This window comes from Ahaetulla prasina, chromosome 13 (genome assembly GCF_028640845.1).
Source record: "Ahaetulla prasina isolate Xishuangbanna chromosome 13, ASM2864084v1, whole genome shotgun sequence".
Taxonomy (NCBI): domain Eukaryota; kingdom Metazoa; phylum Chordata; class Lepidosauria; order Squamata; family Colubridae; genus Ahaetulla; species Ahaetulla prasina.
Genome location: NC_080551.1, coordinates 16,428,813 through 16,550,708, shown reverse-complemented (window position 1 = coordinate 16,550,708; position 121,896 = coordinate 16,428,813). Strand labels below are relative to the sequence as shown.

The window sequence follows — 121,896 nt, the reverse complement described above, 5'->3', positions numbered from 1 at the left end:
AGGCATCGCAGGTATTTCAAGGAGGAGGAGGAGGAGGGAAAGTAGTACGAGAAGGAGGAGGAGGAGGGAGAGTAGTATGAGAACGAGGAGGAGGAGGAGGGAGAGTAGTATGAGAAAGAGGAGGAGGAGGAGGGAGAGTAGTAGAGAAGGAGGAGGAGGAGGAGGGAGAATAATACAAGAAGGAGGAGGAGGGAGAGTAGTAGAGAAGGAGAAGGAGGAAGAGGAAGAGGGAGAGTAGTAGAGAAGGAGGGTGAGGGAGAGTAGTATGAGAAGGATGAAAGAGAGTAGTATGAGAAGGAGGAGGAGAAAGAAGGAGGAGGAGGCAGGAGAGTAGTACGAGAAGGAGAAGGAGGAGGAGGTAGTATGAGAAAGAGGAGGAGGAGGAGGAGAGTAGTAGAAGGAGGAGGAGGAGGAGGAGAATAATACAAGAAGGAGGAGGAGGAGAGTAGTAGAGAAGGAGAAGGAGGAAGAGGAAGAGGGAGAGTAGTAGAGAAGGAGGGTGAGGGAGAGTAGTATGAGAAGGATGAAAGAGAGTAGTATGAGAAGGAGGAGGAGAAAGAAGGAGGAGGAGGAGGCAGGAGAGTAGTACGAGAAGGAGAAGGAGGAGGGAGAGTAGTATGAGAATGAGGAGGAGGAGGGAAAGTAGTATGGGAAGGAGGAGGAGGAGAGTAGTAGAGGAGGAGGAGGAGGAGGGAGAATAATACGAGAAGGAGGAGGACAGAGAGTAGTAGAGAAGGAGAAGGAAGAAGAGGGAGAGGGAGAGTAGTAGAGAAGGAGGATGAAGGAGAGTAGTATGAGAAGGATGAAGAGAGTAGTATGAGAAGGAGGAGGAGAAGAAGGAGGAGGAGGAGGCAGGAGAGTAGTACGAGAAGGAGAAGGAGGAGGGAGAGTAGTATGAGAATGAGGAGGAGGAGGGAAAGTAGTATGGGAAGGAGGAGGAGGAGGGAGAGTAGTAGAGGAGGAGGAGGAGGAGGGAGAATAATACGAGAAGGAGGAGGACAGAGAGTAGTAGAGAAGGATAAGGAAGAAGAGGGAGAGGGAGAGTAGTAGAGAAGGAGGATGAAGGAGAGTAGTATGAGAAGGAGGAGGAGAAGAAAGAAGGAGGAGGAGGAGGCAGGAGAGTAGTACGAGAAGGAGAAGGAGGAGGAAGAGTAATAGAGAAGGAGGAGGAAGGAAAGTAGTATGAGAAGGAGGAGGAGGAGGAGAAGGAGAAGAAAGGAGGAGGAGGAGGAGGAGGAGGAAGAGGTAGAGGAGAATTATGTTGCAATATGGACATTTTTGAATGTGGCTTTTCTCATTTGTTCCTTAAGGCTCGGAAGAGTTGTTACTCTATGGTTGCTCCTAAAATCTCTGTTCCACCTTCACCTGTGTCTGCACTATAAAATGAGGCATAAATCAGCAGCAGCTGAGCATTTTGGAAAAATGTCTCCATTCTACCGTTGCAGCAGGCCTTAAATCAAAGTCTCCATTACAACGCCTACTGCAAACTGCAACGTTACATTAAGGTAAATTGAGGTTCAGGTCTCCTGAGACAAGAGAATTCCCCCGTTTGTTTATATAAACCCAGAATGGGCTAGAGCAGTAAGATTTTTTTAAAAATTGTCACCTCTTTCTTAAAGAAAGGAAGGAAGAAGCAAGGAAAAAATTGTAGAACGAAAAAAAAAAGAAGTGAAAAAAAAATCCTTAGCCTCTATGTACAAAACACATTGTTAAGGAAGAACACCCATCTTTTCACGTTTTGTAGAAACATAGGTTTAGAACACGTACACACACACACACACACACACACACACACACGCCAAATATTTTGGGGGTGGGGAAAAATGGCTGTCCCCTTAATTGTCGACACCCAGTTTTGAGAGTCCTTGCCGAAAATCCTGCAATTCATCTATCTTTCCATCGAGTACATCTAAAAAAGTTTGTAACTCCGTCTTCAAGATATTCTGCCGATGTTTGCTCTCTTCTACTTCCGTTCGTAGAGCTCTGACTTTCTCTTCCAGGTCTTTATTCCTTTTCTCAGCCGCCTGCAAAACAGAAAGTTAGTTTGAAGAACAACGTTCTGACTTAGGCTTCCCCAAACCACGAAGCAGACTCCTTGTCCCGACAAAAACCCCTTTTTATTAAGTTACTGTGAATTCCTCTCATTCACATCCAGCAAAGTCTTTCAGCTTTCAGCTTTCAGTAGGTGAATACAAAGTTGGAATGAAGGTACATTATTTTGTTAATTTTTTTAACACAATGAACAAACAAACTAACCAAAAGGTACTCGACAAAATATCTCCAGTTCCCACCCATCCCTCGTGCTGGTAATATAAGAAGAAATATACAGGGACTAGTCAAAAGGATGGGAGAAAAATCCTAACAAACAAGGACAAGACTGAATGCACATTATTGTTTGTTGTCTATGGAGATTCTTAGTCATCCAGGTTGTGGTTGTCCCAAAGGTGCTTTTTTTGAAATACAGCTGGACTTTGTTTTTCCTTGAAGAGGTTTCGCTTCTCATCCAAGAAGCTTCTCCAGTTCTTCAGAAGGCAACTGGGCTTCATTTTTCCTTGAAGCTGTTGTGCTTCTCGTGTAATAAGCTTCTACAGTTCTGACAATGGTGGAGGATGGAAGGATTTGTATTCCTTGCAGTCATCTAGTTGTTAGCACACTTTCCTAAAGTCGTTGAGGCCACTTGGAGGTTTATCTGCTTCCCCACCTGTGTTGTAAATAGAATCCTTTCAGCAGTTCCAAGAAGGTTCCAGACCCTTTTGCATTATTCAGGTGAGGCATAGATGAACCTCCAAGTAGCTTCAATGACTCTCAGAAAGAGGGCTAATGACCAGATGACTGCAAGGAATTTAAATCCTTCCATTCTCCCCCATTCAATCAGAACTGAAGAAGCTTCTTGGATGAGAAGTGTGTTCTGACCTAGGCTTCCGGCTGTGAATTATTGTCATTCACAGTCCGAAAGGCTTCACACACAGTCTTTCAGGGGAGTGTTTACAAACACCCACCTTATCTCCTTTGGAATGCTGCCAGAGAACTAATTGCCACACGCAGGGCAAGGCCAAACTTAGCACAGAATCAAACAGAACTTTCCAAAGCTTGAACTGACCAGATGAACTAATTGCTTCCTGCAAAAGATCAAGTCCCATTCGCTCCTCTTTTATGTCTTATGGGAGGGGCCAATCATCTCCAAGCCTTACTCCCAAGTCGACCCTGTTTTCTTAATTGTTCTTGTCTTCTGGCATCTCTGCGCATGCCCACACTGGGAACAGGCTCTACCTGTTCTTCTGCCTCGATGATGTCAGACTCTGGAGGCTGCAAATAACTACCAGATTGCCTTGGGCCCCTCTCTGCCTTTGACTCAGAGCCCTCCTCTGAGCCTTCCCTGGACTCCAGGACTGGCCCATGTTCCTCCCCAACCTCCTCACTGTCCGAATCTGCTGCCAGCTCTGAAACATCTTCAAGGAAAAAACAAAATCTCATTACCTTTTTGAAAACGGAATTAGCAGGTGTTGGTTTTGGACAGCTATAAATGCCACTGGTGATTAAACAGCACAGCCTTACTGCCTTGTGACTTTTGTGGCTGGTATGATTTCCATTCAAGAATGGGAAGAACATTTTCAAATCACAAATGGGAGGAATAGTTTATATATATAAACGAGATGAACACATTGCAGCTACACCTTCTTATAGAAATTAGGAATCTGTAGAGATGAGGAATCTGTAATCCAGGCAACTACCATCAGCCACAAACAGTAGGGCTAATGAAGGGGGGATGATGGGAGTTGTAGCTCAGCAATGCCTATTCTCAATCTTTGGCTTCTCTGAGAACCTATTTTATTCTCCTGACTTATATCAGAACGAATCGCACTCGTTGGCCCTCTCTCCTGGTTATAAGAAAAAGATATTGGCTGTAGATTTGAAGCCATATTTTATTTAAACCACAAAATGTTTTACCAAAGACTAATAACTATTCATACCTGCAATTTCTGAGAAACTGTTTCACATTCTGTCATGAGCTGAGGTATAATTTCACCCTGTTTCCGTAGATCTTCTAATTCCTGGAGAAATATGCATGCCATGAAATTATAATCACATACATCCTCACCTTCCCACTTTCTTAAATATATATTTAAGACATTAGAAGAAAGCATTAGCACCTGAGTGCTCGGGGAACTTTCCACTGTCAAAGGAAATGAATCATTAAAATGTTAACTTAAGGGGGAAACATGTCTTCTTGCTGTGCTTTACTGCAAATTTAGCAATAATTTCAACATTTAATGATACCTTCTGCTTTAATAAATAGTCCAAATACACAGATATGTTTATACATTAAAATGTTGTGTTACCCTTGGGCGGTGCGGGGGAAGAGAATGTATTAAAATAGTAACATCCACTGCAAGCAAAGATTTTAGCTAGAAAATAGGGGGATTCTTAGCTTTCAAGACAATACCTTGAAGAAAAAAAACGCAGAATGGTTGGGGAAGGGATTTCATTAAAAAGTTGCTCCATTACCAATGTTTGGATGGACTGGCTCCAGAGAAGCTCTTTCCCCAAAAATAGCAAAATCAGCACCAGCCAAGTGGATAGCGCCAACTAGCTGATAGGGCAGGGGTCAGCAACCGGTGGCTCTGGAGCCGCATGTGGCTCTTTTATACCTCTGCTCCCTGTCGCTCAAAATATGCATCACAACTGCCAATGGGTGACACCTGCCAGCATACAATTTATTGAGCTTTTTGACACCCGGTAGGCCAACCATGGATAAATCCAAGAAAAGAAAACAGAATATTTAATTTCAACTACATATGCTAGTTTTGTGATCGTTCAGGAAATAGTCAGCACAGGAAGGGTTTTGTGGCTCCCGGTGTTTTCTTTTCTGTAGGAAACTGGTCCAAATGGCTCTTTGAGAGTTTATAGTTGCTGACCCCTATCATAGGGGAATTAAGTGCATTATAACTGCAAGATAGAAGATAGCATTTTTAAATGGCTGGGGAATATTCTTTTTATTTATTTCTATCCTGCCTTTATTATTTTTATAAACAACTCAAGGCAGCTAATATCTCCAACATACATTCCTCCTCCTATTTTCCCCACTGCAACAATCCTGTGAGTTGGTTTCGGTTGAGAGAGAGAGGGGGGGAACTGGCTCAAAGTCTGTCAGCTGGCTTTGATGAGTAAAGTGAGACTAGAATTCACAGTCTCCTGGTGATGGGCCCAAAGTCACCCAGCTGCCTCTCATGGTGATGGTGGAACTAGAATGCATGGTCTTCTGGTGATTGGGCCAAGGTTGCTCAACTGGCTGTCATGTCTAAGATGGGACTAGAACTCACAGTCTCCTGGTGATTGGCCCAAAGCCACCCAGCTGGCTTTCATGTCTAAGGTGGGACTAGAACTCACAGTCTCCTGGTGATTGGCCCAAGTCACCCATCCGTGAGCCTTTGGTGTTGAGTCATGCCGGCCACATGACCACAGAGATGTCTTCAGACAACGCTGGCTCTTCAGCTTTGAAACTGAGGTGAGCTAGATGAGATCCCCTAGAATCGGGAGCGACTAGCATATATGTGCGAGGGGAACCTTTACCTTTATGTGTATGTATGTGCCATGTATATATGTGCGTTATGTATGTATATGTGTGTACTGGGTAAGTTTTACTTTCTTTTGAGAGCAGGCAACAGAATAATGTGGGCCAGTAAAAAAATGATAATAAAGGTTGTCTTGTCTTGCCTTGCCTTGCCTTGCCTTGCCTTGCCTTACTTTATCTTACCTTACCATCTTATCTTATCTTATCTTATCTTATCTTATCTTATCTTATCTTATCTTATCTTATCTTATCATCTTATTTTATCATCTTATCTCCTCTTCTTTCCTCTCCTCTCCTCTTATCTTGTAAAGTGCAGGTTTCAAACGTGCTCCTTTCCCCCCGTCACACTTTCTGAGGGGAATTCACACACTGGGTTTGTCTTGCAAAGGCAAAATTAGCTCTCTGTCTGACACTCGCTGTGGGTGGCTAATGGCAGGGTGCTGCCTGAGAAGCAAACGCAGGGCAAACCCTTGCCAACAAATGAAAAGGCAGCTTTTCAAAGTCATATTCGCGAGTCTTGAAAGTTACAAAATATTAGGCTGAGTGCTTTTAGCCATGGAGAAGGCTGGGTGAAAAAGGCTTGGTTGTTTTTTCCTCCGAAGTTTATCGGCAGAAGGTGTTTGTAACTGGGCATCAACCTCTATTCGTCTGAACTGATTGTGTGGACAGGTAGTCCTCAACTTACAACCGCAACTGAGCCCAACATTTCTGTTGCTAAGTGAAACATTTGTCAAGGGATTTTTGCCCCTCTCTTGCCACGGTTGTTCAATGAACCACTGCAGTTGTTAAGCTAATAACACGGCTCTTAAGTGGATCTAGCTTCCCCATGGACGTTGCTTGTCAGAAGGTCGCAAAAGAGGATCATGTGACCTCGGGACGCTGCAACGGTCATAAATACAAGTTAGTGGCCAAGCGCCTGAATTTTGATCACATGACCATGGGGACACTGCAAAGGTCATAAGTGTGAAAAACGGTCATACATCACTTTTTTCAGTGCTGTTATATAATATAACAACAGAGTTGGAAGGGACCTTGGAGATCTTCTAGTCCAACCCCCTGCTTGGGCAGTAAACCCTACACCACTTCAGACAAATGGTTATCCAATCTCTTCTTAAAAACTTCCAGTGTTGGAGCATTTACAACTTCTGGAAGCAAGTCGTTCCACTTATTAATTGTTCTAACTGTCAGGAAATTTCTCCTCAATTCTAAGTTGCTTTTCTCCATGATCAGTTTCCACCCATTGCTTCTTGTTCTGCCCTCAGGTGCTTTGGAGAACAGCCCGACTCCCTCTTCTTTGTGGCAACCCCTGAGATATTGGAAGACTGCTATCATGTCTCCCCTAGTCCTTCTTTTCATTAAACTAGACATACCGAGTTCCTGCAACCGTTCTTCATATGTTTTAGCCTCCAGTCCCCTAATCCTCTTGGTTGCTCTTCTCTGCACTCTTTCTAGAGTCTCAACATCTTTTTTACATCGTGGCGACCAAAACTGGATGCAATATTCCAAGTGTGGCCTTACCAAGGCATTATAAAGTGGCACTAACACTTCACGTGATCTTGATTCTATCCCTCTGTTTATGCAGCCCAGAACTGTGTTGGCTGTTGTTTAGTTCGATCAGCACTAAATGAAAACTGTTGTTAAGTCGAGGATTACTGTATTGGAAATTGTTCGAAAGAGGCCAGTGTTGTTAAAAACAACAGTGCACCAAAGCCTAGAACACTCCTGGTTACACACGCTTGTTTTCAGCAGCTCGATTCAACCCAAAACCTCGAAGGGCAAAATTTAGCAGAGATTCCCTGGCAGAAAGCTGGGTCCTTTCTAACAACCGCAATGACATTAAGAGAGAAAAATCCTGTTTTTGAGTCTGGAAGAGACTCAGAACTATTGCCAAAGACCACGTTTCCGTATGCTGAGATAATGGCTTTTATATGTAGTTATTGTATAATTAATGCCTTTTATGGTGACTTGATGCATCAGGAACTATTAATGTTTTAATGTTTTGCGGTAAATTTGCAAACCCTGCAGCATGTCTGTTGGGAAAATTGGAAAGGATAAGGAAGAGGAAGAGGAAAATAAGGAATTGTACTTCAAGGGTGTCCTCAAATAACTCCTATCTGTCACTCCAGCATGGCTAATAATGAGGCATGCTGGGAAGAGTAGTTTGGAAATATCCGGAGGGTGTTAAATCTCCAGTTCCCCTGTCTTCAAGCTTTCACATGTTCTTTTCCCTGCGTCTGCTGTGTCTTAACTACAGTTTCCTGCAATTTACCATTATTAAGAAGGCTTAAGATCAGGGCTCACTTAGCTGATCCAGGATGGGAACTCCTGTAGGTAACATGATTAATCTCCTGCTGCAGTCAAAACTGGCTCAGAACGTTAATCTGCTGGCTTCAACCGCCAGAAATCTACTTTCTCATCTTTTAAAAACTTATTATTACGGTAGAATAGCATCCAGCTTCTTCCCATTACTTTTTTTAAAAAGTCTAGAGCCGTAACGTTTAAAGATATACTACAGTAGAGGTATTATTGAATTATTTTTATTATTATTGGGATGCGGTGGCTCAGCGGCTAAGACACTGAGCTTGTGGATCGGAAGGTCGGCAGTTCAGCGGTTCGAAGCCCTAGTGCCGCATAACGGGGTGAGTTCCCGTTCCTTGTCCCAGCTTCTGCCAACCTAGCAGTTCGAAAGCACGTAAAAAATGCAAGTAGAAAAATAGGGACCACCTTTGGCGTTCCGTGCGCCTTTGGCATTGAGTTATGACGGCCAAATGACCACGGAGACATCTTCGGACAGCGCTGGTTCTTCGGCTTTAAAATGGAGATGAACACCGCCCCCTAGAGTCAGGAACGACTAGCGCATACGTGCAAGGGGAAACTTTACCTTTACTATTATTGAATTATGATCATAACTCGTGATGGTTGTAACCGAGCCAATTTTATGACCTCTTTTGCTGTGTTCATTAAGCGAACCAATGGCTCGCTCTGAACCGGTTTTGCGGAAAACTGGAAGTAAAGGATGGGTTTGGTTGAAACCATCCTAAGATGGGGTTACATAACTGCAGGACATAAACGTGGCCCGGCTGCCAAGGGTCAGAAGTGTGGTTATGGGTGGGGGGGAGGTGTCAGGCACAAGAAGCCAGGATAGAGTTCAAAAGCAATGTGGGCTTATTCCATGCTATCTAGGAACAAGAATTTGAGTTGCTAATGTTCAAGGCAAATTGGTGCTGGATAAGAGTCAACAGACTTCAAGGGGAGCTGGACGTAAGACTTTTTTGGGGGCAATAGGGGCTCCAGACTGATGATGTGCTTGACCCCGCCCTCAGGCTCAGCCTGGTCATCTCCTACAGGAGAGTGACCAGCAGAACTTCAAATCCAGGTTGTAACTATGAGCCATGGTGGCACAGTGGTTGGAATGCAGTACTGCAGGCTACTTCTGTTGACTGCCAGCTGCCTGCAGTTCGATTCTGACCCACTCAAGGTTGACTCCACCTTCCATCCTTCCGAGGTGGGTAAAATGAGGACTCATATTGTTGGGAGCAATAGGCTGACTCTATAAAATCGCTTAGAGTGGGCTGTAAAAGCAGTGTGAAAGCAGTATATAAGTGTTATTGCTACCCCGGGCAGATTCATCATAATTTCAAACAGTCATTAAGCGACCATCATACTGTAATTCAGGGACTACCTGTATAACCAAAACTTACTTACTTACTTACTTACTTTCTTGCTTGCTTGCTTGCTTCCTTCCTTCCTTCCTTCCTTCCTTCCTTCCTTCCTTCCTTCTTTTCTTTCTCTCTCTCTCCATCTCTCCCTCTCTCTCCCGTCCTCTCCCTCTCTCCCCCTCTCCAACTCTTCCTCATTCTCCATCCCCCACCCCCTGTCTCTCTGTTACTGGAAGGCTATGAGTCAGTTATTCACTCTCTTAACCAAAGCTACCTCACAGAGTACTTGATGTGGGGGATAAACCTGGGAGAACAAATATGTCTATTGTGAGCTTCTGAAGACAAAGCCAAGCAGGTACGAGGGTATGAATGCCTGAATGAGAATGACCCAATACAGTAATTCTTCCCCAACAAATCTTACCTTTGCATCTCTACTTTCCCAGAGATTCGTTTTGACCAAGCGCACAACTCAAATAGCTGTTCCCTCCCATTCATAGCTTTACTTACCAACTCCTTATCCTGAAGTTCTGTTTCCAGATCCTGAAGACGCCTGCTAAGCTGTGCGTTCCGGTCGCGCTCCTTATCGATTTCGTTGCACTGTTCTTCTAGCTCCGTGATCTTAAAGAAAGAAAACACATGGCCTCTTTAACTTTGTCCTTGAAGTAGACTCTCGGCTGGAGTGTGAGAACATGGCGCTTGATATTAACTGTAAAAACTACACATCCGATCTTATAATGAACCCTCGTGATGCAGGGATTAGAATGCAGTATTGCAGGCAAACTCTGCCCGGAGCCTGGAGTTGAATCCTGACCCGCTCAAGGTTGACTCAGCCTTCCATCCTGTTGTGGTCCACCAGCAGCCTGCGTGAGTGAGGAGGCTGGGAAGGACAATGGGCCAGTTCTGGAGTCTGGGAAAGGCCCAGACGAGGGCTCTCCATCGGAGGCAGAGATGGGACCAGGGCCATCTGGGAGCAATGCGTGGACTCCAGAGCCTCCAGAGGCGGACAGCAGAGAGGCAGAGGAACAGGAGGAACCTGTTCCTAGTGCATATCTGTGAAGAGCTGCCAGAAGGCAAGAGCTGCTAAAGCAAAAAGGATGACTTGGGAGTAAGGCCAGGAGATGATTGACCCCTCCCATAAGGCTTAAAAGAGCAGCAAGGGCTCTTGGGCTCTTTGTAGGAAAGCAACGTTGCTACATTGGTACATTGGTTCCGAACTTTGTGGGGCTTTGCCAAGAAAAGCCTTTGGCAAGGTGCCAAAGAAGACAAAGGTCTGTGATAAGGCCGAAGGATTTTTTCTGAAGGACTTTGTTCTGGAATTAATTTGGACTACTGAGCTGAGAATGAAGTAATTCTCAGCTGTTCTAATAAAATATGTTTGTTTAGGACTGATTGTGTCTGGTAATAAGTACTTGGGCCTAGGTCACAACAGCTATTACCAATGACAAAATTATCATTACCCCTCCTCTTTTGATGGACACCTTAAGAAAAGCAACCTCCATCTCTAAAGAGTTTTTTTAGCTCTTTAATAAGATTTAATGAGGATCTTAGCAATAAATAGCAAAAACAGATGCTTTCCTTCGTGCCATCCCGTACCTTACTCCGCAGCTGATCGTTTTCATCTTTGCTAATGGAAAACTGCTTTTTCCAGTGTTCTATGCTGGCCGCGGATTCCTGGAGAGCCGTTGTGAGCCTGGCGTTGCTCTCTCTTAATGCCTGCAGTTCCGTTTCCCATTTCTTCACATTGGAGGTACTAAAGATGAGAAAACACACACAGGCACCCTTGAAATGCGTTGGTACCAGCTTAATTGTGATTTGTTTTTGTTTTTTTCAAAAGTAACAAAAGAGCAGTGCCCCTCCCTATTCCACCTGTGCAATTAACAGATTTTTTTCAGGATAAACAAAATAAATTAGTCTCATACACCACCATTAGTTTCCTCATTTTGTTGCAGTCCTACATTCTTGCAAATTAAAAGAGGGCACTCTCATGATTATTTGATATTGTTTAGTCCCTTCAAGCTAAAAGAAAAAAGAAAAAAAAGAATCAGCGTTATCCAAATATGTCTACAATTTGCCTTGTGCATTGTAAGTTATTTTAAAATATTTCTGGTTGAAAAGAATTCATAGAATAGAATAGAATGGAATAGACTGGAATGGAATGGAATGGAATAGGATAGGATAAGATAGGATAGGATAGGATAGAGGGTGGGGTGGGTTGGGGTAGGGTAGGGTAGGGTAGGGTAGGGTAGGGTAGGGTAGGGTAGGATAGGATAGGATAGGATAGGATAGAATAGGATAGAATAGAATAGAATAGAATAGAATAGAATAGAATAGAATAATAGGATAGGATAGGATAGGATAGGATAGGATAGGATAGGATAGGATATAGGGTAGGGTAGGATAGGGTAGGGTAGGGTAGGGTAGAATAGAATAGAATAGAATAGAATAATAGAATAGAATAGAATAGAATAAAACAGAACAGAACAAAAGAATAGAACAGAACAGAACAGAATAACAGAAGAGAAGAGAAGAGAAGAGAAGAGAAGAGAAGAGAAGAGAAGAGAAGAGGTCTTTATTATAAATTTGCCCTAACCAGTATAAATCTGATACGAAACAAAATGTGTGAGAATCTGTTCAGTATGTAAGACATGACTCTTCTCCGAGGGCAAAAACTGAAAACAAATTGAAAAACACTTGGCTATGTTGAGTTTGTCTAGCATCATATGTGGCCCCAGATGCTGGATGTTTTTTGGTCCTCAAAAGCTCCTGGGACAGGCAGAAACTTTTACAGTTCAGAACATGCTCACTTCACAGAGTTACATTATAATTTATCTCCCTACAGCAGTGGCATCGGAAGCAAAAATGGATACATTCCAATTGTGTCATTTTGTTTGATTTTAGGATCACACCATTAATCTATCCCCACAGGAAGAAATGTTCTCGAATCTCACCAGGCTCAAGGTTTACTCAGCTTTCCATCTTTCCGAGGTAGGTAAAATGAGGACCCCAGATTGTTGGGGGCAAGAGGCTGACTCTGTAAAGTGCTTAGAGAGGGCTATAGAAGCCCAGTGAAGTGCTATATAAGTCTAAGAGCTACTGCTGATTAGCTGTGGTGGCACAGTGGTTAGAATGCAGTATTACAAGCTGACTCTGCCCGCGGCCAGGAGTTCGATTCTGACCAGCTGAAGGTTGACTCAGCCTTCTATCCTTCCGAGGTGGGTAAAATGAGGACCCAGATTGTTGGGGGCAAGAGGCTGACTCTGTAAATAACTTAGAGAGAGCACTGTGAAGTGGTATTTAAGTCAAAGTGCTATTGCTAGTGCTATTTTCCCTCCATAATGGAGAAGCCGATCCTGAAGACGGTAGAACTTGCAAAAATGGCTAGCTTGACTGTCTTTGATTAGGGCTAGGAAAACTACAATTACTTTTATGAAAGACTGGAAATCCTGTTTGGATGATGATGATTAGTGAAGATGGATAAGAATGAGCTGGTGATTTCTGGACTTATCAATGAAAAAGGGAATGCATATGGGGAAAAGGGAACTATATTATGTAATTTTGAGAGAAGAAAATGATATTAATAGTCTATAAATGCAATAAAGTCACTTCTTTAAATATTTTTCTCTTTTTCTTTGTTATGGTTTTTTCCTGTCCTGTCCGGTCCTGTCCACTCCCACCCCTTCCTTCCTTCCTTCCTTCCTTCCTTCCTTCCTTCCTTCCTTCCTTCCTTCCTTCCTTCCTTCCTTCCTTCCTTCCTTCCTTCCTTCTCATGATCCTCTTTTAACTTTGCAAAGCATTTCTTTACTAAAATGATATTTTTATTCACTTATTAAATTGATATACCGCCCATCTCACTGTTTGGGCAACTCTTATATCCACCTTTTTAAAAAAAAGGAAATGTGCTCTCATTCAGTAAAATTCAAGGGATGTCCCCTCGGCCAAGAAGAAGCAACCGTAACTAGGTCAGCGATGAAAAACACTACCATCCTCATTCCCTTGATCGAACCCTAAAGTTTAGAAAAGAGAAAAGAACTCTTTACATGTCCCTGCACAGAGGACAAATTTGCTGCAAAAAACGGTAGCTTTCTCCCACATTTTTTTGTATATGCTGCCACATCTCAGCAATACACATCACAACACAACAATACACATCACAACAATACACGAGCACAGAATAGATATAAACTCAAGGTAAACGGCTCCAAACTTGATTGCAGAAAATATGACTTCAGCAACAGAGTGGTCAATGCCTGGAATGCAGTACCTGACTCTGTAGTTTCTTCCCCAAACCTCCAAAACTTTAACCTTAGACTGTCTACTGTTGACCTCACCCCATTCCTTTATTTTTATTATTATTGTTGTTGTTGTTGTTGTTGTTGTTGTTTTACTTTTTATTTTTTTAAAACCACAAAACGTGACAAACACTAACATATAACACATATTCCTTCTTTACAACAGTTTCGTAATGGTAATCCCCTATTATTTACATTTTCCCCTCTACTTTTCTTTAATTATACTTATCTTTTTGTCCCATTATCCCTATTTCCATATATATTCCATCATACCTATCATTATAACAATGCATTTTCTTTCATACATTACATTTTATACAGCCTTTTCCCCTTTTTTCCTTATTTACCATTTCTAATTTCTATCCAGTTATACCATTTATTCTATACTGCATAATATTCTGTTTCTTCCTTTTCTTTTATTTCCTTTGCTAATTTATCTTTCTCGGCACAGTCCAGACCCACCCCATTCCTAAGAGGTCTGTAAGGGGGTGTGCATAAGCACATCAGCGTGCCTACTGTCCCTGTTCTACTGCCCCCCATTTCTTCGTATCCATTTAATGTATTCATAATTGTGTTTATACTTATATCTGTTCTCTTATCTTATCTTATTTCTGTTCTCACGAAGATGATTAGGGGACTGGAGGCTAAAACATATGAAGAACGGTTGCAGGAACTCGGTATGTCTAGTTTAATGAAAAGAAGGACTAGGGGAGACATGATAGCAGTCTTCCAATATCTCAGGGGCTGCCACAAAGAAGAGGGAGTCAAGCTATTCTCCAAAGCACCTGAGGGCAGGACAAGAATGGGTGGAAACTAATCAAGGAGAGAAGCAATATAGAACTAAGGAGAAATTTCCTGACAGTTAGAACAATTAATCAGTAGAACAACTTGCCTGCAGAAGTTGTAAATGCTCCAACGCTGGAAATTTTTAAGAAGATGTTGGATAGGCATTTGTCTGAAATGGTGTAGGGTTTCCTGCCTGGGCAGGGGGTTGGACTAGAAGACCTCCAAGGTCCCTTCCAACTCTGATATTATTATTATTATTATCTTATACACGCTTGACAAAAATAAATAAAAATAAATTTATAAAATAACAAATCTTGTCACAAGAGTCACCCATCGTTCATGAATGACTCTCGAAAACTGCTTCACCTCTGGGCAAGAGCAATCCTGAGTTTGTCGTTTTCCATTTTTAGCTGTGCATCACCGGGACCCCCATGGGGGGTTTTTTCCTCATCCGTTCCATTCACACTGGATGTTCGAGTAGAACACGGAGTTTCACGGCCCGATTCCTGCATGAAATTATTTCAAGAGGACAAGGGGAAAAAAAAAACCATTGTAACCAAAGCATTCGTTTTCTTGACATGTTAAACCATGTTGCGAAACGCACAATAACACTCCTATCATTTTGGGAGTGAGCCAATCAATGCTCACCCTCAAGATTTTTTTTTTTTAAATATTTTATTAGTTTTCAAAATAAAAACAATGGACATTGCTCAACATCTCTGGTTTCTAACATTTGCGTCAAATTCAAGTTAATAAGTAATATATTACTCAAATTATATACAAATTTACAGATCTCCTACTTCATTATATATCAAGTATACAATATATTACTTCCTAAACAGCTATACACATATTCAATAAACCTATATTACACTCACAAGTTCAATATATATTGATGTATACATTTCCAGACATTCATTATCCCTTGTTTTTGGCATTCTTCCTCTTGTCTAACCAATCATACAATTTATTCCAGACTTCATAGTGCCTTGATTTGTTTTTGTCTTTGAGTTCTAAGGTAAGTCTGTCCATTTCTGCAGAGTTATAAATTTTACATATTACTTCTTCTTCTGAGGCTCACTGTCAAGATTGACACTCTCCTGCTATTCCGGAAAAATCTGCAGCTTTCAATTTGAATATTTCACGTACGTTAAATAAATTTTTAAACTCTCCATTATTAAATTTATATGCTGCCTGTTTCACTGTCAATTCTGGGCGGCTTTCAGCACCGTAAAAGCACATATGGATCAATGAAAAAAATTGCAAACATTCAACAGTAAGAATTAAAAGCATTAATAATGAACGCAAAATCTTATAAAAAAGGACCAAAGCATTAATGAGGTGAATCAGGGATACACCAATTCCCTGACCTCCGGGCCTTCCGGCATGAGTTGAAGACTCTTTTATTTCATCGTGCAGAACTGGCCTAATAGTTTTTTAATGGGGGTTTTTAATAGTTTTTAGAATTGTCAGCCTATTTAAATTAATCCTTTAAATTTGTTTTTAATTTTTGTATTGGTTGTTCTTAGTTGGCTATAAACCGCCCTGAGTCCTTCGGGAGAAGGGCGGTATAGAAATTGAAATAATAAATAAATAAATAAATAAATCTCCTGATCTGCTAACCTCCTCCAGAGTAGATGACCTTACACCATTCCTAAGAGGTCCGTCAAGGGGGTGTGCATAAGCGCACCAATGTGCCTACCCTACCTGTCCTACTGTCCCCATTCATTCGTACTCATTTCCTGTGTTCATGTCCATGTTTATACTTATACCTGTTTTCTCGTACATGTTTGACAAACTAACTAACTAACTAAATAAATCTTAAAGCTTCCCATCCAAAACTTGCCTTTTTCCCTTTTGCAAGCTTGACATGACCAATTGGTCCTTCCCCCATCCTTTAATAGCGAACAGATCATGACTTACTTGCGAATGGTTACTGGAAGTTTCCATTTTTTCTTGCGACCGGTCTCTGGCCAGTCGAGCGGCTTCTTTCACCTCCTGGAACTTCTCAGCAAACTAAATGGGAACACAAAGATCAAAATATTGTCTTAATCTTTGGATTCCAGAGTTATGAAAGTGGGGAAATGCATTTTACGTTGGATAATGTCTTGGTCTCATAGGCTGCTGATCGCGAGCTGTAGTAAACTTAGCCATACCCAGACATAAGACTTCGGTAGACATATTAAAGGTAAAGGTAAAGGTTCCCCTCGCACATACATGCTAGTCGTTGCCGACTCTAGGGGGTGGTGCTCATCTCCGTTTCAAAGCCAAAGAGCCAGCGCTGTCCGAAGACGTCTCCGTGGTCATGTGGCCGGCATGACTCAACGCCAAAGGCGCACGGAACGCTGTTACCTTCCCATCAAAGGTAGTCCCTATTTTTTCTACTTGCATTTTTACGTGCTTTCGAAACTGCTAGGTTGGCAGAAGCTGGGACAAGTAACGGGAGCTCACCCCGTTACACGGCATTTATTAGACATATTATTTATTTATTTATTATATATTTATTAGGCATTTATTAGACATATTAGCTTGCTCCAATTCAGAATTCAATCTCCATGAATATTAAAGAGTAGGGCAAAAAAGAGAAATACTTAGCCATTGGAAAAAGGTAGATAAATGCACTTTCAAATCTAATTATTTTAATATAGCGTTTGCTGCTCTTTAAGAATCCACCCAACAAGCTCATCCGTCGTCCAGTTTTTGCTTTGCTTGCGGCTTGCAAACCATGGTTTATGGTTTATTATATGCAGAAACACCAGTAGTTATTTAGCAAATGCTGATTTCTCCCATCCCTACCCTGAAAATCTATAAGCCATGCTGTTCATTACCACCTACTCTTATTTTCTTGTTGGTTTTTGGCACGTGGTAAGGAGCAACACTGCCCCCCCCACACACATGTGAAGGAAAACAGCACCTTTGGTTCTGACGTGCTGCAGAGTATTGGGGTTTTTTGCCATAAGGTTTTATACCAATAAGTACAGGGTTGCTGAATGATAAAATCTGGATGCAAACAAGCGCCAAACCAGTGGTGGGATTCAGCCAGTTCGCACCTATTTGGGAGAACCAGTTGTTAACTTTCTAAGCAGTTCAGAGAACCGGTTGTTGGAAGAAATCTTATTTTGGTTTTTTCCACTTTACAGGACTAATCCTGTAAGGAAGGCAGGAAGGAACATTCTGGTGGTGTTTCCAGCCTAATCTTTACTGTCCTGCCTACAGAAACTGCCTCTCTGCTTAACTCTTATTACATTGTAACAACTAAGGCGAAGCGCCTATCGACGTGAGTGATGTTGAGTTGGCCATGCCCACACGGTCACTTGACCACCAAGCCACGCCTACCCAGCTGGTCATTAGGGCAGAGAACCAGTTGTTAAAATTATTTGAATCCCACCACTTTGCCAAACCATTTGAATCCAAAATCCAATATCCACATCTCCAGCTGTATTCTAATGGATACCAGTAGATCTCTGCTTTGCCACAAGGCTGGATAATTCTAATTTTAAGAATATTAGGTAAAGGTAAAGGTTCCCCTCGCATATATGTGCTAGTCATTCCCGACTCTGGGGGCAGTGCTCATCACCGTTTCAAAGCCGAAGAGCCAGCGCTCTCCAAAAATGTCTCCGTGGTCATGTGGCTGGCACGTCTAAATGCCAAAGGTGCACGGAACCCTGTTACCTTCCCACCTATAAAGGTGGTCCCTATTTTTCTACTTGCATTTTTTACGTGCTTTCGAACTGCTAGGTTGGCAGAAGCTGGGACAAGTAACGGGAGCTCACCCCGTTACACGGCATTTATTAGACATATTATTTATTTATTTATTATATATTTATTAGGCATTTATTAGACATATTAGCTTGCTCCAATTCAGAATTCAATCTCCATGAATATTAAAGAGTAGGGCAAAAAAGAGAAATACTTAGCCATTGGAAAAAGGTAGATAAATGCACTTTCAAATCTAATTATTTTAATATAGCGTTTGCTGCTCTTTAAGCTCATGCTTTGCCAATAAGTACAGGGTTGCTGAATGATAAAATCTGGATGCAAACAAGCGCCAAACCAGTGGTGGGATTGAGCCAGTTCGTACCTATTTGGGAGAACCAGTTGTTAACTTTCTAAGCAGTTCAGAGAACCGTTGTTGGAAGAAATCTTATTTTGGTTTTTCCACTTTACAGGACTAATCCTGTAAGGAAGGCAGGAAGGAACATTCTGGTGGTGTTTCCAGCCTAATCTTTACTGTCCTGCCTACAGAAACTGCCTCTCTGCTTAACTCTTATTACATTGTAACAACTAAAATAGCGCCTATCGGCGTGAGTGATGTTGAGTTGGCCATGCCCACACGGTCACTTGACCACCAAGCCACACCTACCCAGCTGGTCATTAGGGCAGAGAACCAGTTGTTAAAATTATTTGAATCCCACCACCTAATGGATACCAGTAGATCTCTGCTTTGCCACAAGGCTGGATAATTCTAATTTTAAGAATATTAGGTAAAGGTAAAGGTTCCCCTCGCATATATGTGCTAGTCATTCCCGACTCTGGGGGCAGTGCTCATCACCGTTTCAAAGCCGAAGAGCCAGCGCTCTCCGAAGACATCTCCGTGGTCATGTGGCTGGCATGTCTAAATGCCAAAGGTGCACGAACCCTGTTATCTTCCCACCTATAAAGGTGGTTCCTATTTTTCTACTTGCATTTTTTACGTGCTTTCGAACTGCTAGGTTGGCAGAAGCTGGGACAAGGAACGGGAGCTCACCCTGTTACACGGCACTAGGGATTCGAACCGCTGAACTGCCGACCTTTCAGTCAACAAGCTCAGCATCTTAGCCACTGAGCCACCGCATCCCACTAAGAATATTAAGAGAGGCAAAAAGAGGTGTGAAGTACATTGCTGAATTGAAATGGACAATTCTTAAAAGAGGAGAAGAAGGAAAGAAAGGGAAAGGTGAGGGGAAGGGGGGGAGGAGAAGGGGAAGGAGAAGGAGTCATAACATAACATAACAACAGAGTTGGAAGGGACCTTGGAGGTCCTTGTTAATATAATATAATAATATAATATAATATAACAACAGAGTTGGAAGGGACCTTGGAGGTCCTTGTTAATATAATATAATAATATAATATAATATAACAACAGAGTTGGAAGGGACCTTGGAGGCCTTCTAGTCCAACTCCCTGCCCAGGCAGGAAACCCTACACCATCTCAGTCAGATGGTTATCCAACATTTTCTTAAAAATTTCCAGTGTTGGAGCATTCACAACTTCTGCAGGCAAGTCATTCCACTTATTAATTGTTCTAACTGTCAGGAAATTTCTCCTTAGTTCTAAGTTGCTTCTTTCTACCCTCAGGTGCTCTCTGAGTTTTCTTGTTTTCTTGCAAATGTTTCATTACCCAAACTAGATAACATCATCAGAGAAGGAGAAGGAAAAGAAAGAAGAGGAGAGAAGAAGATGGAAGAGATGAGACTGAAAATGAAAATGAAGGAGGAGGAGGAAAGAGAGGAAGGAAAGGAAAGGAAGAAAGAAGAGGGAGAGAAGAAGATGGAAGAGATGAGACTGAAAATGAATTGCGAGGAAGAAAAAGAAAGGAGGAGGAGAAAGAAGACGGAGAAGGTAGAAAGAGAGAAGAGATGAAGGTAAAAATAAAAATAAAGGGAAAGGAAGAAAGAAGAGGAAACGGAGGAAGGAGAGGAAGAAGAGGGAGAGAAGAAGATGGAAGAGATGAGACTGAAAATGAATTGCGAGGAAGAAAGAAAGGAGGAGGAGAAAGAAGGCGGAGAAGGTAGAAAGAGAGAGATGAAGGTAAAAATAAAAATAAAGGGGAAAGGAAGAAAGAGAGGAAGGAGAAGGAGGATGAAGAAGGAAAGGGACAGGAAGAGGGAAGAGATGAAGCTGAAAATAAAGAGGAAGGAGAGGAAACGGAGGAAGGAGAGGAAGAAGAAGAATGAGGAGGAAGAAGAAGTGGAAGAGATGAAAATGAAAATGAAAAGGCGGAAAAGGAGGAAGGGGAAGGAAAAATACATAGAACAAATACAAAGAAAGCCATATTTAATCCACTGCCCATCATTTAATGATCACTCACACACCAACCTACAATTAACGTCGGAGGGAGGGAAGGAGAAGGAGTCATAACATAACAACAGAGTTGGAAGGACCTTGGAGGTCCTTGTTAATATAATATAACAACAGAGTTGGAAGGACCTTGGAGGTCCTTGTTAATATAATATAACAACAGAGTTGGAAGGACCTTGGAGGTCCTTGTTAATATAATATAACAACAGAGTTGGAAGGGACCTTGGAGGCCTTCTAGTCCAACCCCCTGCCCAGGCAGGAAACCCTACACCATCTCAGTCAGATGGTTATCCAACATTTTCTTAAAAATTTCCAGTGTTGGAGCATTCACAACTTCTGCAGGCAAGTCATTCCACTTATTAATTGTTCTAACTGTCAGGAAATTTCTCCTTAGTTCTAAGTTGCTTCTTTCTACCCTCAGGTGCTCTCTGAGTTTTCTTGTTTTCTTGCAAATGTTTCATTACCCAAACTAGATAACATCATCAGTGAAGGAGAAGGAAAAAGAGAAGGAAAAGAAAGAAGAGCAAGAGAGACATGAACAAAAAAATGAAGGGAGGGAGGAGGAAAGAGAGGAAGGAAAGGAAAGGAAGAAAGAAGAGGGAGAGAAGAAGATGGAAGAGATGAGACTGAAAATGAATTGCGAGGAAGAAAAAGAAAGGAGGAGGAGAAAGAAGACGGAGAAGGTAGAAAGAGAGAAGAGATGAAGGTAAAAATAAAAATAAAGGGGAAAGGAAGAAGGAGAGGAAACGGAGGAAGGAGAGGAAGAAGAAGAATGAGGAGGAAGAAGAAGTGGAAGAGATGAGACTGAAAATGAATTGCGAGGAAGAAAGAAAGGAGGAGGAGGAGAAAGAAGACGGAGAAGGTAGAAAGAGAGAAGAGATGAAGGTAAAAATAAAAATAAAGGGGAAAGGAAGAAGGAGAGGAAGGAGAAGGAGGATGAAGAAAGAAAGGGACAGGAAGAGGGAAGAGATGAAGCTGAAAATAAAGAGGAAGAAGAGGAAACGGAGGAAGGAGAGGAAGAAGAAGAATGAGGAGGAAGAAGAAGTGGAAGAGATGAAAATGAAAATGAAAAGGCGGAAAAGGAGGAAGGGGAAGGAAAAATACATAGAACAAATACAAAGAAAGCCATATTTAATCCACTGCCCATCATTTAATGATCACTCACACACCAACCTACAATTAACGTCGGAGGGAGGGAAGGAAGGGCAATAAAAGAGCAGATAAAATGCAGAAAGGAAATCAAAACGATGTGTTTGTTTCAGCTGCAGTGCAAATGTGCATTATCATTATTTGTTCCCCCTCCCTTTGGTTGTGGCCCCCTTCCACCCCTCCAATTTTCCACCAAAGCATCCTCTTATTGGCTATAACACGGCAGGGTGAAAATGGGAATATAAATATTCATTTGCAAGCAAGAGTTATAAATCCTGACTGTGAATATAATTTGTCAGTTAGCCTTATAGTAACCCTGTGGCTGAGATCACATTTAAAACTTAGATTTGTGTAATCCATCACCAAAAGTTAATGCTCGATTTGAGGAGGGAAAAAAGGCAACGGATATCCTATTTTTCCGCCACCATTATCTCTGCAAAAACCGACTGAAATGGATGCTGCGTCATGGCGGTCCTCTTTGCTCCTTTCAATATAATTAAAATTAAATGAAACGAGTTCATTAAGGATGTTATTTCACTTTCCTATGTTTGATCATTTTCCTTCTGGGTCATCTTAAACGTTCATCGGGTGGTGACTTTTGACAACTGTGGGAAGACACGTTTTGTGACCCATAAACAGCCACGGATCTGTGGCTTACTTTTGAAGTATCTTACAGCAATCTTCCTCCCCAAAAAAATTTTCTCCAGATCTTTAAGGAGATTCTTGTTAGGAATTTGAGAAATAGTTTCAACATCTCAAGAGGTTCTCAAGTTCCAACTTCTGGCTTCTAATAAATCATTACATGTTTCCTTTAGATAACCTCTCATTTGCCTTATTGCAAGTCTTAAAATCCAGATTTTCTTTAAAACGTCATTTTATTTATTTATTTATTTTATTTTTATTTATTTATTATCATTTGTCTGAAGCGCTGTAGAGTTTCCTGCCTAAGCAGGGGGTTGGACTAGAACAGGGGTCTCCAACCTTGATAACTTTAAACCGGGAGGATTTCAATTCCCCAGCGAATTATACAGTCATTCTTAATCGTAATCTTCTTCTGCCTGGACCTTGTTTGCCTTCAGTCTTTCCTTGGAGGATTAAGTGAAGGATCCTGTATTTTTCCGGATGTTGCATCACATGTCTGAAATATTCTAACACAGGAAAAGACCTGAATATGCCACTCAAAATTGCTTCTGGGCTTTGGGACTTCCAGATGTTTGGAATGACCCAGAGCAGGGTCTTCTGGAAACTATTAAGCAGTGGTGGGATTCAAATAATTTAACAACTGGTTCTCTGCTCTAATGACCGGCTGGGTGGGTATAGCCAGGGGATGTGACAGGAAACACTCGGCCTCCTGCACCCCCCCCCCGAGAGCAAAAACGGGCTGCGGGGGTGGGGGTGGATGCGCTGCCTACCCCTGTGCCCCATTTTGGGCCTAGTAGGCCTCCCTGCACTTACCTGGGAGCCAAAATGGGCTGTGTGGGGACTCCTGGAAGGGGCGGGGCAGGAAACTACCGGTTCGCCCGAACAGGCCCGAACTGGCTGAATCCCACCACTGCTATTACCCAATTGCCATGCTTCTCTTTTTGGAAGGAGGGAAACAATTAAATATGTCATGGCTTTAATGTTTAATGAGATCAAAACAAGAAGTGTACATGTGAATGAAGTCAACTACAGTTAACGGACAAACCAGCCTCTCCCATCATAGCTGAAGGTGGAGAAATGTTGCCTGGGGAACAATATACATTCGCCACAAAATGAATCCCCTGTTCCTAATGAGAAGAAAAACAAGGAAGAAGGAAGTCTGGGGCACACAAGGTTAGAGTCACACACGGAAACTCCATAAAGGTTTGGTTTGTGCAACAACCAGACCTTCCTTCCCGCTTAAGGAGGGGAGGTTACAGCTGAACTGGCAGGCAATGTGGCCTCCGCTCTAATATCTCATAGCCTTTCAAACTTTCAGGGTTGAGAAGGGCATGATTAACGGGGAATTCTTAGAATGCTCAAGGGCATTTCATCCAGAGAGCCAATGCAATATCAGGCTGTTAATGGCTGAATGCTTTGCATTTTTTACAGGACCTATTTGCTCTGTGTCAAGATAAGTGCCTCTTTTAGAGCGGGGGACAAGCACTATGATTATTTGCCCTGAGTTTTGTCTCAAGGCAGAAAGGAAAGCAGCAAACTGCTGCTTACCAAGCAATTATTTGGCTCTTGTTACAGCAATCTTTCTTTTACATCTTTTGTCAACGCTCAAAAAGGCTACAGTCACACAATACACTTTACTTTCTATAGCATGTCCTTGTCCACACCTGCTTAAACACCAAAGAGAAGGTTAGACACGTCTCTTCGCTTGCCAATTTACCTGACACTTGTTGCCTTATCCCAATCCCACAGATAATGGTTAATGTCAATTCTCATTGGTTTCAGCGCACCATCTTTAAACCAGAGGTGGTATTCAGAAGGTTCTGACCAGTTCTGGAGAACCGGTAGCGTAAATTTTGAGTAGTTCGAAAAACCGGTAAATACCATCTCTGACTGGCCCTGCCCCATCTATTATAATAATAATCATAATCATAATCATAATCATAATCATAATCATAATCATAATCATAATCATAATCATAATCATAATCATAATAACAACAACAACAACAACAACAACAACAACAACAACAATAATAATAATAATAATAATATTTTAATTTTTATACCGCCCTTCTCCCAAAGGACTCAGGGCGGTTAACAGCCAGATAAAAATAGCATACATAAATACAATACAATAAAATCAGAATTAAAAAACTTATTCAAATTGGCTGATAATTCAAATATAAAATATATAACAACATAAAACCCCATTAAAATTCTAATAAAACCCATTTTATGCCAGTCCCGCGCAGAAGAATAGATACGTCTTCAGCTCGCGGCGGAAGGTCCGGAGGTCAGGAGTATTCTCTGCCTCCTGAGTCCCAGCTGATCGGGAGGAAATGGGGATTTTGCTGTAACTTTCCCCTGGAGTGGGGTGGGAATGGAGATTTTACACTATCCTCCCCCTGCCACGCCCACCAAGCTATGCCCACCAAGCCATGCCATGCCATGCCCACCAAGCCACACCCACAGAACCGGTAGTAAAAAAAATTGAATCCCACCACTGCTTTAAACGACGACGGGTCAAGCTAAGCCATGAGATTTTTGTTGTTGTTGTTGATGATGCAGTTTTAGTTTTGAGATGTTCAGCTTTGTGTGGTGTCTGAGCCCAGCCAATTATGCAAAACATACGGGGGGGGGGGGAAAGCCTGGCTAAAGACAGAGTATCCAGCGACAATGTCTCAGTCCAATGTATTTCACAATGACTTTCAAGGAGACAAACCTCACTGAGGAAGTATCTGAGTTCCTGGAAGAAAGATGGACTATGGAACTAACTAAAAGAGTAAATCAACTAATTATCTCCTTCCATTAATGAGTAAGACTACTTGATACCATGTTTCCCCGAAAATAAGACCGGGTCTTATATTAATTTTTGCTCCAAAAGACAAATTAGGGCTTCTTTTCTGGTCAGGTCTTATTTTGGGGGAAATACGGTACTAAACGCACCCATCTGGCTGACAATCTTAACTGGGGCTTATTTTGGGGGGCAGGGCTTATATTACGAGGATCCTAAAAAAATCATGCTAGGATTTATTTTCTGGTTGGGTCTTATTTTCAGGGAAACAGGGTAGTTTTCTCTTGATAGTGACTGAAGGGAGAAGAATTAAAAAAGCAGCTCTACCCCAATGAATCTGTCTTAGGATGAACTAGAGCAGGGGTGTCAAACTCAAGGCCCGGGGGGCAGATCCGGCCCTCGGGGTGCTTAGATCTGGTCCGCGGGGCCGCCCTGGAAACAGCTAAAGACCAGCTACCTTTGCCAGCAAAAACAGAGCTTGGGATTGCCGTGCGTGACCCTCCCGAGCTTTGTTTTCACTGGCAGAGGGTTGCAGGAGGCAACCAAAAACCGTCGCAGTCAAAAACGGAGCTCGGGAGCCCATTTTTGCTGGCAGAGCACTTGGGCCACCACAGGTGCCCCCGACATGAGTGACATTGATCTGGCCATGCCCACCCTGTCCCCCCCCCAAACACAATCCTGATGCAACCCTCAATGAAATTGAGTTTGACACCCCTGGACTAGAGAAATAAAGAGCCTCACATACAGTGAATTTGCAGGGGCAGATTATCCCAAAGCAGGGATGGAGCATCAGGCATCCCCAAAATAATTAAAATAGAAAAAAAGATCATTAGCACCACCCACAAGCCACTTCCCACCAACTAATTATAGGAAATTAAATCACCTTCCCAGGGAGAAATTGCTTGTTAATTAAGGAAAAAAAAAATGGAAGACGTTCCAATTGATCAGTAAGACGCCCACTGGAGCCATATGCCCGTTCTTTTAATTTGGTGAGATTATTGCAGTTTACCAAACAGAAATTAAACCAAAAAAAAAACAAAAACTACACACCCTGACAACAACCACCGCCCCCAAACGCATACGAAAGTAAACTCCAATTTACCTACCTTTGTCAGCTGCTGTTCAGAAGAAAAACCCAGGCCAAAGACGGTGTTGGCTCTGCTATCAGCCCACTGGCCAAACTTCTGGGACGTTTTTGTGAAAGTCATGTTAGGTGTGATGGTGCTATTTATAATCACCTGAAAAGGAAGACACACAACATACAAAGAGCATGTCATTAGAATGAGATCGTTGGGCCTGCATGCTATCACCGGAGCAAATGTGTAAATATTCAAATGAATTTTGAACACGACTCTTGATTGAGGCAGTGTGATTTTTCAAATCCTGAATTACAAAGATGAAAATTCTCAGCATCCAGCTGGACCACAAATTCACAGCCTGTTCTGTCCCCCTCGCCTCAGTCCGAGCGATGACTTAATTAGCCGGCACTATCAGCTCTGGCAGCAAACTAGCGAGCGTCTACCAAGTGTCTCTGTTATCTCTCTTGATGAGTCAACCAGGAACAAACAGTACTTCAGCTGTAGTTAAGTAGTTGATTTGCTTGCTACGAAGAGGTATAGCAGCCCTTGCTGCTTTTATATTCGGTGGGGTGTGGCTCCATGACTCAGCACTTCCTAGGCCTGCCCCACCCCTGCTTCTGTTGTTCCCGCCTCTCCTGCCTATGAAACCTAGGGTCGAGCCAGGCCTGATTGCCATCAGCCGGGTCTGGAGGCATGGCCTGGGGGGGGGGGAAGAGTCAGGGGACGGAGGCCTCATTATCTCCTCCACCTGGCCTGCCTCTGGCTCCTGGAGCTGAGCCAGGGAAGCTGGTGCTCCCGAGGTAAGTCCTGATGGTCCTTCCCCTTCACTTTCCAAGTCACTTTCTGGCAGGGGGGCCGGCTCGGGGGTACAGATGGTACCTACTCCCCCACATCCATCCCCCAGTGCCAACAGAAGTGGTTAAGCTGCCAGTCCCTCAAGAGAAGACAGTAAGAAAGAAAAAAACAAAATAATATTCTATTGCAATGGCCCCTTAACCACTAACTAAAAATAGATGATTACTCCATGGGTTTCAGTGTTCATATTGCGGGTGGGTGGGTGGGTGGGGGTTGTCCAGTGGTGAACCAGTAGTGATAAAAGCTACCAGTTCAGGTGAACCAGTAGTAAAAAAAAAAAAGCTACCAGTTACTCCGGTATTTCTGACGATCAGCTGTGTCGCGCTATTTAAAATCGCTAGAAAGCAGGAAATCCTGCTTTCTAAGTGAATCTAAATTGTGCAGCAAGGGGAGTTGTACATTTAAGTTCATTTCATTTGTTCATAGGACAAGAAGCAAAGGGTGGAAACTAATCAAGGAGAGAAGCAACTTAGAACTAAGGAGAAATTTCCTGACAGTCAGAACAATTAATGAGTGGAACATCTTGCCTCCAGAGGTTGTGAATGCTCCAACACTGGAAATTTTTAAGAAGATGTTGGATAACCATTTGTCTGAAGTGGTGGGGCTGGAAGTTGGCAAATGGGTCATTTTCGGCCTCCGGAGGACCTCCGGGGGCGGGGGAGGCCATTTTTGCCCTCCTCAGGCTCCAGAGCCTCTCTAGGAGCCTTGGGGAGAGCAAAACATGAGCCTTCCGGTCCCACCGGAAGTCAGCAAATGGGCAGTTTCCGGCCTCCAGAGGGCCTCCGGGGCAGGTGGGGAAGGCCATTTTCGCCCTTCCCAGGCTCCTAGAGAAACTCTGGAGCCGAGGGAGAGCCAGAAAAGGGGCCTACGAGGCCCACCATACCATCACATAGCAAAAGTGGGGGGACTGTGGGGGGGTCACGCATACATGTGCCGGGGTGCAGGGCGCATAGGATTATGGGTGTGGCTACGCGCTTGCGCGATCCCCCCGCACTCCCCCCACTTTTGGCACACGATGGCAAAAAAGTTAGCCATCACTGCTATATAAAAATCCGGACAAATGGCTGTTCAATTTCTTCTTGAAAATCTCCAGTGACGGAGCATCCACAACTTCTGGAGGCAAGTTGTTCCACTGGTTAATTGTTTTCCCTGTCAGGAAATTTCTCCTCAGTTCTAGATTGGCTCTCTCTCTTTTATGTGGTTCAAACTAAGCAGAAATTAAGGCAAAGAACAGGGACTCAGTTTGAACTTGAGAGATATCCAATCCTGTCCATCAGACATTGAAAACAGCTTTGTCTGTTATTACGAACCTAATAAGGCAAAAAAAAAAAAAAAACTGTTTTAAGGGGATAGTATCAGTGGTGGGATTCAAATAATTTAACAACCGGTTCTCTGTCTTAATGATTTTTTCCAACAACCAGTTCACCAAAGTGCTCAGAAAGTTAACAACCAGTTCTCCCGAAGTGGTGCGAACTGGCTGAATCCCACCATTGGATAGTATGTAAACTCAGCGGGAGGAGGACATGCCATGGCTATGGGAAGCACATCCACCTAGCTTGAGCTAACTCCCTCTACTTCAACTAATTCTCTATTAACCAGCTCCATTCTCTATTTTAAACTACACACCAATTCTCTTTAGCACAAGTCACTCCGAGAAGGATTGGCTGCCGTGAGGCATTCTACAAGTATGCCAAGAAATTGCACATAATTCTCTTTAATACACCTCCCATGTTGCCAACAGATGTGCAAAGCCTGAGTCGGAACCAATATTCCAGAAAGACATCAAAATTAAGTATATTGCATACCGCAGCTGCTATAATAATTTCTGTACTTCTCCTGATGTGTTTCAAATGACTGCAGAATTGGATGTTTTTCAGCTTTACTGAAAACAAAGGCAATTGCTTTGTGGCAGTTTGGATTCTACAGGTATATGCTTCTTTGGGGGGGTGGGGTGTTTGTAAAGCTTCGCAGCATTTTTAACATTGTGGCATTTCCTTTTCTGCTTTTTTTCAGTCCCCATCAAAAGAGACTAAAATCATTTAAATGGAGAATAAAATGCAATAAAATTTCATTTATACAATGAAATTTAAATCGAATGACCCAAAATGGAGGGAAGAGCAATGTGGAATCTCAATTAATTTCATTTTTTATAATCCTTATGTAAATTTTATATATATATATGATTCATAAGATATATGAATTCAGATTTGGCCTGTTTCATTTGAAACCTGCTTAACCAGTGTGTATTTTTGTGTGTGCGTGAAACAGAGAGAGATAAAATCAAGGTTTTAAGTTGTTAAGAATCCTAGGAACCATCTACATATATGGAGAAGGTCAGTGATAGTAAAGGTTATTCTACAGCAATTCTTCTCAAACTTAGCAATTTTAAGATGTGTGGACTTCAACACCCAGAATTCCCCAGCCAGCATGTTCTAGAATTTAGAAAACAAACCCTATGCAGATATAAAATATCTGTCCCATTTAATGCAGAGAAATTTCACAGAAAATGTCCACCATACTTGCCTGTGGAGATTCTCAATCATCCAGGTCATGGTCGTCTCAAAGGTGCTTTTTCTAAAAGTCAGCTGGACCTTAAAAAAAAATTCACCTCTCATCCACGAAACTTCTCCAGTTCTTAAGAACTGAAGAAGCTTCTTGGATGAGAAGTGAAACATTTTCAAAGAAAAAATAGCAAGACAGCCCATCTGCCTTTTGGAAAAAGCACCTTTGGGTCTACCATACTTCTAAATAATAAACTTAAGAACCGTGGTGGTGCAGTGGTTAGAATGCAGTATTGCAGGCTAATTCTGCTGACTGCCAGGAGTTCAATCCTGACCAGTCCAAGCAATAGCAATAGCACTTATATATTATAAGTGTTTTACAGCTTATATACTGCTTCACAGTGCTTTACAACCCTCTCTAAGTGGTTTACAGAGTCAGCCTCTTGCCCCCAACAACCTGGGTCCTCATTTGACCCACCTCAGAAGGATGGAAGGCTGAGTCAACCTTGACCCTGGTGAGATTCGAACTGCTGAACTGCTGGCAGCCGGTGATCAGCAGAAGTAGCCTGCAGTACATCTAATTTCTGTGCCACCTCAGCTCAGGGTTGACTCAGCCTTCTGAGGTTGGTAAAATGAGGACCCATATTGTTGGGGGCAATAGGCTGACTCTGTAAACCACTTAGAGAGGGCTGCAAAGCACTATAAAGCAGTATATAAGTCTAAGTGCTATAGCTATTGCAATTTTTCCTTATTTAATACTCTAGAAAATATTCTCCAGGTTGCCAAACTAATGCCTAGCACTGAAGGCAGAAACACCTCCCATGCTTGCTGATGGTTGTGTGAAATTCCAGATTGGCTAATATATTATCCATATGAGTATACAAAATAATGCCATATTTTTATTCATTGCCAAAGGAAGACACCAATAGATCTTTTTTTTTTAAAGTGAACAGCAAAAGAGGCATTTCCAACAAACCCACGTTATACTCAGCAAAGTAGAACTCTTCCTCTCCTACCTATTCTGGGGCTTAATACAGTTGATAAATGACAGAAGAGTTCAGGTTAAGACTTTATTGGATTTTCACATCCCTTTCCCGTTTCCCAGATGTATTGCCAGATATTGCTCTGGAAGTTCCTGGCACAGCAGAGTTCCAATTATCAAGGAAAGATTTAGCAAGATTTGTTCCGCTTTTGATATCTGGGTATCTTCTTACAAAGGGGGGTTTCGGTCCGAAAGCCCATTATCACAATGAGTATGATGTGGTTTTGGATTTCCTAATCCCTAGCCAGGTGATTAAATTGCGGGTGAACTGAAAATCATTTATCAATGTAGATCAGGGGTGTCAAACTCAATTTCATTGAGGGATGCATCAGAGTTGTGTTTGACCTCAGGGGGCTGGGGTGGGTGTGGCCAGGGTGGACGTGGCCAGACGTCACTCATATCGTGGCTGCCTGTGGGGGCCCGAGTGCTCTGCCAGTGTAGCCCTCCTGAGCTCTGTTTTTGCTGGCAGAGGCCCCATGGGCCGGCTCTTTACTGTTCCCAGGGTGGTCCTGTGGGCCAGATCTAAGCACTCCGTGGGCCGAATCTGGGCCCCGAGCCTTGAGTTTGACCCCCTCATGCCTTCCTACTGAGCTATGGTGGTGCAGCGGTTAGAGTGCAGTACTGCAGGCTACTTCTGCTGACTGCCGGCTGACTGCAATTTGGCAGTTCAAATCTCACCAGGCTCAAGGTTGACTCAGCCTCCCATCCTTCCGAGGTGGGTAAAATGAGGACCTAGATTGTTGGGGGCCGATAGGCTGGCTCTGTAAACTGCTTAGAGAGGGCTGTAAAACACTGTGAAGCGGTATATAAGTCTAAGTGCTATTGCTATTGCTACTTTGAGTGCTTAAGAAGGACCATGTTACCTGAAATGAAAGAATATATAATTTCACAGAGGATAACTAACGTATCATTTGAGGAAACAGCTCAAGTATCAGTTAAAAAGCTAAATCAGCCAGAAATTTGCACGAAAGGCCAAAATTCCTCCTGAATAAAATACCTTTTGTGTTTCATAAAAGAAGTACAAGCAAAAAATGTAATTAGCTAGGCAAACCTTGGCAGTGAGTCCCAAATCCTGGGAACAGCCACTGGAAAATATAAGTTGTCCCAATTCAAATTGCACCTCCAGCTATTCTCCCATGAGGTGACCTTTGCTTTGGTAAGGACCTATTTTTAGTATGATGACCTGTAATATGTATAAAACTCCATCCCTCTTTGCAGATTTGTGGGTCATCTATGCAAACACTCCAAATGGTTGTACAAATAACAATTATTATTATTATTATTAGTGAAGAATCAGCAGTGAGAAGATTGCTGAGAGCATTATCGAAGTTACACTTGAAATGAATATACAAGTAGTATCGGCAGCAATTGGAAAATGAAAGACAAATACCAATTTCCACAACTCTGCTAAAACATAAGAAAAAGAAATAACAGTGACTATACTGCAGGTTCCGCTTAGTAGAAGATCTTGTATTTACAGCATAAGATCCGTAATACAAGACCAACGAATACGAAGATTGAAATATGGCAGAAAGAAGGAACGGATTAAAAATTCAAAGATAAACAAAATGAAAAATGAGAGAGAGGTAATTACAGTGGATCAATGTGAAGGACTATGAGAAAAAGATCAATAAAGCTGCACTCTAAGGAAGCCTTGGTACCAAATGTTTTACAGGGAGTTTATAACTCTGGCTATGAATGTTAAGTTAAACAAAGCGTATAATAACAATTGCTGGAAACGCCATAAGAAAGATGGAATGTTTTATCATGCCCCCCTCCCCCCCAAAAAAAGTTAGTTTTGGAAAGAAATACAATACAAACTCCAAAAATACTTCTACAAATAAATTTTAAACTGAATGTTAATTCGATTGGGAGCAAGCTTAGAGTGCCCGATTCTTTTTAAGGAAGCAATATTAGGAATTTGGACACAAGGAATTCTATGTTCCAACACTGGAACACTGCTCCAACACTGGAAATTTTTAAGAAAATGTTGGATAGCCATTTGTCTGAAATGGTGTAGGGTTTCCTGCCTCGGCAGGGGGTTGGACTAGAAGACCTCCAAGGTCCCTTCCAACTCTGTTGTTATGTTATATGTTATGTTATGTTCAGACCATATTGACTGCTGCATGCAAGGCAAACTATTGTCATTGACACAATTTTTTCCAATACTACTAAGCGAGGAACTGATAGCAATAGCAATAGCACTTAGACTTATATACCGCTTTACAGTGCTTCACAGCCCTCTCTGAGCAGTTTACAGAGTCAGCATATTTGCCCACAACAATCTGGGTCCCCATTTTACCAACCTCGGAAGGATGGAAGGCTGAGTCAACCTTTAGCCGATCAGGATCGAACTTCCTGGCTGTGGGCAGAGTTAGACTGCAATACTGCATTCTAACCACTGCACCAACACGGCTTCCTTCCTTCCTTCCTTCCTTCCTTCCTTCCTTCCTTCCTTCCTTCCTTCCTTCCTTCCTTCCTTCCTTCCTTCCTTCCTTCCTTCCTTCGCAATAGCACTTAGACTTATATACTGCTTCACAGTGCTTTTACAGCCCTCTCTAAGTGGTTTAGAGTCAGCATCTTGCCCCCAACAATCTGGGTCCTCATTTTACCCACCTCGGAAGGATGGAAGGCTGAGTCAACCTGGTGAGATTTGAACTGCCAAATTGCAGTCAGCCGGCAGTCAGCAGAAGCAGCCTGCAGTACTGCACTCTAACCACTGCACCATCTCGGCTCAGTAGGAAGGCATGATTTTACCGACCTTGGAAGGATGGAAGGCTGAGTCAACCTCGAGTCAGAATTGAACTGCTGGCTATGGGCAGTGAGTTAACCTACAGCACTGCATTCTAACCACTGCGCCACCATGGCTAAGCAACCCACATTAATGGTCAAGGTGTCCAGCTTTCCTGAATCAACCACATATTCATCTGGAGAAAGCGGGGGAAGGAAATCAAGTTAGCAGGTGGCTAACCAACAACATCTGCTGCTTCTTCCCGAATGCCATCTTAAGACTGCAACTAAATATAGCGACTCAAAACTCTAGCCAGCTTCCCACCCACGCCAACATGCTTAATATCTGACTTGAAGAATCGGATCTGGAGATGTTGGAGATTTTGTTCTCTTGCTTCACGGAATTTGGATTGGTTCCAATGAAGTGCCCAGCCATTAAGCTTGTAGATCAAGTCACGTTCTTGCTCACCTAGTCAAGCCGTAATGACAGACGCCTGCCCTGTGTCCCACCCCAAAGAACGGTCTACATATAAGCAATCACAGAAGCTACAGGAAAGGAGAAAGTGTTCCCAGCTTGCTTGATCCTTTGAAATCTAACTAATACACAGAAGTTCGCATTTATTCTATTCTATAAAAAAATTCTATTCTATTCTATTGCTTTTCCTGGCATCCTTCTGTGAAACGGAGCGAAGGCAAAAGAAAGGTGGAATTTACCAATGACTTTTCTTCTTTGAGAGAGACGTTGACAGTGGCCTGGCACCAAACCAACAAGGATGCATCTGTTTGGCCAGATTTCAACACCTGCTTGGTTAGAACATATACTCAATGCTTCATTGAGATCCCGCAGTTTGGGCTGAGAAAACGCAAGGCTGCGGTCCAGGGGTGGGCTTCAAAAATTTTAGCAAGAGGTTCTCTGCCTGGTTGCTGGGTGGGCATGGCCATGGTGGGCGTGGCCTAGTCGGCCTCTTGCACCACCGGGATGGGGCGCTTTTGCCCTCCCCGGGTTCCAGAGGCTTTCCTTGAGCCTCCAGGAGAGTGAAAACTGCCTCTCCAGGCTCTGGAGGCCAGACACGGGCCCATTTCAGGCCTTCTCGAACTTCCGGTAGGCCTGTTTTTCACCCTCCCCCAGCCTCCACATGTGCCCTGCACTTAGCTATATCCAAAACAGGCCACGTAGGGACTCCTGGGAGGGGAGGGGTTGGCGGGGCCAGCCAGGAGTGGGATTTGGGGGTTCTCAGAACTGCACAGAATCTTAGCTAGAGGTTCTCCCAAACCCCTGCGAACCCCTAGCAGCGAACCCCGTTGCAGTCAAAAGATTCCCATTTCCCAGAAGAGAAACTGATGAGGTTTTTCTCTCTGCCACCCATTTTTATTTGTGTTATTGTTTTGGTTTCTTTGGATGAGGGCACCCTTCTGCACTGCAGCCAGCCATCATGGGGATTTTTCTAAAATCGCTTCTGAGGCTTAAGCAGAACTTAAAGGGCATGCTTGGAAAAGCTTTCTGTTGTATCCATGTGTTTAACAAATTTAAAGGTAAAAGTAAAGGTTCTCCTCATAGATATGTGCTAGTCGTTCCCGACTCTAGGGGGTGGTGCTCATCTCTGTTTCAAAGCCAAAGAGCCACCGCTGTCTGAAGACATCTCCATGGTCATGTGGCCGGCATGACTAAAAGCCAAAGGCGCACGGAACGCTGTTCCCTTCCTACCAAAGGTGGTCCCTATTTTTTTACTTGCATTTTTGCTGTGCTTTCGAACTGCTAGGCTGGCAGAAGCTGGGACGAGTCACGGGAGCTCACCCCGTTACGCGGCACTAGGGATTCGAACCGCTGAACTGCCGACCTTTCAATCGACAAGCTCAGTGTGTTAGCCACTGAGCCACCACATCATTGACCATTAAACAAAACGAGAATCAAATAAAATAGAAACTGTAGCTCCTGCTCTGTTTTATAGTATAAATATTTTAGGTCTTGTGAAAAACAACACAAGAAGATTTGATTAGTACAACAAACAGTTTGCTTAACCACAATTTATTAAATACATTAGACCCCCAACTGACTGGTTTGCATAATAAATTAAGTCACAAACTTTGATTTATCAACCACGTTGATCAAGCTCACATGTTGCCTTAAGCTATTTACAAGACCGCCTTCTGCCACCGATAGCCTCCCAACGACCTGTGCGCTCCCACAGAGTGGGCCTGCTCCAGGTGCCATCAGCCAAACAGTGTCGGCTGGTGGCCCCCAGGGGGAGAGCCTTCTCTGTGGCAGCACCGACCCTATGGAATGAATTACCTCCAGGGCTACGCCAACTTCCCGACCTCCGTACCTTCAAGCGGGAACTGAAGACTCTACTATTCAATCGGGCGGGACTAGCCTAAATATTTATTTTAATTTAATATTTCGTTTAATTTAATTTTAATTCAATTTTAATTGTACTAATCAATTTATAATTTTATATTCTAAGGGTTTTATATCGGTCTTTGACCATTTTAGTTTAAATTGGCCGGTTAAATATTTCATTTTAAATGTATTTTAAATTTGGGATTTGTATTGTGTATCTATGTGTTTTAAATAAGGCTGTACACCACCCTGAGTCCTTCGGGAGAAGGGCGGTCTAGAAATCTAATAAATAAATAAATAAATAAATAAATAAAAATAAAGCTACAAAAAGCAGATGATGATCAAATCAGCCTGTAACTCAGAGCAACATTTCTCAACCCTGAGCAATGAATGCAAGATGTGTGGACTTCAGCTCCCAGAATTCCCCAGTCAGCATGGTGGCTGGGAATTCTGGGAGTTGAAGTCCACTCAGTTTAAAGTTGTTGGGGTTGAGAAACTCTGACTTAGAACAATGTGTAAACCAGGATTTATTATAGTTTTCTAGAAAATATAACTTCCGTGTAGTAAGAAAGCAGGTAAGATATATGAAGTTCAACTGCCTACTTCTGAACTTCTCTTTGAAGGAAACCACAGTTGGAGAAGAACCTTAATAAATGGCTTAACAAAGGAAACAAATGGATTGATTTAGAAATTAAATATCTTTTTAGAAGGCAGACCAGGGGTGAAGTCCAACAGGTTCTGGAGAACCGGTAGTGGAAATTTTGAGCAGTTCGGAGAACCAGCAAATACCACCTCTGGTCTGGCCCCAGAGTGGGGTGGGAATGGAGATTTTGCAATATCCTTCCCCCAGGAGTAGGGAGGGAACGGAGATTTTGCAGTATCCTTTCCCTGCCACACCCACCAAGCCATGCCCATCAAGCCACGCCCACAGAACCGGTAGTAAAAAAAATTGGATTTCACCGCTGAGTCAGACCTTGCTTCGTTGTCATAAACATACACCAGAACAACTAGACACAAGAACAGTTTTTTCCCGAAGGCCATCACTCTGCTAAACAAATAATTCCCTCAACACTGTCAAACTATTTACTAAATCTGCACTAATATTCATCTTCTCATAGTTCCCATCACCAATCTCTTTCCACTTATGACTGTATGAATGTAACTTTGTTGCTGGCAATCCTTATGATTTATATTGATATATTGACCATCAATTGTGTTGTAAATGTTGTACCTTGATGAACGTATCTTTTCTTTTATGTACACTGAGAGCATATGCACCAAGACAAATTCCTTGTGTGTCCAATCACACTTGGCCAATAATAAAAAAATATATATTCTATTCTATTCTATTCTATTCTATTCTATTCTATTCTATTCTGTTGATGAAAATCTTATCTTCAAATGTTCTTCATGAAGTTGTCACTCAATCTGAGTGACTCCACCATGAAACATTCATTTTATCATTACTGATGACTCTTCCCCACCCCAGCATGCTCATAAAACGTTGTCTTATTTGCTTGCTATTGCTAAACACTCTTGGGGCAGAAGGAAAACTGGTAATTTTATAGACTAATAATCTTGTTGCTCAGTTAACACCTAGGAAATTCATTACTGCAGCAGCATTCAAAATTTAAGGGCACCGCAGGATTCTTCATTTATTTTATATTGTACCTTACGACGTGTGACTGATTCAGCAACTCTCTCTCTGTCTCAAAAAAAAAAAAATCAGCTGGACAGACCACTGGGAAATACACAACATAACCAGAAACAGGTAAGTATCACATCGGGCTGCATGAAGAACTGAACAGGTCACCTTTGCTCTTGTAAAACTAACACTCGGTCCACAAAATTAGCATCGTTTAATAAAAATCTCATGAGTCAACCTGACCAGCATTCCTTCCCTGTTCTGTCTGTCTCAGGGGTCAGCAACCTGTGGCTCTGGAGCCGCATGTGGCTCTGGAGCCGCATTTCATCCCTCTTCTGTGGCTCCTGGTGCTGGTCGGCTCCACACTGGATAGGGCTTTCAGTTAGGATAGGTAGAGGAAAAAGGATGCTGTGCTAGGAGAAGACTATGATGGGGAACCAGACTTCAAGCCAACGTTGAAAATGGGGCATAAAATAAGGTATTTCCTTGCCCACTGAAAAGCCCCCGTCCACTTCCCTCTTCACGGAGCCTTTATTAAATGGGCATTAAAACAAAAAAGGGGGCAGGGCCCTTGTTCAGTTGCACAGATTTCAAAGGACAAGGACAAAAGAAAGCAAAAACTTTCCAGCCCAAATCTAATGCATTAAATGACTAGCATCTATTTTTATTAATATAGAACAGAGGCAGGCCCGTCTCTCTTTCCTTCCTTTCCTCTCTCCCCTCTTCCCTTCTCCTTCCTTCCTTCCCTCTTCCCTTTTCCTTCCTTCCTTCCTTCTTCCTCCTCTTTCCTCTTCCAATTTCCTTCCTTCCTTTCCTCCCTTCCCTCTTCCCTTCTCCTTCCTTCCTTCCCTCTTCCCTTTTCCTTCTTTCCTTCCTTCCTTCTTCCTCCTCTTTCCTCTTCCTTCCTTCCTTTCTTCCCTTCCTCTTCCTTTCTCCATGCTTAGTAAGCATGACAGGGGAAGGATACTGCAAAATCCCCATTCCCTCCCCACTCCTCGGGGAAGGATACTGCAAAATCCCCATTCCCTCCCCACTCCTGGGGGAAGGATAATGCAAATCTCCATTCCCTCCCCACTCCAGGGCAAGGATACTGCAAGAGGGACTCAAACTATTCTCCAAAGCACCTGAGGGTAGAACAAGAAGCAATGGGTGGAAACTAATCAAGGAGAGAAGCAACCTAGAACTAAGGAGAAATTTCCTAACAGTTAGAACAATTAATCAGTGGAACTACTTGCCTGCAGAAGTTGTGAATGCTCCAACACTGGAAATTTTTAAGAAAATGTTGGATAACCATCTGACTGAGATGGTGTAGGGTTTCCTGCCTGGGCAGAGGGTTGGACTAGAAGGCCTCCAAGGTCCCTTCCAACTCTGTTATTATTATTATTATTATTATAGGTGTATCTTTGTTGACTGGGTTCAATTTATTTTAGAACACACCATGATTTGTGTCCTCAAATGAGCGATCATGCTCTGATTTAGGTAATTGTGATTGGGGGGACAGAGACTATAAAAGAGAGAATGAGGCCACATCTATTCCCAAAGCTTAGGCTGTTGTCCAGAATTTGATTAGTCCTGGATGATTAAGAAACTGAAATGGATTAGAAGCAATACCCAACCACAGTTCCTGGCCAGAAGGTTTATCTGGCTTCCAGAAGTCATGCCGACCTCCCCCCCTCCCCATGGGTGTAGGGAAAACAACATCAAAAGGACCTGGGTCCTTTCACCCTACTGGGTGAAATCCAGTAGGTTCTGGAGAACCCCTAGCGGAAATTTTGAGCAGTTCAGAGAACCGCTAGCAAAAATTTTGAGTAGTTCAGAGAACCAGCAAATACCACCTTTGATTAGCCCCAGAGTAGGGTGGGAATGGAGAATTTGCAATATCCTTCTTCTGGAGTTGGGTGGGAATGGAGAATTTGCAATATCTTTCCCTGCCAGGCCCACCAAGCCACACCCACCAAGTCACACCCGCAGAACCAGTAGTAAAAAAAAAATTGCGTTTCACCACTGATAAATATCATTGTGAATTCTCTGGACCGGTTTTGGCTTAGCGTGTTGCGCGAATGCAGCTGTTGCAACTACTAAAACCAAAAGCATGGTTTGTTGAACATATTGTTGGAAGAAACATCCTTTTGGGTTCAATTCAACAGGGAAAAAAGACCACTGGATTCATGTGAAGTTGCTTGGAAAGGAGGTTTATTGATGAACAGGATCACACGGCTTGAAATCCTGGGCAGAAAAAATGCAGAGATGCTGAGAGTGCCTGGGTTTTATGCCCTCTGTTGAGTTTTGAATTTGAGCTTGTCTTCTGATTGGTTGTCAGACTCCCATGGGGCCATGCAGGGGCAACTCTGTAGGCTGTCCTGAGTTCCAGGGTTGGTTGAGCCTTGCTGGGTGATGTAATCTTCCCACGTGCCATGTGGTGAGATGGGTAGAGGACTAATCCTATCCTGTCTTGAGGGCCATGTCTTAATCGCATCACCCTGGAGCTGAAGGTCTTTTGTGTTGTATATAAGTTATCTTTTGTCTTTCTGGGGCTATTAACAAAGGTAGGGGCCTCTTTCCAAGAGCATGTTTTTCCTTTTCTCATCCAGGAAGGTATAATATTCTGCCTTTTAAACATTTACTAGAAATTAATATTTCATTTTTCTAGGAGAAGGGTGGGTGCTAACTTCCTACAGTATCTTCACAGCTTTTCCCATATACAGGTAGCCCTCAGTACAGGACCACATTTGAGGTCCAAAATGGATGTTGCTAAGTGAGGAATTTGTTAAGTGAGTTCTGCCCCATTTTACGACTGTTCTTGCCACAGTTCTTGTTAAGTGAATCGCTGTCGTTCTTAAATTAGCAACCACAGTTGTGAAGTGGGTCTCCCCACTGACTTTTGCTTGCAAAAGGAGATGATGTGATTCCGGGACACTGCAAACATCATAAATGTGAATCAGTTGTCAAGCATCCGAATGTCTTGAGGGCCATGTCTTAATCGCATCACCCTGGAGCTGAAGGTCTTTTGTGTTGTGTTGCAGCATGGGGATGCTGCAACGGTTGTAAGTGTGAAAAATGGTCACTTTTTTCAATGCCCTTGGTAACTTTGAATGGTCACTAAGTGAACTTTTGTAACCGCCTGTACTAGTTCAAGCCAATTAAGTCTTAACGCAATGGATGAATTCAACAAATGTTCATGCCAAGGACACAGCACGCATATATCAATTTTAAAAATACACACATCGGTATCTCCTTCCTCCTCTCCAACACCATTGGACCGGTGCATGTTCTCAAACACTCAGCAACTATCTATTTATATCCACATTCTAAGCACATCTATTCTTCGATTATGGAAACACGTGGTGTGTGTGCTGACTGCCAAACAAAAAAAACCTGAGGTAAACTATTTGTGGATTTGACAGGCCTTTAAAAAAAAAAAAGTTGCACTAGAGATCTCTCCCAAAAAATATCTTCCAGATTCTGTAACAACTGCTTTAATGCGCCAATATGATGATTAGGGTTTTTTTTTAAAAAAATATTATTTCTGATTCCATTCAACTAATGGGGAGCAGATCAACTCCTAAGTTGGTGAGTTTGCCAATTGGCCATGCTGACTGGGGGGCGATGGGAGCTGTAGTCCGCCATGCCTGGAGATCATCAGCTTAGGGAAGGCTGAACCGGAGTTCTATAGTGCTACATATTCATTTTTTTTTTAATCCTCAAAATCAAGAACAAATTAAGGACAATGTAAGAGCAGGATTGAAGCCATATTGAGCTCCAGCCAAATAGAGTCATCAACAGAAATAAGACCAAATTTAATTTTTAAAAAAATCTATTGATAGAATATATACACAGAGCAAGATTGTGTTCCCTCTGTAAGCTGTAAATTGGTAGAAGAGAAAGCACAGAAGGCTCCCAGCATCCCCAGAGAATCTGTTGATGACACAAATAAATGAAGTCATCAAAAGCCAAGGAAACCTTAGATTGGTGACATAGAATAGAATAGAATAGAATAGAATAGAATAGAATAACAGAGTTGGAAGGGACCTTGGAGGTTTTCTAGTCCGACACTTGTTTAGGCAGGAAACCCTACACCATTTCAGACAAATGGTTATCCAACCTCTTCATAAAAACTTCCAGTGTTGGAGCATTTACAACTTCTGGAGGCAAGTTGTTCCACTGATTAATTGTTCTAACTGTCAGGAAATTTCTCCTTGATTAGTTTCCACCCATTGCTTCTTGTCCTGCCCTCAGGTGCTTTGGAGAACAGCTTGACTCCCTCTTCTTTGTGGCAGCCCCTGAGATATTGGAAGACTGCTATCATGTCTCCCCGGTCCTTCTTTTCATCCCAGTTCCAGCAACCGTTCTTCATATGTTTTAGCCTCCAGTCCCCTAATCATCTTTGTTGCTCTTCTCTGCACTCTTTCTAGAATCTCAACATCTTTTTAACATTGTGGCGACCAAAACTGAGTGCAGTGTTCCAAGTGTGGCCTTACCAAGGCATTATAAAGTGGTATTAACACTTCCCGTGATCTTGATTCTATCCCTCGGTTTTTACAGCCTAGAACTGTGTTATGTCACCACTGTTATTTACTGAATTTACAACATTCTTGCTGCAGTCCTTAAGCGAGTCCCCATGACTCTTAAGCAAATCATGGAGTCCTTAACCAAATACCAGGTGGCTCAGACTGCTAAGACAGTCTGTTATTAACAGCAGCTGCTTGCAAGTACTGCAGGTTCAAGTCCCACTAGGCCCAAGGTTGACTCAGCCTTCCATCCTTTATAAGGTAGGTAAAATGAGGACCCAGATTGTTGGGGGCAATAAGTTGACTTTGTATATAATATACAAATGGATGAAGACTATTGCTTGACATAGTGTAAGCCGCCCTGAGTCTTCGGAGAAGGGCGGGATATAAATGCAAATAAAAATAAAATAAAATAAATAAAATAAAATACAACTTCTCCTATTGACTTCACTTGTAAGGAACCTCCTTAAGAAGGTCACAAATGGCCTCTGGACACTGCAACCTTTGTAAAATGCCAGGGGCTTGCTGGTTGTCAAGTGCCTGACTTTTGATCATATGACCACAGTTGTAAGTGTGAGGACTGATCCAGAGGTGGTATTCAGCAAGTTCTGATCAGTTCTGGAGAACCGGTAGTGGAAATTTTGAATAGTTCGGAGAACCGGTAAATACCACCTCTGGCTGGCCCCGCCCCCATCTATTCTCTGCCTCCCGAGTCCCATGGCTTGGTAGGTGTGGCTTGGTGGGCATGGCATGGATTGGTGGGTGTGGCTTGGTGGGCGTGGCAGGGGAAGGATACTGTAAAATCTCCATTCCCTCTCCAGTCCAGAGGAAATCCCCATTTCCTCCCGATCAGCTGGGACTCGGGAGGCAGAGAATAGATGGGGGCGGGGCCACTCAGAGGTGGTATTTACCGCTTCTTCAAACTACTCAAACTTTCCACTACTGGTTCTCCAGAACTGCTCAGAACCTGCTGAATACCCAACTCTGGTTGGCTTCCAGCAAGGGCCATTATGGGTTGAAAATCAGATGACTGTTCCCACAGCGCAATGCCAGTGAGTTATAACAGTGAACAATGAATGTCTTTGCAGAGGAAAAGACTATTCCAAAGCTTCCTCCATCGTGTGGAGAAACGAGACACTGTGGCTGGTACGCAAAGTGAGAGAGGGGAGGGAAGAAAGCAGAGTAAGATCTCACAAGTACAAAATCAATCTAGGAAGTGCTGAATCTGATCCGTCAAAGGTCTTTACACATTCTCACTTGGCACATCCCAGGCCTGCCAACTCAACACCCTCTATCCGTTGCAACTGTACAGCAGAGTACAAATATACCCCACCCCTTGGATATGACTTTGCACAGAGATGTATACTATGCCTCCTTTTTAAAACAGCATTAGCAATAGCATCTAGACTTTTATACTTTATAGCCCTCTCTATGTGGGATGTGGTGGCTCAGGGGCTAGGACGTTGAGCTTGCTGATTGAAAGGTCGGCAGCTCAGCGGTTTGAATCCCTAGTGCTGCCGTGCAACGGGGTGAGCTCCCGTTACTTGTCCCAGCTTCTGCCAACCTAGCAGTTTTGAAAGCACCTAAAAAATGCAAAATAGGGACCACCTTTGGTGGGAAGGTAACACCATTCCGTGTGCCTTTGGCGTTGAGTCATGCCGGCCATATGACCACGGAGACGTCTTCGGACAGCGCTGGCTCTTCGGCTTTGAAACGGAGATGAGCACCGCCCCCTAGAGTTGGCAACGACTAGCACATATGTGCGAGGGGAACTTTTACCTTTACCTTTATGTGGTTTACAACAGGAGTCCCCAACCTCTGGTCGGTGGAGTGGCACCAGTCCGCAGCATGTCAGAAACCGGTCCGCGCAAACAAATGAAGCCACATCCATGGGACGCAGGCAGCACACAAAACCACACCTCCTCCAGTCCGCAGAAAAAAAATTTCTCCATGGAACTGGTTCCTGGTGTCCAAAAGTTTGGGGACAGTGGTGGGATTCAGCCGGTTCACACTGGTTTGGGCCAACCGGTTGTTAAATTACATACACACACACACACATACATACGCTATCAAAGTGGATCCTGGGCGCTGCACTGCACTGCAATGGAGAAACGGCAACGGAGCGGCTGGCATGAGGAAAGGAGAAGGCCGCTATTCCCTCTTCATCTCCCTGCTCCTCCTCCTTCCCTTGTGCCGGCCTCTCCCTTGCCTGTTTCTCCATTGCAGTGCAGTGCCCAGGATCCACTTTGATAGCAGGGGTGTGTGTGTGTTAATTTAACAACTGGTTCGTCCAGAGTCAGGTTGGCCATCGCATGAGGCTTATCCCGCATGTGTGACAGAGCTGGAGGATGGGGATGGGCCACACTTCCCATGACCGCCAACCTAACCCTGGGCGAACCCGTTGTTAAATTATTTGAATCCCACTACTGGTTGCGAGGGCACTAGTTTACTGTGTCAGAGTATTGCCCCCACAAACCCGGGTCCTCATTTTACCAACCTTGGAAGAATGGAAGGCTGAGTCAACCATAAACTGGTCACGATCGAACTCATGACAGTCGGCAGAATGAGCCTACAATACTGCATTCTAACCACTGCGCCACCACATGTCCTAATCTGAAGCAAACTGAAAAGCAGTCGAGGCAACCCTCCCTACACTCTTCAGCTTTGCAAGTTGCTTACTTCAACAAAAAGGAGAAGCTCCTGCAAAATCCAACCTTCGCATTCCTCTTGAGGAAACAAGAAGAGAACTGCTGATGCTCCATCGACCTTCATTCTTCTGGGTCACCGTTATTCTGGAGGGATACCAATCTAGGTTAATTGTAATGAGCTGATCTGTACTTTTCTCTTAACATCGTGCAGTTAATTGTCATGATCGGGTACTTTCGCACACCCAGTGCAATTGTCCTGATAGTTTTTTGTTTTTTTAAAAAATGCAAACCTATATAACTCTTTTTTCTGGCCCTTGTTGTTGAAATCCAACCAGGAGGAAGACGTACTGAACAATGGTGGGTTTCAAAAATTTTTTACTATCAGTTCTGTGGGTGTGGCTTGGTGGGCGTGGGCGTGGCTTGGTGGACATGGCTTGGTGGCCATGGCAGGGGAAGGATACTGTAAAATCTCCATTTCCTCCTGATCAGCTGAGACTCGGGAGGCAGAGAATAGATGGGGGCGGGACCAGTCAGAGGTGGAATTTACCGGTTCTCTGAACTACTCAAAATTTCTGCTACCGGTTCTCTGAACTACTCAAAATTTTTGCTACCGGTTCTCTGAACTACTCAAAATTTCCGCTGCAGTTTCTCTGAACTACTCAAAATTTCTGCTACCGGTTCTCCAGAACTGGTCAGAACCTGCTGAATACCCACCTCTGGTACAGAAGGATCTTGACTTGTGCAAACGCAGCTCTGCATTTTGCACTAGCGCAGCGTACTTCTAACCAACTACCTAGGGATGAGGTTATTAAAGGCAACATGCATATTTGTTCTGGGGCTTTTTTTTTCTTCTTCTTCTCTGAAGCTAATAAGACGAGGGCAGGAATGCTTCCTTCAGGACCACAGCTGGTGAAAGGAGGATTAAACCACCCTTGACTGCGTGCTACAGGCCGAATGAACAACCAGACGCTGTTCATGTATTTATTTAACAGATTTCTAGACCACCTAAGAGTCAAAGCTTCCTGGTGGGTAAATGAATTCATTAAAAATAGACCACAATAACACCAAACATTATAAATAATAAAAGCAAGCAGTGTGGGAGAGATTTAAAGAAAAAAAAGAAAGCCACAACTACAAATCACAAACATAGCAGTTATAATAAAATGGTCAACGGAAGAAACGTTTATTCGTTCTGCAATGGCTTCCAAATATGTTTGGGGAAAAAGGGAAAACTTTATTTGGGGCTAGAAACACCCCAATTTATAGTAAGGATCGAGTGAGCCTCTTTGGGGTGGGTACTCCCCAGTAGTAAAAAAATTTGAAACCCACCACTGGTCAGAAGCCAATGTAAACACATATGTACAGCAGCAAAATACAACTCGGTTCTCCAAAATCAAAAAAGCAACATTCTTATTTAATCCCTCCCTATATCACTGCTTTTACCAGACCGAATCTGGCTGCCAAAGTATACGGAGAGCAATTATTTTGCATTAAGAGATTGCCTACCGGTTGCATCATTTGGTTAGCCAAAGGTAACCTGGAAACTGATTCTCAGCCTATTTGGTCCCCAGCTTGGAAACAAAATTGTGCAGAAGACAAATAACTATCGTCAAAAACATGAACACCCTACAATAAAAAGATCATCTGGTGAACTGTGTTCTGTGTTCCACATTTATACATATTTCACCCTAAATCCCATAATCCTGGTCAGAGGTGGGTTTCAGCAGGTTCTGACCAGTTCTGGAGCACTGGTAGTGGAAATTTTGAGTAGTTCGGAGAACCAGTAGTAAAAATTCTGACTGGCCCCACCCCCATCTATTCTCTGCCTCCCGAGTCCCAGCTGATTGAGAAGGAATGGGGATTTTGCAATAACCTTCCCCTGGATTGGGGAGGGAATGGAGATTTTACAGTATCCTTCCCCTGCCACGCCCACCAAGCCACAGCCACAGAACCGGTAGTAAAAAAATTTGAAACCCACCACGGATCCTGGTGTCACTGGATTCAGCAGCGGGCAAATTATGGTTGCAAACAACATCCAGAGATCTTGCCAAAAGCTACCACCCTAAATTGTTGGTCCTGCATTTTTTTTACAGTGTATGAACTCGTCACGTGTGTTTATTGATTTGTTAATTTGATCTGCCGTCATGTTCACACAAGACTCCCAACCGTATAAATCATAATATTCAAAGAATCCCGTGCACATAAATACTATTAAAACTTTTCATGCGTAATCTAAATTGTTATGTTTGGGTATTGACGAGGCAGGAGACCAGGTTAGTGACAACAGCTCTTTATTAACGGGTGACCCAGCAAAACTCTGGAGAAAAACCTCTCCTTATATACACTTCAGCCTGAGGCTGCATCCAATCAGAGACGAGATATTTCCCGCCTAAAACTCCCGCCAAAACTTACAGTAATACATTACACTCCTTCCCTCCCAGAAGGCACTTTGCCAATATTTGCATATTATTTCTCTACGTAGTCCTGCAGGTACGTGGGGCGTCTCCTGACTCTCCCGGACCTGCGCAGTTCACTTTCTGGAGTTGAGTCGAGCCTGCCGGAGGGACTTTTCGTTCCTCTGAGCTCCTCCTCCCGGCCATCCGGCCCTGGATTATTCGCCCGCTCGGACCTGCTGTCCTCTAGAGGGACCGGAGGGTGTCGCTGGACCTCGCCTGACTCAGATAAGTCTCTGTTTAGTTCTTTGCTTACGCTTCCTGTTTGTTCTCGGCTCCAGTCAGCTGTGGGGTTAATTAAATCATAGTCAGGGCTGGTCTCGCCTAATTCTGCCTTATCGCTCAATCTGTTTCTTAATTGATCTATGTGGCGCCTCCAGACTCTGCCATCGTCTAGTTCCACTAGATAAGATTTGGGGCCCGTTTTGTCTATGACTATCCCTCTCTTCCAGTTAGGGCCGTCGCTGTAATTATGGGCCCACACCGAGTCTCCTATGTTTAACTCTCGGATTCTATCTGGTTTTGTTTTGAACCCGTCCTGTACGTAGTTCGGGTGTAGCCGGTCTAGCGGGCACCGTAGCTTCCGCCCCATTAATAGCTCGGCTGGGCTGCGGCCGGTGGCCACACAGGGGGTCCTGTGTTGGACGGTTAGGAATGCGTCGATTTGTGCCTGCCAATCGCCGGGGCCGCTTCGTGATAGCGCTTCTTTCGCACTCCGAACAAATCGTTCAGCAAGGCCGTTCGACGCAGGGTGGAACGGCGCTGAGAGGGCATGTCGGATGCCCTCTTCAGCCAGGTACCCTTCAAATAATGCTGCGGTGAACTGTGGGCCGTTATCGGACACGAGGGTGTCCGGTAGCCCGTGCGTGGCGAAAAGGTGTTTTAGTGCTGAGATGACAGCTCCCGCGGTTGTGGATTTCATTAGATGATCTCCAGCCATTTGGAGAATGCATCCACCACAATTAGAAATGTTTGGCCGTGGAAGGGCGGCAAAATCAATGTGTATGCGGGACCAAGGGCCTTGGGGTTTCTCCCACTCCAACACTGGGGCCGTGGTGGTAGTGGTCTGGATTCCTGACATACTTGGCATCGGCCAACCCTGTCACTGATTTCCCTGTCCATTAGGGGCCACCAGACATAGCTCCTAGCCAAACCTTCATCCTCACAATTCCTGGGTGACCCTCATGCAGGAGTTCCAGGACTTTTTCCTCAGCTTCTCTGGAACTACCACCCTATCCCCCAGAGCAGGCACCCCTTGCACAGACAATTCCCTTTTTCTTTACAAACTCCTTAAACGTCGCCCGGTGCAGCGGCCATCCCTTGAACCCAACCTATTACAGTCCTTAAAACAACGTCCGGTAGGAGGCCGAGCCACTTCCTGCGATGTGACTGGCCCAGAGTCCAAAGAGTCAATTAGTAGAACGGGTGTGCCCGGGGTGGGGCCCTCGATTTCCCCTGGCAATGGGCATCTGCTCAATGCGTCCGCATGCCCCAGCTCCTTTCCAGGCCGATGCTGCAGCTTGTAGGAGTATGCGGCCAAAAAAATAGTCCATCTGGTCAGTCTAGGTGAGAGTGCTACTGGCGTTGGGCGGTCGCCAGCCAGTAACCCCAATAGCGGTCTGTGATCAGTGACAATTTCGAAATCTCGCCCAAAAGCGTATTCGTGAAATTTTTCACCCTGACACTATTGCGAGAGCCTCCTATCTAGCTGGCTGTAATTCCTCTCAGCCGGGACATCGTTCGTGAATAGAATGCTATAGGGGCTTCAGTGCCGTTTGGGAGTCTGTGGCTAAGTACAGCTCCTACTCCATAGGGGGACGCATCACAAACCAATACTAACGGCAGTCTGTTGTTGTATTGTATTAAGAGGCTATCGCTTGATAGCAAACTTTTTACTGCCTCAAATGCCCTATTCTCTGACTTCCCCAAGACCAAACAGTGTTTTTCCAAGCAATTTATGCAGCGGTTCAGCAACGGTTGCCTTGTCTCTTAAAAACACGGCATAAAAGTTTACCAGACCCAGGAAAGCCTGGAGTTCTGTCTTGTTTTTGGGTGCTGGGGCTCTCTTTATCGCCTTGACTTTGCTCTCAGTGGGGTGAATCCCTTTTTTGTCTATTCTATAGCCCAAAAATTCAACAGATTCGACCCTATCTGACACTTGCTTGCTTTGACTTTTAATCCTGCCGACCTAAAATGGCCAAAACTTTCCTTAATCGCTTCCCCAGTTCTCTTAAATCTTCCCTGATACCAACACATCATCGAAATAGGGCACGACTCCTGGTAACCCTTGTAGGAGTCGCTCCATCAAATTTTGGAATAGCCCAGGGCTACACTCACCCGAACTGTAACGGGTGCATTTAAAGGCACCCGGTGCGTTACAATGGTCTGGGCTTCAGCTGTGCTAGCATCTACGGGTAGCTGTTGGTACGCTTGTGCCAAGTCTAATTTGGCAAAACTTGTCCGTGCCTAGTGAGTGCAATAAGTGTTGCACTACTGGAACTGGGTAGGCGCTCTTTTGCAATGCTTTGTTCAAGGTAGCCTTGTAATCAGCGCAAATTCTTATGGACCCGTCTGGTTTTATAGGGTGACGATTGGCGTCTCCCATTTGGCATGGTCAACTGGCACTAGTATCCCTGGCTGACTAATTTATCTAACTCTTTGTCGATTTTAGGTTTGAGTGCAAAGGAACCCTCCTTGCCTTTAACCTAATGGGAGCTATTTGGGGGTCTAAATTGAAGGAGATAGGGGTCCCCTTGTACTTGCCTAAACGGTCCTCGAATACGTCTGCGAATTCCTCCATTAGGGCGTTTTGCAGGTTGCATCCGCTCCGGTGGACGCCAGTCACCCCCATTCCCAACGCCCGGAACCAGTCTAGCCCCAGCAAGCTGGGCAAGGTTCCCTCGACTAACGTGATGGGCAGGGTCTTTTCGTATGTCCCGTACTTGACCTCGACGGTCGTTGTCCCTCGAACAGGGATGCGGTTGCCCTGGTAATCCTGCACCCGGAGCCGTTGTTTCTGTAGCTTGCGCTTTGCGATGTGCGGCAAGGCTTTCACAAAAGTGTCCCAGGACATGATTGTGATAGCTGATCCTGTGTCTACTTCCAGTCGGCACGGTACGCCTTCAATTGTCGGGTTTGTGAAGATCTTTTCTTGATGCGGGTAGCTGCGTGGTCTATGGTAACAGTCATTCGGTTTGACTTCGCGCTCTTTCTTTCCTGGCCAATCGCGGTCGCCTTGCCGATCTCGCTCTGATTGGCTGGTTTGAAATTCGGCGGGAATGTGGGGTTTGCATCTCTGACTCAGAGCCGCTCTGATTGGCGATTTGAATTTTCGGCGGAAGGTTGGGGTGCTCGGCAGACTTGAGCCAGGTGCCCTTCCTTTCACACCGCCGCAAATGGCGCCCTGAACTTACATCTTTGGCGCTGATGTCGCCCGCAACTTCCGCATTCCTCCGGGTCTTCCCTTGTCGATTTTCCGGTGTAGTGGACTTCTTCCTCCTCTTCGCTGGTTGACTCACGATAGGTTTCTTCGTGGTGGACTGTGCTCGGCTTTGCGCCCGCCATCGGCGTGAGTCGCTTTTGTAAGGTGTCTGCTGCATGGTTGGACATCTCATGGGCTCTGGCTTCGTCCAGAGCGTTTGCCAATGTCAGGTTGCTCTTGGCTAGCAACCGTCTCCTCAAACGGATGTCTCTGACCCCCCGTATAAGTTGTTCCAGCAGCTCTTCGTCCAGATCGCGGTACTGCAATGCTTGGAGGCTTGTCTCAGGGCTGCCATGTAGTCGCTGATAGACTCGCTTCTTGTTGCCTCGCTCCCCAAACTCGTACCGTCGAGCGTATTTGGGCGGGGCTGGTGCGAGTGATTCTTCAGGAGGGTCTGAAGGGTCTGCCACGACACGGAGTGTAGCGGTGTTGGCTCCGCTAGGGCTTCTGCGACGGCGATGACTGCGGACCCACAGTGGCTTATGAAGTAAGCCCGTTTGCGGTTGTCGGAGACTCCTGTAGCTCGTTTGCCTCCAGGAAACTTTCAAACGGGTCATATATTCCCCATGTCTCCTGGGCAGGGTCAAACGGAGTGGGTGGCGTGTAGCCGGTCATCGCTGCATTCACCATCACCTTGCTGGGTTTGATTCTCGTAGTGAGTTCAGCTCTGTTCTGGTACTCTGCCTCAAGATCCCACCTTCGTCGCCAATGTTATGTTTGGGTATTGACGAGGCAGGAGACCAGGTTAGTGACAACAGCTCTTTATTAACGGGTGACCCAGCAAAACTCTGGAGAAAAACCTCTCCTTATATACACTTCAGCCTGAGGCTGCATCCAATCAGAGACGAGATATTTCCCGCCTAAAACTCCCGCCAAAACTTACAGTAATACATTACATAAATAATCCAGCCCACTTCTATTATCATTCTCAGAAAGCAACTATCCGCTTTTAGAAAACCTCTAGATTAGGTGGGACAAGCTCAAGGAAAATCAGGCGATCCAGACAGTTCAAGTGGGTATAAAGATTTATCGCAAGCTTACTTGCGATGAATTCCTGTTCTCTACAAGAAACTGAACTACGGGTAGTCCTCGACTTACGACCACAATTGATTTTATTTATTTGAGCCCAAAATTTCTGTTGTTAAGTGAGACACTGGTTAAGTGAGCTTTGCCCCATTTTACAACCTTTCTTGCCACAGTTGTTAAGTGAATCACTGCAGTTGAAAAGCTAGCACCCTGGTTGTTAAATGAATCTAGCTGTCAGGGTTCCAAGGAACACCCTCAATGAAATATAGCTCTGAGGCTTGAGGTTCCTCCAAGTTCCCATTTATTAGAGATGTCATGTTGGCACAGCTGGGAAAACCCGAAACTGAAAGCTTCCAGGTTTTCCACACCCAGTTGACAGTTACAATAAGAAAAAAAACAAAACCAAAAACAGAGAAGTTGCCTCAAGCCTGATCCCCAGTAAATTAAGATTTGTGTATTGAGAAGAAAAAAAGGGGGGAAATGAATAAGCTCCAATTATCCCATTTAAAGAGGACAGAAGAGACCTTTGCTTCTAAAGGTAAAGGTTCCAAAGATAAAGGAATATATGCGCTAGTCTCTTCCCGACTTTAGGGGGCGGTGTTCATCTCCGTTTCAAAGCCGAAGAGCCAGTGCTGTCCAAAGATGTCTCATGTGGCCGGCGTGTCTCAATGCCAAAGGCGTACAGAACGCTGTTACCTTCCCACCAAAGGTAGTCCCTATTTTTCTACTTGCATTTTTTACGTGCTTTCGAACTGCTAGGTTGGCAGAAGCTGGGACAAGTAATGGGAGCTCACTCCGTTATGCGGCACTAGGAATTCGAACCATTGAACTGCCAACCTTTCAAATGACAACCTCAGCGTCTTAGCCACTGAGCCATCACATCCCTTTTACTTCCAAACACAAACACATTGCTGAAACATCATTGGCCACGCACAAAAGCAACTGTAGATTATAGCTTTTGGCAATGTGTTATATTGCATTATTTTCCTGAGCACTGGTGTTAAAAAGGTAGAACTCATTCAGTGGTTTTCATGGGGCCCTTCCTAGCGCTCTACTTCTGTTTCATTGGCTACCTCCCTTTTCACGAAATACAATGTCTTCTCAGTTATACAACATCCAGGGACCTGAAACATGGATAAACCCTACTAATGGTTTAAAAACAAATCCAGGTACAATATGTAAGAGAATAACATAGTTGGCAGGAACCTTGGAGGTCTTCTAGTCCAACCCCCTGCTCAAGCAGGAGACTCTATACCATTTCAGACAAATGGTTGTCCAATCTCTTCTTAAAAACTTCTAGTGTTGGAGCACCCACAACTTCTGGAGGCAAGTTGTTCCACTGATTAATTGTTCTCACTGTCCAGAAATTTCTCTTAGTTTTAGGTTGGTTCTCTCCTTGATGGATTTCCATCTATTGCTCCTTGTTCTGCTTTCAGGTGCTTTGGTGACTAGCTTGAGCCCCTGTTCTTTCTGGCAGCCCCTGAGATAACACTGCTAACATCTCACCCCTCATCCTTCTTTTCATTAAACTAGACATATCCAATTCCTGCAACCGTCCTTCATATGTTTTAGCCCTCCAGTCCCTTAATAACATTTGTTGCTCTTCTCTGCACTCTTTCTAGAGTCTCAACATCCTTTTTATATTGTGGCAACCAAAACTTGATGCAGTATTCCCAGTGTGGTCTCATTTATAATTATATGTTTATTTATATTTATAATAATAGATTTCTATGGATTCATCACTTACATCTTTTTTTTTTAATTTGAATTTATATCCCGCCCTTCTCCGAAGACTCAGGGCGGCTTACACTATGTTAAGCAATAGTCTTCATCCATTTGTATATTATATACAAAGTCAACTTTTATTGCCCCCAACAATCTGGGTCCTCATTTTACCTACCTTATAAAGGATGGAAGGCTGAGTCAACCTTGGGCCTGGTGGGACTTGAACTTTCAGTAATTGCAAGCAGCTGTGTTAATAACAGACAGACTTAGTCTGGTCTTTTATCTATAATGGGAGCTTATGCACCAAAGACAAATTCCTTGTGTGTCCAATCACAAGGCTAATAAAGAATTCTATTCTATTCTATTCTATTCTATTCTATTCTATCCTACAGCTTCCTATCCTATCCTATCCTATCCTATCCTATCCTATCCTATCCTATCCTATCCTATCCTATCCTATCCTATCCTATCCTATCCTATCCTATCCTACAGCATTCTATTCTATTCTATTCTATTCTATTCTATTCTATTCTATTCTATTCTATCCTACAGCATCCTATCCTATCCTATCCTATCCTATTCTACAGTATTCTATTCTATTCTATTCTATTCTATTCTATCCTACAGCATCCTATCCTATCCTATCCTATCCTATCCTATCCTATCCTATCCTATCCTATCCTACAGCATTCTATTCTATTCTATTCTATTCTATTCTATTCTATTCTATTCTATTCTATTCTATTCTATTCTATTCTATCCTACAGCATCCTATCCTATCCTATCCTATCCTATCCTATCCTATTCTACAGTATTCTATCCTATTCTACAGTATTCTATTCTATTCTATTCTATTCTATTCTATCCTACAGCATCCTATCCTATCCTATCCTATCCTATCCTATCCTATCCTATCCTATCCTATCCTATCCTACAGCATTCTATTCTATTCTATTCTATTCTATTCTATTCTATTCTATTCTATTCTATTCTATTCTATTCTATTCTATTCTATTCTTTTCTATCCTACAGCATCCTATCCTATCCTATCCTATCCTATCCTATCCTGTCCTGTCCCATCCTATCCATCCTGTCCTGTCCTACAGCATCCTATCCTATCCTATCCTATCCTATTCTACAGTATTCTATTCTATTCTATTCTATTCTATTCTATTCTATTCTATTCTTTTCTATCCTACAGCATCCTATCCTATCCTATCCTATCCTATCCTATCCTATCCTATCCTATCCTATCCTATCCTACAGCATTCTATTCTATTCTATTCTTTTCTATCCTACAGCATCCTATCCTATCCTATCCTATTCTACAGTATTCTATTCTATACTATTCTATTCTATACTATTCTATTCTATACTATTCTATTCTATCCTAGATTGATCTTAATTCTATCCCTAGTACATGCGACTCCCATTATGTACAAGTGGCCCCAACCAAGTGGTATCCTCAGTTCTACAAAGCACGCGGGAGGTGAACTGGTTTACCTTGGTTCCATCCACACTGATTATTCGATAGCTGTTCCTAGTGCCGTCATAGAAGTAGGAAACGGTCACAGCTTGTTTGCTTGCAGGGACCCAGTTCTTCTTGGTGGTAGGGTCAATTTGAAAGACATGTGCTCTCGTGGTGAAGATGGGCTGTTCCCTGGAAGAGGGAGGGACAGGAGAAATGGAATGCAGAATGAGTTTGTGACAGATGAAAATGCCTGCGGTCCTACACTCTGAACAAGGAATGTGGGCTACGTCAACCCTAAAATATGGGAAGGAGACAATAAAATAAAAACTCAGGAGCAAAAGCAAAAGAGCCAATGATTCCACAGGTAGTCCTTGACTTAAAACAGTTCATTTCATGACCGCTCAAAGTCACGGTGGCACTGAGAAAAGGGACTTATGACCGTTTTTCACACTTATGGCCATTGCAGCATCCCCATGGTCACGTGATTAAAATTCAGATGGTTGGCCACTGACTCACATTTATGACGGTTGCACTATCCTGGGGTCCTGTGATCCAGGGGTGGGTTCTACTTACCTTTACGACCAAGTTTGCAACAGGAGCGCACACGTGTGCATGCGCAGATCGCCAAATATGACATCAGGGCGGGTGGGCGGAGCCTCCCGCCACTTTTATTATCGGTTCTCAAGAACCGGACAGAATCAGGAGCAACCCACCACTGACGTGATCCCCTTATGCGACCTTCTGACAACCAAAGTCAATGGAGAAACCACATTCACTTAACAACCTTGTTACTAACTTAATAACGGCGGATGTCTATGGAGATTCTCAGTCATCCAGTGTCGTGTCCCACTCCTCCGCTGACGGCCGGGTCAGGGAAATCCGAATCAGGCGTGCCCCTGCAGCTCTGCCCAAAGTCCTAGCAAAGTCCTCAGAGCAGGCAGGAGACCAGTAAGTGACTTCAGCAAGATAAGTTCGACTTTGCCTGACTCAGAGACTGCCAGAAAGCAGATCCTTTATATAGGCCATGGGGTGTGGCTCCATGACTCAGCACTCATTAAGGCCTGCCCCTCCCTTCCTTCTGTTGCCTCCGCCTCTCCAATCTTCTCATGCGAGGGTCACTCCAATCAGCTGTTGGGAATAAACCCTCCTCAGGCTCACATGCTGTGGAGGAGGGGGAGGGGTCTAGCTGCTCCGTTTGCCTGGGCATGGAGCCAGGGCTGGGGCCGGGAGGTGCTCCTTCTTCTGCAGTTTGTGTGGGCATGGAGCCAGGACTTGGGCCGGGAGGCATACATTCCTCAGTGTTCGGGAGCAGGTAAGAAGGCCCTGGCTGCTCTGAGGGCGGGCAAGACACAACATCCAGGTCATGGTTGTTCCAAAGGTGCTTCTTCAAAAGATGCCTTATGCACGGTCACTCATGCTCTCGTCACTTCTCGCCTGGATTCTTGCAATGCTCTCTACATGGGGCTACCCCTGAAGTGCACTCGGAGACTTCAGTTAGTCCAGAATGCAGCTGCGCGGGTGATTGAGGGAGCACCACATTGCTCCCTGGTAACACCACTCCTGCGCAGTCTGCACTGGCTACCTGTGGTCTTCCGGGTGCGCTTCAAGGTTTTGGTTACCACCTTTAAAGCGCTCCATGGCTTAGGGCCCGGGTACTTACGGGACCACCTGCTGTTTCCACATGCCTCCCACCGACCCGTGCGCTCTCACAGAGAGGGACTTCTCAGGGTGCCGTCCGCCAAGCAATGTCGGCTGGCGGCCCCCAGGGGAAGGTCCTTCTCTGTGGGAGCACCTACTCTTTGGAACAAACTTCCCCCCGGTTTACGCCAATTGCCTGACCTTCGGACCTTTCGCCGGGAACTGAAAACTTCTTTATTTATTCAAGCGGGACTGGCCTGATTTTTAAACTCTATATTTTAAATTTTAAATTTTTAATTGTAATTTTATGGGGTATTTTAAATGGTCAATTGGACGGTTTTAATTTCGGCCTTTTATTGAATAAGTTTTTTAATTGTTATTTTAGTGTGTATATTAATTGTTTTATATGAAGGCTGTACACCGCCCTGAGTCCTTCGGGAGAAGGGCGGTATAAAAGTTTAATTAAATAAATAAATAAATAAATAAATAAATAAACAAACTGGGCTTTCTGGTTTCTTCTTTGAAGACGTTTCACTCCTCATCCAAGAAGCTTCTCACAGCTGAAGAAGTTTCTTGGATGAGAAGCGAAACGTCTTGAAAGAATAACCAGAAAGTCCAGTTGCCTCTTCAAAAAAGCACCTTTGGATTAACAACTGCAGTGATTCACTTAACAGCTGTGTCAAGAAAAGTCATAACATTGAGACGAAGAGATAATTAAGAAGATACTGGACTGTGCAGATATGGATAGACTGACACTGAAAATCAAACGGAAAGAAGACACAGAATACTATCAATCATGGAACTAATTTTGTCAGTGGTTGGAAAAATGGGGTGGAGATTAAGAATGTAATCTATATCGCTAAGCAAACTAAATACCCAGCCAACATTAAGCACTAAGAAATGTAATTAATAGAAAATCAATTTCAAAAATTTCAAAAAAAGAAAAAAGGCATAAAATGGAGCAAAAATTATTTAACAAATGTTTCACTTAGCAACAGAAATTTTGGGCTCAATTGTGGTTGTAAATTGAGGACTACCTGTATTTTGAGACATCATCAAAGACTTTGGTTCCTTCCAGGACATGCCTACACCCGAGACTCCAATGGTTGTGGGGTTTTTTAATATTTCCCACGAGATTAAGAAATACCAAATGCCACAGACAAATACGTCAGCTCTGGCTCTCTTATTTCAAACTCCCAGCTGCTTATGAATTTACAATTTCTTTGAACTGCAGCTATCCCCCTGCTTCCTTACTTCTGTAAGATTATCTTCATTAATTTCTAAGGCTTAGCATGAATGCAGCTTTTCTCTTATCTTAGCTTTCACCATGCAAATAAGCTCACACATCCAGCTAGCCAAACTTGGTGTTTTTCGAAGTTTCTATCTTTAGAATCTATCCACTAACTACATGGCACTGCCTGTACAGTACTGTAAATCTCACTATATTAGTCTACTGGGCATGTCACAACACCCAGCATTCATACCCGCGTGAATTATTGTACCAGCAATCATTTCAGATCTCTGTACCAGTGTACATTTCAGTTTGCATCCCAAATTCCTGTTTTGAGGCTGCCAATGAGGTCTTCTTTGAAAATTGTGTCGCTGTTTCTTATCTTACAATAGAATAACAGAGTTGGAAGGGACCTTGGAGGTCTTCTAGTCCAACTCCTTGTTTAGGCAGGAAACCCTACACCACTTCAGACAAATGGTTATCCAATCTTTTCTTAAAAACTTGGAGAATTCACAACCTCTGGAGGCACTGATTAATTGTTCTAACTGTCAGGAAATTTCTCCTTAGTTCTAAGTTGCTTCTTTCCTTGATGAGTTTCCAACCATTGCTTCTTATCCTGCCCTCAGGTGCTTTGGAGAATAACCTGACTGCATCTTCTTTGTGGCAGCCCCTGAGATATTGGAACACTGCTATCATGTCTCCCCTAGTCCTTCTTTTCATAAGACTACACATATCCAGTTCATGCAACCGTTCTTCATATGTTTTAGCCTCCAGTCCCCTAATCACCTTTGTTGCTCTTCTCTGCACTCTTTCTAGAGTCTCAGCATCTTTTTTACATCGTGGCAACCAAAGCTGGATGCAGCATTCCAAGTGTGGCCTTATCAAGGCATTATAAAGTGGTATTAACACTTCCCGTGATCTTGATTCTATCTCTCTGTTTATGCAGCCTAGAACAGTGTTGGCTTTTTTATCTTCTCACAGAAGGAAACTTTGAAACTTCCCAACCACAGAAATGATCGGCTTCACACATGCTTACTAAACCTCGATGGAGTGTTGATCAAACTACAGAGGAAACGTCTCATCTATCTCCCAAAACAATAATGAGTCATTTACATAAGACCCTACATTAAAAACAAGCCATATTCTGCTTTTTTATAAAGTGTGACTCAGGCCATCTTGACAGCCACTGTCCTAATACACCAAAGCTTCAGGAATTCGCCCTCAAGCATCCCAGAGTTGAAATCAGCTCTCCCAAAATTGCATGGAAAGGAGGGAGATAGGGGGAAAAAATCTAGTAGTTAAGGATGAAAAAAAATGAAAATTGTATTCCGTCGCGGTGAGATATATGACCGGAGCACCAGACTTGTGGAGGAGATACCAGGAGTACAAATTCTCGCTGGATGATTCCCTAAGCTAGACACATTTGTCAGCCTAAACTAAGTCGTTGTGTGGTTGTTAAGGGAAGAGAATAAAATAAAATGAGACTCGCAGAGCTCCTTCGAAGGATGGCAATGTAATAAATATGTCAAAAACATTTAGGATCAAAAAACATGAGGCTTCTACAACTGTTTTTTTTTCTTCAGGAGAAACAGTCATTTGAGAGAGGAGAAATTCTAGAAGAGTTTAAAAAGCACTGTAGGAAGTTAGCACCCACCTTTCTCCTAGAAAAATGAGATATTTTAGGAAATATTAAAAGGGCAGGATATTTCCCCTAAAAGGGAGGCAGAAACTCAGCCCCCCACCTTTGTCAATGGGCCCTTAAGGCCTGGGCCAGTCTATTCTACATAACAAAAATCTACCTCCTTCAGGCAGCGCCATAGTAGGAATTGCCCAAAGTCCTTACATTACATCATCACCCAGCAGGGCTCAACTAAGCCTGGGTCACAGACAATCTACAAAGTTACCCCTGCATGGCCCCGTGGGAGTCTGACAACCAATCAGAACACAAGCTCAAATTCAAAGCCCAACAGAGGGCATAAAACCCAGGCACTCTCAGCATCTCTGTCCTTTTTTGCCCAGGATCTCAAGCCATGTGATCCTGTTCATCAATAAACCTTCTTTCCAAGCGACTTCCATGAATCCAGTGTCTTTCTCCCCACTTGGAACTGAACCCAGATGGATATTTCTTCCAACAGCACCGATTGTGAATACAGCACATCAACAAAATGCTGACACACACACACACACCAAAATCATTAGGACCACCTCATTAGAGTATCCAGAGTCATGTGGATCTGGAGGCAACCCACACCAAGCTCTTCCACCAAAGCTGCCGCCGAATTACAATCTGGGGACAACTTTGGGATGTGTCAGAAGGAGGAGATGACTCCTAGAGGCATACAGGATGTGTCCCTGTTAATGGCATTTAATTCATGTAATTTAATTCAATCTAAATGCAAATTAAACTACACCCCTGGCCCTTTCTGAGCACAATCTTTGGCAAGCTGCTTGGAGATAACTGGACCCTTGGCCCAAAAAGATGTGACTACGGAACTATCTCAGACAACTAGCAGGCCTGAGCAGAGACAAGCAAAGCCCAAACCATTTCGGAAGGAAGGGAAATCTCTTGATTATTTGCCTCAGACATTTCTGGATAGGTAGACCAAACGGGAGATTGTAAAACGCCAAATTATTGCAAAGGCCAAACAAGCAGCCATTTTGCTAAAGGATGCAGTTATCCCTTTACTCCCATTTTCTTCTGTGGACCCCAAGTTAGATTTGGAAGAGGAATCTAAAATGTACACCTTTTCTGTAGCCTTTTTCACTCTTTTGTTTTTTTCTTCAGGAGAAACAGTCATTTGAGAGAGGAGAAATTCTAGAAGAGTTTAAAAAGCACTGTAGGAAGTTAGCACCCACCTTTCTCCTAGAAAAATGAGATATTTTAGGAAATATTAAAAGGGCAGGATATTTCCCCTAAAAGGGAGGCAGAAACTCAGCCTCCCACCTTTGTCAATGGGCCCTTAAGGCCTGGGCCAGTCTATTCTACATAACAAAATCTACCTCCTTCAGGCAGCGCCATAGTAGGAATTGCCCAAAGTCCTTACATTACATCATCACCCAGCAGGGCTCAACTAAGCCTGGGTCACAGACAACCTACAAAGTTACCCCTGCATGGCCCCGTGGGAGTCTGACAACCAATCAGAACACAAGCTCAAATTCAAAGCCCAACAGAGGGCATAAAACCCAGGCACTCTCAGCATCTCTGTCCTTTTTTGCCCAGGATCTCAAGCCATGTGATCCTGTTCATCAATAAACCTTCTTTCCAAGCGACTTCCATGAATCCAGTGTCTTTCTCCCCACTTGGAACTGAACCCAGATGGACATTTCTTCCAACAGCACCGATTGTGAATACAGCACATCAACAAAATGCTGACACACACACACACCCCAAAATCATTAGGACCACCTCATTAGAGTATCCAGAGTCATGTGGATCTGGAGGCAACCCACACCAAGCTCTTCCACCAAAGCTGCCGCCGAATTACAATCTGGGGACAACTTTGGGATGTGTCAGAAGGAGGAGATGACTCCTAGAGACGCCACAGGATGTGTCCCTGTTAATGGCATTTAATTCATGTAATTTAATTCAATCTAAATGCAAATTAAACTACACCCCTGGCCCTTTCTGAGCACAATCTTTGGCAAGCTGCTTGGAGATAACTGGACCCTTGGCCCAAAAAGATGTGACTACGGAACTATCTCAGACAACTAGCAGGCCTGAGCAGAGACAAGCAAAGCCCAAACCATTTCGGAAGGAAGGGAAATCTCTTGATTATTTGCCTCAGGCATTTCTGGATAGGTAGCATGTAAGACCAAACGGGAGATTGTAAGACGCCAAATTATTGCAAAGGCCAAACAAGCAGCCATTTTGCTAAAGCATGCAGTTATCCCTTTACTCCCATTTTCTTCTGTGGACCCCAAGTTAGATTTGGAAGAGGAATCTAAAATGTACACCTTTTCTGTAGCCTTTTTCACTCTTTTGTTTTTTTTTTTATTTCCATCTGAATGAGCTCAGTTTCTGAGTTTGCACAATACGCTAAAACCAGGAGTCCCCCAAACTTGGCAACTTTAAGACATGTGTGGACTTCAAATCCCAGATTTCTGTTATGAATTCAGGTTATGACTGCTATGGCTGGAGGATTCTGGGTCTTGAAGTTCACACGTCTTAAAGTTGCCAAGTGTTGTGGTCCGCCAGCAGCCCGTGGACCTGGCAATGGAGTTAGGGGACAGCAATGGGCCAGAACTGGAGTCAGGGGAAGGCCTGGATGAGGGCTCTGCATCGGAGGCAGAGATGGGGCCAGGACCATCTGGAAGCGATGTACAGACTCTGGAGCTTCCAGAGGCAGACAGCAGAGAAGCAGAGGAACAGGAGGAGTCTCTTTCTAGTGCACACATGCGAAAACCTGCCAGAAGACAAGAGCAGCTGAAGAAAAAAGGACAACTCGGGAGTAAGGTCAGAAGATTATTGGCCCCTCCCATAAGGCTTAAAAGAGCAGCAACGAGCCGTTGGGTTCTTTGTAGAAAAGCAACGTTGATTTCCGTGCTTCTTGTCAGCGTCTCTTGAACTTTGTGGGGTTTTCTTCCAAGAAAAGCCTTTGGCAAGTTGTCAAAGACATCAAAGGTTGGTGATAAGGCCGAAGGACCGGTTATGAAGAATTTTGTTTTGAACTAAGCTGAGAATGGATTAATTCTCAGCTGTTTTAATAAAATAAGTTTGTTGAGGACTGAATTGCGTTTAATAATCACTACTTGGGCCTTGGTCATAACACCAAGATTATGAACCCTTGCACTAAAACCATAAATGAATCCTATGGGGCAGCTTCCCTCAATAGGCTAACCCTCTTCTCCCCCCCCACCCAAATTGACAAAGATTGATGCTATCCAACCTCACCATTTTTATAGACATGCAGCTGCTAAATCTTTCAGTGATCTGATTAAGCAGGTTGTGTCAATGCAGACAGAGAGAACGGTGTCAGAAAGATCTGGCTGTCGTATCAAAGGCATCTGACAGCGGTCGGGGTGACATCAAACGACAATGCGTGTGCCCATGACAGCATCCCACAAATGAAGAGGAAAAAATCTACATCAGCGGCCAGACGATTTCCTGAGGTTCTGTGGCAAATCTATCATGTAAATTATCTTCCCGATGACTTCACAATATACTTGTGCCATTTGCTCCCCTATAACCCAGCACGCATTTAAGTCCTGACCCTCTCACTGCCCATTTTACCTCACCATGGCCATCTTGGGGCGTGCATAGGAGCACAAGCATGCCTACCGTTCCTGTCCTATTGTTTCCTTTCGTTATATCCAATTAATATAGTTATTACATGCTCATACCTATATATATATGCTTATATATTGTATAGTTATTACATGCTCATGCTTATATATACTGTGTGACAAAAATAAATAATAATAAAAAATAATCTTGACATCTGAAAGATCATCCCCAAGAGATTGAGACAAGTGGGGGAGGGGGGGAAACTATTCGGTATCTACTCTTAATTTACACCGACTGGTAAAATGCTCCCTAAGGTGCCTGGAGTTCATTGTTCTATTCTTCTCTCGAGAGGCCGGAGAATGTGACCTTCAGCAAGCAAACTACACCTCTGAGCAATCACCTTCTCCCCCCCCGCCATGTTTAGCCGTGGAACAAGAGGCTAAATTTAGAACCGTTCGCTCATTACAAAGCTAGGAAAACACATAAAGATCTATACAACATCCTGATTTAAAGAAGCCAAGAATGCATTGGAACCCTGACAATGGGATGGAGTCAGTACAGAAATGGCAAAACCTACCTTAATCTTAAACTTTGCCCAACTGCTGGACTAATCTTACTCCTGTTCCATTCTTTTCCATCCCATCTATCCTTAACAGCACAAAATTTTAATTTTAATGTGCTTAATTGAAATGGGAAGCAGCTGAAGTGTGGGTTGAAAGAATGAGCAAAAAACACTTTTGAGGGCTGAGATCTGATTCTCAGACCACAGATTGTTCACTAGGGCTCCCTCTTTAGCAGTAGAAAAATGACAATTCCTGCATATGCTGTAGAGTTCACAAGTCTTACCCAAGTTTAACTTGACATTTCAATATGCCACAAATTTTTCATGCTTTTATTTTTTTTTCCTCTTGTACACTTTTTTTTTTTTTTGCAAAATTAGTAGTGTGGATTAGGTATTCAGATGTATACTCTTCGAAGCCAAGAACATCTGTTCTTTATTATATATGGATGCATTCTGGTGATTGGAAAATTTGAAAAATAATTAGAACGACTGGTGGAACGGTAAAATGTTTCTTTGCAGAGAACAAGCTAGGTTTCATGATCTATCTTCTGCGCAAAGGTGATTTTAGGATACGCTGTCAATCAACCCGAACAGAGCTGGCAGGGACTTGGAGGTCTATTCCAACTCCTGGCTCAATTCAGACAAATGACTGTCCAGTCCAGGGGTGGACTTCACAAATTTTAGCAAGGGGTTCTCTGCCCAGTTGCTGGGTGGGCGTGGCCATAGTGGGCATGGCCTAGTCAGCCTCCTGCACCATGGCGGGGTGGATTGCCCTCCTCGGGCTCCAGAGGCTTTCCTCAAGCCTCCAGGAGGGCGAAAATGGCCTCCCCAGGCTCTGGAGGTTGAAAACGGGCCCATTTTCGGCCTTCCCGAACTTTCTGTTTTTTGCCCTCCCCGAGCCATCGCATGTACCCTGCACTTATCGGCATCCAAAATAGGCTGCATGGGGACTCCTGGGAGGGGCGGGGTGGGCGGGGCGAGCCAGGAGTGGGATTTGAGGGTTCTCCGAATTGCATAGAATCTTAGCTAGAGGTTCTCCCGATCCGCTGCGAACCCCCAGCTGTTGTGGTCTAGGCCCAAGTAGTTATTACCAGACACAACCAGTCCTAAAGAAACATATTTTATTAGAACAGCTGAGAATTACTTCATTCTCAGTTTAGTCCAAATTAAGTCCAAAACGAAGTCCTTCAGAAAAAGTCCTTCAGCCTTATCACAAACCTTTATCTTCTTTGGCACCCTGCCAAAGGCCTTTCTTGGCAAAGCCCCATGAAGTTCAGAAACAAGGGATGCTGACTCAAAACAAATGTAGCAACGTTGCTTTCCTACAAAGAGCCCAAGAGCCCTTGCTGCTCTTTTAAGCCTTATGGGAGGGGCCAATCATCTCCTGGCCTTGCTCCCAAGTCGTCCTTTTTGCTTTAGCTGCTCTTGCCTTCTGGCAGCTCTTTGCATACATGCACTAGGAACAGGCTCCTCCTGTTCCTCTTCCTCTCTGCTGTCCGCCTCTGGAGGCTCTGGAATCCGCGCATTGCTCCCAGATGGCCCTGGCCCCATCTCTGCCTCCAATGCAGAACCCTCTTCCGGGCCTTCCCCTTACTCCAGGACCGGCCCCTTGTCCTCCTCAGCCGACTCCACTGCTAGCTGCGCAGGCTGCCGATGGACCACAACACCAGCAGCCCATCCCTAGTCCAGTCTCTTCTTAAAAACCTCCAGTGATGAAGCAGCCACAACTTCTGACGGCAAGCTTGTTCCACTGGTTAATTGTCCTCAATGTTAGGAAGTGTCTCCTTAATTCCAGGTTGCTTGATTACTTTCCATCCATTGTTTCTTGTCCTGCCCTCTGGTGCGTTGGAAAATAGGTTGATCCTCTTTGTGGCAGCCTCTCAAATACTGGAATACTGCTATCATGTCACCCCTAGTCCTTCTTTTCTCTAGACTGGGCGGACCCAAATCCTGCAATCATTCTTCATATGTTTTAGTTTCCAGGCCTTTAATCATCTTAGTTGGAGCTCAATTTCATATTTGATTAACCGGTGAGGTTTTTACACATTTCATGACCCTGAGAACATTATGTGGAGCGATCTAAATGAAACTGTCAGTTTTAAGGAAAGTTTTTCAAAGAAATAAATAAACACGCCATTTCCAACAACTGCCTGTCTGAGGTTCTTGCAAAAACCAAGTTTTGGAAAGGCATTTAAAGAAACGCTGGAGGAGTGCTGACTATGTTTTAAACTTGGCAGGCTTCGTTGCAATTATGCTAGGTGCAAACAAGATTTTTTTTAAAAAAAAGAAGAAGACCCGAGGCCTTTTATTTATAACTCAGTGCTCTTTCTGTTTTAATGCTAAGATCACCTCATCTTCACCCACTTTTCTTATTTGGATCTAGACGAAGAATGAATGCAATATCGGACTAAGAACCAGGCAAAATGCCAAAAATGCTAACCAGTACATTTGCATTTCCATAGCAACCCTTCCCATGAAGAATGCACAGAACGGTGAAGTTTTTAAAAATAACCCTGCACTCCGCCCAAATATGCATATACATATTTTGTTTTTTAAAAAAACTGAATTGACATGAGCAATCCTTCTTATCCTGCTCTACTATTGCTGATATTCCAACCGACAACTGTCAGGACAATACAAGGCACCATCTAGGTAAGGTCGCGGGACGCAATGATGATAATGGAGGGATGCGGTGGCTCAATGGCTAAGACACGGAGCTTGTGGATCGAAAGGTCGGCAGTTCAGCGGTTCGAATCCCTAGTGCTGCCGTGTAACGGGGTGAGCTCCCGTTACTTTTCCCAGCTTTTGCCAACTTAGCAGTTCGAAAGCAGGTAAAAAAAATGCAAGTAGAAAAATAGGGACCACCTTTGGTGGGAAGGCAACAGCGTTCCGTGCGCCTTTGGCGTTGAGTCATGCCGGCCACAGGACCACAGAGACGTCTTTGGACAGCGCTGGCTCTTCGGCTTTGAAACAGAGATGAGCACCGCCCCCTAGAGTCAGGAACGACTAGCACATATGTGCGAGGGGAACCTTTACCTTTACCTAGGTAAGGTCAGGATGGGAACCATTGCATGAGTCTGAGAACGAATCGATGCTTTTGACCTTGAAGAAGGGGTTGGTGGGCTTCCGGAAGACATCAGACTGATTGATACAATTACAGGTACCTAGTCCTCGACCTACAACAGTTCATTTAACGACCGTTCAAAGTTACGACAGCACTGAAAAAAGTGACTCGGGGCCATTTTTCACACTTATGAAATCCCCATGGTCACATGATTAAAATTCAGACGCTTGGCAATTGACTCATATTTATGACGGTTGCAGTGTCCTGTGATCCAGTGGATTCCCTCTTTTGTGACCTTCTGACAAGGAAAGTCAATAGGGGAAGCCCCGTTCGCTTAATTGCAAGGCTTCCCTTAACAACTGGGTCAAGGAAGGCCGTAAAATGGCGCAAAATTCACTGAACAAGTGTCTCACTTCACCACAGAAATTTTGGGCTCCACTGCGGTCGCATGTCGAGGACTTACCTACCTAGTATTAGGAACAGATGAAGCAGCATCTCTACAGAGATTCTCAATCTTCCAGCTCATGGTTGCCCCAAAGATGCTTTTTCCAAAAGGCAACTGGACTTTGGGGGGAGGGGTTCCCTTTAAAAACATTTTGCTTTCCATTGGAAAACTGAAGAAGCAGCAACAATAGTACCACGACAAGACAAAGCAACACAGAAGGTGTGACAAAGTTATCATTAAAGACCCCATCATCAGTTAGTCCAAAGGATGGAAGAAATACCAGCCCTTAAGGCTGTTTAAAAGACAGGTAGGGTGAGATGGGGAGGGGTGGGGGAGCTACACGCCTAAGGGGAATGTTGTTCCAGTTGTGTAGAACACTGTCAGAGGAGATTGTCTCATGACAGAGAGTGAGTTACGTCTCAGGGCTTTGCCTGAAAAAAAAAACCTGTCAGCTTTTAATCAATGTCCCAGATCCCTGGTCAATTTCATGCAAAGCCAGACTGACAAGAAGCACGCATGACTCATTTCTTAAAACAAATGTCTGTGCACCATCGCAACCACCACAACTTCACCCTTGCTGACTAGGAGTTACGTGAGTTGTAATGCCGCCTGTTACAAGGGCTGCAGGAGGCTTCCATATTAGAACTTGCAGGAGGCTTGGATAATTAGAACTGCAGAAAAAATAATTGCTACCAACCTGCCTTCCATTGAAGACCTGTATACTGCACGAGTCAAGAAGAGGGCCGTGAAAATATTTGCAGATCACTCGCATCCTGGACATAAACTGTTTCAACTCCTACCCTCAAAACGACGCTATAGAGCACTGCACACCAGAACAACTAGACACAAGAACAGTTTTTTCCCGAAGGCCATCACTCTGCTAAACAAATAATTCCCTCAACACTGTCAGACTATTTACTGAATCTGCACTACTATTAATCGTTTCATAGTTCCCATCACCAATCTCTTTCCACTTATGACTGTATGACTATAACTTGTTGCTGGCAATCCTTATGATTTATATTGATATATTGACCATCAATTGTGTTGTAAGTGTTGTACCTTGATGAAGGTATCTTTTCTTTTATGTACACTGAGAGCATATGCACCAAGACAAATTCCTTGTGTGTCCAATCACACTTGGCCAATAAATAAATTCTATTCATATGTTCCTCTTCTCCAGCAAGGAGCTGTTCTGACCCACCTCCCCAAACACGACAAAACCCTCTCAAGTTAATTCAGAGATTCCTTTATTAGGAGCACCGGCAGCCCGGGCAAAAAGTTTCTCTCTCACTGCAGGCTAACAGGTCTGTCCGACAGGGAGATGAATAGTTGTCTGCCACATCTATTCATCTTCGCCCCCTGCCTTTTGTCGCCAGAGTTAGGGTCAGGCTTCACTAGCAGCAGTGGCTCTTCCGTCCCAAGGACCAGCCCATAGATTTCCACTGCTCTCCTCTCCTCTGCCTTCTGTGCATCTGCGCATCAGGCACTGGACACAGCTGTTCCTCCTCTTCCTCATCAGCCACCTCCAGACCTGGGGGTTGTTGACTCTCCATCTGAGGGCTGACTGACAGCCCAGGCTCCGCCTCTGCCTCTCTCTCTCTCTGCCAGCTCCATTCTCTCTTCCCCCTCGGAGCTCTCAAGTTGCCTTGATGCTGGCTCTGATTCCCACGCCTCCTTCCCTCCTCTGATTCGGCTGCTGGAGGGGCTGGCAGCCAACAGGCCACAACAGGACCACCTAGCCCAGGCGACCCCAAACCCCAAACCCCAATCCATAGACCGACAATGGTCCACAGCACGCCAAAAACTGGGCCACACAAACAAGAAGAAGCTCCGTCCGCAGGATGCAGACAGTATGCGAAACCACGCCCCCTCCAGTCCATGGGAAAACCTCTCTCCATGGAACCAGTTCCCGGAGGCCAAAAGGTTGAGGCCCGCTGACCTTAGCTTAAGTCAGCAGAGGCCCCCAGAGCACAAGGCAGACACATCTCCGAGTTGTGAGGCTGCCTGTGGCCGAAAGGGAGAACATGCAGAGGCATATTTATAATTCACAGGCAAGCCTCTTAGGGATCTTCGTACAGCACGTTAACACGGAATCACTGATAAGGTACCAGCCACACCTGAGATCCAAGAGAAAGATAGCGTGAGCGGGAAAAAGGCAGACATCTGAACTACAAGCAAAGATCAGAATCAAGCCATTCCTTGGAAAGATGCTTCTTTTTCTTTGCTTCTCTTTTCCTAGAAATACCAGGGAGAAAAAAAGTGCTTTCCTTGCTTACTTTAGGATGGATGTAACCAGCAGTGAAATGCACTCACCTTCACTACCGGTTCGGAAATGTGAGCGCGCGCACCTCTTCTGTGCATGTGCAGAAGGTCAAAAAATGGGACGTAATGACGTCCCGGCAGGTGGGCGGAGCCTCCCACTGCCAGCTATTCCGGTTCGCACGAGCCGGATAGATCCAGCCAGATTTCACCACTGGATGTAACTTTGAAGAGAGTGGAATAAATCATGTAAACATCAGATCATAAAACCCACCAAGGTAGGCAGTTGTTATTTGAAGAGCACAAGTATTTATGTACAGCATAAATACTTACCTTTACTACTGGTTCGCATCATGCCCGTGCACACTTGCTCGCTCCGTTTGTGTGTGTGCACATTCCTCTGCACATGTGCAGAAGCTTCTGCACATGCTCAGATCACTTTTGATGATGTTCAGGTCAGTGGGCGGAGCCTCCCGCCGGTTTTACTACTGGTTCTATAGAATCGGTGCGAACCAGGGGCAACCCACCACTGATGTACAGTATGTATGTATGTACGGTATATACGGTATGTATGTATGAATGTATTTATTTATTTATCAAATAATTGGTGTGAGGTATCATCAATGTGGTATGTTTAAGGGACTGAACTGGGAACAAGAAAAAAAGTTGTTTGAAGAGCACAAGTATTTATGTACGTACGTACATAAGTATATATGTATGTATGTATGTGTCAGGTTTGGAAGCCATATAAGGCCGGAAGCTTCCGTGCTGCCACTTTCTCATATGTGGGAAAATAGGAGGGAGGGATTTAGTAGGGGGGTTGTCTTTAAATATAATTGCATTCTTCCTGTCGGTCAATCCTGCATTTGGAGGAGGAGTGGTCGGAGTGCTGTCTCGAGATGGGACGGACGCTGATTGGAGCATGTGAGTGAGGGGATGGTTTGGGTTTTTTTGATTTACTGAGGGAAAACCCGGACCGCTCAGATTCGGGTTTTCCCAGATGTGCCAGTTTACCTATTCTAGTAAATAGAACTTTGAAAAATGCTTGCTTCGGAGTTTTTACTTGGAGTTGGGGGGTTTTGTATTGTATTGTATTTGTGTTGGGGTATGTATGTATGTATTTATTAATCTATTTATTAATTAAATAATTGGTGTGAGGTATCGTCAATGTGGTATGGTTAAGGGACTGAACTGGGAACAAGGAAAAAAAGTTCAGAAGAAATCAGTTTCAACCTTGGGCAATGAGTAGACCTGTACCATCAGGCTATTATAGCATTCATTTACTTCAGGCTGATACCGGAAAGTAGGGCCCTCAATCAATGGCTGGGTTGATTCATTGGGCTAAGCCATGGTCTGTTCCAGCTACCATTAGTTGAGGGTGCCACAGCTGGCTGGGTTCATGCATGACGCTAAGACAGAAACCACAGTTGATAGACCCCAAGAGTCCGCACATTGTGCAAACGCAAAGCCACCCGTCCCGTTTCGTTGACTCTTCAAAGAAGAACCATCACAGGCTGCTGAAATCTACTTGGCCATTTCACAAGGTGGCCCAATCCGATGAAATTCCAGCATCCTTTGACGAGGTCCCCTGGGATCTCATTGTTGTGGTCCATCAACAGCCTACGGTGCTGGCAATGGAGTCGGAGAGCGATGAGGCTGAGCTGAGGCCAGGGCCATCAGGAAGTGAGGTGCGGACTCCAGAGCCTCCAGAGCCTGATAGTAGTGAGGAAGAGGAACTGGAGGAGCCTGTTCCTAATGCCCTCATGAGAAGAGCTGCCAAAAGGCAAGAGCAGCTCAAGCAGAGAGGACAACTCGGGAGTAGGGCCAAGAGATGATTGGCCCCTCCCATAAGGCTTGAAACAAGACCAGCACCAGTGTTTCAGCTTGCTGGAAAACAACGTTGCAGCTGCGTTCTTTGCTCCATTCTCTGCTCTGACTTCTGGACATTTATCAGGAAGGGCCTTTGGCAGTTTGCCTAATTGGACTCAGGTTTGTGATAACCGAAGAATGTGTGTTTGTGAGGCCTTTGTTTTATTTTGAGTTACACAACAAGTAACTCCCAGCTGTTCGAATAAAGTTTATTTTATCACGGACTGAGTTTGTTGCTACCTACTTGGGCCTGGGTCACAACACTCATAGCAAAATCACTGGTGAAATCTGAGCATCTCAAGAAATTTCAGGGAGCATTTCAGAGGAAAAGCAAAGACATTCACCACCCCTCCATTGGTTTAGAAGAAGTACCTATCTTGGTTACTTCTGAAGGCCAGCCGGTAAACCTTCTGAAATGTCTCCAAAACACTACGGACTCAAACTGTTCTCCATCACTCGAAGGTCTGAACGGTAGAACGTTCAGGGACTTCGACCGATCCATATTGTTTTGCCCACTCAACATGTGTCAAAGAGGAACGTTGGTGCTTTCGAATGACAAGCTCCCTTGAGCTTCATTCTTCAAATCCTGGAAAGCGACTCTCATTCAACTGCCAAAGGAAAATGTCACAAGGAAGTCATCCTGATTGTCAACCTGCCACCGTTCCTTTGGCACAGGAATTCCGCTTTTGAGGATATCTCCTTTGGCTCAAAACTGGGTTTATCTTCCGGAGAACAGAACTGGCAAGAGGAAGGACGTATGTTGAGTAGCGTTCCAAACCAAGAGATGCACGGTAGCGGACTCACTTCGCACGCAAAAGATCCGCCCCAGTCTTCCCATGTCTCCAGTGTCTTGGGAGAACCAAAGGGATACAGTGAGTCCTCGACTTACAACAGTTTGTTTAGGGACCGTTCAAAGGGACAACGGCACTGGGGGAAAAAAATGACCGGTTTTCACACTTATGACCGTTGAAGCGTCCCCATGGTCACGTAATCGAAATTCTGACACTTGGCAACTGGCTCAAGTTTATGACTGTTGCAAGGGTCACGTTATCTGCTTTTGGGACCTTCTGACCAGCAAAGTCAACAGGAAAGCCAGGTTCACTTGAAATAGATTCTGAAAGGGACTTGGTAAAGGACTGTATGATAAAGTGGGCACAAAATTTTCAGGAGCCAATATTATTGGAAACGTGGGAAAAAATTTGGGTTAGAAATGTTAAATTCACGCAGGCACAGAATCTGAGGGAAATTTTTTATAAAATGTTTTATAGGTGGCACTTAGATCCTAAGAAATTATCGTGTATGTACCCAGATATGCAAGCAAAATGTTGGAGATGTAATTGTGATGACGCTACATACTTTCACATTTGGTGGACTTGTAAGGACATAAAGGCCTTTTGGATAAAAATTTGGTGGATCTTACAAAATTTTGAAAAAGAAGATAAAGTTCCTGCCGCAATTTTTTTTGTTGGGAATTATTACGGATTGTACAGTAATTGAGACTAAATTGATTTTAAATCTAATAACTGCAGCAGGATTATTAATAGGACAATATTGGAAGAAAAAAGAAGTACCTACAATAGAAGAATGGATATTGAAAGTTGCCAATTTGGCTGAGATGGCGAAGATATCAGCCTTTTTGAAAGACAATACACAAGAAAGATACTTAAAGGAATGGAAAAAATGGATTGACTATATTCAACGTAGATATCAGACTAAGAGTTATCAGACTGTTTTTGAATGATTATGATGTATTATTTTTGATTGCTTTTGGGGGAAGTTAGGAATTGATGATTGTAGGGTATAATTAAGTTGGGACGAAATTTTTAGCATATGTTTGTTTTATTTTAACTATACCTTGTGCTCGTTCCGGGAAGTCGGGGAGGGGTTGTGAAGGGAGGGGGGAGGGGAGGTGGGGGGAAAGGGGGAAAAAATTTTCTGTAAAACTTTTTGAATAAAAAAAAACAAACAGGGAAGCCAGGTTTACTTAGCAACCGTGTTACTGACATAACCGCTGCAGCATTTCAGTTAGCAACAGTGGCAAGAAAGGCCGTAAAATGGGGCAAAACTCGCTTAAGAAATATCCCACTTAGCAACAGAGATGTTTGTGGTCGTAAGATGAGGACCACCTGCAATAACTCATCAACCAGTTTTTTCCCTAATACCTCCACTACCTTTCCCTGAAGATGCCATATTACCAAGGGTTCACAACGAGTAACAGGCAGTACTTGCTCTTTACACATTAAGACTCTTCCCTCCCCCCCAAATAAGGTAAAGGTAAAGGTTCCCCTCACACATATGTGCTAGTCGTTCCTGATTCTAGGGGGCGGGGTTCATCTCCATTTCAAAGCCGAAGAGCCAGTGCTGTCCGAAGACGTCTCCGTGGTCATGCAGCCGGCATGACTCAACACCAAAGGCGCATGGAACGCTGTTCCCTTCCCACCAAAGGTGGTCCCTATTTTTCTACTTTCATTTTTTAATTGCTTTCAAACTGCTAGGTTGGCAGAAGCTGGGACCAGTAATGGGAGCTCACCCCGTTACGCGGCACTAGAGATTCGAACTGCTGAACTGCCGACCTTTCGATCGAAAAGCTCAGCGTCTTAGCCCCTGAGCCACCGCATCCCACACAAACACCACAAGCTAAATGCTTCTTGCCTTAGGGTGAAGGCCAAAACCACTTGTCCTGCCACATTCAGAAATATAATTACAGGCCAGACGATTTCAGGCTACAATAGCATTTCAACTACTGTCTAGCAAACTAACAGCCTTCCTTTTTCTTCAAACCTTTAGCAAATCCAGCTTACTTGCAACCTAACCAAATAGCACTTAGACTTATATATCACTCCATAATGTTTTAAAGCCCTCTCTAAGCGGTTTACAGAGTCAGCCTCTTGCCCCCAACAATCTGGGTCTTCGTTTTACCGACCTCGGAAGGATGGAAGGCCATGTCAACCTTGAGCCTGTGAGAATCGAACTGCTGGCAGTTGGCAGAATTAGCCTGCAATACTGCATTCTAAAGGGGTGTGGTGGCTCGGTGGCTAAGACACTGAACTTGTCGATCGAAAGATTGGCAGTTCAGCGGTTTGAACCGAGTGCCACGTAACAGGGTGAGTTCCTGTTACTTCTCCCAGCTTCTGCCAACCTAGCAGTTTGAAAGCACGTAAAAAATGCAAGTAGAAAAATAGGGACCACCTTCGGTGGGAAGGTAACAACATTTCGTGCGCCTTTGCCATTGAGTCATGCCAGCCACATGATCATGGAGACGTCTTCGGACAGCGCTGGCTCTTTGGCTTTAAAATGGAGATGAGCACCGCCCCCTAGAGTCAAGAACAACTAGCACATATATACAAGGGGAACCTTTACCTATTTTTACTGCATTCTAACCACTGCTCTTTGCAAAAGGAGGCATTTACAGAGTACCCTTGTTTGATGTGTAACGTGAAGACCTCATTGAAGGGGGGGCCATACATGTAAACGTTCGAAAATCACAGAAATAGGATGAAAAGCAGAACTTATCCATTCACAAAGTCAAACCAAACTGCTGGGACTCATCCACTGGGCCAAAAATACCTTTTGCCAGTTCAAATCGAATTGAATTAAATCACACTTTTATTACGATCAACAGTTACTCAAAGCACAAGCAACATACAGAGACGACCAATTTCAACTGAGGAGACATAACTTGCAAGAAGGGAAGTTTAACTTTATCAATTTACTCTGGGAGGGGGGAAAAAACCCTCCGTATTATTGCCGAACTAAAGCCTCCATTTTATTTCTAGCAATGAAATGAGATTTCCAAGACAGTTTGAAAACGAAAGTGAGTTAAAACTTTGCTTATCAAAGTTAAAGGTTTTCTTATTTAGTTTAGCTTCAGCAGAAAGAGAAGCAAGCAATCCCACAACTTCAGCCCTCCCGACACAAGCCTTTATTTGTTTAAGATGTTGTTCACCTACGTTGATTCTGAGTACAGCATTGAATTGGTCAACTGATCTCTTTTTTAAAAAAATCAGATACTCCTTTTCAGTTCAACACTCTTCAATCTCTCCTTCCTTCAACTAATGGAATGCCATCTTTCTGCCCAGCAACTAGCATAAGGGCCAGAGCTGGTTCAGAGCGGTTCGCCTGAACCGGTAACAGAGATCACAGGTGGGCCTGCCCTGCCCACCTGCCCCAGTGCTATGCTGTCTTATTTAGCCACGTTTTCAAGGCCGGACGCATACATGGAAGGTGCTGTTAAGGGCTGTTGTCGTGTCCCCTTCCCCCTCCGACGACCGGGTCTAGGAAGTCTGTATCAAGCGTGGCCACGAAGCCTCTGCAGCTTTGCCAAATTCCTTTCAGATTTCTCAGGGCAGGCAGGAATCCAAGTTGTGACTTCAGCAAACTAAATGAGACTTTGCTTGACTCAAAGTTGCTTGACTCAAGCTGGTCCTTTATATAGGCTGTGGAGTGTGGCTCCATGACTCAGCACTTATCCAGGCCTGCCCCTCCCTTCCTTCTGCTAACGTCGCCTCTCAGATTTCCAGAAGCGGGGATCCTCCCACTGTGAATTCTCTTCCGCTGGATCTGCTGCCGGTAATTCCAGCACATGGCTGGCTCCCTGCTCACACGCTGTAGGAGTGAGGTTTGTTTGTTCATTCCTGACATCCTGTCTGGCCATGGGGCCAGGGCTGGGGGCTGGAGGCTTGACAGACCATTCATCTTCATTATCAGACTCTGAATCTGATAGCAGGCCTGGGAGGAGACGGGAGGAGCCCGGCTGAGGAGAGGAGGGAGGACGAGGCACAACAGCTGTTGCATTTCAATTGTCATATCTAAGGGATTACTGAATAACATTCCTCAAAGGTATAAAGCAGTGATAGCTAACCTTTTACATCACCGTGTTCTGGCCTGCATACTGGAAATGGCACGCGAAACCATCCCGCCTGGGCCACATGGCCCAGCTGGCCTTCGTGCACCCGGAAGAGCAGCAGTCCATCGCGGCTCCATGAGCTGGCACTTGAATTTCCAGTTTCTGGCATGGACACGCACCCAATGAACAGCTGGCCATCGCGCATGTATGTGACATAAACCCGGAGGTTCGGGTGCCGGTTTGCACATGTGTGACGGAACAGCGGTCTTGTGGGTTTCAGTGCTCCCGCGCACATGATAACCAGCTGACCAACATGCGTGTGTGTACAGGAATGCAGATGAGGAGCCAGCGAGGCTGCGCATTCCTCGCGGGATGGTTCTGCATGCCACTTCTGGCACAGATTCCATAGGTTTGCCAATACGGGTATACAGGAAGAGAACACACTGCCAGCCCTGAGTTTCTAATAGGCATTCCTGAATTTACAAATCTACTGGTCACACTCACCTTTATAGGCTCCTAGGAGCAGGATTAATGGTGTTTGTGTCATGCACAAAACCCCATGGGCAGGCCAGCTGTGAAAGTTGGGAGAGGCTAGTCCTGTTGAACATTAATAATAATAACAACAACAACAATAACAACAACAACAACAACAACAGAGTTGGAAGAGACCTTGGAGGTCTTCTAATCCAACCCCCTGCTCAGGCAGGAAACCCTACACCACTTCCAACAAATAGTTATCCAATATTTTCTTAAAAATGTCCAGTGTTGGAGCATTCACAACTTCTGCAGACAAGTTGTTCCACTTATTAATTGTTCTCATTGGCAGGAAATTTCTCCTGAGTTCTAAGGTGCTTCTCTCCTCGATTAGTTTCCACCCATTGCTTCTTGTCCTGCCCTCAGGTGCTTTGGAGAATAGCTTGACTCCCTCTTTGTGGCAGCCCCTGAGATATTGGAAGACTGCTATCATGTCTCCCCTAGTCCTTCTTTTCATTAAACTAGGCATACCCAGTTCCTGCAACCGTTCTTCATATGTTTTAGCCTCCAGTCCCCTAAACATCTTGGTTGCTCTTCTCTGCACTCTTTCTAGATTCTCCACATCTTTGTTGAGTCTCTCAACATTCCAGTCTTAAAAGCTAGTTTTGTCATCTAGACTGGAACGTAATTCCAACTAAGTTTAATTAAGCTTGAAGCTTTCCTAAAATCCTCAGACTAAATAAAAAATTAATTAATTAATTAAATAAATAAATAAATAAAATCCCTGGAAAATGCAAATCTGAATTCCGATTACTTAACATGCAAATAGCTCTTGCAACCAACTGTCCAACATGCACCAATTAGTTAATGTGAATGAACTAATTAAAGCACAGAGGGAACTGGAAATAAATCCGTAGCTTCCAAATTGCTTTTAAATATTCAGGAGGATTATCCCTGTGTGGCATTTTACTTTATCAGCTTGTCAAGGTGTGTGTGCATGTGGTATATATATTTAAAAAAAAACTATTTGTCTTAGGGATGCAAGTTAATAAAACCAGGAATGTTGTTTAAAGATTTACCCACCTGGAGTAAGATTATATTCATTAGGCTTCATTCCAATATACTGTACTTGGGTGGTGATATACGCACATTAAACATAGGATTAAAATGTTTTGAGCTTTACAGATTACAGGTCTGTCCTTGATTTACAGCAGTTCATTTAGTGACCATTCAACGTTCCAATGGCACTGAAAAATGTGACTTACGACCGTTTTTCACAGTTATGATCTTTGCCGCATCCCCATGATCAAAATTCAGCAACCGGTTCATATTTATGTGACCTTCTCACAAGCCAAAGTCAGTAGGGGGAGCCAGATTCATGTAACGACCAGGTTACGAACGTATCAGCTGCAGGTTGTAAAATGGGGCAAAGCTCCCTTAACAAACGTCTCACTTAACAATAGAAATTTTGGGCTCATTTGTGGTCGGAAGTGGAAGACAACCTATATCCATGATGGCGAAACTATGGCATGTGTGCCACAGGTAGCACGCACAACCCTCTCTGCTGGCATGCCAGCCATCGCCCCAGCCCAGTTCCGCTGCGCATGTGTGCACACCGCACGCCTCCTGCCTCTCGCCAGCCAGCTGATCTTTGGTTTTCTGCTGCACATGTGTGGGGCGCATGCGGGGAAGGTACATGCGCAGGGGGCAGGGGGCATGTGTGCGGCACTCGCATTGCATTTTGGGGGTTCGCGCCGCCCCCCTGTGCCTCATTTTGGACCTGGAAGGCCTCCTGCACCAACCTGGAAGCCAAAACAGGGTGCAGGGGCGCCGCGCAAAGCCCACCCATGCCCCATTTTGGGCCTGGAAAACCTCCTATCCCAACACGGAAGCCAAAATGTGGGGCGGGGCACATGTGGGGGGCAAAGCAACCCCTAACCCATATGCTTACTATGGAAGAAATCTAAGAGGAAACAGACATACAAACGCTAGGCAAAACTTGCATTTAGCAATGGGGAAAGAGGGAATCCATGACACCCCGAAGCCCACTAATTTGCAAAATTCCTGCTTTTTCCTTTCCCTTCCCAGGTATTGACGAGAGAGCTATCCTTCTTGGAACCAGCTTTGTTCAACTCTCCCTTTTTCGACCAATTACTCTGACAGGTTGCAAGCATTTGTAAGGACAAATGAGAAGCTGTGGGGGAATCTAGGAAGGAATGGAAGCAGGGGAGATATAAATAATCAAAAAAAAAGAAAAGGTGAGTCTATCAGCGCTTATCTTAGAAGCAGCAACTTAGCTCAGGTGACAAGAAAGCCGTGAAGAAGCCTTGCAGATTGTAAGGAAACTCCACCTTAATGGGTTTAACTATAAAAAAAACCTTCCCCTTTTACGACTCTCATTCTGTAACTAATTCAGGGTAAAGTTGGGACAACTGGATGGAGTTGAGCATTTACTGGGCGGATGCCCTCCCTGACACCACATGGAGTTCACAGCATTTTTTTTTTCTTTGCACCCGAGGAGAGAGAGAAAAACATGTGTCGCTACCTAGGATTGAACTCTCAAACCTTTCGAACGGGAGGCGATTAGCTTCACCGCTAGGCCACCACGATGTTCTATGGACTTCACTACAAAGAAGGGATGGAAATTTCTCTTACAGGTTTCAGGACCAGTCATAAAACGGAGCAAACTGACTTAACAAATGTTTCACTTAGCAACAGAAATGAGGGGCTCAATTGTGCTTGTAACTCGAGGACTACCTGTATTTAAAAGCAAGGTTTTTTAAAAAAAAATGAGAAAAAAAGAAAGAAAAAACACCAGCTCTTTGAAGTAGCCAGGTATAAATGTTGCAGGAATGCTTTTTATTGTAGCAAGCTAAAATAACAAATCTTGAAATCCTATTTGTGGTGTCTATGTATCCCACCTTGTACTAAGCAAAATTAAAATTGGGCTGTTCTGAGTTTCTTTCTTACTCCTTTTTTTTTCCCACTTGGGATTTTGTTGTCTTTTCTCAAAATCCCAAGGTCAGATCGGTATAACACAACAACAGAGTTGGAAGGGACCTTGAAGGTCATCTAGTCCAACTCCCTGCAGGAGCAAAGCCTCCCTTCATTTGCATTCCCTCCTACATAATCCAAATTTTATCTTGTAAGCCTTCTGAATTCACTGACAGTGAGTTGGGTAGCCCTATATGTTTTCTTAAATAAATAAATAAAATCTAAATTTGCCTTGGAGAGATTTCTAGCAAATTATTTAGGTTAAGAGATTGAATGAAGGAATGTTTTTTTATACTATGCCATGTTTTTATTGTAAACTGACCAGAGTCACTTAAGTGAGATGGGGGGGGAGAGAAATGTAGAAATGTGATGATAGGTAGGTAGGTAGATAGATACAGTGTTTTCCCTGAAAATAAGACCCTGTCTTCTATTTTTTTGAACCCAGAAATAAGTGCTTGGCCTTATTTTCAGGGAGATCTTATTTTGGGGCGCATGGAGCAAGATGGGGCTCCTCTTGCCGTGTTACCTGATTTCCAGCTCTGCATTTAAATATTTTCGGGGAGGGCTTATTTTCAGGGGGAGGCTTAGTTTAGCGCAGGCGCTCAAAAGCCTGATTGGGCTTATTATCAGGGGATGTCTTATTTTGGGGGGAAACAGGATAGATAGATAGATAGATAGATAGATAGATAGATAGATAGATAGATAGATAGATAGATAGATAGATAGATAGATAGATAGATATACTTTCACAGTAAGAAAAATGAAGGAATGGGGAGAAGAAACCTCTGCTAAACCATCCCGCTGAATTACCACAATACTGTTTTTTAATTCTGTGGAAAATGTTAGAAACCCAACCATCCCAAATTCGAAACATCCCATTCTTCATAGCAAAATTCCTGGTTTGCACCCAAAAATGGGAATGCAACTCCAACTTGGGTGGTGAGTTGCTACCAGTCCGCCCCAGGTTGGGCAAACTGGTAGCAGCAGCAGCAAGAGGGCCCACCCGCCTGGATGTCTCTGCGCATGCGCAAAATCTCACACATGCGCGCCACGAGCGAACCAGTAGTGAACAAAATTGAAAGCTACTACTGTTTCACACCCAAAACCTTTGCTTGTTTGAACTGTTCTGCTTGTTTCAAGGCTGTGGGGGGGGGGGAATCTTATTGATTCTGCATCATTTTGCCTTTGAAAGCAGAGCTATAGGAACCAGCGAAGTAACTGGAAATCCGAAGAGCTCCTCGGGTGCCCCAATAACAATGCATTCAACCAGCCAGCAAAAATCAAGCCATCCAATTATCTGAAGAGCCATTGACTTCCACATCAAGGATCCATATTCAGGAGACCGATTTTGTTTAGCCCTGGGAACCAATTCAGTACTAACACAAACACATGCCTGCACTTGACAAAATAACACAAACTGCAACTGGCCAGTCATTTTTATTAGGTATAGCAATCAAGGGATATTTATTTTAGAAAACCTGCCCTAAAACATAAGATGATTGCTATTATCCTGATGGGTTAGTTACTCCACTCCAAAGGGGAAGTGGAACTTCAATCAGGGGAATCCAAATATTTGTCAGCTGCCCCTTATTAAGTCCTCCTTACCGTTTATGTTCCAGGAGCTCCGGGCAGAAATAGATTAGACTGAGATCTCAGCTCTAAAGCCCTTAGAGAGCAGGCATTATGCATCACACACTGAGTCATGAGTTTTGATAAACAAACCACAATACCCGGATTCATGCAACACCTTAAACCACAGCCCAGCAAATGAAATGGGTTCGGTGATTGGCAAAAGGTCATCAATGAGAGCTTCAGGCTGAGTCAGGGGTTTGAACCAGCATCTCCCTGGTCTTAGTTCAACACAACTTTAATGGCCTAATGCAGTGATGGCAAACCTTTTCAGCCCCGAGTGCCAAAAGTGGAATGCGCGAGCCAGCGCGCCGGAAACCTGAAGACCAGCTAGCTAGTGCACCTATGTGCGCCAGCCAGCTGCTCTTCCACGTCTTCATACACCGGAACACCAGAAACTGGAAGACCAGCTGTCCATGCACACCAGCCAACTGCTCTTCCGGTTTCCAGCGCACGCATGCGCACAGGCCAGCTGCTCTTCAAGCACACCGGAAACCGGAAGGCAACTGGCCATTTGGTGTTCAGGTTTCCGGTGCTCTGGCACATGTGAAGTCCAGCTGCGCACCAGAAACTGGAAGAGCAGCTGGCGACTGCGCGCATGCCCACAGAGAGGGCTCTGTGTGCCACCTCTGGCATAAGTACCATATGTTCGCCATCTTGGGCCTAGTGTCTCCCAGTTCATAGCTCTAAAACTTCCTTAAACCCCTGTTTGAAGCAAGGAGAAGATGAGACAGAGCACAGGAGTGAACAATGAAGGATCGTAAGATCTGAGAAGTGCCCACCCGGATATAATTACCTCGGATATAATTCCTACAACCCTAATTGCTATTCAGCAATTTACCTGGCTAAATTCATATATTTTTTTTGCATACATATGGACACACGCACACACACTTTTGCAAGCTACTGTGAAAAGTTTGGGAAACTGCATTGCTTCGATTGGGGAAAAAAACCAAACTCAGAAACTTAAAGAGAATCTAAAAAAAAGTACTAATGCTTTTAATGTTTTGATCGCTGTAACTTTTTTGCCATTCTAAGCTACCCAGAATCATTTTGGATAGGGAAGCAGATGGCACGTAATTTAATAAATAAATAAACTCGAGGGTGACAGTCTGCCGTTAGTTTTTGTCCAGCACGATGCACAGTTCATTCATATGCCTGTTTATTTGAAAAAGAAATCAGACTGCATTCAAGGGTTCCTCCAAGTCAAATAGCCTCGGCAGTCTTTAACAAGCTGGCCTCTTCAAAAGACATGAGGAGGCGCCCAAGTTCGAAGAACCCGTAGCCAGCTTTGCAAAATCCTGGCTTGCCATAACCGGAACTGGCAGTCTGATCCCACGAATTCGCTAGGATTGGTAAACAAATCCCATAACGGAGAGCTGCGGTGCTAAATTGGAATTTGCAGAAAGACACGTTGCCTCGGAGTAGATGCCAACTATGGGTGGAGGAGTTACAAAGGAAGGATTCAATCATCAACCCTGCCTGGACAGAGAGCTAGTAAGGGCTCCCCAAATCCCCTTCTATTGAAAACTCGCAGAGTGAATTCAAACCAGTGATGCGTTCTTAGCCTGATCTATTTTACAATAGGCACCGTGGGAATAATATATAACCATAGAAGAAAGAAGTAGTACAATATACCCACCAAGGCACCAAGGCATATTTTAAGGCGAGATTCCAGACTATGCCTCGTTATCCCTATTTCACCCGGCAGCCACTCGTCCTCTTCCACCACTATTCTTATTTAAAGGATGCCCACCTGGGCTTAATCATGGCATATATAAACCCAGCCAGATTCGAGCAACGCTTTGACGGCTGACTTGTCTGTGGTCCAACTAAAGGAATCCGATCTGATGACGCCCGTAATCTGGGGGCGTGGGAGAGATCCCACCCGTTCAATGACAGCCCTTTTCTCCGCCCTTGTTTCAGCTAAAGGGAAAGTACCTGCTCCTCTTCTCCACAGCTCTTTCTAAGCCCTAAGGCAAAAACCCTGATTGAAGTAAGCCCTGTTTTAACACCTGGGAAGGTGAAAATCTGCGGGGGGGGCGGGGGTGTAAGAGGGGCATGCAGCTCCAGAGACCGAGCCCTGAACTCAAGTTGGCACGCTGCCACCCAGCACAAACCTCAGCCTTGGAGAGCTTGCCTTGCCAGAGCTGGGGGGGGGGGGGGACGGCAGCTGGCAACGCCACAAACCATCTTTTCTAAAGTTTCTCTGTTGCTAACCATGGCGCGCCCTTCCCCCACACCTCAGGACGCCTCACTTCTTCCGGAGACTGTTTCAGCTACCAGGGACTGTCAGCCAGAGAAATCTGACACTCCCCCCCCCCTTTCCTCCAGATGTCGATGACCTTCAAGCCCCAGCATCTCTTCCGGGAGTTACCAGCGATGGTGGTGGTACAACATCTGGAGGGCCGCCGTCGCCGCCGCCTTCTTACCCGCCCACCCGTCTCCCGGGATTCGGGCTTGGCACCATCGGCGGCAACCCAAGAAACGCGCTCTTGGAACCCAACGGAGGGAACGGTGTACTTTCAGGGCGGGATGATGGGAGTTGTAGTGGAAGGCGTCTGGGAAAGCGAGGGCTGGGGAGCTCCAACTGGCTTGAGAGCCACGGGATTCCAGCGGTCTGAGCGAACTAAGGATGGCCAGGGGCGCACCCGGGGTCTCCGGAGGGCACCGGGTTGGGGAAAGCAGCCTCCTGCCAACTCCGACGGAACTCCCCCCCCCAGCCTTGAGACACCCCCTCCAGGGTCTGCGCCCGAGGAAGCGCCCAGCCCAGCGGTTCCTGCCGACGCGCTCCGGCTCAAGACTCACCCCATCTCCCGGCACTTGTCTCCTGCCCCGAAGCTGGGCGGCGAGAGAGCGCTGGCCGGCGGGGTCTCCTCGCCCCCTCGCTCGCCAGCGGCCAGCGCGGGGCGCGTCCCGACTTCGCACATCCAGCTGTCCGAGGAGCCCGTCCTTCCCGCTGGGGACCCGGGCTCGCCAAGGAGGCGCCGGCCGGCCTGGCTAGACTCTACGCTGCGCTGCGCGCTGCCCGATCCCTCCTCGAGGGTCGCCTGCGGGGAGACCCGGGAAACCCGCGCCGTCGGGAAGGGCCGGTTGGGCGAAGGGAAAGCAGGCAGGCAGGCAGCTGCGGCTCCAGCGGCGAGTCCCACCTGCTTCGCCCGCAGCCGCCTCCCACTCGCGGGGCGGAGAGAAGCCGGCAGCACGCGGCGGGCAGGCGGAGTCAGGGGCGGGCAAGTCCACGCCGGGTACCGCCGCCACCCAGCCGGGCGCTCTGGCTGCGCTCGATCCTGAAACCACCACCACCCCCTCCCCCGCCGTACAGATGCAGGTGCTTGGCAAGTTCCCGGGGAAGACGGCGCTGCTTGCGTGGGATCGGGAGGGTTGCGCGAGGGCAGAATCGGAGAAGGGTTTCCTTCTGGTGGGCAGGAAAACGCTGCTGGGGGCTAATTATATAAGAATAAACCCGGTTTGCAAGAGGAATGTTTAACCAAGAGCGAGAGCTGCATTTCGCCCTATCTTTCTCTCTCCTCGTTTCCTCCCGTGCAGTTTTTTTTAATGCATCATGAAAACATCATTTTTAAAAAAAGCCCCAAATCGTAGCAGGGTAGTGGAGTGGAGAGCAAAGCTCTCCATCTTCCCCAAGATTTCTGTCGACTAAACTGGCTGGGCTGGCGGAGACCGGGTTTGGCTTGGTTGGTTCCCACAGCGCCACCAAATCGACTTCGTGGCCAGCGGTTTTCCCCCTTGCTTAGCTATGAAAGCTCTTGGGTTCTTGATTCCGGATCAGGATTTCTTTATTATATCGGTTTCTGCTTCATGTCTGTAATGATTAGAATTAGATTTTTTTATTGGCCAAGTGTGAATAGAATAGAATAGAATAGAATAGAATAGAATAGAATAGAATAGAATAGAATAGAATAGAATAGAATAGAATAGAATAGAATAGAATAGAATAGATTGGTGTGATTGGACACACAAGGAATTTGTCTTTAGTGCATAAGCTCTCAGTGTACATGAAAAGAAAAGATTCATCCATCAAGAATCATAAGGTACAACACTTAATGATAATCATAGGGTACAAATAAGCCATCAAATCATATTAGGAAACAATCAATATAAATCGTGAGGATACAGCAACACATTACAGTCATACAGTCATAACTGGGAGGAGATGGGTGATAGGAACGATGACAAGATTAGAATAGAATAGAATAGAATTCTTTTATTGGCCAGGTGTGATTGGACACATAAGGAATTTGTCTTCGGTTCATACGCTTTCAGTATACATAAAGAAAAGATACCTTCATCAAGAATCATAAAGTACAACACTTAATGAGAGTCATAGGGTACAAATAAGCAATCAGGAAACAATCAATATCAATATAAATCGTAAGGATACAAGCAACAAAGTTAGTCAAAGAGCCGTAAGTGGAAGGAGATGGGTGATGGGACCGATGAGAAGATTAATAGTAATACTGGTAGTAACAACCAATGATGATTGGTTGTTGCCTGGCTTTCTGTAAACCCCAGTACAGGCAGGCCTCAACTTACAAAAGTTCGTTTAGTGATCCTTCAAGGTTACAAGAGGCCTCCGCCAACAGAAAAAGGAATGTTCTGAATGTAAACTAGTATTTTTATTTCCACTGGAAAAAGTGACGGACGACCACTTTTCACACTTATGACCACTGCAGCATCCCTATGGTCACACGATCAAAATTCGGATGCAAGGCAGCTGGTTCATGCTATTTATGGCAGTTGCTGTGTCCCAGGGTCACGTGATTCCCTTTTGTGACATTTCTGACAAGCAAATTCAAAGGGGAAGCCAGATTCACTTAACAACGGTGTTACTCATTGAACAACGGGGCAAAGAAAAGGTCATAAAATGGGACAAAGCTCACGTCACAAATTTCTCACTTAGCAACAGAAATTTTGGGCACAACTGTGGTCGTAAGTCGAGGACTACCTGTAGAAGAGAATATTCGTAGCTCAGGGTTGAACTACGAGGTCCTTGGTGCTCTCTGAGCTGGGCTGTTGGCTTGCAGAAGTTTCATGTCCTGACTAGGTAACATCTTAAATCAATTCCACCTGCATTGTGGTTTAGAGCTTTGAGTGACACCCCGCCCCCAAAGGCTCCTTAATGGCCTCAAATCCCTTTTAATCATTCTTATTTATTTATTGTCGAGTACATATTAGATAATATATATGTATAAGCATGAATTGAATACATAAAATGAATACAATTAAAGGGAACATTAGGACAGGGACGGTAGGCACGCTGGTGCTCTTATGCAAACCTCTTACAGACCTCTTAGGAATGGGGTGAGGTTCAACAGTAGACAGCCTAAGGTTAAAGTTATGGGGGTTTGAGGATGTAAAATGGAATGAAGTAGCGCATTCCAGGCCTTGACCACTCTGTTGCTGAAGTCGTGTTTTCTGCAATCGAGTTTGGAGTGGTTTACCTTGAGTTTGTATCTATTGTGTGCTCATGTATTGTTTTGTTTGAAGCTGAAGTAGTCATTGACAGGTAGAACATTGTTGCAGATGATTTTATGAGCTACGCTCAGGTCATACCGAAAGCGGCGTAGTTCTAATTTAATTCTTGTAGGATCTTAAAGGAATAGAAGACACACCTGCCAAGTTTCCTCATCTTTCTTCCCGGACGCTAACAGAAACGGCTAGATTCCAATGATGGAAATGGGGGAACTGGTTTGGTCCTTTGAGAAACATTAGAAGAAACTGGGGATCCAGTTAGGAATGTATGGATTGAGAGATCTGATGCTTTAAATGTCATTCAACCAGCAGACTGTGTGGACAATGAAAGTAGCAGAACATGGTCAGTGGTGGCATTCAGCCAGTTTGGACCAATTCGGGCGAACTGGTAGTGGCGATCTGCAGGTGGGCCTGCCCCCCCCCCCACCTGCCCCGGCACTATGCCATCCTATTTAGCCACATTTTCTAAGCCGCACGCATGCGTTCAAGCCATGTGCTCAAGCAAAATGCACGCACGGAAGGCCGGGCACATGCACAGAAGGCGCACACGCATGCTCAAATCTGCGGCGAACCAGTGGTAAAGTTATATGAAACCCACCTTTGAACATGGTGGATCTTGTTTAAGTCTGGAAGCTAAGCAGGATTGGGCTTGATTAGAATTTGGATGGGAGACTGTCAGGTTGCTGTAGGCTAGAGTGGAAAGCCAACAAAAACAAACAAACAAACAAAAAAGAACCTGAAACTTTCTAAAGCGTTTCCATGTTGTTGCCAAAGAAAACTGCACTGACTTGTTGGTGAGGTCAGCAGGAATCCAGCTTGACTCGAAGGAGGCTTTAATAAGATGTTCGACAAAAATATCAGCTTTTTTTTTAACCTGTTTTTTTCCCCTCTTGGTGCAATAGAATTGCAATAATCGTACATTCCTGGCACTCCAAAACTTCTCACACTTCAGAAGTTGGGTGCGGTGACAGCACTGGGTGCACAAAACCAACTTTCAAAGAGAGAAACATATTTTTCAGCAAATCACATCTTTTATAAGTAAGATTGCTTTAAATTCAATTTTTCTGCAGGAACCCGTTGCAATAAAAAAGAATCTCTCGCGGCGACACACAAGGAAAACACAAACAAAATCAATACAAAATCATGTTGCAGTAAAACAATAACCCAAGCTGTAGATAAAGGTAGCAGGAGCTGCACAAGGAAAATTTAGAAATACCACACAGCCGTATAAGAATTTGACATCTCGGAAGAAAAAAAGGGTGAGACAAAATTATTTCTGCCTATGAGGAAAATTATAATCTACCAGGCCAAAATACATTAGGCTAAATCGTTGGTTCTTGACCTCAGCAATTTTAATATATGTGAATCCCAAACTTCTAGAATTCTCCAGCCAGCATACTTAAACCATACAATGCTTTAAAGAATGATGCAAACACAAATCTGTGTAAAACGTTAGAACTAGTTCTCTTTAAAAGCCCGTGACCTTTAGATCTGAGATTAATTTATGCAGGGCCTCAAGTGGCAATTTCAGAGTACAGAAAGAGTCGTTAGGATTAATTTTTTTGGTGCAGTGGTGAAACCCAATTTTTTTTTACTATTGGTTCTGTGGGCATGGCTTGGTGGGAGTGGTGTGGCTTGATGGGTGTGGCTTGGTGAGTGTGGCAGGGGAAGGATATTGCAAAATCCCCATTCCCACCCCACTCTAGGGCCAGCCAGAGGTGGTATTTGCCTTTCTCTGAACTACTCAAAATTTCCACTGCCGGTTCTCCTGAACCTGTCAGAACCTGCTGGATTTCACCCCAACAATCTGGGTCCTCATTTTACCCAACTTGGAAGGATGGAAGGATGGAGTCAAATAATGGCAATAAAAAAGAGGCCGCTTTAAGCTGATCAGTCATCCAGGTCACGGTTGTCCCCAAGGTGTTTTTTCAAGAGGCAACTGGACTTTCTGGTCTTCCCTTGAAGACGTTTCGCTTCTCATCCAAGAGGCTTCTTCAGCTCTGAGGGTGACTTGTAACAAGTCAATTCCTCAAATGGCTAAGAGGGAGCCAATTTAAGGGGTGGCATCCAGAAGGTTCTCAAGCGCAGCAAAGGTGGCTTTTTTCATGATGACCATCTAAATAATTGTCATCCGCCTTCCAGCAAAATCTTTTCTACGATTTCTAAATGCATAAAATGTGGTGGTAGGAAACAGTGGTGGGTTTCAAATTTTTTTACTACCGGTACTGTGGATGTGGCTTGGTGGGCGTGGCATGGCTTGGTGGACGCGGTAGGGGAAGGATACTGTAAAATCTCCATTCCCACCCCAATCCAGGGGAAGGTTACTGCAAAATTCCCATTTCCTCCTGATCAGCTGGGACTTGGGAGGCAGAGAATAGATGGGAGAAGGGCCAGGCAGAATTTTTACTACCGGTTCTCCGAACTACTCAAAATTTCCACTACCAGTTCTCCAGAACTGGTCAGAACCTGCTGAAACCCACCTCTGACATAGAACCTTAAACAGAAGGTTTACAGATATTCTACTCACAGTGCAAGTTAAAAGTGAAATTCTATCCCAGGCATGATATCCCAGTCCACCTCAGGGAAGTTCAGCCGTGTTTCGTATCGCTGGTGCCAGCGATGTAATTACATCCCCTCCTCTGGTTACAAAACCTTCTGACGTTTCAAGCCTTACTGTGAAGCGCAGTTTGGAACCAAAATATCTGGAATTAGAATTAGAATTCTTTATTGGCCAAATGTGATAGGACAAACAAGGAATTTGTCTTTGGTGCATATGCTCTCAGTGTACATAAAAAGACAAGATATATCCGTCAAGAAACGTAAGGTACAACATTTAATGATAGTCATACGGTACAAATAAACCATCAAATCATATTAGGAAACAATCAATATAAATCGTGAGGATACAGCAGCAATTTACAGTCATACAGTCATAAGTGGAAGGAAATGGGTGGTGGGAACGATGAGAAGATTAAGAGTACTGCAGATTTAGTGAATAGTTTGACAGTGTTGAGGGAATTATTTGTTTAGCAGAGTGATGGCATTCGGGAAAAAACTATTGTTGTGTCTAGTTGTTCTGGTGTGCAGTGCTCTGTAGCATCGTTTTGAGTGTAGGAGTTGAAACAGTTTATGTCCAGGATGTGAGGGGGTCTATAAATATTTTCACAGCCCTCTGTGCAGTATACAGGTTCTCAATGGAAGGCAGGTAGGTCACCATTGTTTTTTCTGCAGTTCTAATGATCCTCTGAAGTCCGTGTCTGTCTTGTTGGGTTGCAGAGCCAAACCAGACACTTATCAAGGTGCAGATGACAGACTCGATAATTCCTCTGTAAAACTGGATCAGCAGCTCCTTGGGCAGTTTGAGCTTCCTAGTTAAAACCATGAAAAGCATCTAAGACAAGCAGTTACATTGTTCTACATTTGGGCCAAATGTACAGGGAGACATCCTCGACATACGACTGCAGTCGAGTACCAACAATTCTGTTCTTAAACGAGACATTTGTCAAGTGAGTTTTAGGCCCCATTTTACGGCCTTTCTTGCTGCAGTTGTTAAGTGAATCACTGCAGCGGGTAAGTTAGTAACCCGGTTGTTGAGTGAATCTGGCTTCTTTCCCGTTGACTTTGCTGGTCAGAAGGTCATAAAAGGGGATCACATGACCTTGGGACAAAGAAACGGTCATAAATATGAACCAATTGCCAAGCCTCTTTATTCTGATCACACGGTCATAGCGATGCTGCGAAGGTCGTAACTGTGAAAAATGGTCCCAAGTCACATTTCTCAGTGCATTATAATTTTGTAGTCACTAAATGGACTATTGTAAGTCAAGGACTACCTGTAATTGTGAGGATTTTCTCTCCTAAGAATTATAAGTCCTTTCACAACTAATGGCTTTCCTTTCCAAAGATATTTGCAAATACTGCTCTAGCTACTGAAGGAGATTGGAAGACCAGATCCTCAAATCATATTTAGAATAACAGAGTTGGAAGGGACCCTGGAGATCTAGTCCAACCCCATGCTTGAGCAGTAAACCTTACACCACTTCAGACAAACGGTTAGCCAACATCTTCTTAAAAACTTGTGTTGGAGCATTCACAACTTCTGGAGGCAAGTTGTTCCAATGGTTCTCACTGTCAGGAAATGTCTCCTTAGTTCTAAGTTGCTTCTCTCCTTGATTTGTTTCCACCCATTGCTTCTTGTCCTGCCCTCAGGTGCTTTGGAGAATAGCTTGACTCCCTCTTCTTTGTGGCAGCCCCTCAGATACTGAAAGACTGTTATCATGTCTCCCCTGGTCCTTCTTTTCTTTAAACTAGACATACCCAGTTCCTACAACCGTTCTTCATGTTTTAGCCTCCAGTCCCCTAATTATCTTTATTGCTCTTTTCTGCACTCTTTCTAGAGTCTCAGCATCTTTTTTACATCGTGGCAACCAAAGCTGGATGCAGTATTCCAAGTGTGGCCTTACCAAGGCCTTATAAAGTGGTATTAACACTTCACGTGATCTTGATTCTATCCCTCTGTTTATGCAGCCTAGAACTGTGTTGGCTTTTTTTAACAGCAGCTGCACACTGCTGGCTCATATTTAAATAGTTGTCTACTAGGACTCCAAGATCTCTCTCACAGTTACTACTATTGAGCAAGGTGCCATATATACTGTACCTGTGCATTTTGTTTTTCTTGCCTAAATGTGGAACTTTACTTTTTTCACTGTTGAATTTCATTTTGTTAGATAGCGCCCAATGTTCAAGTCTGTCAAGATCCTTCTGTATCTTGAGCCTATCTTCTGGAGTGTTGGCTATTCCTGCCAGCTTGGTGTCATCTGCAAATTTGATGCGTTCCCCATCTATCCCCTCGTCCAAGTCATTGATGATATTTCTCCTTCTCTCTTGGAGTTCTGCCTTTTTTTTCTGGAACTCACACACAAGAGGGAGGTTGTTGTCTTGCAGCTTAACCCTATGTAGCACCTTCTCACAAGATGCAATTATACAGCAAGCAAACTGGCAGCTATCAGCTTGGTTGGCTCCCAAAAAGAGATGGACCAGTTTATGGAAATCATGGACATCCATGGTTATTAGTGTTGGTGGCTGTGGGATTACCTCTGACGGCCATCTGTTGGATGCTAGCAGAGATGGTCAGACCCTGTGAGAATGGATTACATAGGTCTGATCCAAAAGTTCTTTTCAGGTTTTTATAATTGCCCCAGCCGTGCTTGCAGATAACATTCGATCAAGACTCGTTTTAGTCGTGATTTTTTTTTACTAAGCCAAAGTTAAGCCAGGTTTCATATCCTGCACTAAGCCATCATCTGCTTAATCAGACTTCATTGAGTAGTCTAGATTCCGCAATCCTAGGTTTCACACACCATGCTAAACCTACATCAAATTGTATTACAGTTTACTGAAACCCATTTCAACGTGAGTTCATGCATTACAAGAAGCCATGGTTTATTGAACCCTGATTTATCGAAGGAAAGCCATTTGATAGGAGTCATATAATATGCCAAGATGCAAGCAAAGAAATCATATTATAACCCAGCTGTGGGAACTCAGTAGGTTGCCACACAGGAAGATATTCTTTAAGAGGCCTTCCCAATTTCTCAAGCCTATGTATTATCCGGAATGTTTTGATAGACAAAGCAATAAACAGCAGAAGAACAAAATAGAATATATTTATATAAAGGAAAAGCAATTTTGGAAGAAAGCAGCCTCATTTCCAAGCTAATTAAATAACAAAATCATTTCATTCTGCAAAGTATTTTCTTCTTCTTCTTCCCATACGCCTGTAATTTGGGTGTTTTTGAAATCTCAGCCTCTTGTCACTCAAATCCCCATGCCTGAGAAAAATTGCAGACATCTGCTTAAAATATCCGTCTCTGTGTCATCAGAGATTCATAATCCAAACTCATGTAATGAACAGAGGCCCATATTTCAAACCAACTAGACAGTTTAACATTTTAATGCTTCCTTTCTCAATTCCAGTGGACATCGTCCGGCGCGCGGGCAAAGCCTGCGTATTGCAAATTGAAATGCTACAGATTAATTTTTAATACTGATTCATTAATTATCTTTAGCGGTTTACGTCGTGGCCCTGAGCGTGTGTCTAAGGGTGACGTACGTTATCCAGGACAATAATAAATCTACAAAGACCACATAATAAAAACAAAGCAGAAAAAAACCAGCATCCAGAAGAATGAGGGACAAACCCAGAGCTGTCCAAAGACAAAACTCATCCCAGATCAAATGCTTGAAAAAACAACAACAACAGATCTTTCATGCTTTCCAAAAAATGGTCACACAGGGTCAGGGCTAACTAAAAGCTTGGCTGATGTTATTCCAGACCATGAGAAAAATAAAAGAGAAAGCCCAGTTCCTGCCAGATGACATCACCAAATAGCATGTCCCAAAGTTTGATCTTTGATCCTACTGGATCAAAACTTTGATCCTGTTGGATGGGTTGATGTCATTGGAGGTAGATTGTCTTACAAGCAATGTGACCCTGAGCCATGAAGGGCTTTGTAGTTCCAAGAAAAAGACCTCGAATTGCACCCCGAAATACCCCGATACAGCTTGCAGACGATGTTATGTGGATGGACTTTGGTATATCAACATAAGGTATGTGTGCCCATGGAATTGCATTCACTGTTGTGTTCTGGATCAGTTGGTTGCCAAGGGGAGTCCCCTGTAAAGAGCACTGCAGTAATCCAAGCGCAAGGCGACTAGAGCATGAGTGACTATACGCAAGAGGCAATTGCTGAAGTTACCCCTTCAAGAACTAGGAAGTGCACAGTTAGGCTTCCATGTCTAAATAGAATAGAATAGGATTAGAGTTGGAAGGGACCTTGGGGGTCTTCTAGGCCCCTGCACAAGTATAACATTCCAGAGAAGTGGCTGTCCAGACTCATATATAAGGATTATATTATTTATTTATTTATTTATTTATTTTATCACATTTATGTACCGCCTTATCTCCCAGGGGACTCAGGGCGGTTCACAGGCAAGTAAAAAGCACATATAAATACAGACTAAAATAACAGTTAAAAAACTTATTCTACATGGCCGAATTATTAAAAGCAATATAAATAATAAAACCCATTTAAAACCAGTATAAATTTAAAATCTAATCCAGTCCTGCGCAGATGAATAAATGTGTTTTAAGCTCGCGACGGAAGGTTCTTATGAGTTATTATGAGTCTATCTTGTATGTATTGTATTCTTCTCTCTCTTTCTCCCTTTCTCCCTCCCAACTCTCTTTCTTCCTCCCTCCTCCCTCTCCAACTCTCTCCCTCTCCCCCTCCCCCACTTCCTCTCTCCCTCCTCCCTCCCACTCCCTCTCCAAATCTCTCCAACTCCCTCCCTCCCCCTCCCTTTCCCTATCTCTCCCTCTCCAACTCTCTCTTTCCCTCTCCAACTCTTTCCCTCTCCAATAGTCTCCCTCCATCCCTCTCCAACTCTCTCTCCTTCTCCCTCTCTCCCTCTCCCTCTCTATCTCTCTCTCTCTCTCTCTCTCTCACACACACACACAATGCCATTGTCTGTTTAATTTTTTTCAATTAGGTTGAGGATAAGTTAGTTCGATTTTTGTTCACCCAGTAGGAAAGTAATGTTCACTCAACTCTTTAAATACGTCCAAGTCCATCTGGTATGTACTTGGCTCAGCTTTCCCATTGCTTTGTCCATCTGTTTTAAATGTACTTCCAAAATGCCTCATGACTTTTCCCCTTATACACCCAGTCAACATCAGTTACCTTCAACCTGTCATTTTCCAGATATGTCTGGACAGGAATGCCGAGATACTATTGTTCCAAAATATGGAAAAGACATGATCACATTAAAGACAGTTGATGGGGGGGGGGAATTTGCATGAATTTGGCTCATGCCTTTCAAGATCTAGAATGTGATTCTAGATGGTTTTTTAAATTTTACTCCTATCCTGCCTTTATTATTATTTTATACATAATGCAAGCTGGCAAACATATCTAAAACAACTTCCTCCTCCCACTATATCTAGATGGGATGGTGTAGCGATGCCATAGTTCTTATGATTTACTTTTTTGAATATTGAGTGTGATTTCAGGCTGAGCCTTGTGTACTGCTGACACTATACTTCTTTTAAATATGATCTTTAAATCTTAACTATTAAAAAAACTCTTTTTTTCAGGAATACAAGAAAAAGACGGAAAAGCTTCCATCTGCAGCACATTTACTAGAATCTGGATGAGGATATGTGTGTGTGTGTGTGTGTGTATTTGTTTTGTTGTTAGTTGCGAAGTTGTGTCCGATCCATTGCGACCCCATGGACAATGTTCCTCCAGGCCTTCCTGTCCTCTACCATCCTCTGGAGTCCATTTAAGCTCACGCCGACTACTTCAGTGACTCCATCCAGCCACCTCGTTCTCTGCCATCCCCTTCTTATTTTGCCCTCAATTGTTCCCAGCATTAGGCTCTTCTCCAATGGGTCCTTCCTTCTTATTAGGTGGCCAAAGTATTTGAGTTTCCTCTTCAGGATCTGGCCTTCTAAAGAGCAGTCAGAGTTGATCTCCTCTAGGATTGACCAGGTTTGATCACCTTGCAATCCAAGGGACTTATAATAATAATAATAACAGAGTTGGAAGGGACCTTGGAGGTCTTCTACTCCAACCCTCTGCCCAGGCAGGAAACCCTACACCATTTCAGACAAATTGTTATCCAACATTTTCTTTAAAATTTCCAGTGTTGGAGCATTCACAACTTCTGCAGGCAAGTTGTTCCACTGATTAATTGTTCTAACTTGTCAGATAATTTCTCCTTAGTTCTAAGTTGCTTCTCTCCTTGATGAGTTTCCACCCATTGCTTCTTGTTCTACCCTCAGGGGCTTTGGAGAATAGTTTGACTTCCTCTTCTTTGCAGGAGTCTTCTTCAGCACCAGAGTTCAAAGGCCTCCATTCTTTGGCGTTCAGCCTTTCTTATAGTCCAACTTGTGTGTTACTTTTTTTAAAAAAGAAGAAATTGAACAAATCAGTAATATTCCATGAAATTTTACCAGGAAATATAGATAGGGTAAATAAGCATACCAATGTGCTATGAAACCATTGGCAATATCCATTTTGTTCTCCAAATTCATGGAGACCTAACTCTAACCCTAAGTGGGTTTGGCCCCCCCCTCCCCCAGTGGGATTTTCCCATGTATTTTACCAGGAAACATAGCTAGGGCCAGCACAGAACTTCCATGAACTCCAACAAGCAATCAGAAGTCATGAGGATTTCTTAAGTTCACAACACGGTTGCAACCATAGTTACAGCTGAGGAAATATGAGTATTATTTTTTTTTATTTACATTTATATCCCGCCCTTCTCCGAAGACTCAGGGCGGCTTACAGTTTATAAGGCAATAGTCTCATTCTATTTGTATATTTACAAAGTCAACTTATTGCCCCCCCAACAATCTGGGTCCTCATTTTACCTACCTTATAAAGGATGGAAGGCTGAGTCAACCTTGGGCCGGGCTTGAACCTGCAGTAATTGCAGGCTATTGTGTTCTAATAACAGGCTCCTTACAGCCTGAGCTATTCCGGCCCTTTTTTGTATTCTGGACCAAGCTAAATCCAAGAACATTAGAGAATTCCTAGAAGCGTGACACCCAGACAAATTAGCCATCTACAGAAACAGAGAGATAAAGCAGATTTACACACCATTCAAAGGAGGAAATAAAACAGCTAAGAAGAAACAAGAAGATCAGATCACATCTTCTCCAGTAGCCTACAGCATTAACTTTTTATTACCACTTTTGAATGGTTTTTCAATTTAATTTATCTGTCTATTGATGGATAATTTGTCTGGGTGGCCAAGATTCCAAGAATTCCCTTTTTGGGATTTGATTTTATCACAACGTAACTGACATCAGTTATACCATGATAAAGTCAAACCCAAAAAAATGTACGCAAATCTTCAAGAATAAGAATATTGCAATCTGGAGTGATCTGAATTAGAGTTCTTGATCAACTAATAGGTTCTCCATGTTTCCTAGTTCAAAGCACTATGTGGGGAAATGATATGCCAACTTAATAAAATTAAAATAATTGGAAAATTATTATCACTATAAGGGAGGAAACAGGTACTATTAAGAAAGTAGAGGGAAGGGAAGAATTATACAATTACAGAAGAGTTAATCCCATCTCAATACTGCAGGAGTCAAAAAGTGGGCTGTGAAAATATCTACAGACCTCTCACATCCTGGACATTAATTGTTTTACTGAACACCAAAACAGCTAGACACAAGGACATGCATTTTAACAATGTCTGCTCTTCAACATAAAAACAACTTTAAAAAAACACAAGCAGTTAACATTTAAAGGTCAGGGTTAAAAAAGGCTCTTCTAATAGGCATTGTTTTGGAAATTCAGTCCATCATGGACTGGGAATTTTTTTGTTTGTTTGTTTTAAAGTGTTTATTTAAAAGGTATTGTAACATTCCCAGTCTCTAGACATAATTTCAATTGTGCGATGATGAAAAATATTGATTCCAGACAGAGTTACCTGGTAAGGAGAACACTGAAGCCTAAAAGCTGTTCTGAGAGTAAAACTTAATCCAGGTAGTTCACGATTTACGACAGTTCGTTTAGTGACCGTTCAAAGTTAGGATGGCATTGAAAAAAGGGACTTATGACCATTGTTTTACAACCGTTGGCTCCATACAGGTAGTCCTCAGTCTAGGGTCACGATTGAGCCCCAGATTTCTGTTACTAAGTGAGACATTTGTTGCAGCATCCTGAAAGGTCACATGACTAAAATTCAGATGCTTGGCAACTGACTCATATTTATGACGGTGGCATTGGCCCCGGGCCATGCGATTCCCTTTGGCAACCTTCTGACAAGCGAAGTCAGCCGAGAAGCCAAATTCACTTAGCAACTGCAGGGATTCACTTAACAAACATGGCAAGAGAGGTCGTAAAAAATGAGCCAATGCTCACTGAACAAATGTCTCACTTAGTAACAGAAATCTGGGGCTCAATCGTGACCCTAGACTGAGGACTACCTGTATGGAGCCAAGACTTCCAAGGATTTATCCTCAGATTGTTGTTAGCATTTTTACTGTGTTTGGCGTCCAGTCCTAGGACATGAGGGGGTCTTTGAGGCGCTCCGAGCTTAGTTACTTTCTTGTGGACGTTTCATCACCCAAACTAGGTAACATCATCCGTGCTAGTAAGGAGTGGGATTTGCTTTTTTTTTTAAATTATTTGAATTTATATCCCGCCCTTCTCTGAAGACTCAGGGCGGCTTACAATGTGTTAAGCAATAGTCTTCATCCATTTGTATATTATATACAAAGTCAACTTTTATTGCCCCCAACAATCTGGGTCCTCATTTTACCTACCTTATAAAGGATGGAAGGCTGAGTCTGGTGGGTTTGGGCGTGGTGGGACTTGAACTTGCAATAATTGCAAGCAGCTGTGTTAATAACAGACTGCTTAGTCTGTTGAGCCACCAGAGAGCCTTTCAGTTTATATTCTGGTGGTTTACCCAATCAGTGTTTGGGGCTGCAATCTTAGAAGCTCTTTGATTAGGCTGATTACTGTTACCTTGTTTGGCTACTCCTTGGCTGAGGAATTGTCGACTTCTTGACTGTAGATCCGATGTTCATCTTGGGAGTTCATCCACGCTCATCTGGATAGGTTGACTGCTGGTGAAGAACCGTTTTGTTGCTGTAGTTCCCTTTTTGCCTTCTTGTCTCTTTTGCACAGTATGTAGATGTTGTTCATGTCTAGTTGTTTCTCTTGCCTACATTTAGGCAAGAGAAACAAAATGCACCAGATGCAAAATATGTGGTACCTTGCTCAGTAGTAGTCACTGTGAGAGGGATCTTGGAGCCGTAGTGGACAGTCATTTAAATATGAGCCAGTTGTGTGCAGCAGCTGCCAGAATGGTGGCACGATGGTCGCCACGATGTAAATAAGATGTCGAAACTCTAGAAAGAGTGCAGAGAAGAACAGCAAAGATGATTAGGGGACTGGAGGCTAAAACGAGGGTAAATATGAAGACCGGTTGCAGGAACTGGGTATGTCTTCTTTAATGAAAAGAAGGACTAGGGGAGACATGATAGCAGTCTTCCAATATCTCAGAGGCTGCCACAAAGAAGAGGGAGTCAAGCTATTCTCTAAAGCACCTGAAGGCAGGACAAGAAGCAATGGGTGGAAACTAATGTGTTGTAAATGTTGTACCTTGATGAACGTATCTTTTCTTTTATGTACACTGAGAGCATCTGCACCAAGACAAATTCCTTGTGTGTCCAATCACACTTGGCCAATAAAATTCTATTCTATTCTATTCTATTCTAATCAAGGAGAGAAGCAACTTAGAACTAAGGAGGAATTTCCTGACAGTTAGAACAATTAATCAGTGGAACCACTTGCCTCCAGAAGTTGTGAATGCTCCAACACTGCAAGTTTTTAAGAAGATTTGTCTGAACTGGTGTAGGGTTTCCTTCCTAAGCAGGGGGTTGGACTAGAAGACCTCCAAGGTCCCGTCCAACTCTGTTATTCTATGTGTCAAGCCTTCCCTGAATGCACTGGCTCATAAACTTACTGCTGCCCCCCCCCCGTTTTTTTATTACACTTTTCAGAAGTCTTTTCAGAAGCACCCCAGGACCAGTGCCAAAGACTCAGCTGTAGCTTAGAGCTGCTCCTGCCAGTCAGCCCGCCTTCTCAGAGGGCATTGCTGTCCTTTCTCTAATTTTAAGGGGAGTTGCCATAGGAGAAACTCCAGTTAAAAAAAGTTACAGGCAAAATTCCTGCAACTTTTAGGAAGCTGACTTGCTCAGCGGGCTGAGGGAATTAACTCCTCCGTGGCCTAAAACAGAAACCTTGCTTTCATCTCTCCCCGCTGGAACTGAGACTTAACCCGTCAAACTTAAAAGGGAAAGAAAGCAAAAAAAACAACTAAACGCCACACCCGCCCCTGGTTCAGACTCCACCCGAATGAGACGCTCGCGCGAGAAGCCTGCTTTTTATACTGCGCTGAAGCCCCGCCCACCGATCCGCCCCGCCCACCCACGGCCTCGGGGCCGGCCCTCCAGGAGGCGGGGCCAAGCGGGACCGGAAGTCCGGGAAGGAACGGGCGGAAAGGAGGCGGGGCCCGGCATTGGATTGAAGGCGAGGGGGCATCTCTTCCCTTTGCCTCGCTTTGTGGGTAATAAGCTGCAATGATGATAATATTATTAATAATAATAATAATAATTGCTTATTTTAAAGCATGGGGTGGGGCTTTAAAAACGGCCTTCCGGGCGTTCACTGGAGTCCCCTTTTGTTTTGTTTTTTCCCCCTGGATTGTTTTGATTTTTTGCGCCAAGGAGCTAGTCCTCTGGATCTTGCAAGGATTCTGCAGCTGCCCCCCCCCCTTCCCTCCCTCCCCCCAGGAGCGTTTGGAGGGGGAGAAGGGCAGGGTGGAAGCGGGATCTGGATCAGCTCAGGCTGGCTTTCTTTTTCCCCTCCCTCTGATCCTACTATCCACCCCCACCCACATACGGGTGACTCGTTGTGTCATTGTGTGATGATGACAACCCCGTTGTGTAATTTCTGGATCTACAGCAGTAGCTCCGGGTCTTGGGGGAGGGGGGGAAGCAAAAGACAGGAAGGCAACCGCCTGCTGCCTTATCTCTTCCTTTGCAGTTGTTTTAAAGAGCCCGGTTGCCTCTGATGATGGCAGAAATTGCAATGATTTTAGACTAGAATAGAGCTGGAAGGGACCTTGGAGGTCTTCTAGTCCAGTCCCTTGCTCAAGCAGGAGAATCTATACCACTTCAGACAAGTGACTGTCCAGCCTCTTCTTAAAAGCCTCCAGTGATGGAGCACCCACAGTTTCTGGTGGCAAGCCGTTCCACCGGTTAATTGTCCTCACCATTAAGAAATTTCTCCTTAGTTCTGGGTTGCTTCTCTCTGTTTAGTTTCCATCCATTGTTTCTTGCCCTGCCCTCTGGGGCTATGGAGAACAATTTAGAATAGAATAGAATAACGGAGTTGGAAGGGACCTTGGAGGTCTTCTAGTCCAACCCCCTGCTTAGGCAGGAAATATAAATATAAATATCCCTAAGGTTTAGTAGCCGTCAAAGCTTTTCCCAGAATTATACTTGTAACAGGAATTTTTTTTTATGGCTAGAGACCCCGTAAGTTGTATATGAGTGTGAGTGTTGGGTGCATGCCTTCAAGTCTGCTTTTGACTATTCCCTGCCGTTTCGTGACAAAGTGTTTTGGTTTTTTTTGGAAATTGGTTTACCCTTGCTTTCTTTCTAGGGCTGAGTGGGAGTGACTGGCCCAAAGTCACCCAGCTGGCTTCGTCCCCAAGGCAGGAGGACTGCCAAGTCACGTTCTTCTGATCTCTAGCCTAACTACTATCCCTAGATCAATGCATCCTTTTAAAATAGAAAATGCTGGATATTTGCAATGAGAGGGGGAGGATGGCTTGACTTCCTGCTCTCTTTGTGAGCGACTGTAAATATTTCCCCTGCCCTTCTGAATTTTGGTCCTGATCAGATTTACTTAGAAATGAAGGGGCTTCCAGTAAACTCATCCCCAAGGCACCAGACCTCAAGAAATTTCTCCATGGCTATAGTTGAAGGGGAAATGGAGTATTTTGTGTGGGCTCAGAAGCTGCGTTTCTTTGAGCCCGAGTATTCTATTCCATTTCTTCTCTGCTTTTATTCAAACTTTTTTTCCCCCTTCGGGTTGACTGTTACTTTCAATGCCTTTTGTTGGACAGCTATGACAATTTGATAATTTACTTTCTGCAATGTCTTTTAAAGATTGTCTTGATACCTCCTTGAGACAATGTGTCTGAAGATGATGTACAAGGGTAGTTAAACAATATTGTACTGTTTGATCTGCTCTTTTTTGAAACAAAATAGTGTGTTTCATTAGTTACTCTTTCAGAGTAATTACCCTGTTTCCCCAAAAATAAGACCCAATTGGAAAATAAGCCCCAGCATGATTTTTCAGGATGCTCGTAATATAAGCCCTAACCAAAAAAATAAGCCCCAGTTAAGATGGTCAACAGACAGAAGCATTTAGTACTGTATTTACCCCAAAATAAGCCCTAATTGGAAAACAAGCCATAATGCATCTTTTGGAGGAAAAATTAATATAAGACCCAGTCTTATTTTGGGAGAAACACAGTACATGTTTTATGGGCTCACAGTCCTTAAAGGACAGCTGTCACTTAATATAGAAAAGAGAAGCTTTGTTATGTTGAATTGGTTTTGTAGGGCCAGATTGTCGACAATATCAAATTTAACATTTACACAGGTGTTTTGTTTTCAGGAAATAACAGATGGTGGGATTTTATACATATATATATATATATATATATTTTCAGAAATTCCAGAATGGCTTCTACCACTGAGATTGTTCAGAATTATCAAAGTATGTTTGCTCATCGATACACTACAGAGGATAAGGAATACCAAAAATACCTGCAGTGTTCTGCCAATCCACCTCCTATAGTTGAAGACTGGATGAACAGGTCTGTCTGTTAACATTCTCCTTATCTTAAAATTTTGTTGGATGACTGTGGGGAGTCATAATTATGCAGAGCCCCAAACCAAGATAACAGAATGCAGAACAAGCCATAAAGCCTAAATATAGCTCGCTCCACAGCAGTTAAGGTCCATTTATCCTAAATGTCTGTGTTTGTATGTTTCAGGATTAAAAATATTTGTTTTTGTGGATATCATCCTGAAATAGCTTTATAGATCAACATGTAAATCCTTTCTACATTTTCCCTGATAAAAATGTGATTATGTCTTGTTACCTATGTTAATGGTTTACAGATGCAGTATGATGAGAATTTATAAAAGTTTATCTGCCCGTGTTACTCTGTTTGTTCAAGTGCGTAAAGGCAAGAGACCAAATATTATGTCTAAGATTAGAAAGACAATTTACAGTAATTGAATTGGCTGCAGCAGAGTATTTGCTATATTCTGATCTGTATAATTGGTATAATAACAACTTGATTTATTTATAGTACCTCTAATATGTTTACCACAATGGCTATTGCTTTCCTGTCCCTGTTTATACATTTCAGTTACTTTTTAAAAAAAAATCATTTTAATTGTAAGCTGCTCTCCAAATGCTGTCTTTTTAAGAAAACAGGGTTTCCATACAGGAAAATTGAAAAAACCTTTATATAAATGGTAATGTTAATAAAACTGTAAACAGCTGTAGATGTTTATGGATGCCTGATGGCTTATTTATCCATGGTTTTTGAATAAACTAATATAATTTAGCTTTGCAAACAGATTAATGGTTTAAGATTGAGGTAGATAAGTTCAATATATGGGTACAACCAGACAAGTAACTTTAGGCCTATCAGTCTAGTGGTTGAGGCACCAGGTTAGAAAGCAAGAGGCTTTGAGTTCTAGTCCTGCCTTAGGCATGCAAAGCCAGCTAGGTGACTTTGAACCAAGTCCCCCCTTCTCTCTCCCTCTCGCTCTCTCAGCCCAACAAACCTCACAGGGTTGTTGTTTTGGGAAAAATAGGAGGAGGAAAGTGTGTTGGATAGGTTTGCCGACTTCTTTGTAAAAAAATAAAGGTGCGATATAAATGAATACATGAATAAGCAAACATGCAATAAATATATCTGCATGAATACCAACCAAAATGTACCAATAAAGGAGAATATTTGTAGCTCAGGGTTGAAATGTGGGGTCCTTGGTAATCTCTGAGCTTGGTAGTTTTCTTGTAGACGTTTCATTACCCAACTAGGTAACATCATTAGTGCTAGTAAGGAGTGCAGTTTGCTGTCAGTTTCTATTCTGGTGTCTTGACTGCTGGTCCATCCCCACCCACATAGATAGGCAATATACCAGAATAGAAACTGACAGCAAACTATCATCGTGTCCCCCTCCCCCTCCGACGACCGGGTCAAGGAAGTCCGTATCAAACGTGGCAACGAAGCCTCTGCAGCTTGCCAAATTCCTTCGAGGTTTATCAGGGCAGGCAGGAGTCCAAGGTGTGACTTCAGCGATAGGGTCCGATATCAGCAAACTAGATAAGACTTTGCTTGACTCAAGGTTGGAATGCCAAAAGCAGGTCCTTTATATAGGCTGTGGGGTGTGGCTCCATGACTCAGCATTTATCCAGGCCTGCCCCTCCCTTCCTTCTGCTGGCGTCTCCTCTCAGATCTCCGGAAGCGAGGATCCTCCCACTTTGAATTCTGGATCTTCAGCTGGATCTGCTGTCAGTAATTCCAGCACGTGGCTGGCTTCCTGCTCACATGCTGTAGGAGTGAAGTTTATCGGGCTTGTCTGTTCACTCCTGACATCCTCTCTGGGCATGGGGCCAGGGCCGGGGCTGGAGGCATGACAGGCCATTCATTTTCATTATCAAACTCGGGTGGAGACGGGAGGGGTCCGGCTGAGGAGAGGAGGGAGGACGAGGCACAACACAAACAGTACTCCTTACGAGCACTGATGATACTACCCAGTTTGGGTAATGAAATTGTTGTGACCCACCAGCGGCCAGCAGAGTTGGCTGCAGAGTCAGACAAGGAGGAGGTTGGGGAGGAACATGGGCTGGGGAAAGCTCAGATGAGGGCTCTGCGTCGGAGGCAGAAAGGGAGATAGACAGCAGCGAGGCAGAGGAACAGCTGGCACCCGTTCCCAGTGTGCGCATGCGCAGAGCTGCCAGAAGACAAGAAAAACTCAGAAAGCAGGGTCGACTCAGGAGTAAAGCCACACCTTGGAGATGATAGGAAACAAAAGAAGAGCGAACGGGAAGGGGGCTTTTGCAGGAAACAATTCTTTAGTTCGGTAGTTTCAAGAGTGGAAAGTTTTGTTCGTGACTCTTAAGAGACTCTGTGCCAAGTTTTGCCTTACTCTGCGTTTGGAAACAAATTACATGGCAGTTTGCCAAGCGAGATAAGGTGTATGGAGAAATATTCCTTTGAAAAACTGTTTGGCCAAACCTTGCTGACTGTGAATGAAAGTAATTCACCGTCACGTAAATAAAAGAGGTTTTGCCAGGACCAATTCCTGCTTCCTTCCTTTTCTAAGGGGGAGCCAAGGTCAGAACAGAAATGTCTACAAGAAAACAAGCGAGCTCCGAGAGCTCAAGGAGCCCTCAGCCAAAAATGTATTTGAGGTGTATTAGCTTACCTTGGAAATTTATCCTGAGGATGAGTTTACAAGATTGCAAAAAAAAAAAAAAAAAAGCTAAAAACAGCCGAATGATCAAACCACGCTTTAGAAATAACCTAGAGATTAGAATAGAATTTTTTTTTTTATTGGCCAAGTGTGATTGGACACACAAGGAATTTGTCTTGGTGCATATGCTCTCAGTGTACATAAAAGAAAAGATACGTTCATCAAGGTACAACATTTACAACACAATTGATGGTCAATATATCAATATAAATCATAAGGATTGCCAGCAACAAAGTTACAGTCATACAGTCATAAGTGGAAAGAGATTGGTGATGGGAACGATGAGAAGATTAATAGTAGTGCAGATTCAGTAAATAGTTTGACAGTGTTGATGGAATTATTTGTTTAGCAGAGTGATGGCCTTCGGGAAAAAACTGTTCTTGTGTCTAGTTGTTCTGGTGTGCAGTGCTCTATAACGTCGTTTTGAGGGTAGGGGTTGAAACAGTTTATGTCCAGGATGCGAAGGATCTGCAAATATTTTCACGGCCCTCTTCTTGATTCGTGCAGTATACAGGTCCTCAATGGAAGGCAGGTTGGTAGCCATTGTTTTTTCTGCAGTTCTAATTATCCTCTGAAGTCTGTGTTTTTCTTGTTGGGTTGCAACCCTGTTGGTCACAAACTGGGATAGTAACCTTATTCTCTAGGAAAATCTTTCTATAGCAGTTGCATAAATAGCCTGCCCACAATTGGTGAAATCCTTTCACATTGTTGAAAGCTGCAGAAGAGTAAATGTCAAACGTGTCACCGACTCCCTGTGACTCGAAGCACAGAAATACATTTTAGACTGTGTGGGTGTTTGGGGTTGTTGTTGTTTTTTTCCTTCCTATCCCAGTTCTACTTCGAATCAATCAGGCTTTCAGGAGACCGAAACCCTGCGACTACTTGCCAAGCCTGCTTTACCTCAGCCAGAACAAAACTGTACACTGTATATTGGCTGTAAGAAAAGCAGATAAAATACTCGGAAGATTGATAGGGTGAATAACATGGCTGGAGAGCTTAATCCAGCCTGATGGATCAGAGATGGTACAGTTTTTAATTCTGTGTGATTTTAGAAGTTATCCAGCTTCAAAAATGAGCAGTTTTTCCGCCAGGTCTGAGAGAGCCATTTTCCTCAGCTCTATACAGATAGTCCTCTACTTACAAGAGTTAGCTTGGAGACCGTTCAGAGTTACAACGGGACTGAAAAAGGTGATTTACGACCACTTATGTCAGCCTCCACTCCAATCCTCACACCCTTCTGTACTCTTTATATTCAGTAGTTAGATTGCAATGGGGTTTTTATGTGTAATGTAAATAGCTCATGGATTCAGTTTAAGTAGAGAGGGCCCTTTAAGAGTGTTGTCTGACATGAGATAAAGGGGAGGGGAGATTGATAGTTTGAATTCAACAGGAATGTTAGAGCACGGACTTTCAACGGACATTGCATTCCTGAGATGATTTACAGCCAGAGACCTGCGGAAGAAGATTACCACGGGGGCCAAGAACGAGCTGGCATTGGACCAGACCTGCTGACCTCTTGGGGGGAGGAGGGACTAAACGATGGGATATGGAATGTTAGCCGTATTTTGTCTCAGATCCAACTTTATACTGCTGCAGTCATGATGTATTTAGTAAAAGTACTTTTCTTTATTTGCAAATGAAGTCAAGGTGTCTTCTTTCCTAAATATAATCGGAGGCAGCCTGACAACTTATGACAGCTGCAGCATCCCCCACGGTCACATGATGTACATTCGGATGCTTGACAGCTGACTCGCATTTATGACGGTTGCTGTCTCTCTTTGGGGGGGGGTCACGTGATCCCCTTTTGCGACCTTTTGACAAAGAAAGTCCACGGGGAAACCAGATTCACTTAACAACCGTGTTACTAATTTTAACAACCGCAGTGATTCCCTTAACAGATGTGGCAAGAAAAGTTGCAAAACGGGGCAAAAGCTCACTTAACAAATGTCTCACTTACCGTGTTTCCCTGAAAATAAGACCCTGCTTTATATTTTTTTGAACCCTGAAATAAGTGCTTGGCCTTATTTTTGGTGAGGTCTTATTATTTGGGGGCGCGTGGAGCAAGACGGGGCTCCTCTTGCCGTCTTACCTGATTTCCAGCTCTGTCTCCCTAGCCGTAACCAGAGGAAATGCCAGGGACCGGCTGCGCATGCGTTTAAATATTTTCAGGGAGGGCTTATTTTCAGGGAAACACGGTAGCAACATAAATTTTGGACTCCTTCATTTATTTTATTTATTTATTTATTTATTTTATTTGATTTTTATACCGCCCTTCTCCCGAAGGACTCAGGGCGGTGTACAGGCAAGATAAAACCAGCAATACAAATATACAAGTTAAAATATCATTTAAAAAACTTATTTAAAATTAGCCTGAAATTAAATTACCATAAACTAAAAACCACGTTTAAAATTAATAAAATTTCCCATTAAAATCCAATTTAGGCCAGCCCGAATAAAGAGATGTGTCTTTAGTTCATGACGGAATGTCCAAGGTCAGGTATTTGACGTAGACCTGGGGGAAGCTCGTTCCAGAGTGTGGGAGCCCCCACAGAGAAGGCCCTTCCCCTGGGGGCCGCCAGCCGACATTGTTTGGCGGACGGCACCCTGAGAAGTCCCTCTCTATGGGAGCGTACGGGTCGGTGGGAGGCATGTGGTAACAGCAGGCGGTCCCGTAAGTACCCAGGTCCTAAGCCATGGAGCGCTTTAAAGGTCGTAACCAACACCTTAAAGTGCACTCGGAAGGCCACAGGCAGCCAGTGCAGTCTGCGCAGGAGCGGTGTTACATGGGAGCTACGAGTAGCTCCCTCTATCACCCGCGCAGCTGCATTCTGGACTAACTGGAGCCTCCGAGTGCACTTCAAGGGAGCCCCATGTGAGAGCATTACAGTAATCCAAGCGAGAGGTAACGAGCGCATGAGTGACTGTGCATAAGGCATCTCGATCAAGGAAGGGGCGCAACTGCCGAACCAGGCGAACCTGGTGGAAGGCCCTCCTGGAGACGGCCGTCAGATGATCTTCAAACGACAGCCGATCATCCAGGAGGACACCTAAGTTGCGCACCCTATCCTTTGGGGCCAATAATTCGCCTCCAACAGCCAGCTGCGGCTGCAGCTGACTGAATCGGGATGCCGGCATCCACAGCCACTCCGTCTTGGAGGGATTAAGCTTGAGCCTGTTTCTCCCCATCCAGACCCGTGACGGCTTCCAAACACCGGGACAGCACTTCAACAAATTCATTGGGGTGGCCCGGGGTGGAAAAGTACAGCTGGGTATCATCAGCGTACTGCTGGTATCTCACCCCGAAACCACTGATGATCTCACCCAGCGGCTTCATGTAGATGTTGAACAGCAGGCGAGAGAATCGACCCTGAGGGACCCCACAAGTGAGGCCCCTCGCGGTGACCTCTGCCCCCTGTCAACACCGTCTGCGACCGGTCGGAGAGATAGGAGGAGAACCACCGATATCGGTGCCTCCCACTCCCAATCCCCCAACCGGTGCAGCAGGATACCATGGTCGATGGTATCGAACGCCGCTGAGAGGTCTAATAGGACCAGGGCAGAGGAATAACCCTGTCCCTAGCCCTCCAGAGATCATCTACCAATGCGACCAAAGCTGTCTCCGTGCTGTATCCGGGTCGGAAGCCGGACTGGAACGGGTCTAGATAGACGTCTTCATCCAGGTATTGGGGTAGCTGTCGCGCCACGGCACTCTCTACAACCTTCGCAACAAAGCGAAGGTTGGAGACTGGACGATAATTACCTAAAATAGCTGGGTCCAGGGAGGGCTTCTTAAGGAGGGGTCTCACCACCGCCTCTTTCAAGGCGGCAGGGAAAACCCCTTCCAACAAAGAAGCGTTGATAATCCTCTGGAGCCAGCCTCGTGTCACCGCCTGAGTGGCCAGTACCAGCCAGGAAGGACACGGGTCCAGTAAACATGTCGTGCCGTGCAGCCTCCCCAACAACCTGTCGACGTCCTCGGGAGCCACAGGGTCAAACTCATCCCAAATGGGCTCAACAAGACGTGCCTCCTCTCCCTCGCTTGGATCATCCCATTCATGGTTCTATGTCCGTATGTCGAGGGCTAACTGAATGCATATTTATTGATTGTGTTTATGTCCCCTTCTTCCATAAAAATACCCCTGTCAGGGTTCCAACAGTTAAATCATGAGTCTCAAGCCAAGCTTCAAAAGAAATCCAGTTATTTATTAGGAGCTTTAAGTAGACATGTTCCCAAGTGAAGTCAGCTCTGACCCTTCGTAATTTACACTCCAATTATGACCCTGTTTCCCCCCCTCCCCCCCAGGGTGTGTCATCAATCACATTCACCAATGGAGCAATTTCCCCGGGTTGTAGAGTCACTCTCCTCAGCTGCTGTAGGTAACCCTGGGATACAGCCTTGAGTGAGATAAGCATGGAATGTGTATCTGTCTTTGGCTGCTGTGCCATTTTGCCGGTTTCCCATCCCCCACTGGCCTATGGCAACTCGAGAGCAGGCCAGGGATGCCCCCTTATTTCAAAGGACATCTTGCAAACCCAGTTTGTCGGTAACTTTAATGTCTTAACTTTTACGGACGTTTCATGAGATCCTTTTTGAACTTTCAGAGACCCGAGTGTGCCGTCTGTGTCGGAGATCCTCCAGAATTACGAAAATAAGTTTGCCCATCGATTTACTTCCCAAGATGAGGAGTATCAGAAGTATGTTCAACGTCCCGCTGATCCGCCACCCTTAGTAGAAGACTGGCGAAATAGATCGGGCGATAACCAGCGATACAGAGATCGGTATTACAGCTGCTTTTTTTCTTTTTTTTTTAAAAAAAGTTTTTATTATATGGGTGGGAAAAAATGTAGACACTGTACAGGTGGTCCTCGACTTGAGACCACAATTGAGCCCAAGACTTTTGTTGCTCAGTGAGACGTCCGTTAAGTGAGTTCCCCCCCCCTCATTTTACGACCTTCCTTGACACCGTTGTTAAGTGGATCACTGCGCTTGTCAAATTAGTAAACAATGAGTGTTAAATGAGTCGGGATTTCCCATTGACTTTTGCTTGTCAGAAGATTGCGAAGGGGGACTCCCGGGACACGGCAACCGTCATAAATGTGAGTTGGTCTGAATTTGGATCACGTGGGGATGCTGTAATGGTTGTGTGAGGAACGTTGACAAGTCCCTTTTTTCAGTGATCTTGCCACTCCGAATGGTCACTAAATGAACTGTTGAAAGTCAGGGACCCCAGTTTGCAATGTCGGTCCTTTTGGCTGTTTCAAGAAGATTCCACATCTCTGATTCAGGCCACCCTGAAGGTCGCAGAGCGTGAAAACCCAGATGACTGCAAAGGAAGGCAATCTTTCCATTTCCCCCGACACACACCATCCATCTCTCCCAGGGGTGAAATCCAATTTTTTTTACTGCCAGTTCTGTGGGCGTAGCTTGGTGGGCGTGGCAGGGGAAAGGATACTGCAAAATCTCCATTCCCACCCCACTCCTGGGGGAAGGATACTGCAAAATCCCCATTCCCACCCCACTCCTGGGGGAAGGATGTTGCAAAATCCCCAATTCCACCCCACTCCTGGGGGAAGGTTATTGCAAAATCCCCATTCCCACTCCACTCCTGGGGGAAGGATATTGCAAAATCTCCATTCCCACTCCACTCCAGTGGGAAGGATATTGCAAAATCCCCATTCCCACCCCATTCCAGTTGGAAGGATATTGCAAAATCTCCATTCCCTCCCCACTCTGAGGCCAGCCAGAGTTGGTGTTTGCCTGTTCTCCGAACTGCTTGAAATTTCCGCTACCGGTTCTCCAGAACCTGTCAGAACCTGCTGGATTTCACCCCTGATCCCACCCACCCCCTTCCCAACTAATCTCAACTGTCAGTACCCGTCCTTCCATCTCCCCCACCATCCAGTAGAACTGATGAAGCTTCCTGGATGGGGAAATAAAATGTCATTGTCTTCTTCCTAAAAAAAACTCAGTCCAGTTGGCTTTCCTCCCCCCCCCAAAACCGCCCCCCACCTTTGAGACTTGAAACCTTTCTTTAACTGACATTGCCTGCAGCGTCACAACTGATGCAAAGCGAGGAGCTTTTCAGGCTAAGAGCAATGAACTGAAACTTTTGAAAACATGGCACCCAATTGTTTACTGGTGGTGAAGTAGGATGTTTTTTGGCAGAGACAAGAATTCCAGTCAAATAGCCAAATAGCTGACCTGCCAAATAGCTTGGCATGGTTATTTACCAAAAAAAAGAGAGAGAGAGAGAGAGAGAATTGTGCTGAGCAACAGAGTATTTTTTTTTCCTGATAGTCAAAAAAACAGCACCTATACTCATTTTTAAATAATCGTGTTTATCTTTTTTAGACTAGAATAGAGATGGAAGGGACCTTGGAGGTCTTCTAGTCCAGCCCCCTGCTCAAGCAGGAGAACCTATACAATCTCAGACAAGTGACTGTCCAGTTTCTTCTTAAAAACCTCCAGTAATGGAGCACCCACAACTTCTGGTAGCAAGCTGTTCCACCGGTTAATTGTCCTAACTGTTAGCAAGTTTCTCCTTAATTCCAGGTTGTTTCTCTCTTTGATCAGTTTCCAACTATTGTTTCTTGTCCTTGTGACCTAGGCCCAAATAGTTATTACAGACACAATCAGTCCTAAACAAACATATTTTATTAGAACAGCCGAGAATTACTTCATTCTCAGCTTAGTCCAAATTAATTTCAAAACAAGCCATTCAGAAAAAGTCCTTTGGCCTTATCACAAACCTTTATCTTCTTTGGCACCCTGCCAAAGGCCTTTCTTGGCAAAGCCCCACAAAGTTCAGAAACGAGACACTGACTAAAAACAGATTTAGCAATGTTGCTTTCCTACAAAGAGTCCAAGAGCTGTTGCTGGTCTTTTAAGCCTTATGGGAGGGGCCAATCATCTCCTGGCCTTACTCCCAAGTCATCCTTTTTGCTTTAGCTGCTCTTGCCTTCTGGCAACTCTTCGCATGCGTCCACTAGGAACAGGCTCCTCCTGTTACTCTGCTCTCTGCTGTCCACCTCTGGAGGCTCTGTAGTCTGCACATCACTTCCAGATGGCCCTGGCCCCATCTCTGCCTCTGACACAGAACCCTCATCCGGGCCTTCCCCAGGACTGGCCTATTGTCCTCCCCAGCCTCCTCACCTTCCGACTCCACTGCCAGCTCCGCAGGCTGCTGGTAGACCATAACAGTCCTGCCCTCTGGTACTTTGGAGAATAATATGACGTCCCTTTCTTTGTGGCAGTCCCTCAAATACTAAAAGACTGTTATCAGGTCACCTCTAATTCTTCTTTTCTTTAGACTAGCCAGACCCAAAATCTGCAGCTGTTCTTCAAATGGTTTAGTCTCCGGGCCTTTGATTGTCTGAGTTGCTCTTCTCTGAACTTTTTCCAAAGTCTCAACATCTTTTTTTGTGGTATGGTCACCAATAGTGATCTTCATTATTTGTGATTCTTGGTAACTGCTAAATATGCACTTTTCTGCTCCTTCCCCCCCAGGGCACTTAAAATGTTACCCCTCGCAGACATCTTTGGATCCTATTCCTCCTGGCTTTAGATTCTGCCTCTGCCATTAGCTTGAACTTAAAATTGGCGGTTGGCATTTGCAAAACAGTAGAAAACGCTGGGTTTTAGACTGCCTGCTGTGATGCTCATACAGAATCTCAGGGTGTTAGGGAAAGTGGACTGTAGCGAGACCAGGCAAAAAAACAAAAACCTAGGACAAGCAGGGAGAGACAAACACAGAAAGGGCAATATATCCTTGGCAAGTGATCCGTGTTCTACATCTTAGAATAGCTGAAGCAGAAATAGGGCACTAAGTTAAAGGAGCTGTGGAGGCGCAGTGGTTAGAATGACTCTGCTCACTGCCAGCAGTTTGATCCTGACCGGCTCAAGGTTGACTCCACCTTACATCCTTCCAAGGTCAGTAAAATGAGGACACAGATTGTTGGGGGCAATAGGCTGACTCTGTAAACCACTTAGAGAGGGCTGTAGAGCACTGTGAAGCAGTATATAAGTGCTATTGCTAAGGAAGGAAGGAAGGAAGGAAGGAAGGAAGGAAGGAAAGGCTGGGAAGTGGTTCAACAGGCTAATGCAGCCTGTTATTAACACACAGCTGCCTGCAATTACAATTACTGCAGGCTTGAGTCCCACCAGGCCCAAGGTTGACTCAGCCTTCCATCCTTTATAAGGTAGGTAAAATGAGGACCCAGATTGTTGGGGGGGCAATAAGTTGACTTTGTATATAAATATACAAATAGGATGAGACTATTGCCTTACACAATGTAAGCCGCCCTGAGTCTTCGGAGAAGGGCGGGGTATAAATTCAAATTAAAAAAAAAAGGAAGGAAGGGCCATGGTGGTACAGTGGTTACAATGCAGCATTGCAGGCTAACTCTGCCGACTGCCAGCAGTTCGATCCTGAATGGCTCAAGGTTGATTCAGCCTTCCATCTTTCCAAGGTGGGTAAAATGAGGATCCAGATTGTTGGGGGCAATATGCTGACTCTGTCAACCATTTAGAGGGGGCTGTAAAGCGGTATATAAATCTTAAGTGCTATTGCTATTACTATTGCTACGGAAATAGTTTAGATTGATATGAAGAAGTTAGATGTTGGCTTCTTTCTCCATGGGAGTGTAGATGATGTCAGCCAAGAAGTGACATGTAGTCTTCAGAACAACTTGTTTCTTGGCTTTGTCTCTCTAGAACAGGGGCGGGCAAGGCGTGGCCCTTCAGAGGTTCATCAGTGTTTTATATCATTTTTGTCTGTTAGCGAGCCTAGCTTTTCTTGTGAAGAGAGCCGAGATGTTGAGAAGACCTGACAAGTTGGGATCTGCCAGTATTAATGCACCAGCCCCTCCCAGCAACTCCTCCAGAGCTTGTTTGAATTTTAACTGCCTTTTCTGCCTATCTTCAGATGGCAAGAACGTAGAATAATAGAGATGGAAGGGACCTTTGGAGGTCTTCTAGCCCAATCCTCTGCCCAGGAAAGGAGATCCTAAAGCCGTGATGGTGAACCTATGGCACGTGTGCCACAGGTGGCGCGTGTAGCCATATCAGTGGGCACGTGAGCTCAGTTCCGGCGGGCATGCACGCGCTGGTCAGCTGATTTTCGGGCCTTCTGAGCCCACCAGAAGTAGGGAAACAGGCTGTTTCCTGCCTCCAGAGGGCCTGGGTGGTGGTGGGGAAGGCCTGTTTTTCTCTCTCACCTGGCTCCAGAGCCTCTCTATGAGTCTGGGGAGGGCAAAAACTGCCTTTCCCACCCCTCCGGAGGCCAGAAACAGCCCGTTTACCAACTTCCGGTTGGACAGGAAGTGATGTTTTTTGCTGTCCCCAGCCTCCAGAGCCTCTAGGAGTCTCAAGGCTGGGGACAGCAAAAAAGCCACTTCCTGTCCAACCAGAAGTTGGTAAACAGGCCATTTCTGGCCTCCGGAGGGCCTCTGGGGGGATGGGAAAGGCAGTTTTCGCCCTCCCCAGACTCATAGAGAGGCTCTGGAGCCAGGTGAGAGAGAAAAATGGGCCTACCAAGCCATTGCGTGCCAGGAGTGGGGGTGGGGGTCACGCGCGCATGCGCAGGAGTGGGTCACAAAGAATTACGGGTGTGGGCACGTGCGTGTGCAGCCACCACCTCCGTTCCCCCTCCTGGCACGTGATGGCAAAAAGGTTAGCCATCACTATCCTATAGCATTCCAGTCTCGTCTCTTCTTGAGAACTTCCAGTGTTGGGAGAATTCACAGCTTCTGGAGATAAGTTGTTGCACTGATTAATTGCTCTGACTGTCAGGAAACTTCTCCTTTGTTCAAGCTTGCAATCTCTCTTGAATGATATTCCACGCGTTACTTCTTGCCCTACCCCCTCAGGTGCTTTGCAGAATCAGTGGATTCCCTCTTCTTTGTGACAGCCCTTCAAGTTCTGGAAGACTGCTATCGTATCACCCCCTAGCCCTTCTCTTTGTTAGATTGGAACATACCTAGTTCCCTCAATCATTCATCATATGTTTTAGCCTCCAGACTCCTTATCAAAACCAGGAAAAAGAAGTTGAGTTTTGTCCTATCACTGCTTGGGCTAATTCCCCTTTTTCTTTACTGTCTCCTTTCTTTGTTAACTGAAGTCTACTCTGGGTGGGGAGGACTAAGTAAAGATAAAGGTTTCCCTCGCACATGACTCAATGCCAAAGGCGCACGGAACGCTGTTACCTTCCCATCGAAGGTAGTCCCTATTTTTCTACTTGCCTTTTTTACCTGCTTTCGAACTGCTAGGTTGGCAGAAGCTGGGACAAGTCACGGGAGCTCACCCCATTACGCGGCGCTAGGGATTCGAACCGCTGAACTGCCGAGTTTTCGATTGACAAGCTCAGCATCTTAGCCACTGAGCCACCGTGTCCCTAGTGAGGAGGACTAGAAACCCCCCCGCCCCACCTCAATTCCAGTCGGGAGAAATAAGAATGATAGTGGAACTACCCAGAGCGACAGCTGATTAAATTAGTTGATGGGGGAAAGAAGTGGCTCAGTCCAAATTCTAAATTCATCGCTCTCCAAAGATTTCCTAAATCAGGGGTCTCCAACCTTGGCAACTTTAAGACTTGTGGACTTCAACTCCCAGGGTTCCTCAGCCAGATTTGCTGTCTGGGGGATTCTGGGTGTTGAAGTCTACCAGGCTTAAAGTTGCCAAGGTTGGAGACCCCTGTCCTAAACGACAGAAACCCAACATCTTCACGTTGCGGAGAACGCAAATATGTAACAAATTAATCCTCCATTTACATAGACTAAGCCCATTTCGCTCAGCATGACTGTAATATAGCTAGTCCTCGACAACAGTTCATTTAGTGACCTTTCAATGTGTACAATGTGATTTACTACCGTTTTTCACGTTTCTTAATGGCCGTTGCAGCATCCCCTCCCCGGTCGTGTGATCAAAATTACTTGGCAACCGGTTCATACTTATGATGGTCACAGTGTCCTGGGGTCCCAGGATCCCCTTTTGCGATCTTCCGACAAGCAAAATCAGTGGCGAACCCGGCTTCATTTAACAACCGTGTCACCGGCTTAACAACTGCAGCGATTCACTTAACAGATGTGGCAAGAAAGGTCGTAAAAGAAGGGGGCAAAACTCACCTAACCAATGTTCCACTTAGCAACATCAACATCGGGCTCAATTATCTGTAAGTCAAGTTCCACCTGTCGTATTTTTTTTCCTTCTTCGAAATGGATGCGCTGTGCCGGGATAGATAACGGAGATGATGTAACTGTGAGCATAAATCTTGTGTCTTTGTGTGCCGCATTTCCCCTTTTTCACAGATTCAGGGACAGACGGCAATTCCGAAACAGGGGACACCGATACGACCACTCAGGAGGCTACAGATCCGAGCAGTGGCACGACAAAGGCTACGGCACGAACTATCAGCAGCACCAACACGGGCAGCCGTCCTATCAACAACATGGCTGGCCGCAGCGCAGCTACGGGTCGTATTTCCAGGAGCCGCGGTACGGCCGCTACTAGCACGCCAGCCTGCCTTGGCATTTCGGCGTAAGCGAGAGCAGCCGCTGGGGTTCCCTTCGTTTTGTTGTATTTCAAACGTTCATTCATCGCGTAGAAATCTTTTGTGTGTTTATATGCAAATACGTTTAAGCCCAGAAGTCAAGAGAGGGTCGTGACGCTGGAGGGGAGCAGCTAAGCGGCGGGTTTGTCACTCCGCTGGTTTTGATCTTGACGTCTAATTTGCGAAGAAGGAAACAGGAGCCGTCGGGAGAATCCGACTTTGGCCTAGGGGAGCTGATCTTCTCCGAGTCTTGACTCATGCAGTTTTGTTACCAGTGACGAACGCCGTGATGGATATCGGTAATACGTCATGATGGGGGAGGGGGTGGAGGGAAAATACTTGGTTGCATTTGTGGGTTTTATTTTGTTTACGCTCCGGCTTGTTCCTGTGTTTATCTGTGTAAGGCGATTACCCTTCCAAGTTTTAATTTGCAAGCGATTAAGCTAAAATGTCACATAAACAGGGAGATGACTGTAAAACGTGCTGCATTTCGAAGGGTTTCTGTTTGGTTTTTTTGCATTAAAGCTAAAATTCGTTATAATTAAACGGCGTCCCGTTTTATCTGTGCTCCAATTTCAGCAAAGTGGGCGGTGGAATAATACATGGAATAAGACGCAACGAAGGGCTGGATTATTTATTTATTTTTATTCGACATAGAACCTTCTGTTCTGATCAGCGGAATTCTCGAAGCAACTACAAAAACAAGCAAAACAAATGCCGCAGCTAGTATAGGCAGACCTCAACTTACAACAGTCCGTTTAGCGACCCGTTCACATTACAACGGCACTGAAAAAAGTGACTTGTTGCCGTTTTTCACACTTAACGACCGTTGGAGCATCCCCATGGTCACCTGATCAATATTCAGACACTTGTCAATCGACTCATCTTTATGATGGTTGCAATGGCCTGGGGTCACGCGATCAACTTTAGCAAACTTCCGACAAGCAAATATCAATGGAGGGACCAGATTCACTTAACAACTGTATTACTAACTTAACAGTTGCAGTGATTCACTTAACAGCGGCCAAGGACAGTGCCATTTACTCTCCCAACGCTAACGAAATCACAACGTGTCTCAGTGGATAAGGGTAGCCCGTCTTGTTTAATGGATCAACTTCATAATACACTTTTGAAGCTCAACATCAATTTACATACTTTAAGGGTTAGCCCTAAGAGGGATGTGTTGGTTAAAACGCTGAGCTTGTCGATCGAAAGGTCGGCAGTTCAGCGGTTCGAATCCCTAGTCGTGTAATGGAGTGAGCTCCCGTTACTTGTCCCAGCTTCTGCCAATCTAGCAGTTCGAAAGCACGTAAAAAAGGCAAGTAGAAAAATAGGGACCGCCTTTGGTGGGAAGGTAACAGCGTTCGGTGCGCCTTTGGCATTTAGTCATGCCGGCCATATGACCACAGAGACGTCTTCGGACAGCGCTGGCTCTTCACCTTTGAAACGGAGATGAGCACCACCTCCTAGAGTCGGGAACGACTAGCACATAGGTACAAGGGGAACCTTTACTTAGGGTTAGCCCGTCTTGACCCAACATGCTAATTCAGAGTTAACTGAACCCTGGGTTGGTGAAATAAGCAAACTGCCCAACTCCATGAACACATTCAAGTATAAAGTCATCCTACTGATTGAGCTTGTCTGACACACTGAGCCTTTATGGTATGCAAACGTATCCTTTTTTAAAAATTATAACATTTTATTAGGTCATAGAATAAAATACAAAAAAAGATAAAAGCAAATAGGACACAGGAGGGGAAGGAGAAAAGAAAAAAAAATGTGCTGACTTCCGACTCCCTCTATTGCAGAATAAAGCATTAACATGGAACGTCAATTTTTTATTTTTTCATAATAATATAAACCAGTCATTTCTATAACAACAAATCAATCTAATCTGGAAAACCCAAAATCAAAGTTTCAATTTTTTTCCCCCACCTCAAGCACAAAGTCCAGAAACGGTTGCAAATGTGCCCTTGAAACCTTACAAGCTTACAAAATGTTTGATGTCTTATTAAGCTGTAGTTTACTCTACTGTTGTTACTGAATAAACCACAATGAACCGCATGCAATATGCTAAACCATGAGCTGCGGCTTATTAACCACACTGTTCTTGTTTCTCATCAAGCCACGAACAAAAGGAGAACATTTTGTTTCCCTGTGTGTCTTATTTAAGCTGATAAATAACTCAAGACAGCAAACATACCTAATTGTCAGGGTTCCAAGTAACATCCCCAACAGACTCAAAACTCTGAGGCAAGCATATTCCTCAAAGTACAGATTTATTAGGCGTGTCTCTAGGGCTGACACTAATACTGCTTCCTCCTCCTATTTTCCCTACAACAAAATCCCTGTGAGATGGATTGGGCCGAGAGGGAGGGATCGGCCCGAAGTCACCCAGCTGGCTTTCATGTCTAAGGCAGGACTAGAACTCACCATCTCCTACTTTCTAAATGAGACGGGCATTGATTTTAGATGCTTTGAACCAGACGTTATCAAAAGACTCTTTTGGCTGTTGGTCTATTTTTGGTCTATTGTTGGTTATTCCATTAAAGGGACATAGTGGCTAAAACGCTTGAGATTGTCAATCGAAAGGTCGGCAGTTCAGCGGTTCAAATCCTTAGTGCCGCATAACGGGGTGAGCTCCCGTTACTTGTCCCGGCTTCTGCCAACCTAGCAGTTTGAAAGCACGTAAAAAATGCAAGTAGAAAAAATAGGGACCACCTTTGGTGGGAAGGGAACAGTGTTCGGTGCGCCTTTGGTGTTGAGTCATGCCGGCCACATGACCACGGAGACATCTTCGGACAGTGCTGGCTCTTCGGCTTTGAAACGAGATGAGCACCGCCCCCTAGAGTCAGGAACGACTAGCACGTATGTGCGAGGGGAACTTTAACTATCCCATTAAGTCACAACATGTGCTGCTGGAGTGATGGGTTGTTTAAATCCCAAAGGGGGTTATCTGGCAACTTCTGCTTCATGGCTTACCATGCTCTTACTCCAGAGATTTATTTAATAAAAGCGTTAACTTAGCAAAATGGATGAACCAGATCTGTTTGGCAACACGAGGCAGGAAGTCCCATTAGCAGCTCTGCCTTGAAATAAAAATATAATCCAACTGCAGAACAACTTTTATTACCCTTTTCGTACGACATCCAAATTCGGTGGCTAAACTAAAAACGCCTTGACTGATACAAGACCGTGATTTAAGCAGGCAGAGAGCCAAGTCTTACTTGCTTTATTATCAAGGGATGCCTAGTAGAAACCAGGGGCGAAATGCTCCCGGTTCCGACCGGATCGGGCGATCTGGTAGCGATGGCGTTGGGTGGTTCAGAGAACCAGTAGCAAAAATCCCTGCCCCCGCCCCCGCCCACTCAATCGCCCAGTCACCCGCTTGCCGCTTCTTTCCGGCTCGCTCGCTTTTCCCGCCCGAATGGTAGGAATAGGTTGTACAAAATGCTTTTAAAAGGTTAAAAAAAAGGCTCTGACGATCACAGCTGAGCTGCACGATCATCAGAGCCTTTTTTTTTTTGCAACCTATTTGGGCAAACAGGTAGTAAAAAAATGCTTTTAAAAAAGTTTTTAAAAAGGCTCCAAGGATCGCGGGCCACAGCTCACCCCCCCCTCCCCGCACACTGTTCTACTTTCCTTCCTTCCCATGCCTCCTTTTGGCACGCATTGCACATGCACATGTGCACACCTCGCATTTGGTATATGGTGTGCACTGTGCATGCACACGCATAGCGCACATTTGGCACACAGAGCGCATGCGCAGCCACCGAACTGGTAGTAAACCGGTTCAGATTTCACCACTGGTAGAAACCCTTCAGTTTCACAGCCGATCTGATAAGCTCCATTAGTGTGGGAAGAACAGAGCCTTTTAATGCCATTTGATTAAGTTCCTCAGCAGGATGCATCAGAAACAGATTTGCCGGGGCCCCAGAGTATAAATGCCACGATGTACTGCTGCTACAGCAAGAGAAGGGTAGGGGGAAAAAAGGAAAAAAAGGCTGCTGTATAAGAGAAGAAGAGAAACACAACCTTCCCTTTTAAAAAGAATGACTAAAAATGCTTTTGGTTAAAAGTCAGGATATGTTTACGAGATGTATGCACTGTTAAAAAGAGCATATAGAAGCTGGGAGTTGTGGGTTTTGTTTAAACATGTGATCTTCTCCTACCACAGATCTCAGCTTAAGTCTCATCTAGATCTGGCCCATGGGGTCCTTAGATCTGGCCTATTCATCTCTGCCCCCTGCCTTTTATCCCCAGAGCTAGGGTGGGGCTTCGCTAGCAGCAGTGGCTCTTTTGTCCCAAGGACTGGCCCATAGATTTCAACTGCTCTCCTCTCCTCTGCTGTCTGTGCATCCGCACATCAGGCACTAGACCCAGATGTTCCTTCTCTTCCTCATCAGCCACCTCCAGATCTGGAGGCTGTTGACTCTCCATCTGAGGGCTGATGGATGGCCCAGGCTCCAGCTCTGTCTCTCTCTCTCTGTCTCTCTCTGACAGCTCCATTCCCTCTTCCCCCTTGGAGCTCTCAGATTGCCTTCATGCTGGGCCCTGACTCCCAAACCGCCTCTTCATCTGATTCAGCTGCTGGAGGGGACCGGCGGCCAACAGGCCACAACAAGATGGTTCCCTGCCATCTGCCTCCTTACTAACAGCTTTTCCGAAATCCTAAATTTTGGACAGACAAGGCGCAGAAGCCAGCATGGTATCAAAACGACATTCCACAAGGCAAATGGTTTCCAAAAGTCAATAAAGATGGTGCAGCTGGACCAACCTCATGGCTTTCTTTCAAGTTACCGGACAGCTGGGATTATCCAAATTCGTGCTCACAATTAGCCTAAAAGTGGTTTGGATGAGCCGCAGTGACTGGACCAATGAATGAGGTAGTTTTCTTCCCATTACCCAGGCTGAAGGCCATCTGTTTCTGCAGTAATGCCTTTTAACCACGAGGAAAAGTAGAATGTTCTGTTTTCTTCCTTTTTCTCTCCTTCAGAACCCAAAGAGACAAATTAAAACCCTTAAGCAAGAGCAGGCACTGGTCCTTCCCTCATGCCTAGAATTGCCCTTACCAGCTATATATAATTATATGCAAATGAGTGCTAAATCAGGATACTCACTCCGAGCACTTCCACCCTGAATGGTTTCATTATTATTATTTTTTTTAGAAGCCGGTGCCAAGGAATTCATTTCCTCTAACCTCTTTCCATTATTTCAAAAAAAAAAAAACACGCAGAACCTACACAGCATTTTATTTAAACAACTGTTTAAAATGTTTCTATCTCATGGTCTATTTTTAAAGGCAATCAAAAGTGGTTTTCTGGGCACTGACCTTCAGGGATCAGAGTAGCAGAGTTCCTTTTGACAACATTTTTTTTTAAAAAAAAGGAAAGCGAAAGTTTATTTTGTGAAATCAGAATGTTGGCCTCCAAACATGTCTGTGTGTGCATGGATGCAAGAAATCCAAAGCCTGCTCTTGTCCTTTGCATCCCCTCGTGTGTGTGTGTGTGTGTGTTTGTTTTGCTTCTTATTTTTATTACACGACACAGGATAGTCTAGTCTAGTCCAGTGAAAAGATGGTCTAGAGGTGACATAATAGCAACGTTCCAATATCTGAGGGGCTGCCACAAAGAAGAGGGAGTCAAGCTATTCTCCAAAGCATCTGAGGGCAGGACAAGAAGCAACGGATGGAAACTAATCAAGAAGAGAAGCAACCTAGATCTAAGCGGAAATTTCCTGACAGTGAGAACAAACAACCAGTGGAAGGACTTACCTTCAGAAGTTGTAGATGCTCAATCACTGGAAGTTTTTAAGAAGATGTTGGATAACCATTTGTCTGAAGTGGTATAGGGTTTCCTGCCTAGGCAGGGGGTTGGACTAGAAGACCTCCAAGGTCCCTTACAACTCTGTTATTCTATTCTATATGTTGCTAAGGATCTGGGTAGCCTTTTGTCTGGAGTGGTATAGGGCCGTGATGGTGAACCTATGGCACATGTGCCTGAA

General features: G+C 44.3%; 2 protein-coding genes and 1 long non-coding RNA gene across 5 annotated transcripts; 1 reads left to right on the top strand and 2 right to left on the bottom strand.

Annotated features, from left to right (window-relative positions):
* Positions 1–839: 839 nt before the first annotated feature.
* On the bottom strand, positions 840–83,847 carry HOMER2 (homer scaffold protein 2). Its single transcript, XM_058156048.1, has 9 exons — positions 83,503–83,847; positions 54,489–54,645; positions 26,061–26,192; positions 16,230–16,322; positions 14,673–14,812; positions 10,825–10,981; positions 9,739–9,849; positions 3,972–4,052; positions 840–2,024 (listed from the first exon to the last, which is right to left on the bottom strand). Exons 1-9 carry the CDS (start codon positions 83,622–83,624, stop codon positions 1,836–1,838), a joined length of 1,182 nt encoding a protein of 393 aa, XP_058012031.1. The 5' UTR covers positions 83,625–83,847; the 3' UTR covers positions 840–1,835.
* A 9,746-nt stretch (positions 83,848–93,593) lies between these two features.
* LOC131184721 (uncharacterized) lies at positions 93,594–99,114 on the bottom strand. Its single transcript, XR_009152026.1, has 3 exons — positions 98,376–99,114; positions 97,737–98,122; positions 93,594–95,145 (listed from the first exon to the last, which is right to left on the bottom strand). It is a non-coding gene; the product is annotated as an uncharacterized LOC131184721 (long non-coding RNA).
* A 125-nt stretch (positions 99,115–99,239) lies between these two features.
* Positions 99,240–116,439, top strand: RAMAC (RNA guanine-7 methyltransferase activating subunit). 3 transcript variants are annotated; one of them, XM_058156504.1, is made up of 4 exons: positions 99,240–99,342; positions 101,521–101,667; positions 108,950–109,126; positions 115,652–116,439. In XM_058156504.1, the coding sequence occupies exons 2-4, from the start codon at positions 101,531–101,533 to the stop codon at positions 115,851–115,853; spliced, it is 516 nt and encodes a 171-aa protein (XP_058012487.1). In that variant the 5' UTR covers positions 99,240–99,342; positions 101,521–101,530; the 3' UTR covers positions 115,854–116,439. The 3 variants fall into 3 exon arrangements, with proteins under 3 accessions (XP_058012487.1, XP_058012486.1, XP_058012488.1); XM_058156503.1 differs by having other exon boundaries at positions 99,244–99,342; positions 101,466–101,667; XM_058156505.1 differs by having other exon boundaries at positions 99,321–99,338.
* The last annotated feature ends 5,457 nt before the right edge of the window (positions 116,440–121,896 follow it).

Excerpts from the sequence above, each read along its gene's own strand:
- HOMER2 (XM_058156048.1), bottom strand. The coding sequence starts at position 83,624 with ATGTGCGAAGTCGGGACGCGCCCCGCGCTGGCCGCTGGCGAGCGAGGG. Across the intron at positions 54,646-83,502 it reads GACAAGTGCCGGGAGATGGG|GGAACAGCCCATCTTCACCA; the intron begins GTGAGTCTTGAG and ends TCCCTCTTCCAG. Across the intron at positions 16,323-26,060 it reads CTGAACAGCAGCTGACAAAG|TTTGCTGAGAAGTTCCAGGA; the intron begins GTAGGTAAATTG and ends GTTCCCATTTAG.
- RAMAC (XM_058156504.1), top strand. The coding sequence starts at position 101,531 with ATGGCTTCTACCACTGAGATTGTTCAGAATTATCAAAGTATGTTTGCT. Across the intron at positions 101,668-108,949 it reads GTTGAAGACTGGATGAACAG|AGACCCGAGTGTGCCGTCTG; the intron begins GTCTGTCTGTTA and ends TTGAACTTTCAG. Across the intron at positions 109,127-115,651 it reads AACCAGCGATACAGAGATCG|ATTCAGGGACAGACGGCAAT; the intron begins GTATTACAGCTG and ends CCTTTTTCACAG.